Raw genomic sequence first — 124,028 nt, 5'->3', positions numbered from 1 at the left:
ACTGCTCTGTCCAAAGTGGACATTCGGATGGGAAGGAGCTGAGACTGCTCAGGACAGGGCTTGGCGTTGGTCAGCCTCAGTGTTTTTGGCGGGTGAGCCTGGCCCAGGGTCCAGCAACTCTTGTAACATTAGATATAAAAGAGGTGCTGCTCCTGCATTGGTCGGTCAGAGCTGCCCGCTAGGGACTGCAGAAGCCAGCGAGAGAATTCTGTTGTCTCTGATCTATGCAGATGTGAAAATGAAATGAACAAAAATACTCCTACTCCTGGGATCCCCAGCTCAGATGGGGCGGGAAAATAATAGCAACAGTGTTGAAAGTAATGTCAGCGAGGTGTAATGGGCACTTAGTACGTAGGTACAGGCTACAGGCGGTGTTCTAAGTTTTCCACATGGTTTATCCCTTTTCGTTTTCACGACATCACTTCGTGATCATGGTCTTATTTCCTGTGTGAGGAAACAGAGGCACAATAAGATCAAGTAACTTGTAGCTCAAGGTCATGGGGCTTATAAGTGTCAGAGTCAAGACTTGAACTCAGGCTTCGTTCTTCAGTCCTTGTGTTTTTAAGCAAACAGGAGTGGTGAGGTCTGTGTCTCACATAAACTGCTCAGGGCAGACACCGCTCATTATTACTGTGTTGGGAGGGAGGATGCATCTTCTAAATTTTTAAGAGAAGCTGGAAATTGAGGTTTATACGGTGTGTCCTGAGTTTTAAATATTGGCCCACTAAGTTTTTTAAAAAATGTAAAACTCAAGCAGACCAAGCAAAATGTGCACACTTAGACAGGGAGGAAGAAAAAAAATCATCCTATGAGATTTGTTGTAAAGGTCGATTCTTCCTGACTCGGCTGAGCTGGGTGCTCCCTCCGCCGACCCCCGCGCTCTCCGAGCTCAGCTATGACTCTCTGTGGCCCTTGACCTTGAATGTCCCATCCATCCCGGCATTGCAGCACCTGCCACAGGACAGCACCTGCCACAGGATGTTCATTGAATGCATGTGTAGATTGATGGATGGATGAGCAAAGAGAGGAAAGAAGAAAGGAAGGGAAGGAGGGACAGTTACACAGAGGTTCTAAGAACCTTGATTTGCATATAAATTAGACAGGCTTTAGAACATCTTGTGCTTCACCCGCTTCACTGGGAGAAAAGTTGTCATGAAGAGAGGCTCCCAGACAGGCCTGAGGCAGGCTGGGTGCTGCCTCTGATGGGCTGTAGGAAGGAGGCTCCCTTGGAGAACCTTCTGCTCCCCCGGTGTCGAACGGGGCTCCCCTGGAGGGCAAGAGCTGGACCCTCGAACTGAACTACCTGTTGGAGAGAAGCTCTGGCTGCGACAATATTTTGAGGCCAAAAAAATTAATGTATATGTTGAACTTTGGAATTCTGCATGCCTTGGAAATTTGTATTAACTCTTTGCTTAAGGACGTGCATGTCTAATAATGATACTGCCCTTTTATTGTTAAAAATTTATTTTGAGATAGAGTACTGGAAAGAGTGCAGGACCGGGAACCAGGTAACTGGGTCCCAGTCAGAACCCTACTGCAACCTTGCCATGTGACCCTGCGTGGGTCCCCATGATCACCTGCCGGGTCTCAGTCTTATGTGTTCTGGGAGCTCTTCCTTCAGGGACCCCACTGTGGAGGAGGCCAGGCTGAGGGCACATGCAGGGTTTCCATCCTGTGTCCCCGATGGGGCTCGAGCCAGCACCATCCAAACCCCAAACCCCAGATCAGAAGCCACTCTCCTGACCACCTGGCTGAGAAAGCAGAGAGGGGACAGGCCAGGGGCCTGGAGAGTTCTCCTCCAGTGGTTCCTGCGGACAGAAGCCAGAGACCAGGACCCAGGACGGAAGGGGCGAGGGGCCCAGGGGTAGTGGAGCGGCAAGGAGGGACAGGGCACAGCAGCAGGTAGCGCCAGGGGAGCTCTGAAGTCAGGAGGTCCTGGGGTTGGAATCCCAGCACTTCCTGGATGCATGGCCTTGTGCGAGACTCTATTTCCTTATCTGTAAAATGGGGCAAAATGGCCTCTTTTTTTAATAATTAAGGGATGGAACCAGTGCTGTGTGTGTTAGCCTATGAGAAAGTCACAGTCTCAGGCCTCCATGAGGGTTTTAGAGGCCCTTACGGACCTCAACGCTCTCGATACGTGAGGGAAGATGGGCCACTGAGCCAGTGACTCCCTCGAGGCGCCACGTTTGAATCGATGGCAGGCCACCCTCACGGATTCTGCTTCCTCGAAGCAGTGAGACGCATCCCTAAGCACTGCCGAGGGCCCTGTCAGGTGCCGCAAGGACAGAGGGAGGGACGGAAGTGCCATCGCTCGCTAAGTGTCTGCCATCTGAGCCACTGTCTGTCTTTCCTGGCTGGGCCGTGTCCTTCAAGGACAGGGACTCAGCCTCGTTTGCATGGTCTTGGGGCCCGGCACAGGCCAGCGCCGTGCTGGCACTCAGCACCCGTTTAATGAACACGGGAGTGACATGCGGCAGGAGGCTGAGCGCTGGACACAGGTGACAGACGTGACCTCTGGGGACTCCACCAAGGCAGCCTCTGGAGGCTTGGTCAAAGCAATGGGAGGGCTGTGTGCAGCTCATGGAGCTTCCTGTCCCCCCACCACGTGGCTGGGGCACACAGAGCCCGCCCTCCCACTCTCTCAAGCAGCCCCCGGCCGGTGAGCCCTGCACATCCCCAGAGGGTTTCAGGGAGAGGCTCAGCCAGCAGAGAAACTTCTCCAAAGTGGGCTGGACTCCCAACTCACCTGCCCCTGATGATGACCTCCTTGAACTCTGAGGCTTGGCTGTCCCACAGGACAGTCTACCCAGAAGGGGTGGCTCCCCCACTGTGTCCCAGCTTGACCCCTCTAGAAGAGGACCATCACTCCCTGTATTGGACTGAAACTTGACTGTGACCTCATTTGGACGTGGGGTCTTTGCAGATGTAAGCGAGTTAAGATGAGGTTATACTGGATGGAGGGGGCCCGGCACCCAGTATGACTGGGGTCCTCCTAAGCAGAGAGGAACTGGGCACAGGGATGCAAACGCACAGGGAAGACGGAGGCGGAGACTGGAGTGATGCTTCCACAAGCCAAGAAATGCCACGGTTGCAGGCGACAGCCAGAGGCTAGGAAGACGCAGGGAAGGATTCGCTCCTAGAACCTTCGGAGAGAGACTGAGTCTGCCGACACTGGATTTTGGCCTCCAGAACCACCCAGTTTATGGTAATTCGTTATGGCATCCCGAAAACTGATATATCTCCAGGCAAAGAGAACAGAGCGGAGTTCCTGTTCCACTGCGATGGGCCGTAGGACCCGGGGCAGGTCAATCCCTCCTTCTTAGAACCTCAGTCTCTTCTTCTGCTGAATGGGGACATGTAGCTCCCAAGCCTGGACATGAGGTGTCACTGCGAAGGGCCCAGCTTGGGGCCCGGAGCTCAAAAGCCTTGCTGTATTATCATCAAAGGAATTGACCGTAACTGTTTGTGTGTCCCATGTGCCAGGCACTGTAGGTTCCAGGACCCAGCAGAGGACAAGACAGACGAGCGTTTGTCTTCGCGGGGCTCTCAGTCTAGTGCAGGAAGCGGGAGATATGACGAGTAAACCGCTCACGACGCGGCATCGCCCGAAGGCCTCGTAAAAACGCAGCTGTCTCGGCGCTTCGGCCTCTTGGGTGGACAGTTGTGAGCACCCGCTACGTGCAGGGCCCAGAGAGGAAGCCGAGCACCCAGAAGGCGTCGCCGTGGCGTTTACCTGACACGGCTCATGGAGCATCGTGTTGGTTCGTAGAGGCTGCGTAACCAAGTGCCACAAACTGAGTGGCTTCAACAGCAGACATTTATTGTCTCACAGTCCTGGAGGCGAGAAGCCCAAGGTCAAGGTGTGGTGTGGACAGGGTTGGTCCTTTCCGAGGGCTGTCAGGAAGAATCTATTCCATGCCTCTTTCCTACTTTCGGGTGGTTTGCTGGCCACCTTTGGCCTTCCTGGGCTGGTAGAAACATCGCCCTGATCTCTGCCTTCATCTTCATGCCTGCCTTCGAATCTCCCCCTTTTATCAGGACCTCAGTCATATTGGATCAGGGGCCCACCCTGCTCCAGTACGACTTCATCCTAACTAATTACATCTGCAGCAACCCTATTTCCTAATATCACATTCGGAGGGACACGGGGTTAAAGCTTCCACACATGAATTTGGGGTGACACAGTTTGGTACATCACAAGCACCTTCTTTGGGCCGCCAGCAGGGTGGGCAGCAGCCATCCCTCTGGGAGTCACCAGGTCAGGCTTGTGCTGGCCTGGTGGCCTCCCTCTGAGGGTCGCCTCATTTTTGGAATGTCTTCCGAAGCGGGATGTTGCATGGCCGACTCTTTTCTTTCCACAACAACGACTTCCGTGCAATGTCTAGCTCTGCTGAGCAGAAGTCAGACATGTCTCCTTCATGTCCTTGTTCCCAGTGTTCGACACGAGCCTGACACATCGTAGGCACTTAATACAGGTTTGTGTAAATAAGAAACCAGGAGTCCCAAGTTCAGATTTCACCAGGGCCTCCGTTTCTGCAAATTGGGGCTAAAAATAGCATCGACGAAAGGGTCGTTGTGGGAAGAAAATGAAGTGACCTGTGATGCTCCGGGCACGGCGTCCAGCCCATAGTAAGTGGGTGTCACAGCGTCGGCCAGGACCCGGGGGACCATTATCATAAGGCTGCTGTGGAATGTGAGGGGAAGACACAGGGCCTGTGCCTGCTCTCACCTCCACCCACACCTTAAATGAGCGAAAGGCAGCTAGCATTTTGTTAAGGCCTCCCTCGTGCTGGGCACGGCGCCTGCAATTCACACCCATTTTTCCGTCTTCGACGACCCAGCTTTATCACCCCATTCCACAGATGATGAGGGGGCAGCTTGGGGAGGTAACGTGTCTTGCCAGGTCACCAACAGGTGGAGGCACTGGACTTCTGGCCACATCCGCTGACTCTGCAGCCCCTGGCTGGATCCTTGTCACCGGAGCACGGTGGGCATGCTAAGACCTGGTCTCCAAGTCCCGCTGGCCAGGCTTCCAGGGCGCTTCTCTGTTTCTAGAGACCGAAGGGCCCAGGGTTGGTGTGAAATGCAGATTCCCAGAGAATGCCGGGGCCTTCATCCCCCGTCTCTGTGTGAATGTGTCCCTTTGCTGCAGGGACAATGGTATCCAGGCCACACGGTTGCCCTGGTGACGGAAGGACGTCCTCTCTCAGTGGCCGGCTGTCCCTCACCCCGTCTCTCTGAGCTCTTGGAGAGGTGGCGCCCTTGCCCTCGCTCCCCATTTTGCTTCCCCCCATCCCAGCCCCTCCCCCCAGGCTGTGGCCGATAGATTGATGACTAGGCGGGTGACAAGTACAGAGGACATTGATTGTGCAAGATTTTCTGCTTTTCAGAGCGTCCAGCTACCAGCCTGCTTGGTCCAGGGGCCTGGGCCATTTACCTTTCGAAGGATGGGGAGGGGCACAGAGGCAGGGCTTGGAGTGTCTTTGTCCCAGGCCCTCGTGCTGTCCCTGCTCCCATCCCAAGCACCTCTCCCTTGGAAAGTTTGCAGTGCGGTGTGGGCCAGGGCCTGGGAAAAGGGGAGGTTGAAGGGAGGAAGACAATTTCCTGGCTCTGGGGCGATGGGGAGTGAGACAAGGTGGGAGTCCTCAGTCTCAGGTTGGGGTCAGGCCCCTGGGCAGGGGGCAGGGCTCAGGCCTGGGCTGGGCTGAGCAACAGGAAGAGAAGCGAGCAACGGACTCCCTAACCAGCTGCTCGGTGCGCCCAGGCCCAGCGTCTCCGGCCTGGAGACGGCATGCACTGGACGGAAAGGGTGCCCGGATGCCCCTGTGCAGGGACCGCTACTCCTGACAGACACGTGCAGACCCCATACACCCCCGACACTTGCACACGCGGGCCCCTTGCAGAGTACACACAGCGTCGTGCACATGCGAGTGTGTGTGTGACATGTGTGAGGCGCCGCGTGGTAGGTGTTCCACAGGCAGCCTTCCCTACCTTCGCCCACAACTCTTTGCACATGCTGACCTGGCGCTGACACACGGGGCACAGGCACACACCTCACAGTCCACACACGCTCACACTCACTCACACACACACACTCCGGGACCCACCTATCACAGCACACAGGGTCTCAGGTGTGAAACATCCCCCCCCCCCCGGGACAAACATCGGTCAGCCTGCACACACCCGGGAAACCCTGGTGCCCAGCACGTGCTTTGGAGCCCGCTGAGGTCGGACCCACCGTCTCTACCGCAGCCCTGCTCGCTAGCGCGGCAACTCTTGCAACTCTTGCAACTCGCATTTGCGAATTTCAACGTTCTTCTTGTTGCTGCACTTGTGGTTTCGATATGCTAATAGTCACATTAAAGAATGTGAAACCAAGCAAGAGAAATGAATGTTAGCGATATATTGTATTTAGCCCACTATAACTGATATGTTACCATTTCGACATGTACTCACTGAAAAAAATTCCTATTGAGGTAGTTTACATTCTTTGCACTATGTCTTCAAAACCCAGTGTGCATCTCAACCACGCGGTACATCTCAAGTCAGACAGGTCACGTCCCAGGTGCTCAGGAGCCAAATGGGGCCAGTAGCCATCAACATGGACAGCACAGCTCTATCGAATCAGGTGGAAATTCAAATAACTTCCAGCCTAACAGAAAATAGCATCGAACCCCACCGTGCACTCCACTCTCTTCATTTCTGTCCCCTGAATACAAGAGCCAGGCCTTCTTTTCTCTCTCAGGCTACTGGCACCTCTGGTCTTACCTGTCCAGGTAAGGAGACCTGTGTAAGCCCCCGTGAGCCCTGCACAGGCCTCTTGGCCCAGCGCCCAGTCCTCAGACCCCCACCTCGTGCTCTAGGGGACCAGTGGCTATAACCAGGCAGAAATGTCACCAGGCAACGGGCCTCGAGGGACAGCTCAGGTCTCTTGCACCTGCCTGCCAGCCTCTAGGGTGCCCATGGGGCAGGATGGGGCGGGGCGGGCATAGCCTGTTTCCTGTGTCTGGACTGTTTACCTGAGCAGTCACAGTGCTCTCCTGCACTCAGCAGTAGGCCCATGGAGCCCAGGGCCACAGGCCACAGAGGACAAGGGCCAGACAGCCTGGCTATGGCTCTGGGCCATTGATCCAGCCCCAGCTGTCCAGGCGGGGGTGGGGAGACCTTGGCCTGGACAAACAGAGGCTGTGAGGTCTGCGTGCAGGCCTGGCACCCACTCACCACTCCCGAAGGTAAGAAGGGGCCTCTAGGGCGGGGAACTGGGATCTGTGAATGACCCGATGACGGCGTCCACTCTGAGAGCTGGGCCTGGCTCCTTGGAACCTGAGCCGTCTGCCCTGCTCTGAGACCGGGTCTGCAGGGCCTCATCGGCCAGAGAGCGACCGGGTGAGCAGAACGCAAGGGGTCCGCAGAGCTGGGGCTGAGGCAAGACAGGGCAGAGTGAGAACAGGTGTACGGATAGGCAAAGGGGCGGTGGAGGGGCTGCAGGTTCCGGGTGCTGGGAGGCCCGACTTCCGGTGGGGCTGGCGGACTCTAGGGCAGGGACGAGGCAGAGGAGAGGCCTGACTTGCTGGCCGATCACTCCACCTTCACTCTGAAGGACTGGCCATGCTGCCTTCTCTGCACCCAGGTACCCCACTTGGGCCTTCTCTGTACATAGAGCCCCACACTGCACTAAACGGGGGACCCTTAGCTCCTAAGGTTGAATGCAGCTGGCAATGTGTGTGTGTGCATGTGTGCACGTGTGTGTACACGTGTGCACAAGTGTTTATAAAGTGGGAGTGTGCGTCTATGAATCTGTATCATGGATAGGTGTGCGCTTCCATCTGTGTGTGAGTTTGTGAGTGTGTTTGTGTGTCTGTGGGAGGGACGTCTGCCCACTCCCCCCTCACCTGGGAACACACAGTCACAGTAGCTCATAGCGAGAATTTACAAATGGCCTCACTTGAAGGTCCTAGATCAGAATCCTAGCTCTGCCCTGGTCTGCCCTGCCCTGGCTGAGTGACCTTGAGTGAGTCATTTCATCTCTCCAGACCTCAGTTCTCTAAACATTAGATAGAGACAGCAAAGCCGACATCCTCGGCTGCTGGAGGCTGAGAGGGAATGTGGTTTGCGGCCTTGCCCAGCACAGGGCCGGCGCACAGGAGGCGCAGCCTCACCCCCGCGAGCTCAGCCTCCGGTGGACAGACCGAGGACCCTCCAATGGTCGGAAGGGCAGGAGGGAGTGATGAACATGTTCCGGGGTGGGATCCAGGTGCTCAGATCAGAGGAGAAGCTTCAAGCCCCTGTGGCAATTGGGGCACACCTAGTACTTCCTTCCAGGGGCTCACTATCAGGAGGACAGAGAGGATGCCCCCAAAGTGAACTGCGCATTGACAGGAGCAGCTTAGGACACTTCAGGAGGGGTGGGCCGTTGCCTCTGTTAAGGAACTCTGGGTGCGTGGGAAAGCTAGGTGGTAAGCGAGAAATTTCATCGTTCAAGAACCAACCTGCATGATGCTCTTCACGCAGGGCAGGCTAAGAGACCTTTATCTGTAACAGTTTTCTACCATCTTCCTCATTAGAATTGCTAACTGAGAAGTTCAATGTCACTGGGACACGACAGGAAAGAGAGAGCATGGGGAGAAAGGAGGCGGGAGAAGTCAGCCAGGCCACGTGAGCTCACGGCACCTGGGAGGTGTGTAGAAGGCACTGGGATCTTAGCATTCATTCATTCAGGGTCGATTACGGAGTACCAAGTTCTGCTCTTGGAGCAGGGCACACGGCAGTGAACAGAAAATAGCTCTTGCTCCCAGGCAGTTTACAGCCAGAGAGGAGACAGATAAATGACACATAAGCATCTCATGCAATTTAGGTCTCAAGAAATGCTGTGGCAAAAAAAAAAAAAAAAAAAAAAAAAATGCAGCAGAAAGAGGGGGTAGTCAGGGAAGACATCACTGAAGAGGTGACATTCGAGCAAAGACTTGAAGGAGGTAAAGGAGGAGGCCATGAAGCAAACCGAAGGGAAAGCATCCCTGGTAGCGGACACGGCACGTGCAAAGGCCCTGAGGTGGTACGTACTTGTTGCGCTGATGGCCTGGCAAGGAGCTGAGCAGGGCTGCAGCGGAGGGAGGGAGAGGACAGACAGATGTGTAAGGACCAAATTATGTCGCCCCTCGTGGGCTGTGATAAGGACTTTGAGCCCTGTCTAGGTGGATGAGACCCACGTGAGGCTTGTGAGCCGTGCGTACGGTAAAAGCATCACTCCGGTGGTTGTGCAAGAAATCTTATACTGAGGCTGGGCGGGTGACCGGCTATTGCAGGAGCCAAAGTGACAGATGATGTTGACCTAGGTGATGGTAGAAGCCATAGAGGTACCAAAAAAGAGTTGCATTCGAGGGGCCACAGATTTTCTGATGGACTGGGCCCTCGAAACGCTGGGACGCCACTGTGTTATTGCAAAAGACAAGAGTGGTGTGGTCATCTTCGCGCCTGTCAACTGTCACGGTTGTCCACATCCTCCTAGACGGTCAGCCCCAAGGGGATGGGAATGGGGTCTCTTGTATTCACCAATGTTCCCCCTCCCCGTGCCCAGCACAGAGCCTGGGGCCAAGCAGGTGCTCGACACAAATCGGGCGGCTGGGTAACTGAACCTAGGGCTCCACGGCCAACACTGTCATCCAGTGCCAGGCCTCACAAGTCCTGTTTCTTGGAGGAGGCAAGATGCGGAAGAGAGCACTGTGCCGAGAGTCTGGAGACCTGGGCTTCTGTGCGATCATCCCTTCATCAAACATTCATTCACGTGACAGGCCCTGTGCTGGGTCCGTTAGGAAATGAGGGCTGATAAAGACACAGGCCTGTTTTCTTGTGAGGGAGAGAAATGAGGCCCAAACCAGGCAAGTTGTTGATCTGACCAAGGGATGCCCAGGAGAGGAGGCGGCTTACTACCCAGGGCCTGGGGACCCATTGCCAGCCAGGTGGCCTTGACGTTCCCTTTAAGGGTCCTTAAAGTCCTTCAGGCAGAGGGTGTGGCTGCACAAAGGTGGGGTCTCACGGGCCTGCAGGGTGATGTGCGTGATGGGAGTTAGGGGTGCAGAAGGGGTGGGCGGCAGCTTGGTCAGGAAGGGTCTCGGTGCCGTGGCGAGGGGTTCGGAGGTGACTGGGAGCCATGAGAAGGTTCTGAGTGGTGAATGGGGGAAGTGGGCAGCGGAAGCACTCTTGTGACCACGTGGAGGAAGTGCCGGAGCGGGAGATGGGAGCCCAGGTAGGAGGCTCCCCTTGGCGTCCAGGTGGGAGGCGACGGGGAGCCCAGGTGAACAGCACCGCTTCCGTTTGGGCTGTGTGTAATCTCGGGTTTGTACACAGTGGGTTTTCTGAAAGTGGGTTCCTCTGTGATGCTCAGATGGATATGAGGGGCATTTATGAGAACAGCAAAATCCACGGGTGCAGGCCTGGCCTGGGGGAAAGACGCACAATGGTCCCCGCATCCCTGGGGAGAAGAAGAGAGAGGCCTACTGAGTGTCCTACCCTGGACTGCTCCCCTTGGCACCTCCCGTAATGGACCTGTGACCTTCTCTGAGCCTTAGTTTCCCCCTTAGTACCCCGATGATGTGTGAGGCAGTGGAGCCTAGGAGTCAGAGCGTTACTCTGAAGACAAACCTCTGGGGTTTGCAGCCTGGATCTGCAGTTAATCGACTGTGTGATCCTGGCTAAGCTGCTCAACCTCTCTGTGCCTCAACATCCTCATCTGTAAAATGGGGATAATAAGAGGTGGCTTATTACCTCCACAGGCTCTGTGTAAAGTTTACACGAGAAAGTGCACTCAAAGCACTGGATGCAGTTGAAATCAATGTCAACCGCCATCATTTCCAGCGCCCCGAGTCCCCATTGCTCTATGAAGCATCCCAAAATAAATCCTTGGGATCCAGATTCAAGAATATTTGGGCAGTGAGCGGGAATGTCCCATCCATTGCGAGGATATCTACTATCCTTGGCCCGGCCCCATAAAAGCCAGAGGGGCTGCCCACACATCTGGATGTCTCCTGGTTAGGGGCAGAAGAGAGTTCCATGCTCAGCTGAGAATCACCAGCAGTTTCTCCCTTCCTTGCATTGGATGAGGCCACTCAAGACGGTCGCTGTGGCTGGATGCCAGAGACCCTTGTCTGGGAACAATGCCAAGAGGAGTGGCAGGGGGTAGGGAAGCAGGAGATGAACCAGGGGACCCTTGTATGTAGCTGGGACGACTTTGAGCATCGCTGAGAAGCCCTATTTTGAGAAAAACCCACCCTGTGGAAATCCAAGCCACAGAGCAAAAGAACCTCTCCCCACCTCACCCATCTGGGGATGCATTTCAAAGCCATAGTGGCATTTATGCACTTGATAAAAGGAGACTAGCTTCTCTTCTCCGTGGTCTGGAATCTTTGTTCTTCTGGTGGGTGGGTGGATGGAGGGCCTTCTCCGTCCTGTGGGAAAACCTGCCTGAGAAGCCATGTAATCATCAGAAGTTCGCTTGCGGGGGTCCGATGGTAGAGCTGCAGACCCAGGGCGCTGAGAAGAGTGACAGTTATTACAAAATCATGAGTAACAGCTCATTTACAAGAAGCAGCCTGGAGTAGTGGAAGGAGCAGGGAGTCAGACACCCGGATGCAAGCCCCGCATACCTGGGCAAGTGGCTTAGCCTCTCGGGGCTTCAGTTTTGCATCTGTAAAATGGGGCTGGTAGTGAGCACCAGATGGTCAAACCACATTGGGAAATGAGGCTACGAAAACCTTGGACTGAGTTGTTGTTGCTAAGACACTCTGGGCCTCGGTTTTCTCATCTGTCTAATGGATGCAGAACCATGGAAGGTGGTTGGAAGGTACTAAACAGATTATACATGTAGAGTGTCCACGAAGAGTGGGTCCGATGAAGAAGAGCGCACAGGGACAATGGTCCCTACAGCCTTGGGTGACCAGAGGATAAAATGAGGCGATACCTGTGAAATGTCTTACGTGGGCACTAAATGAATATGTGTTTCTGTCTCCTTCCTCTGCCCCGAGGAGGTTTTTGGGCAGGCGGGGAGAGGAGAAGGATGGCATTCCTTGGAGGGCAGTTCCCTGGTCCGGCACAGCGCCGGCTTGGGGCTGGCAGAGGAAGGGCTAAGCGAGCTGCCTGCATCAGTATCGCAGGAAGCTCTGCTACTGGGTACCGGGAGGAACGAAAAGCATCCCCCAAATTAAGGGAAGCCGAGGGCGAGAGGAGCTGGTTTATGGAAATTTGCACCCCGTGTGCTCCAGTTTCATCTGTGGGTACAGCCTCTGGGGGGTGGGGTTCAGGCACTGAAACCTCCTCTGTCCTCTGATCACTGACAGGCTGGTGCAGGTGCGAAAGTAAGGGTCCCAGAGCCAGCCCAGTCCAGCTCTGCTGCTGGCCCTCCGCAGGCTGGCTCAGCGCCCACCTTCAAGCAGTCCTTCCTCCCTGGTGCCGTGCCCTGTACTCCAAAGGGGCAGACTGTCTTCCCCCTGTGCGTCGTCGGCGTCCAGCAAAGGCTCCCTTGCAAATGCCAGGCCATTTCCAACTCTGGTCTTTATTTCTGCCAGGATGCCCGTGGCCGAGGCCCCTCAGGCGGCTGGGGGGCAGGGTGATGGAGGCGATGGCGAGGAGGCAGAGCCGGAGGGGATGTTCAAGGCCCCCGAGAACTCCAGGAGAAAAATCCAGGACTGCCTACGCCTGGCACCCCTGTGGCTGGCCCTGGTTGTGCTGGCTTCAGGGGGCTTCCTGCTCTGGTATTTCCTAGGTAAATGCATGGGCCCACCTGGGAGAGGCACCTAGGAAGGACTTGGGGTGGTCGTAGGGAGTATAGCAAGACAGGCCAGAATTCCAGGCTCAGCAATGCCTAGCAACTCACCATGCAACCGAGGGCAAGCACTTCCTCTCTCTGAATCTCCCTTCCTATCCTGTGAGATGGGAGTGTAGCTGAACCTATGTTCCAGGTCCTGGGGCTCAGGTCGAGTGCAAGTTCCTTGCTTGGGCCAAGTGCTTCCAGCTTCCAATAGCTGGAAAAGGAGTGTTCTCCCAGCACGCAGTGAACCAAAAAGCCAAAGGAGTATAAACATTGCTTCCTTTTGCCTGCAGCCCTCGAGGGTTGCCCCTGGGGTTGGACCCAGCTGACTCTGCAGGAGCAGGCCCAGTGGCGCTGGTGGCTCCTGGCACCAATTAGTGCTTCTGCTCACTTGAGTCCCATCTGAGAGCTTGTGTAGGGTGGAGACCACAGCTCTGTCACCTCTGGGTCTTCGCGGCCCAGCATGAACGGGGATGAAGGGGAGGCAGGACACAGAACTCAGGCATCTGGGGTGGGGAGGGTGTCCATGCACGCAGTTTGGGCACACGTGGAAGTCAACACACAGTGCAAAGGGCCCTGGAGCGTCCAGAACAGGTGGCTCGGGGCCTCTCCCAGGTCCTGAATCTCGGCCTCCCTCTCTGGAATCACAGCTCTTACCCAATCCGCTGGAGCCCCAGAAGCAACCGGCCCATGTTCTTGGTCCCTTTGTTCATCTTTTCAGTCATTTAGTCATGGATCCAATAAACACTCGTGAGCACCTACTATGGCCTTCTCTAAAATAGGTGGAGCTTATACCTCATTCCTTCAGCTCTCGGTGATAGAATGTAATGAATCAAGCGAAATAGATGGTACCTGTGAAAAAGCTCCGTGTACACTGGAGAAGTCTCAGTCAATCACTCATTCACTCGATCAATCATTCATTTATTCATTACAGAGCTCCTCTTACATGCCAGCTCTGTGCCGGGTCCTGAGGATAGTCCTGCCCCACGTAAAGCATGGCATGTGTCGAGACAGAGGAAGCTGAGGGGCTAGGGAGCCACAGCAGGAACAAATGATCAGCGACTTCTCACGAAACACTCTTTTCAAAAGTTGATAGCATTCTTACTGGCTAAATCTTATGGCGGAATTTCAGGCCCATCGAAAGGAACGGGGACCCGCTTTGGAGCAGTCATGGGGCGATCAGCCTAGCCCCAGCTCCAGAGTTGCTCAAGGTGGGGGTAATCTGGAACCAGGGCCCTGGGAGATGTTTTCAGGAAGTCCATGTCTGATGCAGATCTGCCTGCCATGACTCAGAGTGGCTGGTAATTCTGCTCAGAACCGAGCAGCGCCAGCAGGGAGTGGAGGCTGTGTGCACTTCACCACCGGCAGGAAGCCAGTTTCCCAAATAGCACGGGGCTGCTGAGGCCTCCTTAGGCTGTAGGATAATTAGTCTTCAGGGTACACCTCAGAGCATATCAGACTAGAGGACCAGGAACTCACCTGCCAATTGTCTTTCTTTGCAGATGAGTCTAATTTCTCCTGGTTACACTCCAGGAGTAAATAGCCCCCTAGGGTGTGCTCCATGGGGCTGAGGACCCAGGGGGTGAGTGCACCCAAGCTTCAGTTAGGGGAAACCAACTCTGCCCACCCCTCCCCGCCCAAAGGGATTAGGGTAGAAGAGACACTTCAGGAGATGCTTGAACCATTTCTCCTGCCCTGGCAGGCTGTGCTCCAGGTGCTAAGCACTGGGCAAAGAGGTCTGGAAGGGGAGATGAGCAAGGGGCCTGTGACATCAGAGCAGGATAAACCCAAAGCGAGTGTTATAGCCTGATGCTCAGCGGTGGAGAGGGCAGGGACCAGCTTCCCCAGGCAGATGGGCCTGGGCCAAGGGGGCGCATTCTTCTCGCAGGGGGGCCCAACTGTTTCTCTGGTCCTTTCCCTCTCCTGCTCTCCTGGGCAACAGTTTCATGCTTTCTTCTTGAACCTGCCGCACCCCCGCCCACTTTGCCACATGTTTCAATGAGAAAATGGAGCCACTCAGACACGAAGCCCCGTAGATGCCAGCTCCACACCCTCCCGGCCGCACCCGCGTGCTCTGCCCTCCCGCACATCCTCAAGGCGAACCATTGCTGCCCCACCGAAAGCCGGCTCTCCTGGGCCCCACATGGTGGCTGGGCCCCAACACTGCTCCCCCTCTCTTCCAGCCCCGTCATCCATCAGGAGAGTTCTCATTGCTCCTCTATCCAGTCGCTCTGGTGCCCCTCATTTCTCTGCTCCCCTTTGCAGCAAACTCTTCGGAAGGCCGTCTCTACACGTTGCTGCCTCCACTTGTGCGCTCCCCGTCTCTCTGGTACCCTGTCTAGTCTGGATCTCACCCCTCCCCCAGCTCCAAGAGGGCTTGTCAAAGTCGCCAACCCTCATGCTAAATCCAGTGGCCGGTCCTCTGTCCTCAGGGCATGCGACCCATTGGCAGCACTTAGCCAGGCATTGCACCCCCTCCTCCTTGAGACCTTTTCCTCACCTGACTTCCAGGCGCCCACACTTTCTTTCCCCCAGCTCAGGTGGCTTCTCTTCCGCGTCTTTTGCTGGCGTAAGGGCTCTCCTCCTCTCTCCTTCCTTCTGCTTCTTTCAGCGTCTCAGCTGGTGCCCGCGGCCTTGGCTTTAAATGCCCCTTATACTCTCACGACTCCCACTGTTTGCGTTTCCAGTCTGGGCCTCTCTCTTGAGCTCCACTCAGTCATGGGGCTTGCCACCGCCGCCCCCGCCCCGACCCCAGGCTGCCCAAGGGCCACCTCAGACCCCACGGGTTCGACATGCAACTCCCCATCACTCCCTCCGGACCTGAGCCCCCACAGCCTAGGGTGGCCGTTTCGTCTTTCTCGTGGCTCCCCCTTACTCCTCTCTTTTACACCTCAACCGCAACTTACCAGCAGAGCTGGTCATCTCTAGCTCCAAAATATAGCCTGACAGTCCTACCTCTTCTCAGCCTCTCCACCAGGCAGCCTGGCGCGGGCTCCGGCACCTCTCACCTGGACCCCTCCCTGCAGGAGCCTCCTCCAGGTCGCCTTGCTTCTGCCCTTGCCTCCTGAGAGCCTGTCCTCAACACAGCAGCAAATCAAATCATCTCACTTCTCTACTTAAAACTGCCCACAGCTCTCATCTCCCTCGGAGTAGAACCGAAGTCCTCCCAGGGCTCGCGAGGCCCTCCGGGATGTCCTCGCCCATCTCACCTCCTCTTGCTTCCCCCTCACTCACTCATCGCTGTTCCTCAAACACGCCAGACAAGCTCCTGCCTCAGGGCCTTTCCACTTGTCGGTCTCACTGCCCAGAGCCCTTTTTTTACAGATTAAGGTCCACCTGGCTGATGCCATCGCCTTCTCCTCTGGCCTCCATGTGGCAGCCCCGAGTTTCCACAGCACTCACCCCTCTACCATGTCATATAGAATACGTGTTATTTATTGTCTGTCTTCCTTTCTAGACTACAAGCGTTTAAGGTCAAAGTTTTTTTTTGTGTGTGTATTATTGTTTTTACTCTTTGTTTTCCAGTGTTATACTGGTATATACACAAGTGCTCTAGGCCAGTCCTTACACATAGTAAGTTCTCAATAAATATGTATTGAATGAATAAATAAAAGAATGAATAGGGGTATAAACCTAGGGCTTTGGCTCTAATCTCTTCACATCAGCCAAAATGGTCTTTGCAAAATGGAAATCTGATGATGTCACCCTTGGTTTTAAACCTTTCATGGTTTCTCTTGCTCGTTGGGTAAAGACCAAAATCCTGCCCTGCTGACGCCCCGGCCCCCCGCCGCCCCTCTTCCTATCCGATTGCTCCTGCCAAACGGACTTTCAGCCTGGCGCTGACCATGATCTTTCTGCCTTCGCACATGCCATTCCTTCTGCCCTCGAGGTATTTTCCTCCTTCCCCTTTCCCACTTTATTCTCCAGTTCTCTTATCTCAGCGGGAGGGGCGCCCTGGCCTAGGCCCCATTCCTTGGCCATGTCCCCTCCATGACACTTGGTGCCTGTCCTTGAAGGCCTCCTCGTGGGTGGATCCTACATGTCGCGTGATTCCTGGACTTACCCACTGCCGTCAGCTCCTCATGGAGAGGCACATCTATCTTGGTTTGCTAGGGAACTCAACACAGTAGGTGCGACATGGACAACCTGATGAGTAGAAGGATGCACAGGGGCACTAACCCATGAACTTGACCTTCTGGGCTGTGTGGGTTTCCTGGCCTTCATGTCATCCATGTCCTGGACTGATTACTATGTCAGCTTCTGACTGGGGGTCTCTGGAGCACTATCCATCTGTGGACCTCTCTTCTCCCTTGTACCTTGGTGCCAGTTTGTCACCAAAAAAAATTGGATGATGATGATGACAATGACAAAAATGGTGCCTTGGAGGCCTTGGAGGTCCAAAATGCTGGAGGCTGAGCTGAGGGTTTGGGTGGAGGAGAAGGCCAGGGGAAGGCAGGAGCCTTCCTCGTCTGCTCCCTTGGTTAATCTGCTCGTTTCTTCCTGGGCAGGGTACAAGGCGGAGGTGACCGTCAGCCAAGTGTACTCGGGCAGCCTCCGTGTGCTCAATCGCCACTTCTCCCAGGACCTTGCCCACCGGGAGTCCAGTGCCTTCCGCAGTGAAACTGCCAAAGCCCAGAATATGGTAGGGAAGGACTTCCGGGTGAGAGGGAAGGTGCGTGGCGGTGGGAAGGGGTCGGGGGCGATCATGTCAAGCCTGTTGGTCGATCCATCCAGAGAACTCGCTGGGAGCAGAGGCCTGTTTTGGAACAATGGAAGGGGACATGGTACAGGGTAGTGATTGTGCCACTTAGGAGGAGCGTGACCTTGGGGAAGTTAGGGCGTGCAAGGATGCTGTCGGAGCCCACCGCATCCCCTCCCTCCTCTCCAGGGCCCTGAGAATGGCCTCCCAATGTCCATCTCTACTCCCAGGCTGCAGGACTGCGCATGCCAGGCGGGGCAGGCCGGAAGTGCCGAGTGTTGCCCCCAGAACCCACCCTCAGCCAAGAGAAACTGAATGGGTGGAGAAATGCCCTAGCACCTGGTGGAGGGCAGTTCTGAGGATGACCCTACCATCTCCCAGGACTCCCCGCGGGACCACGCCTCAGTGGCCCACAGCTGTACCCGGCCCCTTCACAGCCCTGTCGGCTCTCCCCCGCCCCCTCCGGCCTCTCTTCCCCCCACCCCCACTGGTGTTCCCCGGAATCACTTCCACATTAAGCCACCTGCCTCACTTCCCTGACTCAGGACCTGCTTCTGGGGGACCCGCCCAAGGCTGTCTTTCCTCCTCTGTAAGGGGCGGGGAAGTAAACTAGTAAACCAAGGTAACAACAGTGCCTGCTCACAGGGCTGTTGTGGGGTTGAAACGAGAGAATGTGGGCATCGCCTTCATGCTGCCCCGAGGGCCCCATGAACACACAGCCCTGCTGTCCCATCCTGCCATCTGCTCTGTGCTTGAACAGGGCCAGACCCCAGCCAGCTGAGCTCCCACAGCTGCTGGCTGGAGGCGTGGAGGGCACTCAGGGGCTGAGTGGGCCTTTCGATGACGGGGACAGAGGCCATGGCTGGTCTGATGGAGGCTAGAGCTGGCCGTGGTGGTGGGGAGACAGTGCCTGGGGGTAGGGGGAGGGGGAAAGTGGAGCAGGCCTGAGGTTTGTGTCCTGGTGTGGCCACTGCCTGTTGTGTGACCATCGTCGGCAAGACTCGCTGCCTTGTAGGCACCTCTGTCAAGCAGGGCTGCCTGGTGGGCATAGGGCGACTCGAGGTGGGAGGGGTTTCCACAGACGGTCACCAGGGGCCTGTCATTTCCCCTCCTTTTAGCTCAAGGCGCTCATCGTCAGCACCCGCCTGGGCACTTACTTTAACTCCAGCTCCGTCTACTCCTTCGGGTGAGTCGCCTGGGCCTGTGACCCACTCCCCAGAACCTCTGACTCAGAAAAGGGGAGGGGACACTCTCGGCGGCTTCTGATGTTCGATTTTGGTTTTTAAAAACGGGGAAACTGAGGCATGGAGAGGCAACTCGCTTCCTGCGTGTGACCTCCCTTCGCTGTGCTTGGCTTCCTCCTGTGGAGTGGGTGCAGAGGTGTGGTAGGGATTCCCCACACGATAGCTGTGACGTGCTTGTCAAGGGCCTGGCACCATGCAGGCGTCAGTGGGGGGTGGCCCAGCTGTCCCACTCACGTCTGGTTCTGCCACTTTGGACGTGGTCTGTGGTATGCAACCTTGTGCCTCAGTTTCCTCACCTGTAAAATAAGGACACTCACGTCAGGAGTGGTTAGGAGGCTTCCCGTGGAGGTGGAGGGCAGTGCCCGGGATGCAGTAAGCTCTCAACATGCATAAGCCACAGTTGGCGTCCTCCCCACAGGAGCAGGGGCCTGGGCCAGGGAGACTGCAGGCCCCGGCCCCAGCCCCTCTCGCTTCTGCCTGCCTTAGGGAGGGACCTCTCACCTGCTTCTTCTGGTTCATCCTCCAAATCCCCGAGCACCGCCAGCCGATGCTCAGCCCTGAGGTGGTGCAGGCACTGCTGGTGGAGGAGCTGCTGTCCACGGCCAACGGCTCAGCCCTTGCTCCCTACAGGGCCGAGTATGAGCCGGACCCCGAGGGACTGGTGATCTTGGGTCAGTACTGCGGAGGGGGAACGTGGGACCGTCTGGTGAGGCCTGGGAGGGCTGCCCACCAGGGCTGGCATGCTCTCAGAATGGACCCCCAGGGAGCCAGGAGCCAGGACCAGGGTCGGGGGCAGGGGGAAGGTCAGCATTTTGGGGGTAAATCTCAGACAGGCTGGCTCTGATGGTCTCTTCTGGTTTTATTTCCATTTTATTTATTTATTTATTTTTCGTAGTTATTTATTTGTTTGTTCGTTTCCTTTTAACAGAAGCCAGCGTGAAAGACATAGTTGCACTGAATTCCACGCTGGGTACGCTACTTTTGTTTTTTCCTCTCCACTTTTGAGTTGGTGGTTTTCTTGGCTCGGTGGAGTGTTAGGGGGGGTCACATGGCTACCATGGTGGGTGCAGGGAGCACTGGCCTGGAGTCACCCAGGGCATGTCACGGTGAACGCCGCGATGGGTCCCAAGCAAGGCTTGGAACCTGTGCGGGGAGGAGAGCAGGTGTTGTGAACGCATGTGTGTGTGTGTGTGTGTGTGTGTGTGTGTGTGTGTGTCTGTTCACCAGTGTGTGCGTGTCGCCAGTGTGAGCGTGTGCCTCTCCTTTTCTGTTCCGGAATTCAGCGTGCACTGGTGGTTGAAAAGAACCTTGCCAATTCGAGGTATATCAGTCACTTTGGCTTGAAAACTTGGTCTTTTGGAGCTATTTCTGTCACATTCAAGGATGCTCCCTCCACATTTTCCTTCCCTTTCTCGGCCAGCCGGGCTACTCTGCCCTCTGCCCCCGCCCACCCCTGTGCCATATTGCTAGTCACCTTACTTTTTTCCAAGAGGCTCTGCTGAGCCCTGGGAAGCAAAGCACCAGCAGGGCCACCACACTGCACGCCAGGGGCACTCGCCACGCAGTCGGCTGTGTAACCGGCAACCCTCGGACTTGCACAGTGCGCAACCTGTACTACTGTACCTCATGTTCCTGGGCACAAGCCCCCAAATTCTCAGGTTCTTCCTATGCTACCTAGAGTTTCTACCCAGAGCGGAGGCTGGGGCACGGACCTCAGCCCCTCTCAGTGTGGGAGGCAGAGTTTAACTCCTGGTTTTACCTTCGCTGACCTTTCTCTCATCCCATTTGGCTGGTCAAATGCTTTCTTCCTTGGTGGATGATGGCGATGGGATCAAAGTACATTTTTCAAAGAGTTAAGATCATGATTCTCATACACAGATATAGCGAGCATGTCGGCGATTTGTTTAACTCTTTAATGAGGGATCCAGTTGGTTAGTAAGCTGGTCCAAAGGAGAACACAAGACGCTGATCTATCTGTCTGTCTATCTATCTATCTATCTATCTATCTATCTATCTATCTATCATCGTACACTGCATCGGCACGCACGTTGCCTTGACCTTCGGTCTGAGATAGGCCTTTCTGTTGCCCTTGTCTGTGCCAGGTGTCTATCTGTCCTCAAGTTTCTGGCAGTTGCTTTGTAATTACCTTTACTTGGTTCCATGAATGTCTGGAGCCCCTGCCTCTGGGAGCCCAGCGTCTAATGGAGGGGATAACAATTCAAATCCGTTCTTTAGACAGGCTTTTTGAGCACTTCCTCCATGCTGGGCCCCACGCTTGCTCTGGGGACACCAGATGACCACATCTTCACCCCTGTCCTCAGAGGAGCTCTGAGCCTCATGAGGGAGACAGACTCATAAACAGAAACTCACAACCCCAAGTGCCAGTGCTAGAACTGAGGCCCCAGAGGCGGTGAAGAGAGAGAAGGGCGCTCTGCCCTGGGGACAGGCTGCAATCCAAAGCAGAGGAAGAAACGTGCCTCTAGAAGGAGGGAGGAGTTGCTGCTGACTGGGGGTCCTAGCAGCCTTCCTGGAGGAGGGGGCTGCAGATTCAGACATGGGCGGGGCAGAGGTAGGAATCTGTCAGGTTGAGAAGGGGAAAGGGCATTCCAGGCACAGGGCGTGGCATGAGCAAAGGCCGGTGAGCAGATCGCATAGGCAGGTGCATTTGCTTTCTCCCAGTGACCAGAGGTGCCAGGTTCCCCGAAGGTGTTTCTGATTATCAACAGGGACCAGCACATATCTATCTATTTAATTAGCGCCCCCCCACCCCAAAAGTAATTGTTAAAGTAGCAAAAGCAAAGCATCAGTTTGCAGCAAGATTTAAAGTATGCACAGACCTAAGAACGACCAGGCGCCTTTCCCCAGAGGCTGGCCACAGCAGATATCACAGGCCCTGTCCCTTCCCTTTGTACATGCCAGAGGTCTCTCTCTGGGGGAGGTCAGCTCCCTACTGGGGTCGGGATGGCCAGGGGTCAGGGAAGGAGTTGAGCGACAGGCAGCAGCAGCATCAGAGCCAAGCATGATCACTGGCCATTCCCTTCCTGGTCCTCAGAAGTACCCGGAGAATGAGGTGGGACAGGCGTTATTGTTATTGCGTCCACTGACGGAACTCAGAGTGGCTAAGTGGCTGGCCCAGAGTCACACGGCTGCTGACAAGTAGCGCCGGGGCGATGAAGCAGAGAGTGGGGTCCCCGCACGCCGGGCTGCCTCGCAAATCTGGGCCTCACACTCACATGCCCTCTGCTTCCTGGCAGAGAACCCATGCTCCCTACTTCACTGGCTTGTGGCGGGGTTTAAAGGAGATATTTATGCTCCACGGGAGAGATTTGTTTGTTTACCGCTGATCTCTCTGGTGCCTAAATCAAGCACAGTGGCTATGTTGAATGAATGAATGAGTGAGTGAATGAATGACGGGGGTGGTACTGTTGTGCAACTTCTAGCCCTGCACATGAAGCTCATGGATTGCATGTCAGAGAAAAGGCGCAGCCACCGGGGGTGTGGGTGTGGTGTGGAAGGGTGTGTCTGCGTGATGGAGGAGGTGTGAAGTGAGGGCAGCCCAAGCGATCGGCAGCATCTTAGCCTCAAGTGGGGGCAGCTGCAGGGTGACAAGTCACAGAACTTTCACTCGAGCTTCACCTTCTCCCTTTACCCCACCTGAGGAAGAACAGCCACAGCATCTCCTGCGTGCAAGGCGCTGTGCGGAGAGCTCGAACACACACACCGTCCCTCAGCTCTGTGACAACCCCACGAGGGTGCTGTCACGGTCTCCATTCTACAGAGGAGAAAACCAAGTCTCAGAAAAGATTAGGTGGCGGTCGGGTGAACCCAGGCCCGTCTGCCCCAGGTCTGTGAAACGGGGTGTACCGCCTTTACTTAGCTCAGTTCCAGCACGTCTCAAGCACTTGCTAAGTGCCATTGACTTCATTCTCCTTGTTCCATTATCATTAGCTAGAGATCACTTCCTCTACCTAGGGCTGCCCGCAGGCCCACCGGAACACACTGCCTTCTGTCCACGTGAAATGAACCCCTCACCCTGTTCCCCCCTCACGCCCACCCCCCGTATGGCACAGCTGCCTTTCTGGGCTCCAGCCTCCCAAAGTCGCTCCCAGCAGCCAGAGGAGTTGGTGACCCAAGGTGGCCCCAGCCCCAGCCCTGCTTAACTTTACATGGTTCCCGTGGCTGCAGGAGAAAGCAGCTCCTCTCCCGGGCGAGATCCGGGCCCTGCCTCGCTGCTCCAGGATGCCCTCCTGCCTCCAAGTCCCCGGCAGGCCTTGGCCTTCAGCGATTTGCGCACATTGTGACCTTTTCCCACAAAGCCTTGCTTGCCCCACCGCCCAGGCCTGCAGCCCTCACCTCCCGAGCTATTACCGCGGGGCTTCGCATCTGCTCGGGCTGTTCTCAGCTCTCCCAGGCAGTGACTGGGCTTGTCTCTGGCACTCACCTGGCAAGGAGAACTCAGTGAGTGCCGAGTGAACTAATGAATGACGCGGTGAACGAATGCGTGCGTGAGGAGACTGAGGTGGAAAGCACAGGAAAACGGAAAGACTGGACGTAGCTCGTCCGGGCTGCCTGACTCCCGCCCAGCGGCCCTCCCCGCCCCACTCCGCCCGGCGAGGACCTGACAGGGCGGGCTCTCCCTCTTCTCTCCTCCCGGCTGATAGAGGTCAGGGGGCCTGTCCCTTTCCCCCCTCCAGGCTGCTACCGCTACAGCTACGTGGGCCAGGGCCAGCTCCTCCAGCTGAAAGGGCCTGACTACCTGGCCTCCAGCTGCCTGTGGCACCTGCAGGGCCCCAAGGATCTCATGCTCAAACTCCGGCTCGAGTGGACGCTGGCCGACTGCCGGGACCGGCTGGCCATGTACGACGCGGCTGGGCCCCTGGAGAGGAGGCTCATCACCTCGTGAGTCCCTGGCAAGGCTGGGGGTGGAGGGGAGGGTTTGGGGAAGGGAGCAGTGCTGTGGGGTCAAAGGTCACACTCAGCATTCTGAGCTCAGGGGCTGTGTGACCTCTGGCCCTGTATCTGGGAGACAGAGAGGCTAGCCCAGAGGGAGAGGGGGAGGGGAAGCTGGAAATGGCTGTGGACTGTGGGCAGTCCCCCAGCCTCAGTTTCCCCATTCGTAACAAAACGGTTGTACTAGATGACTGCTAAGTTCAGCTTTGGGAGGTGACATGCTTCAGCATCTGGCAGCCCTGACTTCCAAACCCCATTCTGCTGCTTCCTAGCTGCGTGCCCTGAGGCAAGGTACTCCGCCTCTCTGAGCGTCAGTTTCCTCACCTGTAAAATGGGTACATAATCATGCTTACCTTGCAGGGTTATCGTGAGGATTCCAACCCTCTGTGCCAAGATCCTCACACAGTGATGCTATCCATTATTACTGTCATTATATGTGGCCCACCTGGGGCTGGGTCACAGAGGGTGTTGGGTGCCAGGACCGATTTCCACTTTAGGGCTTGGGAAGTGGGAGCCTCACTGAATGTTCTCGAGCAGAGCGGTAGGGGCTTCGGGACACAGAGTATGATGTGGGCTGCAGAGGTGACCAGGTCAGGGCAGGTGGGGGATGGGAGACCATAAAAGGGCTGGACGTGGTCTTGGCCTCCAGGTGCCTTGTCACCTCCGCACAGGGTGGGGAATGGGTGTCGGGGGCCTGCCAGGCTCTGCAGGAGGCAGGGGAGACCCCGGGAACACCAGGCTGCTGTCTTCTGTGCTGCGCTTGGGCAGGACTGGCTACCGGGCGGGGTGTGGGGGTAGGCCCGTCCCCGTGTTCAGATCAAGGGCAGTCCTGGAGGGAGAGCCGAGTGAAGCTTCTCCCCAGCCCCCTCCCCCAGGGCCTGTCTGGAACTCCAGGCCCTGAGGTGCACACTCATTCGCACCCGCCCCTGCCGCCCTGTCATGTGGTGACCTCGATCTGGGTGTGCGTGGGCCGAGTTCCTGGAGGGCCCTGGAAAGCTCAGAGAAGCCAGACACTATCTGATTACCAGGCCCGGGAAGGGTGGGGACACTTACGGGGTTCCCCTGGGGCTTCTCTGAGTTCCCCTGCCCCACCCCACCCCCAGCCTGCTGTGGGTGGGGCCTGGTTGCTGGGTTCAGCTCTGTCCCTACTCACTGTGACACGGGGCAGGAGGCTCACTCCGCCTCGGACCCAAGGTGGTCTAAAACGACAGACAGGATTGGGCCGGGGGTCTTCAGATTTGCACCCTGGAGCTTGAGAGGGAACTTTAGGGGCGATGGGAAGAGGGAGCAGACCCTTCGCCCATCTCTAGCCTCGTGGCTTGTTTCCATGTGTTCCACTGGACTAGAGACCTTTTACTTACAACAAGGCTCTGCTGCAAAGAAAAGAAAAGAAAAGAAAAGAAAAGAAAAAAGAAAAGAAAAGCCCTCAACAGTAAAAGTTGCATTAAATATGACCTCCAGGGCCCTCTTAACATTACTGTCTCCGCCTGCAGAGGTTATGAGCAGATGAGGCAGAGGAAGGCGTGGTGTGCGGGAGGATGGGGGGCACTCAGCAGTGAGAACAAACCAGTGCAGTAAAAGCCAGCGGGACAAGGAGCTGGGGAAGCAGCCGGAGGGACGCCAGAGACCGGGGGAAACGCCTCCTCCCAGGACGCCTCGGCCCCAGGACCCGCCCTGGCATTGCTCACGCCCCTCTGGTTTTTGAGAGGCTGTGTGTTGGACCCTGTGCATGCACTTGCCGAGATGCCTGCCGTGTCCCCATCCGTGGCTGAGGCATCGTAGGCAGGCAGTGCCTTGCTGCTGTATGGTTGCACGCTCGCTCTGGAAGGCAGGGTTATTAGCTTCCTGAGACTCGGTCTGCCCATTAGCAAGGAATCAGAGGATTCTGTCAGAGACAAGGGGTAACTTGATGGAGGTTGGCGAGAGGCGAGGGAAACCAGGAGCACCCCTACCGGAGATGGGCACACCAGGAGGCGCCTATTGGGAGGGGCGGCGTCCAGTGTACCTCTGTCTCTGCAGTGGGGCCTTGGCACGGTCCCCAGCCTCAGTTTCTCCACCTAGAAATTAAGCAGTAGCCTTTGACAATCTTCTAAGAGCTTTTGCAGGGCTGAAGTTCCAGACCTCGAAGAGTCTAGAAATCTAAAACACCGTTATTTATTCTGTGCACCCCAGGCATCGAGCTCTGGGTGGAATCCTGGGGTGTCCCAGGGGTCACCAGACCACACTCCCACCTTCTGTTTGTCCCAGCTCAGAAAAAGTCCAGGAGTCAGGGAGTGGCTGGCCAGAGGGTATGGTCCCCACAGGTGCCAGCCTGGTCTTCCTGTGGGCACAGACTGGGCGCTCAGGCACAGGTCATGGGAATTCTGAGGGAGCAGAGGAGGTTCTGTGGGGCTCAAGTCAGCTGGCATTGTCGAATTGTGAGCTCTGGAAGTCTGGGCAACCCCCTGGCCTCTCTCACCTGAAATGCCGGTTTGCTTCCGACAGGGCTGCCAGTCAGTCTCCTGGGCCAGAGAGGGTCAGGAACTTGTCTGTGAACACACAGCAGGTGGACCGCGTACGTGGGTGTACAGATCCCCGGCCCACCCTCCTCCGCACCCCCGCCAGAGGCCCTTCCTGGGTGCCAGCCTGCCCTTGCCACCTTTCTCTGTCCCCCCAGGGTCTACGGCTGCAGCCGCCAGGAGCCTGTGGTGGAGGTCCTGGCGTCAGGCGCCGTCATGGCCGTGGTCTGGAAGAAGGGCCTGCACAGCTACTACGACCCCTTCACGCTCTCCGCGCAGGCGGTGGCCTTTCAGGGTGAGGGGGCCGGGGGTCCCCGGGGTAGGGGAGGAATGCCGTGACAGAAACCGAGGGTGCTTCCCTGGGCATGCCTTCACCTTCTCGGCTCTAGTTGGGGTGGGACGAGGGGAGAGGGAAGGTTCTAGAAGCGCCTCGGCTCTCCACACACCCCCCGCCCCGCGACACCCACGCTGTTCCTCCGTTCTCAGCTCATGCTCCCCATCTCCTGCGCCCTCCTCCCTCCCCAGCTCTCTTCTCCTTGGCTCATCTCTCCCGGTTCTCACTCTTCTCAGTCCCGTCTCTCCCGCCTTCTCTCTCTCCCGCCTTCTTCCCATTTTCCTTCCTGCGTTTGTCTGTCGTCTGTCCTCCCTCCTCTCTCTCCTTCTCTCCTCATCCTGGCCCCTCCCCGCCTCTCTTCCCTCTGCACCCCCCGAGGGTGAGGTCTATGGTCAGCAGGCCTGAGAACTTGAGATTCACCCCCACACCACCCCAGACAATCGTCTTACACTGAAGGTGGACCCACAGATCTCCATGGAGGTGCGCAGGGGCTCAGGGAGGCTGACTACGCAGCATCTCATGGGAAAGGCTCTCCGCAGGCCGCCCACTGACCCTTCCCCAACCCGAGAGCACACACAGCTGCTGCTTCCCGCCCCCCCACCCCGCCCCGCTCCCCCGGCTCTGTCTCTTTCCACTCAGTTTCCTCTCCTCACCTGGTGTCCACCCCTGAGATCTTCCGGCAGTGGCCCAGGTACACGGGAGACCCTGCCGGAGAGCTGGCTGTTCTTGGTGGGGTCCTGGGGCTGAGGAGGGGCCAGCGCTGGCTCGGTTCTCATGGGAGCCTCTGACGCAGCTCGAGGCAGAAGGGAAGGAGGGCTTTCGGGATACTCCGTGGAGGGGCAGCAGGACAGCTAGGGACACTCCAGCTCCTGATCATTCGCCCTCTCGCTGTATGACTTCGGCTAAGTCACTCGTCTTCCCTGAACCTCATCTTTGAAAAGGGGACCGATTCTCCCTCCCCCAAGCCCTAGGACTGAGGCTCTCCCAGCACTGAGCAAACTCAATGAAGAGCCCAGTGCTGCACAGCGAAGGTCGATAACTAATAACACTTATCAAGCACGTACTATATATCAGGCTTTTTGAGAGTTTTGTGTCTGTTTGATTTACTCAACTACCCTATGAGGTGTGTACTATTACTGTCCCCATTTTACAGATGAGATCACTGATGCCCGAGGTCACACAGTCACACTCAACCACTAGACTTCACAGTTTCGTAGAGGCAGGGTGGGCGGGGTTACGGCTGCCCCCACTTGCTGAGAGAGGCAGCAAGGGTGGGGGGGGGAGAGGGGAACGGGGCCAGGGGACCCTGTGTAACCCCTGTTCTCCGGGCCCAGCCTGCGAGGTGAACCTGACCTTGGAGGGCCAGCTGGAGCCGCAGGGCGTCCTCAGCACACCGTACTTCCCCAGCTACTACTCCCCCAGCACCCACTGCTCCTGGCATCTCACGGTGAGCTCCTCACCCCGCCCGCCCCCTGCGCTCTTCCCAGAGCACCCTGTGGACCTCTGGGAACCCCGGCTAGGAGTGGGGGCACCGTCCTGCCTCTTCTGAAGCACCCGTAGGCTGAGCCCGGGTCCAGATCCCTGCGGGAGAGGGGAGGGCGGGTGTGGCCAAGGTCTGGCTCTGTCGACTGCATCAATGCCTGTTTGTTGAGTGACTGACAAAGTTCAGTGCCAGCCGGAGCTCTGTGTTGGCAGGCCGGCCTCCTTCTCCCTTCGTCGTCCTGGGAGGTAGGGTCACCAGACCAGCCGGAGACCGCAGGCCACCTGGTGACCGGCTCCTCTGTCACAGGTGCCCTCCCTAGACTATGGCCTGGCCCTCTGGTTTGACGCCTATGCACTGCGGAGGCAGAAATACGACCTGCCGTGCACCCAGGGCCAGTGGATGATCCAGAACCGGAGGTACCCCCCGCCCCGGACCTCTTTCCTCTCCCCACAGCACTGCCCCCTGGGGAATCCAAGTCCCGAACCTCAGAGGAGCCCCACAGAGGGAGGGCAGAGGCGGAGCCGCTCAGGCCTGTGGCCTCCCCCCTGGCCCGGTCCTATCTCACCCCCGCCCTGGCCCCGGTCTCCCCTCCTGCCACCCAAGGGTCTCAGACACACACGTGTCCTCAGACAGCTTGGACGTTGATCCTAGTTAGAGTGAAATGGTTTCATTTCCTTAGGTGCTGTCACCCCACTGTCTAGTGCCCTAATCGTTAAATGAGGTGACGTGGGAGCCCCAGGACCCAGCAGTGCTAGAGCGCCCTTCCCTAAACCGCCCAAGTGCAGTCGGAGGCCCCTCTTCTCTATCCTGCTCCTGGTTAAAACCACGTGGCTTCCTGGCTGGCGGGCTGCACGGCCAGGGCCAAAGCCGCTTTTGCTGACCCGACTGCTTTTTCTGCCCTTGCCCCTACTGGTGACAAAGTTTCTGAGGAAGGAATGAGTCCCTTGGGGAGGTGGGCAGGACCCAGCGGGCCCAGGCCATGCGAGGGGCCACCCTCAGGTCAGCCGTGGCTGCAGTTTGGTCAGTAGGATGGGGACTGGTCAACGCCTACTGGGGCAGGGGCATCCTGGGGCCACGGGTGGTCCTGACAGCGCCAAGGTGTGGGGAGGGCAGGGGGGCAGGGCAAAGAGACGGTGCAGACATGCTTCCCCTTGTCTGGGAGCGGAGGTGACTAGCAGACATTCAAGCGAGGGGATATGTTCAATGGGAAGGACTCCATGTCTATATACCGTGTGGGAACTCTCTCCCTGGTAGAGAGAGTCTGATGGCTAAGGTTCAGGCGCAGGTGCTAATGGGCAGCATGGAGGGTGAGAAAGAGGGGGCCCTCCCAGGCTCTGCTGGGGAGTGGGGCCGAGGCTTGGGGAGAGAAGAGGGATCTTGGAGTAGCTTTGCAGAGCCAGGGAGACCCCTCCCTGCCCAGGCTCCAAGGACGTTGAAGAGAAGATTCTACATCTAATAGCAGGTTGGAACTTTGTTCTCTTTTCCAACGCCAGGATTCTGGGGAGTCTAAGTGGTTGAGGCCCGACTTCTTGGCTTCACAGATTTTGAGTGTTCAAGATTCTAATAAACTATAATCAGAAGGTTCTAGAACTCTGGAATGCTCAGATTCTGGGATCGATGTCCACATTCACCAAAACTGGTTCTCTGCTTAGAGGCTGATCTTATTCAAAAGCATCAATCAGCCAGACGAAGGTGACAGAGATTAACGATGTTCGTTGACTTGTCGTTATCCTTTCCAGGGCTTTTGCAATTTATCAGGAACTGTGATTAAAAAGAAAAAAAAAAAAGTAAAAGAAATGCCAACAGCGTGAGTTCGGGCCCATGCTGTTCGGGCCTGGCATTCACAGGTCTTCGAATGATGACGGCTTGTTTTCCCGCTACCCTCTGAGCCCCAGAGCTGAATTTGGTATCTGGGAGAGGGGCCGGGAGGGACCGAGAAGGGCCCTGGGTCTGAGGCTCCTGCACGTGCCCCCACCCAGCCCCGCCCACACCCCACGGCGAGTCCCCGCAGCCAGGAGCCAGGCTCTGGCACCAGGAGCTCAGCTGCAACTAGCTCGGCGCTCAACGCAGGCGTTCGGTTTATTGGCCCAATGGCCTGCGACATCCACAGTATCATCATTCCACTTCTGAGAGGAGGGACTCAAGGCTCAGTCGGGTTAGGTGGTGCAGGACGGGTCCACAGTCAAGGTCTCTCCCATGCCGGCCACCATGAACAGCAGACGCATGACAGCCACACCATGCTTCCTACCCTCCCTCCCCAATGCAGCCAGGAGGGGTCGGACCTGGGTGCTGGGGACTTCATGGACCACCCTTGTATTTTAAAGGTGGACCATGGATGGAGAGAGACAGTCTTAATCAAAAGGAATGATGCCATGACAGTGGGATTTCAGACGCTGTGACAGGTTCTAACGGGGTCGGAGTGGGGGCTCCGTCTCTCAGTGTCTCAAAGCACCATTGAGCTATAGAAAGTGTGAGCTGGACTGGCCCTCGAGCCCAACCCTCACCTGTAGTACAGGTGTGGAAATTGAGGCCTACAGAAGACTAAGGACTTGGCCTTTTGTCCTTGTCATTTTACCTTGAAGTGGCGGGGGGAGGGATTTCAGGCTGTGGCCAGATGGTGGATAGGGTGGGGAGGGTGAGGCCTGACAGGGGCCTGTTACCCCTACCCCTTTCCCCTCTCTTCCCACACACCGCCCCCCACCCCCGCCTCGTGAAAGCTTGCTCAGGAGACCCTGGCCACCTGCTTTCTTGCATGTAACTCTGGGGACACCCCGGGTCTTCCTCATCTGTGAAACAAGGAGGTTAGGCCAGCCCAGGGCCCCAACTTTTTATTACCCATCAGATAAATGTCACCCGCAATATGTTATGTTTATTATCTTCTAGTGAAATTTCCTTGTAGAAAGAGCTTAGGTGTGGAAACCAGACAGAGCAGGTCTCAAATCCTGGCTCCTCTCCTTGCCACTCGGCAAGGACTCACCTCTCCCAGCCTCAGGTAACTCACCTGGAAAATGGGCATGAAACAGACCCCGCCCAGGGAAGACTCCATGAGGTAGTGGATGGCTCGACGCCGGCTTCCGCAGGCCTGGGAAAAGGGCAACTCCAGAAGGCACCACCCAGGAATGAATACCTGGCCCTCGACTGTCCCAGGCAGGCACCAAGCTAAGGGATCTGCGATGCCATTTCCTTTATCCCCAACAAGCTGGTGAGGAACCGGGTCTCCCCTGCTGCCTTCAGGACCGCCCCCCTTCCCCCAGGAACATGAGACACAGAGAGACAGAGACATTTGCATAAAACCACCCAGCTTGTAACTGGAGAAGCCAGAGCTGAGTAAGGCAGTCTGACCCAGAGTGCGTGTGGGTGTGCGCACGTGTGCCCGTGTGCGTGCATCCACGCACATATGTGCGCGCACGCAAGTGCTCGCACTCTGCGGATTCTTCCCGCAGGGCCTCTGAGCAGCCGTACTGGCTGTTCTGTCTCTTGGCCAAGGCATTCCTGACCCATCTGTTGGCGTCCCGGTGACAGGGCCGACAGTTTGTGTGGCTCCCGCCAGTTCCGAGAGCAGCCTGGAAAGTCCCATTTCTAGCTTCTCAAGCCAGACTCCCTAGGTGGAGACGCATGTCACCTGCCCCCAGGCTTCTGTCCAAGTCTGAGCGAGGAAGGGAATGCAGAGGCGTACCTCCAAACCATGAGCGCTGGACAGACTGTTTCCTCTACTTATGATCTTTTTTGATAGTGATCATCCTATGTAGATGCTGAGAAATTCTTTGAATGAGCATTTGTTGGAAAAACTGCCTGCGTGGGTGGCAAAGATATGAGAGTCTGGGGAAGGGTGTAGATTTCCAGGCACAGTGTCTGTGGGGAGGGGGAGGCACAGTCCTCGGACCCAGAGTGACCGTTGATGAGGAGCAATAGAGAGTGGGTCGGGCAGAGGGTGTCTTGCCCCTCAGGTGCCAGCGTAGTACGGAAAGGCCGGCCTGGGCTCCCTGCACTGGCTGGGTATCCTTGGGCACGTCGCCTCACCCCTGTGAGCTTTCTCCCTCCCTCACCTCCTTGCTTTCTACCCAGCTTCTCCCGGTGCCCAGCTGACTCTGGGGCTGAAGGCTTATGCCCTTTGAGTGGCCTGGAAGCAGGGAAGGGACTTGGCTTTGTGAGATTCTAGCCACTGGCTGCTTGGTTTCACAGAACCCACTCTGGCTGGGCGTCACCGCAGCAAGGCTTCCCTCTTTCCGGGAACCTGCCTCTCATCAGCTTCCTCTCCTGTGACATCATTTCTCTTGCGATGTGCCCAACCATTTCCATCTGATGGGTGACAGGCAGAACCACTGGCTCCTTAGACCTGCAGGAGCCCCTGCTGGCCTGGCCTGGCCCTGCTGGGCAGCCCGTTTCCTCCCCTGAACTGCTGGGCAGTCAGGACTGCCTGCGACCACGGAGGTTTCCTGGCCACTGCTGAGCGTCGGACCTCATGCTGGGTGCTGGCAGTGAGGAAGGCAGAGCTCCGGCTGCCGCCCTGGAGGAATTCACAGCCTGACGTCAGCAGCTTACTTTCAAATAAGTCATTTTCTCGTTCATTCCTTAAAACATCCTACAGGGGAAATAATATCACTCACATTTTACAGATGCGAAAACTGAAGCTTGCTAACTTTGAGTCATATGCCCAGGGTCACACAGCTGCTTTATGTGGCAAAGCCCAGGCCTCAGACTCAGCTTCGCAGCCCCAGATCCAGGGCTCTGAGAGGCCACATCAGACGCTTCTGTCCTCCTTTCTTTAGTGCTCGCCTTCCGTGACCCTCCTTCCTATTTAACCTGTCCTTAGGGAAGGGAATGCATCCATCCATCCATCCATCCTCCATCCATCCATCCATCCTCCATCCATCCATCCTCCATCCATCCATCCATCCATCCATCCATCCATCCTCCATCCATCCTCCATCCATCCATCCATCCTCCATCCATCCATCCTCCATCCATCCACCCATCATCCATCTATCCATCCACCCATCCATTCATCCTCTGTCCGTCCATCCATCTATCCTCCATCCATCCTCCATCCATCCTCCATCCATCCTCCATCCATCCATCCACCTACCCACCCTTCCATTTATCCACCCACCCAGCCACCCAGCTAGTCTTTCTTGGATTCTTCCCTGTTTGCAGTTGCCGATATGCAAGAAGTTTGACAGGGTCCCTGCTTGCCATCTGAGGCAAGTAGGAAAAGTCCCTAAATCCAGAGAGGTGAGAAAGCAAGGTGGCCACAGTGCAAAAACTATGCCTTCGGCACGTCGTAGCTGAGACGAGGTGGGCGCCACAGCTTTCAGGCTTCTGGTGCTTCTTGGAGAGGGCTTGCAGGGGAGGAGGTGGCGTTCGGTGGCTAGGGAGGAGCCGGAGGGCTAGGGGATGCATACTCTGCCCCTGGAGGCTCTGCAGCAGGAAGCAGACCACAGATGTACAAAGGGGCCTGGCCGGTGTGTGGCTCCACTAGGCAGGCTGCTTGGGAGAGAATGGGAGAGGCGCGGGACCTGGTCAGCCGGGCCGCAGGAGCCCTGCCTAATTCAGTGGCCTCGAACACCAGCCAATGTTTCTGGGCTTTATTTTTCAGGACAAACAAACATCTAAATAATTATGTTAAATTGGCTGGCAAGTAAATTTGAAAAAAAAAATTGTAACACCACATAGACTAAACATCATCTTTAAGTTGAATGACTCAGGCTGAATCACTAGACTATAGGTTCTGCCTTGGATTCTTGTCTGGCCCATGCTAACCAAGAGACTTGCCCGGGAAATCTGCTGTCCTAACATCACCCAGGCCGGGCAGGTTCCTGGAGTCCAGGCTGAGCCATGGGCTGGTGCTGGAATTCTCTCTCGGATGCCAGTAAACACCCTTCTTCCCACAGGCACCAGTACCGTACGGCCCCTGGCCGAGGCTTGGGGTGACCACGAAGCCCTCAAATTCTCGAAACGTTCCACTCCCCTCCAACCTGGCTCTGGTTTCTTCCTGTCTCTCTGCAACGTCGAGGGACTGTGTGGGGACAGTGCCCTATGTCCCTGAACCTTAAGATGTTCAGGGACGCACTTGACTCTTCGTCCCTGCTCCCCCCGCCCCTCGCCCCGGCCCAGTGTTTCCAGCCCCTAGCTCCTTGTATGCTCCCCAGGGCAGGTCTCTTGGAATAATAATCCATGATAACATTTGTTCATTCACTTTAAAAACGAGCAAAAATGACAAAAACCCCTCGTTTCCTTAATTTTAAAAAGACAAGGGCCAGGCTTGTGCGAGGGTGCCCCCTGGTGGCGCCTCATCCCCTGGACTGCGGGAGTCTTGGTACCGGGCAGGGGGTTCTCAAAATTTTCCACCTCGGGACCCCTTGATACTTTTTAAAATTATTGAGCATCCCAAAGAGTTTTAATACAGGTTGTATAATCTACATGTACAGTATTAGAAATTAAAACTGAGAAAGTTTAAAAGTATTTTTCAAGTCATTTAAAATAATAATAAACCCATTACATTTTAACATAAATAATGTATTTTATTTAAAAGTTATATTTTCCAAAATCAAAATGATTTGGTGAGAAAAATATTATTGTTTTACATTTTTGCAACTTTCTTTAATAACTAGATTAATAGACCACAACTGGATTTCCACATTTGCTTCTGCATTCAGTAGGTTACTAAACCACGCATTCACATAGTTTCCAGAAAATTCCACTGTATCTTTGTGAGAGAGTGAGAGTTAAAAATGCAAATGATATCTGAGCATTGTTATGAGAATAATTTTTACTCTAGTCTTCCTGGGGTCCCCGGACTGCACTTTGAGAACTGTTTGTTGATACGGGGCAGGAACATGGTCACCGCGGCCAGGCAGTATAGGAAGGGCAGGTCTGTGGGGGCACATGAGGAATCTGAGGGCTCAGCCCCTGAAGCTCATATTGCTGTGAGAATCAGGGTGCCCATGTCCCCCTGAGCAGACGGAGTGGGTCCCCCTGGGTCCCAAGGAGGCTGGATTCTGGCCCTGAGTGGAGTTGCTTCAAGAACCTCAAAATCCTTGTATGATGAGGCCTTGCCAAGCTGCTGCCGATGAAAGAGGGGCCGGGTGAGACGGTCCAGCTGTGCCCAGCCCCTCCGCTCCACACCCTGAGATGTCCACATAGCCCCAAAGCTCATCCTCAGCTGTTCATTGATTAACCCACTGCTTAACTAATTAAACTAAGTGCTTAGCATGTTCTAGAATCTCCAAGGAAGGAAGCACCTGGCCTCTGGAAATTGGTGACGTGCTCTGTGGCATGTTCCCAGCATGCTTTGGGGGCATTCCCACCTGCTCTCTTGACTCCCTCTGCCCTTCTCTGCTGGGGCAGTTTCACCTCTCTCTGGAGCTCTTTCTACCTGATTCTGTAAAGGGATTCCTATTCACTCTGTGAGGGTATTCCCTTCCCTATGGGGACGTTGCCATGAGCTGATGGGGCTGAGCCATCTGTTCCGTGAGCGGGACCCACTGGGGATGCAGGAAGCTCCACACTGCAATCTGGGGAGGGTCACGCCACTCTGCGGGCATAGTCGGGTCCGCTCCCCGCTTGCTCTGTGAGGCAAGGTTTGTCCAGACTCCAGGTGGGATGAGCCCCTTGGAAATGGGAGGTTCCGACCTGCTTTCTGGGGAGCCCTCCATCTCTCTGAGAAGGTTCTCCCACGTGCTCTGGGAGGGAGGGGATCCAGCAGGGATTTGGGGATGGTCCCGCCGGCCGTGGCCATGCACAGAGAAGGAGCCGCCCAGTAGCAGCAGTGCGCTGCTGGTCCCAGAGCAGGACCGGTGCCTCCCTTACGCCGGGGACGGAGTGTCCCAGGGAGACCACCAGGGCTGTGGTGGCATCTCGGCATCTCGCAGGGAGGGGCAGTGCCGAGTGAGAGCGTCGCGGCCTTCGCACCCCACACCGAGCACCAGGGGCATGTCCTCTCCTGTCTGCGGAGAGCAGACCGGTCAAGACTTCTGCCTCTGCCGACACTCTGAAGTCTCTTTATCAGATCCCAAGTCAACGGAGATCGAATTTCCCTTATTTTGTAGAGGAGGAGAATGAGGCTCAGAGAAGGACCCGGCCATGCTAGGTGACGGGGCCTAGAATCCAGACTGAATTTTATCCTGCAGGCTGTGGGGAACCATCGAAGGTTTTTCAGCTGGCGAGTGACATAGCCAGGCTGCTTTCTAGAAGATGACTCTGGGGGTGAGCGGTCACCCGAGGGAGAAATCGAAGCAGAGGAGATGGGGGTGGCGGTGCGGCTCCCCCTTCCTCTGTGGCTGCCCTGTCCTTGCTCTGTCCACACCGGGGCCCAGGCTGTCCCTTCCCTTGGACAGGCTCCTGTGGCCCTGAGTCTGTCTCTGGTCATGCCTAGGCTGTGCGGCCTACGCACCCTGCAGCCCTATGCCGAGAGGATCCCCGTCATGGCCACCGCCAGCATCACCATCAACTTCACCTCGCAGATCTCCCTGACCGGGCCCGGCGTGCAGGTGCACTACAGCGTGTACAACCAGTCGGATCGTGAGTGTGGGCTGCGGCCGCGGGCGGGGCGGGCGCCCCCACTGCCCCACTGCCTCCCCAGGCCTCTGCCATCCCTGGGAGCACCAAGAGGCTGGACAAAGGGAGTGTGTGCACACGCATATGTGCATGCATGTGCGAACATGTGTGCATGCGTTTACAAGTGCATGCAGCTTTGCGTGTGTCCGCACGTGTGAGGCAGTCACATGCATTTGCTAGGTACACACATCCGTGCCTACCTGTGTGTGTGCTGTGTGCGTGTGCCTGGACATGGATGTCCACCATGGACACAAGCATGTGCACATGTGGATACATACATGTGTAGCACACAGATGCCACATCTACCTGTGTTTTCATGATGACATGTCCTAATGGTTCCGTCCGCCTCACCACCCCCAGCTTGTCCTGGAGAGTTCCTCTGCTCTGTGAACGGACTCTGTGTGCCCACCTGTGACGGGGTCAAGGACTGCCCCAACGGCCTGGATGAGAGAAACTGTGGTGAGCAGCGCACCTGCCCCACCTACCCTACCTCTCTCCCCACCTTGTCTGTGCTGAGCTGAGCAGAGCCCGCCCACCCTACTGAGTACACACCCGCCCGCACATGCGGTTCCTCGGAAGTGGGAATCTCTTTCTGTGCTGAGATGGTAAGATGGAAGCCCCACCGCCACCCCATGGGGAGTGGCAGGGACAAGCTAAGACCTGGTCTCCTGATCCCCTAGCTCAGGGCTTCTCCCCACCAGATCATAACTCCCACTCTGTCCAAACCGGCCATGCAAGAAGGAACAGGGCAGATGGCAGCAGAGCCAGGAAGGAAAAGGCTGGTAAGCAGGGGCAGGCAAGCCCTGGGTGGCCAGGGGAGAATCCTCTCGCCCACCCTTGAATGGGTCCTCAGCCTTCCACTTGAGGGGTTCAGACTAGAGTTGCCGACTCTTACTGGAGTTGTGTTCACCACTGCCCAGCCCCACAGAAGGAGCTCAGGGTCCTGGTGGTCCCCAAGCCAGGGCTTTCTTGAAATAATACCTCTTCTCTGAAGGCTGGCTTCTGGCCCCCAGAGTCGCCATCGGGGCGGCCTGTTCTGGTCTGATCTCCCCAGACCTCTCCCTCCCCCATCCCATCAAAGTTTTGAATATGTGGGGAGAGAAGCAGGAGGGAAGGGAGACGAGCCTTCCTCTGCGATAATCGTGCCTGATGTTTGGAACCAGAACACCTGGCTTCGCGTTATAGCTGAGCCCACTGACCTTGGATAAGTCACTTCATTTCTGTTTCCACCAACAAAACAGGGTATCTTGCCAGGCTGCTGTGAAACTCAGGTATAGAGTAGCCGAGAAAGAGATTTGTGACTGCAACATGCAATACATATTCTACAGACATCTCAAAGTCCAAGCCCTGGTTTTCCGGCTCCCTCCCACCTGCCCCCTCTCTGTGTCCCCACACAGTCTGCAGAGCCACCTTCCAGTGCCAAGAGGACAGCACCTGCGTCTCACTGTCCAGGGTCTGTGATGGACAGCCTGACTGTCTCAATGGGAGTGACGAGGAGCAGTGCCAGGAAGGTAGGGCGGGGTATGACCGGGAATCTCAGAGAAACCAAAGAATAGGTCTCCGCCAGGCAGCCCGGCCCTTCTGCATGCTTCTTCGGCAAAGGTTTCTGCCCTCTTGTCCAAATATTGACCAACCTATCCGTATGTACACCTACATGTCCATCCGTGCATCCATCCATCCATCCATCCATCCATCCATCCATCCATCTTCTGATCTCTCCAACCAGAACTTGAGTGTTACATCCACTCGGTCATTCATCCATTGGCCTGTCCAACCACCTGTCTCCCTATCCACTGAACCGTCTAATTTACCTACTTATTGGTTTACCCAACTACCTATCCGTGTGCCCATTGTTCCATCCTCCATCCATGCATCCATGAAGACATGTATGCAAGCATCCATCCACTGACCCCTTGAACTACCTGTTCGTCCACTGGTCTTCACGACTGCTTAGTTATCCATCATTCTAGCTGTTTATCAGTCTCCCTACTGGGCCATCAATCAACCCATTTGTCGGTCTGCCCAATCTCCTACCAGTGTCCATCCATCCGTCCATCCATCCATGCATACAACTGACCGACCAGCCAACACTTGCAGTCTAGGCAAGGGATAGGCAAGGCAGAGGAAGGAGCTGGGAATAGAAGATGCCAGAGATGTGGTCCTTGCCCTCTGGAGATTATCTTTTAGGAAGAAAACATGATGGGTGACTCTCTCTGCCCAAAGCCTTCTGAACATTATGTCCAGTGGCATTGAAAGACTGGAGGGTGAGGAGATTAGGCAGGAAAAGCTCCGTAGAGGAGGCGGGCTTTGCACTAGGCCTTGAAGAGAGGTAACATTTAAATAGGTGGGAGGAAAGGAGACCTGGAGAAGACCAAGTGGTGGAGCGGGAAGCTCTTCAGGGTAAAGACGGTGTGGAGCAGGTGGGCAGCCAGGTGGGGTCAGGACCTGGAGGAGGACTGCCGGGCTAAGTGAGGAGCCTTAGTCTGATGGGAGAGGCAGAGCCCTCCTCTTACAAGACTAATCGCGAAGTAGCACAGTTCTGCCTTCAGGTACCACATCTGGGAGCGGGGAGGCATGACCCTACGGTCAGGAGCGGGGAAGCTGTGACCCTACAGTCAGAAGATCCAGTCTGAGAGGGGAGACACAGCCTTGCTCTCAGCAGCACAGCCTGAGGGGGGCTGGCCGGTGGGGAAGGGGCACAGCCAACTTGAGGAGACGCTGAAGGGGCCTCAAGAGACCCTTCGCTATGATCAGGAGACCCTTTACCAGTCACCTCCTGGCCTCTTCCAGCCTCCATCTTCCATGGGCCTTGTTTAAAGGCTCCCGCAGGCTCAGGGACCCACCCCCGTGCCCTGCCCTCACCCCCTCTATCCCAGGGGTGCCCTGTGGGACGTTCACCTTCCAGTGTGCGGACCGCAGCTGCGTGAGGAAGCCTAACCCGCAGTGTGACGGGCGGCCCGACTGCCCAGATGGCTCGGACGAGCAGCACTGCGGTGAGCCCACCCTGCCCCGCTGCCAGGGGCCCCGACGCGCCTGGGAGGGAGGGAGGTGGTGCCCACGCCACGAAGCCGGAGGGAAAGCTCACCGTCCGTCCATCTGTCTCTCTACCCTCCCTTTGCCCCCTTGTCTGGACCCCGCCTGCCTTTCTCCCTCCTCCTGCCCTTCACTCCTTCCTTCTACTTCCTCCCTTTGCTCTCCCGCCATCCCCCGCCGTCTCACTGCCCTCCGCCTGCCCCTCCACCTCCGTCCACCCCTGCCCTCTTCCCCACCCCCAGACTGCGGCCTCCAAGGCCCCTCTGGCCGCATCGTGGGCGGGGCCGTGTCTTCGGAGGGCGAGTGGCCATGGCAGGCCAGCCTCCAGGTCCGGGGCCGACACATCTGTGGGGGCGCCCTCATCGCTGACCGCTGGGTGATCACGGCAGCCCACTGCTTCCAGGAGGACAGGTGAGAGGGAGGGCGTGGGGACCAGGACCGCCAGAGATGGCAGAGGAGGCCGTGGCGGGGACGGGTGTCGTCTCTGAGCTCTAAGCAGAAAGAGGGCGGGATGGTGAGGAGCCGCCCAAACTGGCTGTTCCCACACTTGCGGTGGGTCCTGGCTCCACCACGAACGTGCTCCGCGGCCCCGGACAGGTCGCTCAACCTCTCCGTGCTCTGCCTTCGGTGTCTTGTCTCAAGTTGGGTCAGTGATTCATTCATTCGCTCACTCATTCATCCATTCAGCAATATTCGTTGACTGTACCAGGGGCTGTGCTGGACACTGGGGGTACAGCAGGGGACAGAACCGCCTGGCTTGGTCACAGGCCTTCGTCTTCCTCCTCCAGGCGTGCCTCCAAGAGGGGACTTCTCACCCAGCCTCGCAGACATCCTCCCCACCTGCGCGGTAGTGGGCCCCCTCCCCACTCCAGCCCCCTACTCTGGGCCCCCGGACCCCGCCCCCAGCGCCACCAGCCTGGACTCCTTTACCCACACCGCCTCCAATGTCCTGGGCCTACGGTCCGCGGCCAAAGGCTTGGAGCCACGAGGGCATCCCCTCGTTCTTAGAGTCAGAACCAGACATCGAGTCCTCTCCCTTCTCCAGACGAATCCTCAGACACTGCCTGTCCACACTGCAGCCCGGCAGCCCGGAGCCCACCTGCCTTTTGCCCAGGTGCCCAGGGGCTCTTTCTGAGTGTGGTCTGGCCACCTCACTCGCTGTCACTCCATCTCAGCCTGTAAGGGAAAGAAAGCCCTGACGTGGCGTTCAGGGGGCCAATCCTCCACACTCCACTCTCCCCCTGCCCCTCCCCCTGGGGGGGGGGGACTACCAGGTCTCAGTGGGTTCACAGCAGCCCCATCTGTAAAGTGTGCAGATAGAAGGAGAGAAGTACTTGTCAGGTGCCTGGCACCGTGCCTCACGTGCACAGTCTTACCGCCTCCTCCCGTGAACGGTGGAGCAGCAGATGCTCTTCCCATCTCATAGATAAGGAGACTGAGGTGTAGAGAGGCGCGCACCCGTCTAGGAAAGGATGAAGCTGGGGCTGGACCCCAGGCAGGTGGGCTCTAGGGCAGACGTTGGACACTGTACCACCCACTGGCTACCAGCCTTGCAGAGGAGGGAGGTGATGGCCGCGGGGCACGGCGTCGCAGGTGGGGCGGCTGGATATCCCAAGGTCGGGCAGGTGCGAGGCGGCCTCCGAGCAGCACAACCCTCCCCGCCCCCAGCATGGCCTCCGCGGCGCTGTGGACGGTCTTCCTCGGGAAGGTGTGGCAGAGCTCGCGCTGGCCGGGCGAGGTGTCCTTCAAGGTGAGCCGCCTGTTCCTGCACCCGTACCACGAGGAGGACAGCCACGACTACGACGTAGCCTTGCTGCAGCTGGACCACCCCGTGGTGCGCTCGGCCGCCGTGCACCCCGTCTGCCTGCCCACGCGCTCTCACTTCTTCGAGCCGGGCCTGCACTGCTGGATCACAGGCTGGGGCGCCCTGCGCGAGGGCGGTGAGCAGGCTGCATGGCGGAAGATGGGTGCGGCGGGCCTCCCCTAATATCTAGCCTGGGGGGGAGGGGCAAGGGGCTCCTGCACTCCACTCTTGAGGCCTGCTGGCCGGGAGATTAGGTTGGGTTGGATTTCACAGAAGTAAACAATCTTTTACTCCCCATGAGCTCCTGCCCTCCTGGACCTTCCCTCCCTCCCCCAAGGGCATTAAGGAGGACCTAAGTCATAGAAGGTTATCTTGAGGGATATGCATGGGGCGAAGGGGCAGGCCAGGGACCCCGCCACCCACAGGTAAGCTCCTTGGACAGTGGGGGTTAGGAGGGTATGTGTGTGTCGGAGGGTGGGGAGAGAGGCTCTTAATTAAGGTTGGATTTTAAGGAGACGTGATTTCATTTAATCCACCCACAAACCCTAGGGGGGTGGGTATTATGGCCCCACTTTGTGGACGAGGAAACCGAGGCTCAGGGACATTTAGCAGTCGCTTAAAGTTATATAGCCAGAGAGGGTTGGGGCAGAAATAAAACCCAGACCACCTGACCCCAGAGCCCTTGCTGTTTCTGCTACTGTGTCTCAGGACCTAGGACGTCCTCCCCTTCCTTCCTAAAATGACAGGCGCTGGCCACCTCTAAACGCCACCCCTAAATGCCACCCCCCCCCCAGTTCCGTGGGTACAGGAATACAGCCATGCCTGCACCCTACATGGCGGTGGCTTCAAAAATGTGTGATTTATAATCTGGAGGCAGGCAGGACTGCAGAGATCCTTTATAGATGGGGAAACCGAGGCTCAGAGGGAAGCGACTTGTCCACGAGGATGGCGGAGAATAGTGATAAAGCGAGGGTGGTTCGCTCGCTCGTTCGGTGAATTCGACAACCCGTTTTGAGCATCTGCTAGATAGATGGAAGCCACCGAGCTGGGTTAAGGGGATCTAAAGATGAAAAGAGAACATTCCTGGGGGAGACAGGCTGTGTAAGAGCTGAGCTGGACGGGCAGGTACAGGCAGCCCGGAGGAGGTGCCCGGGCAGGTGGGTCAAGCAGGCTTCCAGGGCGGGGCAGGCTAAGCCGAGGCTCAAAGGATGAGCTGGCAGAGTCCTGGTGAAAAAGGAAAGGCATTCCCAGCAAGGGACAGGTGGCCACCCAGCCCCAGCAGGAAGCCTGGGGCAGATAGAGCTGGCTGATGATTGGCGGGGAGGAGGGGCAGGTCCTCTTGGGCCACCGAAGGCTCTCAAGCCAGGGTTCTCCTCTGACCTGCGCTTTGGAACCACCTGTGGGCTTTGAGAAAAACACGGATGCCCTGGCCCCACCCCAGGCGAGCAAAGCATCTCTGGGTGGGCCCAGGCGCAGTGCATGCTGGGACTCCTTGCGGGTTCTACAGCAGCCCTCCTGGGGAATCCCTGGCTGGGCTGGGCCGTGGGGGGATGCTCTCTAGTTTTAGGGGGACAGTGGAGGTGGCCGACTGTGCTCTGGAAAAACCCTCCGGGGCTGTCACAGAGCAGAGGGGAGGGGCCAGGAGGCCCCAAGCAAGAGGAGGGAGAGACACTCGTCCAGACAGGCCTTGGGTAGGGCTCTGTCCTAGGAACTACTCAGAGGAGGAGCCAGGACAGTGGGCAGGGCAGGAGAGATGAAGGGGGTTCTTCCTAGATGCAAGAGGAAAAATAGAAGGAAGAGTAGGGGCTTTGATGGGCACCTCAGATCTTTTCACCTCTGCCCTCTGCCCTCGGCCCCACTGGGCAGGCCCCACCAGCAATGGCCTGCAGAAGGTGGACGTGCAACTGATCCCCCAGGACCTGTGCAGTGAGGCCTATCGCTACCAAGTGACACCCCGCATGCTGTGCGCCGGCTACCGCAAGGGCAAGAAGGATGCCTGCCAGGTGACTCCTGCAGGGCCGGGCGAGATGGGGGAGAGGGTGACGCTCGCGTCACCTGGGGCCTGGCCTTCTGCTCACTCAGCCTGCTGAAAGCTCGCGGGCTCCCAGCCCGGTGGGGATGGCGTCCCCCGTTTACAGATGATGAAACTGAGGCCAGGGAAGGCCGAGGGACTTGCCCCAGGTTGCAGGCCGCCTGTGGTGGGCAGCTCTGAGGCTCAAACCCAGTTCTGCGCCTTGTCCACCATGAGGCACTTTGCCCGAGGTGACATAGTAGAGAGGACTAGAAGGAACCCACGGAAGGAGTCAGAGGTGGGAGGGGGGCAGGGGGACATACGTCCCCAGTTCCATGATAGCCAGGACCTGCCGGAGGCCAGGCCAAGTTACAGGGGAAGCGGAGGCTTCAAAAGGGAATGTGACTTTTTTTGCTGTCATTCAGGAAACTCCTGGCAGCCGGGAGCCTCGCTTGGGATGGATGTACCCTTATCCCAATGTGACGCTGTTCCCCCCTCCCCATTTCAGGGTGACTCGGGTGGTCCACTGGTGTGCAGGGAGCCCAGTGGCCGCTGGTTCCTGGCAGGACTGGTCAGCTGGGGCCTGGGCTGTGGCCGGCCCAACTTCTTCGGCGTCTACACCCGCATCACAGGTGTGATTGGCTGGATCCAGCAGGTGCTGACCTGAGGAGTTGCCCCATGCAGAGCCGGGGCCCACCTCCTGGACTCAGGCGTGCCCAGGGCACCCATCAGGACGGGGAGCGAGTATCCTGGGGCAGCAGGGCCCTGCGGAAGCAGGAGGTGGCTTCCCGTCTCTACTTTGTGACTTTGCCCCAGAGAGGGCACAAGGAGGGGAAAGGGCCCTCAGCTGGGGGTCGAGATTTCCCTGCAGGGCCTGGGGTGGTCCCCAGCCCCAGCTGGTGGGTTCACATCCAGCCTGTCCCCTCCTGATTCTCTCTCCTCCTTCCCCTTCCTCCACTGCTGACTTTGGTGGGGGAGGGTGGGAATGGTTCGGCAGCGAGAACACGGCTTCCAGGCCCCAGTGGGAGTGTCTGAGCCCCCTCCCCACTCCCAGTGCAGAGGCTGCTTGGGCAGCACCCTCTCCAGGGGGCAGATTCCAGCCCGTGACGCCTCCAGCCTAACTAGAAGGGGCTGGGGGCTCAGAGCCCTGGAGACAGCCAAGGGGGCCAGCTGCCACCATGAGCCAAAGGGCGGGGGTGCTCTGGGTCCAGGGTCCTCACGCCCCCGTCCCCCGACCCCCGGCCTCCATTGCCCACTCTCGCCTGGAGGTGAGCTCAGCTCCCCTGTGGAATAAAGCCATCTGGTCTGTGACCCAGCTCTGGGGATTGAATGGGGCCTCGGGCACCAATATCAGCCAGTTTGCAAGCGCCCTGAACCCAGGTAGGGGCAGTGGAGGCAGGAGGAGCCTCCAGGGCAGCTGTGCAGGTCCCAGGGGCTACCCCAGGAAGGCCATGGTTTGGTGACCCTCAGGTCAGAGTGAGGGATGAGGCGAGCGACGGGGTCGTTCGGGAACCTTGGAAGGGAGCGGGCTCAGCGAGGGGCAGCCATCCTCGCGGTCACAGGTCACACCGATCACATCACACCGGGGGGGGGGGGGGGGGGGGCTGGGCGTGGTGCCTGCTGGGGAAGCCCTGCCTCCTGGTTCCCACTTCCCCGCCACGTGACACTCCCTCTGCATTCTCTGAGTCATTTACTCGGGGCGCATCTCACAGTTTCCTACTACGGGGTCACAGACGTGCACGGAACGTGGCTCCTGACTTCGGGAGCGGCGGGGTCAGCGATCCAGTGTGAAGGGGCTTTGGGGTCCAAGGCGGCCGAGGCGGGGAAGGGCATTCCAGGGGGGAGAACAGCATGTGCAAAGGTACAGAGTCCGGAAAGAACACGGCGTGTCGGGGAACGGTACGCTGTGTTCGTTTAAACAGAGCTTGAGTAGGGGAGGGCGAACGGGGAATTGAAGGAGGGGAAAAAAGCTGAGGTTGGACCACAAGGAGCCTGGAGTCGAGCGAAGGGGTGTCCCTGGGGTGTCCCGGGGAGCCACGGAAGGCTGAAGAGCGGGGGAGTGACTGACACACAGGTGGGTTCCCGTTTTAGAACCGCCAGGGCGGAGGGGGCGGGAGGCAGGGAGGCCGGTGAGGCCGCCGCAGAACTGAGAGGGGCAAGTCAACCAGGGGTCTGGCCCGAGCAGCTGGCCAGTGGAGGGCCTCCTGCCTGACCCGGGGCGCCTGCGAAGGGCAAGGCTGTGGGACGGTGTCGTGAACTTGGGGTGCCTCTAGGAGGGTGGTGTCCAAGAAGCAGGTGGAGCTTGAGAGAGGTTTGGAGGGATGTTAGAGCCACCACCCATGGAAGGTGACGGGGGAGCCTAGGGGTGGGGCAGGGGGACAGAGACACGGTGGCCAGGGGCCGAGCAGCAGGCTGGAGGGGAACTGAGAGGGGGCAACCAAGGCCGTGGCCTGAGCGAGGGTGGTCAGCGACGCCCACGGGGCCGGGTCCTGGGTCACTGGTGCCTCTTGGGCACAGCGGTAGAGGGGAGGAAAGGCGGAGTCAAGTGTGGACACGCCTTTCTTGAAGGCCAGCTGGGAGAGGAGGAAGGGGTAGCCTCAGAGACCTAGACTCGAAGGGGCTTCAGAGCCAGGGAGCTGCTACATGTCCACGGTGGATGAGGGCGCCTTGGGCAGAGGGGAGAGCGGCCGGGGAGAGCGGCCAGGGTGCACGGTCAGCTCCGGGGTCCTGTCTGGGGGAAGAGACGGGACAGCAGGTGGAACAGACGCTGTGGGCGACCCCTTTGGGGTGGGGGAGCTGTGTCGGAGCGTTCCTACCCCAGCAGGCCCTCGGGGTTCTCAGAGGGGGATGCGGAACACTGCGCTGGGTGCTTTGCTAAAATGCAAATCGCGGGTGGCGGTGGGTAATCTTTAACAAGCCTCCTGGTGACTCTTTTGCAAGAGTTGGACACAAAGCATGAGGTCAGCTTTATCAAGCAGAGTGACCCGAGGGGAGGTGGTGCGGCCCCCTGATCACTGAGTGGATGGAGGAGCCTCAGCTGGCCCTGGGGATGCCTAGGGGATCCCTGCTTTGCAGGGTTGGCCCCTCAGCAGTGCTAAGAAAGGGATACACTCAGCAGGATGAGGGAGGAGAGGGGACTTGCCAGGTGGGGTGGGGACCTGGCTGGGTAGGTTCAGGGGACTTGGAGAGGTCAAGTGGGCATTTCGGTGTTTATATTTCCTCCGGAGTGTGGAGGTGACCAACAGGTGTCTTTAACGGGAAGCAGAGGGGGCGTCCTGGGTGTCGGGATGGAGCAGAGGTGGCCTGGGGCAGCACAGAGTGAAGCCAGCAAGCAGAGTACCGTCTGACAGCGGAGAAGGGTGAGGCTGGGACGTGGGAGGACGAGGAGCCAGGCTTGAGAGGACCAGGCCTCGGAGCCCAACCCCCTACCGCCTCAGCACCCCCAGCTGGCCCAGGGCTGCCTGGAGGCAGGATGGGACCCGCGTGACTCAGGCCTGATCCTTGGAAGTCATCTGGTCCGACCCTTCACTTTATAGATGAGGAACCTGAGGCAGGCACTTGCCAAAATCCCCCTGGCCAAGCCGGAGAGGAGCCCTCGGTGACTGGCCACTGGCGGAGGATAAAGCCATGACCTCCCTCCCCTTACACACGCAGGAGGGACAACGGGGCAGGGTCGCTGGGCTTTAGGAAAGAGCCCCATTACCTCTGGGCCATCCACCAGTGGTTCCAACCCTTATGGCCCCAGGCACCGTGCGAGAGTCTAACGCCTGATGCTCTGAGGCGGAGCTGAGGCGGGGATGCTGGCGCTGGGGAGCGGCTGCAGATACGGGGGAAGCTTCGCTCGCTCGCCTGCAGCCCGGCTCCTAACAGGCCGCAGACAGCACCAGTCTGCATGCAGCCTGGGGGCTGGGGACCCCTGGTGCACCTTGAGTTTAGCCCTTGTCCCCAAAAGTGCTCCAAAGAGGAGGAGGCGGCCAGGCCGGTTGTTTCTTCAGATTTTATTACACGGTGGGGTCAGATGCAGCTGAGAAGTACCCAGCCGGCGAGTCAAGTCGTAAACGCAGGGGGGCCCTGGGCAGAGGAGGGAGTGCCCCCCGTTCCCTCGTCGCCAGTTCCTGAATGGCCCCTCGGCTCCTGCTGAGCCGCTCCTGGCCAGGGCACTCCGTCCACAGCAGTACAGACGGGGTGGGAGCAGTCAGGCGAAGGCCCGGTCGCCCGCATCTCCGTCCGACAGGACCAGCCGCACCCCTTCGCCCCCCACCAATACCTGAATCTTATCTGGGGCTAAGCAGGTCCTTCCCCCTTGAAAGAAGGGTGAGGGGGGCCGCCCAAGCCTGGCACTTACACACCCCCTGAGGGAAGGCTTTCTAGGGTTCCGCCCCTCTTAGATGCAACCTCACAACAACCCTGTGAGGTAGGTGAAGGGGAGGAGTGAACCCATCTGACGGACAGGGAGACTGAGGCTCAAGGAGGTGACGTGACGGGGCCGGGGGAGGCCGTGTCTGCCATGCAGCTAGGGGGCTCGGGGGAGGGGACATAGGGACCTGGGAGACACAGCCGGACAGCGCCGCACTTCGACCACAGGCAGGCGGAGGCGGCTCCGCCCAGGGGTCCCAGGGCCCACCCCGGAGGCAGCGGGAGGCCACAGCCCCGCAGGTGTAGACAGAGGTGGCAGCGGGGAGAGTGCTTCCTCCACCTCGGGCCGGGGGCCCACCCCATGGTACAAAAATAAAGGACTTCAGATCGGAACCCCAAGTCCCTGGAGGTGATCTGGGGCCTCACATCCGGGTGCCTCTGGCTTGTAACAGCTAGAAAATAAGAGGAGAAGGGAGGAAGGGGTGGGGAGCGGTCAGAACACCGGGAGGGGGGTGGGGGGGGCGGCAGGGAGGGGGTGATGTGGGGCCAAGAGAGGGCAGAGAGGAGATCGAAATGGAGGGAGGGAGGGGTGGGGAGACAGGGAGAGAGAAAGAGGTAGGTGAGTCACAGGGTCCCTTGTGGGAGGAGGGAGGGGGCTGAGGCCCAGAGAAGGTAGATTCAGAGCCCAGGAGGAGGGGGAGCAGGAAGGGGCCCCAGCTCGCCTGTTGAGGAGCCCCATGCCCCATCCTGGGTTGGGCGGTGGCTACTAGGAGGCCAGGTTCTGCCAAGACTCTGGCCAGGGAATCGAGGCCGAGAGAGGCAGGTCGCAGAGAGCAGCTACCTGTTCCCATTTGAGAGACAACTAACATTTCAGTAGGGACAGTTAACTTGCCCAGGGTCACATAACAAGATTGAGTGGGGCCTTGGGGGCACCTGGCCAGGACTTTTTCTGCCCCACCCCGATCGTTAGCCAGCTGTAGCGGACCCCTCTCCTCGTAGGCCGGGGGGAATCCGCGGCCTGTCCTTCCCACCCCGCTGGGATGCAGGAGCTCCTGCGTGCGGGGGGGAGGCCAAGGCACCCGGCCCACTCCCCTGCTGTCCCCCTTCCCAGCCAGGCTCTGGCGCCGACGGGCAGGTGGGAGAGTTTCTGCCCCCTTTCTTCTCTCAGAGCCTCATACCCAAGAGGCCCAGATAGGCTGAGAAATGGAGGAGGAGAGGAAAATCAGCCGAAAGTCTGGCTCAAGTCCAAGGAACAAGAGATGAGCACCCTCCTGGCTTCCGCCCCTCCCTCCAGCTCCGCCAAGCTACAAACCAGGGATGGCAGCTCTGGGGGCGGGCGAGGGGCCGGGAAGAGGCCCTCACTGCGAGCGCAGCCTCAGGTCTGAGGGGGTGCGGGCAGGAACCTGCAAGGAGGAAACGTGAGGAGGAGGCGAGGAGGTGAGGCGCCGCCGGGGTGGGGTGGCCCGGCCTCAGAGGTGCCCGGCGGGGTTGGCGGGCCCAGAGGAGGTGCAGCTGCACCCCTCTTCCCCAGGCCAGGAGGCAGGAGCTGCCAGAAGGGGTGCAGGAGGTGGCGGGCAGGATGCTCTGAGATGCAAGGCCGGGGCGCCTCCGTAGAGGGCGCGGGAGGCGGGGACCAGGGCGGCCCCGGGATGGAGGTGTGAGCAGGCAGAGAGGAAACCCGGGCAGGGGCAGAGAGGGAAGAGGCAGGGTGCAGATGAAATCCAGGAGGAAGAGGAGGTGGATGAAGATGAGGCAGGACCTCCAGCGGGAAGCGGAGGAGGAAGAGGCGGTGGTGGGAGGGAGAAAAGGTTAGCGGGATCCTGAGATGACTGGGCTGCAAAGAGAAAGTGAGAGAAGGGATGGTTATGCAGGTGAGGCGCCAGGCAGGCGGCTGAGCTAACCCTGGTGGCCCCCCCCAGCGGCCCCCGGCCCCCCGGGCCCTGCGGCTGGCTCCGGCGGGGAGCGGGCGGGAGGCTCGGCTTGTGTTAGCGATCATTCTCCTCGGGGGGTGGCTGCACCTTTCTCCTGTGTATCTGCCTCCACCTGCACCTGTTGCACCTCCACCTCCTCCTCCTCCTGCTGCTGCGCCTCCTCCAGCTGCTCCTCCGCGCTCTGTGGACCCGCCGGCAGACCCAGGGAAGAAAGAGTGGAGAGCTAACGAGGGGGCCTGTGGGCGGCTTTTCCCGTGGGCCCCGGCTCGGGGTGGGCGGGGGGGCTAGATGAACGGGGACCTCCAGGAGCGGGGGAGAGCTACAGCCAAAGAAGCTGGGCGTCGTGTCCAGTCCCCTGGGAAGCCTGGGAAGGGGCTGGAGGAACCAGCAGGAAGGGCCTTGCGGGGTGCTCACTGGTCGGTCTGGCTGCTGGGTGACGGGGGAAAGGGGATCAGGGTGGGCGTGTGGCTGGGGTCCTCTGAGAGGCTCCTGGGAAGGCCTCATTTCAGGAGGGCTGACCAGAGTCGAAATAAGGCCGGGAAGGCTCGGGACAGACCCCGCCCAGGTCTGGGATGCCAGCAACAGGCTCTGGCACCCAGGTCCCGAGGCTTTTGTCCAGAGGGGCAGAAGCGGCAGGCTCACTCTCCACCCTTGCAAGGCAGTGCCGGCCACTGGCCCTGATGGGGGTGTGTGGGCAGAGGAAGTCAAAGGACAGGGAGGCAGACGGACAGGAAGCCGGCGCTCCCACGTCTCCAATGCACACGGACAGGCCCCAGCGGGATGGTCCCCCTTCCCGGCCTGGCTTGCTGTCTGTCCCACTGGCCCTACCGAATGCCCTTAAGGCTTCTGAACAGCCGAGCGTCCAGGTGCCAGGACCTCCTCTCAGGCCCCCGCCCCACAGCCAGCTGATGCTGCCTCAAAGGCCAGCGTGGAAACACGGAGCCGGACCCCACAGGGCTCCTGACCCCTCTCCTGCAGAGCGCCAGAAGAGGAGGCCTGGGAAAGGGGCACAGATCTGGCTTCCCTGCCCTGGCCCACGCCTGCTGGGGCCATTTATCCGCCCCTGGGGATAAACAGGCCCTTCGGACCCCAGGAATTCCAAGGCCGACAGCACCACAGAGGACGTGATCCACCCCGCTTACTTCTCATAGAGAACAACAAAATTCCCCAGGGGACGGGATTTGCCCAGGGCCACACCGAGTGTGGCCCAGACCCCTAATCCAGTGCCCTCCCCTTGTGCATGCTGCTCCATGGCTACCATGTGACCACCACTCAAATGGCATCTACGTCACTCTCGCCATGCCCTCGGGATGGTCCCATCTCACTGCCCCCACCCCGCAGCCTGGACCTGGGTAACTGGCGTGAGCAGACAGGACCATGGGTGGCGTGGGATGGATGGCATCGGCTGTGACCGGGAGTTATGCGTGCGCAGCAGGAGGGAGAAAGGCGAAGCCGGGAGGGCTAGGCGGGGGGGAGGGCGGGGAAGCGGGGAGAGGCTGAGGTTGGGGGCTCACCTTGGCCTTGCGGCTGGACTCGGAGCTCAGCCCACGCGGGGAGCTGTGGAGCTCCTTGGACACCACGCACAGGAACTCTGCCTGGTCCTCGCTGCCGTAGTTGTAGGAGGAGCCGATGTTCACCAGCTGGAGGGGTGGCACACGGGCAGAAAGGACAGGGCCGGGTGTGGGCGGCGGGCCGTGGGGAGGGCGGAGGCGGACGCCGGCTCTTGTCAGGATATCCGCCGGCGTCCCGACCTGGCCGTTCTGCTCAGGCTCATGCCTGGGTTTCCAGGGGGCCTCTCTGGGTCGAAAGTCAGGCTTCTCCCCGTCCTGCCCCGCACCCCTGGTATGATTCCCCAGAGCAGCCCCCCCACCTGGCCTGGCCGGGCCTGGTCCCCGCAGGAGGGCGGCAGTATCTCCGCTGCTCCCCTTCCCACCCCCACCCGCAAGCCCGGCTCCGGAGGCCGCCTCCTAAAAGCAGGAGGCCCGGAATGGGCAGTCTGCCGCCGTCTGCCCCAAATGTGGCTGCAGCAGCCCTGGCTGAACCAGGCTGACACGACGGAGCCCCCCAAAACATTCGGTTCACTCCTAGAAGCAGACGTAGGCAGGTCACCCAGTCCTCAGGCAAATGACCAGTGGCACCCGACCTGCTGGCTCACCCTCTGAGAGCCCATGAATTGCTCTCACGGGCAATCCTACTTTTGTCCTGAAGTCCCTAGAATAACCACACCCACAGGGCCCCTCTGGCTGATCTGAAAGGTCTCACTCAGCCCTCAGGGCCCCTCACCCAGCAGGTGGAAAAAACACCAGCCACTATGGCAAACGAGGCCTGGCGAGGCGGTGGCCTGCCGGAAGTCCCACAACCAGGAAGAATGCAACGGGAGTTAGAACCCGGGACTCCGGGGCCTCTCTGGGGTCCTACAGACTTAAACACTGCTAATTATTCACATGATGCCAGCTGGTTCCAATGTCGAGTCCTGCCCCGGGCTGGGAACTTTTATCAGTGGTCCTTCTGTCTTCGCGACAGAGCTGCATCACAGACTAGAAAGCAGTCTCAAGGAGGAGTCACACGGCATGTCCCTGGTGAGGCCTGGACGTGAGTCAGGTCCCCGGCTCCTGGTCGGGGCTCCTTCCTCCACCTGCCCGGCCATCCCAGGGAGACCGGTGTCCTCCCTTCTTCGACCTCCACGTGCGAGGGAGCACAGATGGGAGTGGAGAGAGGGCCAGCCAGAGCTGCCTCCTTCCCCAGGCGCAAATCTGACCTGGGGTTAACTCGCTGGCCCCTTTCCCCCGGAAACCTGTCAGGTGGGACGCCAGCTGTACTACTGGGGCCATAACCGCCTGCGACAAACATTCCTCCTGCGGGGTGAACCGCATCTGGACTTGGAGGAACCAGAGGTCACTCTAAATTCCTCGGGGGAAGTCACTGCTTTGGGCGTCCCCTAATGTGGCTGTACCTGGGCATGTCCCTTGTGGGGACCCTGGAAGCTGGGCCTAGGGAATTGCTGCAGGAGGTACTGACCCAAGGCGGACTCCACTCACTCACCTATGTGGATCTCGACTACCCGCGCCAGACGCTCGTTCATACTACAGTGTAGACCACTACCGGCAGGCTGCGAGGGCTCCCACCGAGGGGGACGCCCAGAGCTGCCCTGCGGCAAACGGGGCTTCCGGCCTCGCTCCGGCTCGGTCAGCCTGCTGCCAGGGTGGCCTTTCCCAATCGCGTTTGGTTTGATTTAAGACGACCCCCTGCGCGGAGGCGGCCGTGGGCAGCAGGACAGTCAAGGCTGGGGCTGTGGGAGGGGAGGGGCCTGCTCTGCCCAGAGGCTGGGAGGTCCCCGCCTACCTGCTCAAAGCGCCAGCCGTCAGACATGGTGGAGACCATCTGCGTGAGCTCTTCCTCCTGGCACTGCAGCACGCGGTACACGTGCTTGGGCGGGACCTGCAGGCAGAGGGGCACCGCGGAGGGCGCCGGTGGGAGCGGTGGGCGCCCAGGAGGAAGCTGAGCGCCTGCCTCCCGCCGGCTTCTCCTCTCCCCCTGTGCCATATACCCCGGGAAGGGGAGACGGAGGGGGCGCAGGCAGGGAGGGAAGGCGAGAGCCATGTTTTGGGTGCCAACCACGGGCCGGGCACTCGACCTTCGTGATCTCGCTTACTCCTTCCAAACATTCTGTGAGTTATGGGATTTTCGTGGAGGCTCAGAGGGGGTCAGTTACCTGCCCAAGGTCACCCGGCTAAAGAGTAGCAGAACCAGAATTGGAACACAGATGAGACAAGGAGGGAAGGGAAGGGTTTGGGGGACATTCCGGGTCACTAATGGAGGCAGGCCCTCCAGGAGACATGGAGTGTCCCCGCTTCAACCTGGGGCACTACCCGTCCCTTACCACCCCCCGCCCCCCGTCTCCCCCAGGGAGGGCTGGGAATCTCTCCAGCTCCTCCTACAGACTGGTCACTGGGGCCCAGGGTCCAAGCTTGTGCTGCACCTACCAGGGGACGACATAACCCCACGAAATGGACAGTTTGCCAATCCTGCATGGCCCCCCCGCACCTCCACACCGACCCCATTTTGCCTGTGGGGAAGGGAAGGGAGGGCACTTCTCGGCACCTCTGCATTCCACAAGGGGAACTCAAGACCCAGAGAGGGGCGTGCTTGGCCCGCGGTCACACAGCGAACAGATGCAGGGCGGGGACAGAACCAGCGTCCATCTGCCAGTCTGGGGCTTTGCCGGGCAGTCAGGGTGCTGGAGAACCACCCGCCCCTTACAGGGTAACTCAGCCTCCCCAGGCTGAAAACGCCGATCCGCCTCTCCCAACCTTTCTCCCGCCGCCCCCTCTCTCCGCCCACCTCCCTCTCTCCGCCACGCCCTGCTCCAGCCATGGGTGCTGCCCTGCTGCTCCCCTGTTCCCAGACCTGGGTGACAGTGTAGTCCTTCTCCTCCATCCGGTCTTTGATGATGCGGATCAGCGGGCCGATGTTGTAGAACTCCGCTTCCTCCAGGACCCCTGGCACAGACAGCGGCCCGCGTCACTCCCACTGCCCCCGCTGCCCTGTTCTCCCCTGCCTCCTCCTCCGCCTCCGAACCCACCCCCTGCTCCCGTCACACGAGGGTGACCAGCATCTCTGAGTTCAGGGCTCAAGCAAGAGCGAACATTTCCTTCCTTGGATCCCACACTCTTTGTGGAAGGAGCGAGAGGCCGCCACTCGGTGGCCTGACATCTCTGCTGTGCTGAGCATGGTGACCGAGGGGCACTCGTCAGTCCCCTAATCTGGGGGCTGCTCTAGGGCTGGTTCATTGGGACTGGACCCTGGAACGCCGCAGGAGAAGGGCCCTAGCTGACCCCTATGACGGGCTCCCATTTGTGAAGCACACGCCAAGTGCCAGGTGAGGTGCTAGGCATTTTCCATTCTTTATGGCAGTTAATTCTCAGAACTAGAAATAGGTACTTCCGTCACCCCCAGTACACAAATGGGAAAAGTGAGGGCCAGAAAAAAAAAGCAGTTTATCCGAGGCCCCAGAGCCAGTAAGTGGCAGAGCTGGGACTCAAACTCAAGCTCCTGACTTCAGAGCCCGCTGTAAATGCATAATCTTTGTGCATGTGCATATCCCCGACTCCCACACTCCTGTGCTTATCACAAGCCCTGGGGACATAGGAGAAGCAGGCATTATTGTCCCCATACCCTTAAGGAAACTGAGTCTTAGAGACCAAAGGTGAAGAGGAACAGCCCCAGGTCTTTGTACTCCCTAAGCCCCTTCACAGCGGGGACCCTCTGGTCATTTCCATGACAGGCCTCTGGGCTCCCTGGGGACAGGGCCCATGTCTGATTACGCTATTGTCCTCAGTGCCCACACAGCACCTAACACAGGGTAGGCAGTCAGTGAGGCTTGCTGCCTGAGTGCTCCTCACGGAGCCCTGCAGGTGACAGACAGCTAACAGGGCATCACTGGTCCTCAGTGCTGGGTACCACACTAAGCGATGCACTTGTATTAGCTCCTTTTATCCTTATAGCAGCACAGCAAGGTGGTGCTACTGTCACCCCATTTCACGGATGCTGGCATGCAGGCAGAGAAGGATAAGTGACTTTCTCAGTGTCACACAGCTACTAAGACTCCTCCCAGAGCCCCCGGCCTCCTGGATGGGGGCCCTAGCTCTGTCTGAGTTGCAGAACATAGAGAAACCCAGCACCTATAAACAGGTGTTGGCGATGACGCAGATAGAATGTTTACCTCCTCTTCCAGAGGGACCTACTCCTGGGCTCGGGCCACGCCCACGGTACCTGTGCCCCTGGAGGGGCTGTCAGGGAAACTATGGGCCCTGCTGAGCCGGTGCCTATGGTGGGCTCTGATTTTGAGGTCCTGGCCCACTAGGGACCCACTAGGGGGATGGACCATGGGCCACAGTGAGGAGGGATGGGCTACGCTAGACACCCAGAGCATAAGTGCCGGGACGCATACATTTATTGTCACAAGATACGCTCTCCTTGGTGTAGATCACCACTCCGACTTTACTTACACGTGGAGGCTCAGAAAGAAGTGATATAGCCAAGCTGGCCTGGCCGGGCTCGCTGACCCACAGCCCCGCCCTGTGCCCCAGTGAAGAGCTGATTCGGCACTGACCGTAGGCTCTGCCCCTGGCTGGGGCCATCCCTCCAGGCACAGTTTCCCCACCATCTGCTGGGCCCTAAAGTGGGCATCTATAGGGCCTTAGCCACTCAGGCCTGGGATGGTCAAAGCTCCCTGGAGAGCAGGCCCCCTCCTTCCCTGTCTCCACCCACAACCAGCACTGTGCTGCAGAGGCTGCCAGATTTGGGGAAGAGGCACCTGTTCCACCCACCTGCTGACTGCAAGCCCTCACCAGGCATCTGAGATGCTGGATACACCTGCCCAGCTCCACCCTGTTCACACCTGGTTTCCCAGGAGGCCAGGAGAAAGGACACCCCGGCCCGCATGGCCACCGCCAGCCTCTCTAGCTCCCTCTAACCTCTGCCTGTGTATTTCCGTTACCTCCCTAACAGTACCCAGTGAAAGCTCAGACTGGTCAGCTTGGCAGAGCCCCTAGGCTCAGCCTGGGCAGAGGCTTTGAGATTCAGCTCTGTCATGGATAAGAGGAGGCAGGGAACACAGAGAAAAACAGATGTCCCTCCTGGCTGGGAGAAATGGCTTTAGACCCCCCACAGAAGGCCTGGCAGGCTGCAGAGGGCAGGGCTAGCTTCCTGGACCAACTCACCCTCCTCAGCCATGTCCTTGTCCAGCACCAGTTTGCCATGACGGAGGAAGTTCAGGATGGGCCCGAAGTAGGTGGGGTCGCGGTCAATGAGGTAGGCCCCGGTCTCATCCTATGCGGGGGAGGGGCACAGACTGTGAGAAGAACGAGGCCTCCCCCTGCCCGCCCCTTCACTCAGGCCAGGTAGAACACTGGAGGGAGAGACAGAGTGAGCGTAGAGTTTGTTTTTCCCTGGAATAAAGTGGCATCATGGAGCGAAAAGGATTTGGGGTCAGATACACCTCGGTTCAAATCCCGCCTCTGCTTTCTCCTGACTGTGACCTTAAGCCAGAGATTTGTCCTCTTTGAGCCTTACTCCTCTCCCCCATAACTAGGGGTCACTGTGAGCATCCAGTGGGGTCTCAGTAGCACCTGACCCAAAGGAGGACTGTCCCTCTCAGAGCTTGTGCCCCCGAAGCCAGCCCTAGCGTCTGCACCAGATCCCCAGCCATTCTAGGGAGGTTTGCAGGTTTGCAAAGGAGCTGCTCTCCTCCGACACCCTCAGACCGCAGGGAGGCTGGGCGGGCAGCAGCACAGCTCCACAGAGAGAACAGGGAGAATCGAGAGGGGAGGGGACTTGCCCAAGGTCACAGCATCAGATGGTAAGGCAGTTGGGGAGAGGGGGTCTTGGAAGTCATCTCCAGACCAGCCTCCTCTGGTTACAGACAGGAGGCTGAGCCTGCAGCAGGGGAGGGTCCCATCTAAGGTCACCCAACAGTTTACAGCAGAGCCGGGATGGTCCCCAGAACTGGTACCTGCCAGGCCAGCACCCCTTCCAGAGGAAGCCCAGCTCTGGAGCCACCCTGGGCCTTCTCCACCAGCTCCCTGCACACTGAGGCCACCTACACCCCAAAGGGCAGGGAGAAGCTGCCTCAGCCACTCCTTTCTCAGTGCAGGGGTCCCGTTTGGGAAGGATGAAGGCCGAGGTGTCTGTCTGTCCCCACAGCCCCAAAGGACGGGGGAGAGTAGGATCTGATTCACCAGCCTCCTGGGGTGGGAGCCCAGGGAGAACTCAGAAGCTCCAAATGGCCGCGGCCTGGCGTTGTCCCGTTGCCAGGGCGATGGGCACATTCCTCACTCTCGGATCCACTTCCTCCTCCCCCCTCCTCTAGCCAGTTCTTCCCGCCTCCAGCTCTTTAGAAATAAAACCAGCCGGGTTCCCAGCCTGGCGGGCCGGCCAGACCGTACAGCCCGACTCCAGTGAATGGAGGACCCCCAGCCCCACGCCGCCCACCCCGCGGGCCTCACCCGGTCCGACTGCAGCTCTTCGCCCTGGCACAGGCGGCTGAGGAAGGACTTCTGCTCCCGGCACAGCGTCTGCCGGGTGGTCAGGAACACCGTGCCCCCCACGTTGAGCCGCACCCACTTGCTCCAGCCGCCCGCAGCGCGGCCGCCCGCCCCGGCCGGCGGCACAGCCTCCCGGGCCTCCATCCTCATCGCTGGCCCTGGCGTCTGCATCCTCCCGGTTCCCAGCGGCTGGAGGCGGGCAGGTACTGCGCGCGGGGCATGTTGGGAGCTGTAGTCCATGTCGCCGGCGGGGGGGCGGGCCAGGGGGGAGGGTCCGCAAGTGCCAGCCATCTGCCTTCCCCAGCCCAGCCCTATTTTGCCCTGGGAGACCCACGAACCCGGGTCTCTTGAAGAAGCCGTTGGTCAAATGACTGTATTTGGGGAAGGTCAAGTTCGGGGTCACTGGGAAAATAGTGAGTGGTACCCCAAACCAACAACCCTCCCACTTGTTCTCCACAGTATTGATCCAGGCCGGGTTATCAAACGGCTGACAAATATGGAAAGAAATGTTTCTCTCCCAGAATTCCATATTTACCTGTACCTGTTTTCTAATATTCTTTCATTCTGCCCTTTGTGTGGGTGAGGGATGAAGGGAGGGGTGCTGGGTTCTTTCCCCACATCAGTTCTTTGGGGACAACTAGTTGGGCTTAAAGTTGACCGAGGGGGCACGGTGTTCCAGACGCTTCGTGTGTCCGTGTTATTCACTGACGCTCTCAGCAGCCTGGTGAGGCTGCCGTTACTTTACCCATTGTACAGATAACGACTCAAGTGAGTGATCTTCCTGACTCACTGCTGGAGAGTGGCAGGCTGGGCCGCGCCCAGGTGGATTCCAGATGCATTTCCACCACCAAGGCCCATTTCCTGCTCCCCTGCCGCAGCTTGTCAGTGCTCCTTGGGAAAGATATCCAGGGAGGAAGTGTGGGGAGGGCACGAGATCAAAGTCAGGAGAGCTGGATCTCCATCCTGACCTTTGCAGGATGAGCCGTGGGAAGAGGTCTCGGTTTTCCCATCCCAGCTTCAGGAGGGGGAGGAGGGCTTGATCGTGTGGGTTTCCTTCTGAGCCAGAAAACTTGGAGTTGGGACTGATATTGTGGACACTACAGGACGGGGGAAGAGGGACAGATCCTCATGTCACCTGAGACCAAGGAGGGACAAAGGCTGAAGACTATAAGCTGTCCTCCTTAACTTCCTCTCCTTCTCCATGTTTCAGTCCTGGTCCTGGATTAAGGGGGAGGGGTCCGAGGCTCCCCTCATTGATCCCAGTGTCACACACGCTGATCAGCCTGACCTTGTGCTGGGGGAAGGTTCTCCGTTACCACCCAAGGCTCTGTTTTTGCCATAAAACCTTTCCTCTTGGCCGGGACTAGGTCCCAGCTGTTAGAATCTTATTCCCAGGAACTCGCCAGTACTTGAGCAACTCCCTCTCTGAGTCTCAGTTTTCTCTTTTGAAACATGAGAATTATAGTAGTCCTAGAACATTGTTGTGAAGATCAAATTATATAATGTCTATAAAACACCTGGCATAGTCCCTGGCTTTTAGTACATTGAATGAATGAGTGAATGAATGAAGTGGGGGGGGGAGGGTATGAACTGGTCTTGAAAGATCAGCAGCATTCCTGGCTCTCAGGGGGCCCTCAACCATTGTTAGCTAAAACAAAACCAGAGCAGGAAATACTTTTTTTTTTTTTTTAAATCCACTTAAGGGTTGTAGGCAGGTTGTGATTTGCAGAGATAAAGATGTCAGGGGTGGTTCTTGGCCTAATGGGGCTTCGGTTTGGAGAGGTGGGTGCAAGAGGCTTTGACAAAACACAGAATGGAATCCAGGACAGACCTGGCTGTAAGCATGGGTTGGCACTCGTCATAGTTTTTGCTGTCTTTTCCACTTAGAGGATAAAACCAAACATTCCTTAGATGCTTTCTGGATGATGGTTTCCCTGGAGGAGGGCCAGACTTCAAACGCCTGCCTGTTACATTGCCTCCTGCTGTCTGCTTCTGAGAAGAGCAACTTCAGGTGCTTCTGAACATGGCTCTGAATTCAACTTGAAAGTGAGCCAGGACAGAGGTGTTTAAGCGGCACAGGTTCCCAGACAAGGATGTCAGCCCAGGCTTTGTGGCTTGCTAGCTGGATGACCTTGGGAAACTTACCCTCTCTGAACTTCAGTTGCCCCATTTCTAAATTGAGAATGATAATAGCACCTAGATTCATGCAGTTGTGAGGATTCAACAAACTAACACGTGAAGTCACGTGAAGAGCACGTAGCCCAGTGCCTGAGCAAAGCCTCAGTGAAGACCGGCTTTCCTGAAACCAGTCCTGGACCCAACATCGGTGCCCGAGCCAAAGGCCACCCCTTAAGATCCATTCCCATTAGACAAGGATGAACCACCTGACCAGCACCTCCCTGCTGGGGTTAGAGGGGAGAGAGAGGCAGAGAGGAAGGCCAAATGACCCAGCCTCCAGAGCAAAGGGCCTGCCATTTCCTCATGCTAAAACCCCAGGGCCAAAGTGAAGTGAGAGTCTTTCCACTGCCAGACAGGGCTAAAGGAACATGAACTACATCCCAGAGTTCACACCCGAGCACATCGCCTGTTTCAGACCCTCTTGTCTTCTTAGCAGCTGCCCCTACATCGAGCAGCTCATTTCACATCTGCTGTCAGTTCCGTGACTAAGCTGTCACTCATTCCTGCTGAGTGATTGGGATTCAGTCCTCCTTCTCCCCCAAGTTCAGAGTTCCAGAACATTCTAAACAGCGTTGACTTTTTTTTGGTTGTCGTTCTCTACATGAAATCCAATCCTATCGCTGCCTTGGCCATCGATTCTGCCTTTTTTGGAGAGGGGTTTGTTAGTTCTGAATTGGCACCTTTTCAGGTCACCTCAGTAGAGAAACAAACATACCGAGTCAAAGAGAGTGTGTCCTGACCAGCCAAAAATATTCCAGAGGCCGTGGTGCAGGGTTTGAATCTCTGCTGCATGGCTTTCTGGCTGTGAGTCATCTAGCTAGTCACATAACCTCTGTAGCTGGGGTGGCGGTGACGCTAGCCCACCTCAGCCTTGGCCCAAGGAGGCCTCAGGCTCAGCAGGCTCCCAGCGGGTCCTGACCCACAGGAGTGTGGCCAGCGATTGGGCTCCGCCAGCAGGGGGCGCACCAGCCTGGTCCGGCCCTCGGGGAGCCTCCTGCGCAGCACCGCCACCCACGCGGTCCACCTGGTCCTGTTGGTTCTTCTTTCAGGAGCTCAGCTCCCGGGTACTGACAATCAGCTCTCACTAGCCCCCTCCAGGGGCCCCACTCTTCCCCTGCAAACATCCCTCTGGCTCCCGTGGATATCATTTCACATCCTAAATCCAGATTCCAGTGATCAAGCTTCAACCAAGAATCTTCCTACCCCGCTGGGCACCTTGGCCCCCTGGTCATGCTGCCAGAGGGACATTTATGAGCACGTCTATGGGCCCGACTCTGTGCCAAGCACTCTCATGGATTATCTCTTTTAATCCTAACCCAACAGGGAGATGCGACTGTAACCCCCATTTTACAGAGGAGGGACTTTCCTGGCCCCCAGACTCTCCTTCTGCTCCTTCGTGCTCCACCACCTCAGTTCCTCCATGGCCAGCGTGGAATGAGGGTGGGAAAACACAGGTTTTCCTTGCCTGGCACCCATGTCCTCTGGGGTCCCTTTGCACTGGCTAGAGCAACGATTCAAGCTGGCTTGTTTTCTACCCTGGGTGATTGTTTTGAGGGTCCTTTGAATCCCCGCTTCTCAGAGTGGTTCACATCCAAGTTTCCTTCCTGACCAGGGCCCTCTCTGGCTGGCTGCCTGGGACGCCCCCTCAAGGACCACCTCCCTGGGTCCCACTGCCCACCCTCCTCCCACGCCCACCCCGCAGGCTTCGTGCGTAAGGTCCCTTCTGGACAGCTCCAAGCCATCCCTCTTCACCCAGGTCCCCTGGCAGCCACAGCATGCACCCCACGGACAGGTTCGCCCTGCACAGCTGCACCTTCTGACGCCAACACCGAGCAGCCCGCCAGGCCAGCATCCCACGTGCAAGCTTTCTCAGCCTCTGAGGCCCCCAGAATCCAGGACACATAGGCTCAGCTCTGCAAACAGCCTCCTTGAAGCCCCTCTCACTCAGCCTGAGGAAGGCGGAGGCATGCCATGCCAACCCCCCATTAGGCAGGAGAAGTAAAGTGCCACAGCACCCCAATGCCGCCCCTAGAGAAAGGGTCCTCTGCCTTCCCACTGCTCTCACTGTCATCTCTCATGTCTCTGTCCGTAGGCAGGAGGTGCGGCTTCCCAAGGTTTCTAAAACTAGTTCTTAACCACATTGGTTGAAAGAACTACTTTAGATGGTCTAGCACCTTGTTTTAGAATGTGGGTGCAGTTAGCAGCCCTGGCTGAAACTGAATCATAAAAAGCTGTGCTTAAAAATAGCATTTTACTTTGAAGTAATTTCAGATTCAGAGAAAAGTTGCAAAAATATCCTGTTTTCCATCAAACTAATTTATCTCATCATTCATTTTGGTATTCGTTGATGATTCTTGCTATAAAAAGTGTGACTATGATGATTGCCAGATTTTGATTTTTGTAATTCTATCATTCCTTCTACATTTATTGTGGCATTCTATTGTAAGGGAGATAGTTCCCTTCATTCATTCATTCATTCATTCATATCAGAATGGACTAATGGATTCTTATTTTACTCTATGGGTTATAATCCATTACTATTATGTATTTTGAGGGCTCAAATTGTCTAAGCTTTTGTCAATGGGAGCTCCTCCAAGGTGGCTGCTATATCTTTTTTTAAAAGATGCTCAACATTGCTAGCTATTAGGGAAATGCAAATCAAAACCACAATGAGATACCATCTCACACCTGTTAGAATGGCTATAATCAAGAGGACAAGTAATAACAAATGTTGAAGAGGATGTGTAGAAATAGGAACCCTCCTCAGACACCTGCAAATTGGTACGGCCACTATGGAAAGCAGTATGGAGGTGCCTCAAAAAACTAAGAATTGACCTACCATATGATCCAGCAATCCCTCTACTGGGTATTTACCCCAAAGACTTGAAAACTCATATTTGAAAAGATGTTTGCACATCGATGTCCATAGCGGCATTAGTCACAGTGTCCAGGACATGGAAGCAACTGAAGTGTCCTACGATAGATGATTGGCTAAAGAAGCTGTGGTACATACATACAATGGAATATTACTCGGCCATAAGAAGAGATGAAATACTGCCATTTGTGACAACTAGGATGGACCTTGAGATAATCATACTAAGCAAAAAAAGCCATACAGAAAGGTTGAAAGTCACATGATATCACATATGTGGGATATAAACCTAAAAGCAACACACGAACAGGACAGACAGAGACTCATGGGCATGGACAAGGGACTAGTGGTTACCAGAAGGGAGGGGAAAGGGGGGAAATAAAATAAATAAAATGGTAAAAAAAATTATGTATATATAGTATGAAAAAAAATAAACTGGCATTTAAAAAAACAAAAATAAATAAATAAGAGGTTCTTAAAGAAAACACTTCAGCTTATTAAAAAATTGTGGTAAAATACACCTGACATAAAATTTACTATTGAAGTGGCCCAGAATATGCCACTGTGGCATAAAACAAAACATTTGGCGCCGAAGGTGTTGGAGAATAGTTTTTTTTCCGTGAACTCCTTTATTAGCTTACAGGCCCAGACTCCCAAATGAATTCAAAAGAACTTAATTGTCTTAAGTCCCCTTTCTGGGAGCCACCAGGAAAGACTGCAGAGTGGAAGTTCAAACCACACCTAAGTAGACATTGTCACAAAGCTAGCAGATCTCCCATCTATTCTCCTAAGGACCCATTTATTTGTCCTAAAAATAATGCGTTTGCCCATCAGTAACCTTTCCCCCTTCTCCATTAGGAAGTCATTTGTTTTCCTCTACGTGCCCTTCTCCTCCTCTCCTTCCCTTACTTAGATGGCACATAAGCCCCAAATTCTCTCTTTCGGTCACATTTCTTTGTGAACTCCCATTTGTATGTATGAGTAAAATCTGGCTTTTCTCTTGCTAATTTGTCTTTTGTCCGTTGAATTCACAGGCCTCCAGCACACACCTAAGAGAGGAGAAGACACATTTTCCCTCGACACTGTCTTAACCATAATAAGTGTATATTTCGGTGGCATTAAGGACAGTCATACTGGTGTGATACCATTACCGCCATCCCTTTTCATTTTGAAAAACTGAAATCTGCATCTGTTAAACGATAACTTCTGAGTCCTCCCTCCCCCCACCACTCCAGCTCCTGTATTTCTTTGGCACATCCCTATCACTCTTGGAGCACTTCCCTGGTTTCCGGGACAGCAAAATGACCAGGCTCACGTTGTACTTTCCCTCCCCAGCTGCTCCCATCCCTTTTTGTGGATAACGGTACGTAGAACCGAGATCTGGACACTGGGGGGGGGTTCATTGCACAAGGGTGTCATTGCTTCTAGGCCCCTCAGAGGGCCTAGAACTGGGAGACGAGCATGCCTCACACACACACACACACACACACACACACACACGCTATATCCCTATATCCTGAGCTCACACTGGTACCTCCAATTCCAACTCACACCACAGATTTCTTTCTAGCCTTCTTTCTTTCCATCTTTGTTTTTCTTCTCTCCAATAGGGAGAATGTTGGTTCCCACGTCCTCAATATATTTACTTATTTTGCTCAGCTCTAGTTTCATAATCGGCAACCCATAATGCCGTGAAAAACGAACCAATAACCAGAGTTTAATATTTATTTCCAGGGCTTTTGTTGTTTTGTTGTTTTGTTCAGCTGGGTTATGTTACCCATTCGAGGGAGTTAAGTTTGCCTGTTTCTTTCTGTGTTAACATTTCATTCCCCCCGCCATCCTCGTTAATTTAATTCATTTGTTAAGCATGTGAAGCATAGCATAGTTCTAAAAGTCAAAACGATGCGAGAAGTCACATGAAGAAAAGTAGGACAGAGTCTCCGCATCTGCCCCACCCTGTCCCCACCCGCCCCCACAGACAAGCAATCTCATTCGTTTTTGTTTTATTCTTCCTGTGTTTCTTTTTGCAGGAATGAACAGATACGTATGTGTTTTCTTATTTCTCTTTCTTTATCATACAAAAGGTAGCATACTGTGGAAACGCTTTTGCCTTTTGCATTTTTCACTTAACAACGCAGCCTAGAAATCCATCCACACGTTACATAGCCCTTCCTCATTCTTTTCACCATGTGCAGAGCTCTCAGTTGTGTGACTGTTCTTCCATATATTTACACTTCGCTTGTTTCTAACATCTTACACTTACAACTAATGCTGTGACAAGTAACTCAATTATCCATATGTGTTTTTATATTGTTGGAAGTGTATCTTCAGGGTAAATTCCTAGAATTGAGATTGCGGGGTCACGAGGTAAGTGTATATGTAGTTTCATTAGCTGCCTATGTGATTTGCAAGCTTTTCACGGCTCAGAAGTGGGGACAGGCTGCGAGAGGCCAGAGTGAGGGGTGGAGCTAGCAGCAGGGGAAGAAGGCGAGAGGAAAGAGCGGACACGACCCAGCGCTATCAGGCTAATAACTCTCCCCACTGCACCAGTTCCAGGAGCCTCCCCAGTACCCAGCCCACCTGGGGTCTCCTGGAGGCCCCTCCCATCTCATTCTGGACCACAGGACACTGCAACTCATCTCATGCTTTCAGTTAATCATTGTGCCTGGTTTTTAGCACCCAATTAATTGCCTTCTTCCTTGCATTTTTCTCTGCCGATGCTACCACATACTTTAAAGAAAGGGAATACATCTTTCATACAAGAGTCCTGGAGAAATGTATCAGAGTATACATCTAGTCCGCAAGCCAGTTAGCCTCTGGTTCCTTCACTCCTCACCTGTGAATAAGGGTGTGAGCATGTGTACATGTGAATGTATTTGTAGGGGGCTTATGAAACCTCCCCCACCCAGAGAGAACCCCTACCCCTTTTCTATGACCCCTTCCCCAAGTCTGTCTTGCAGGAGATGAACGCCCTACAGTCATTCCATCCAGGATTTCCATCCCAGCCCTAACCTTCTTGTGACTTCGAGTGGATCACCTGACCTAAGTCCCTACCTTTTTTACCTGTAAAATGGGGGCTAATAACACCTATTTCTCAGGGTTGTTGGATTAAATGAATATAAAACACTTAGCATTCCTCTCGGGATGCAAAAGGTGCTCAATAAATAGGAGGAATGATCAGAGTCTCTCTCAGCCCTACCAGGATATACGGCAAACATCCATTCAGCATTGTCCGTTTGCATGCTAAGGCCAGGAAGAGAACCACGAATAGGATGTCACCCTCAAGGGCGTACGGGTCAGCGCAGGAAGGTGGGAGTGAGAAGTGGGGCAGAATATTAGTCATAGTAATAGCACAGGTATGCAGTGCTTACTGTGCCGGGCTCTGTTCTCACTGCTCCGTGTGAATCCATGGGGTGGGCACCAGATTATCGCCACGTCACAGATGAGGAAAACAAGGCACCTGCCCACTGCCAGGGAGCGGGAGATCCAGATGCCTCCAGGGGCTGTGCTTTGAACGCCGTCCCCTGCTGCATCTCTGCATGGAGCAAGGGGACACGGCCCAGGAATTCACAGAGGGGCTGTCAGCCCAGGGTGGAGGTGCCCCTCAGACCCAGGACTGCCCGCTCTCCGTCTCCCGTTCTGTGTGCCGTCTCTCGGATACTCGTCACCACGCCTGTCATAATCTGTCTGTCCCTATTAGGCTGACTCCCCTCTGAGGGTCTGTCTTCATCCTCTATGGTCCTGGTACAAGGCCTGTCCCTGAGGGTGTGCTGGATTAACAGCTGGGACAGGCTGTGCCTGCGCGTGTGTCTTGGGCGTGGTAGGTGGGGGACCTGGGCCAAGGCAGTGGGAATAGAGGTGGAAATCCACAGGCCTTGGTGCTGACTGGCTGTGGGCAAGGGAGGTGGAGTCTAGGAGAACTCGCTGCCAGGTCTGGGCACCGGTGACTCCTGGGTGGTGGCTGTGCACACTGAGACCAGCAACGTGGACTGAGGAGCAGGCAGTGGACACAAGGATCTTAGTCCAATGAGCTGCTACAGGCCCAGATTCGAGAGTCCCCAGCTCAACACAGTGGTTCAAGCCCCTGGAAGAGGTGGCATCGTCCATGGAGAGAGGGCCCACCTAGAAGCTGGTGACTCCTGAGGAGTCAGCAAGGTCGACTGGGTACTGCGTGGCAAGGACTTGCGCACCGGAAAAGCACATCGGCTGGGCCCCGCGCACAGCCCTGGAGGCATCACCGAGTGACGCATTGGTGGAACAAAGCCATCGAGGATTCAGGTACCCTCAATATACCATGTTCCACCCCCTAATAGGTTAATCTGGTAAAAATTTGGGTGCTTAAAATTATAAAGCTTCAATTGACCTGAAAACTTCATCTCCTCCCACGTGACTCATCCGCTGCGAGGTAACGGGTGACAAAGCTCTGGGTGACTTTGGTAGGAGTGACGGCTCATGTTGCTGAGCTTCATCTGACATGACATCGCACCCGCCCTGTGTGCTGGCAGGGCTGAGCTTGCTCCCGATTTCTCAGGGGAGATGGCTGAGGCCCCGCCTGGAAGGGTCTGGAAGGCAGACCTTCTGGGGCCTGGTGCAGAGCTGACTCCATGGTGTGTGGGGTAGGGGCCTCTTTGGGCTATGATCCCTCGAGGGAACATCCAGGGAATGGCCACGTTCCAGTGCAGCTGGTTAGAAAAGGCTGGGAAACTTCCAGCTGTCCCTGACACAAAGTGGGTGCTCGGCACATATGTGCCCCGTGGACAAAAATTTCATCAGCCTCACGTGGTGTTGCAAGTTCCTGCCTGGAACCCCTGCGGTGGGTGTGACCAACACTGGCCACACTGGCAGAGGCTGGGACCGTGCGCTGAGTGGTTAATTATTCTGAGAACTCAGGCTTGCTAGAAGCAGGGAGGAGCTCATGGCGGCCCTGGGTTATTCCAGCCAGCTCCTGCAGAGTTAAACCCAAGTTCTGAGCATCCTAGTAAGGCAGACTCAACTTCCTTTTTCCCACATCTGGGCAGGTCTCCTCTGAACCTGTGCAGACCCATCGAGAACCTTCCCAGGAAGAAAAAGCCTCAGCTGGGATCGGCCTGGGTTCCTCGCTGAGGGGGGTGGACTGGGGTGGGGAAAGGGACCCCAACCAAACTCCCTTGCTTAAAACCCATGGCTCAAGGTGTCTCGTGGTGGGGCTGGCGGGAGACACATGGCCATCTTCCATGAGCTTGCCACACATGTGTTTTCAAACCCTGCATTTTCAAACATTCCATCCTCCACTGGATCCCGAAATCTGGAAAAAACCACTGCGGGTTAGACCCATGTGCAAGGCTCCTACCCTGAGAATTCCAACTCCTCCTCTCTTGAGCTAGCTGTGTGCCTTTCAGCAAATCACTCAACCTCACTTGTAAAATAGATTTTTCACATTACTCCCTTCTCTCTGGAACTAGGACACAATGGGCCTGTTTTTTCTCCCTGGTTGGGAAGGTTTTCCCAGGCAAACACATAATTTTCATACTCATTGCTCTCTCACCCAATGCTGGAAGTACAGGAGCCACTCGACATGCTAAATTAGTAAAAGTCCTTTAAAAAATAACAATAACACATGCTGTTTACTTGGTGGTGGGCACCAAGCTAAACAGTGTCTATGGATTCTTGTTTAATCCCCGTATTGCTCAAGGGAGGTACTATCACTCTCATTTTAAAGATGAAGAACCCGAGACTCAGAGAGGCTCAGCAGTGTGTCCAAGGCCGGGCAGCCTTGCACGGGGTAGCTGAGACAGAGGCAAAATCAGAAACTCACATGTGTTTGTAGACAAACCCCTCTCCCTAAAGAGCCGAGGGCATTCCGGGGAGAGAAAATGAGGCTTGTCTGACAGCAGCATGAAAGGAAGCTTTCTCCGCTGTTGAACTTAGTCTCTGGAGGAAGAGAGCCCTCTAAGGTTAGGATCTCTGTCTACACTGCTCCCGAGGGCTGTGGTCAGCTGTGTTATTTGCTCCTACAGCAGTGGCTCTCAACTAGGGGGGTGATTATTTGCCCCCCAGGGGACATTTGGTCATGCCTAGAGATCTTTTTGGTTGTTACAACTGAGTGGGTCCACTGGCAGCTAGTGGGTAGAGGCCAGGGATGCTGCAAAACATCCCACAGTGCACAGGACAGTCCCCCAACCAAGGATTGTTTGGCCCAAATGTTGTAGGGTTGGAGTTGAGAAACCCTGAGCCAGAAAGACAGGGCTCTGCAATGGGATCTTGATTGGTCCTTGTCTGAAATCCCTTCTTCTGAAGTCCATATTATTCCTGTTTACAGATGAGGAAGCTGAGGCTCAGAGAGGTTGGGACTTCAGAGCTCTTATCAGGAAACCGGGATGCTGTCTTGTTGGCTGTCCCCGCCACTGCGGACCTGGGAGACGACCCAGCATCACTGGAGGAAATGTGATGGGGGTTGTAAGTAGAAAGAAGACTAAATTCAGAGTGAGGAAATCTGGGTCTGGCCCCAGCTCTGTCGTAAATCCACTGTGTGACCTTGGGAAAGTTATTGACCCTCTGTTTTTTTCTTCTAGGGTTCCCCCCAATACTGGCTGGACTGGCCCTTTGCTGAGAAATGCCCTGGAGGCTTGAAGATGAGGAGGGCTGACCCAGGTTCTGACATGGGGCATTTAGGGCCTTCTCAGGCACCTCCATCTATGTCTACACAGAAGACAAAGCCAGAGGGAGGAGAACAGAGACCCTCCCCTTGGAAAGCCTGGGGGAAGAGGTTTTCCTTGAGCAAAAAGGATGGAATTCTTGGGCCTGCTCACCCCTTGGGAGGTCTGGAAGCTAGTCTCCAAGTGTGGACTCCCAGAGACTAAAATTAGATTCTCCTCCAATTCAGCTAAACTCAGCCCTCCTGCAGTACACCCCGATGGGCTGGGACAGGCCTCCCCAGCGTGCTACAGCTTCCTGTAAAGTTTTGGACCCATCTCTGTCTGGGAATGAGATGTCCTGCTTACCCGCTGGGGCCTTTGGGTGAGACTCCAGACATATCACGGCAAGATTCACCTTAATTGGCCCAGAAGCCAGAAAGGAGACCCCAGCATTGTGGGGTGGAGGATGGTTTGCTGGGGGCATTGCAGTTAGAGGAATGAAAGGGCTCGGGGTCCCGGCACTGCTCAGAGGCAAGGACAGGATCCCTAAGACCCTCGGGCTTCACAGAACACCCTTTTATGGGTGTGCTGGAACCCCTGGCTCTTTAGGAAACTGAGGCAGCCCTGTAAGTAGAAGCATTTAGCACTTGGCTATTTTATTTTCTCACCAGTAAAACAGAAGGGAGGTGGGGCGCATCTCCGCACCCCTTCCCCAGTGCCCGCTGCCACCTTCTCTCCTTCCTCCCCTGGGAGCCCATGAGTCAACGGAACTTCTGGCCTCTGGGATGTCACCCCATGTGCCACCTAAGTTGGAGGAAGAAATGCTCTCCTAGTCAAGGCAGCCTCAGAACAACCAGGCTGGGCGCAGCTGGTAGCCGGTGTCACCTGAACTTCCAGTCGTGTCCTACTCAGCCTCAGCGGGTCTTGCCCCGGCCCTCGGAGATGATTTCCTCAGGCTGGGCACGCATGTACCACTCCACCCAGGAACCATCGTAGATGGCCACGTCGGGCTTGCCACAGAGGTAGGCCCCCAGTGCCACATGGCAGGCTGTGACGCCGGAGCCACAGGTGGCCACCAGTGGCTGGGACAGGTCCACCTTCTTGTCCTGGAACAGGCGGCGGATCTCCTCGGGGCTCTTCTCCAGGCCCTCCTCTGTCAGGAAGTCCGTGAAGGGGATATTCACAGTGCTGGGGATGTGGCCAGGTTCGATGCCTGCAGCAGGGGAGCAGGAGGAAGGAGCAAATACAAGGCAGGTAAGAGTGGCCCCGTGGCACCGACAGCCTCCCACGCAGCTACGGCGCTAAACCCTCCACGTGCACCATCTCGCATGGCCCTCACCTGCAGAAACCCAGGTGCAATTTACAGGTGTTCCCATTTTACAGACGGAGATGCTGAGGTTCGATACTGCCCAAGATCATGCATCTAGCAAACTGCTGGCTGGGATTTGAACCCAAGACTCAGAGTCCACCAGAGCCACACTCTGCCTCAGGTTTCCTGAGGACCAACTACACGCCCCGGGGCAACAAAGATAAAGAAGACTTCTGCTTCGCTAGAACAGGCAGTACTGACAGTCAAGGAGTTTTGATCTGGCAGAGTGACAGGCAATAACGGAATAATTACAAGTATGATGAATGTTATCAAGAGGCTCTACTGCAGGGGGGCGGGCACACCGTAAAAGATAACAGCTGACCTTACTGAGCACTCGCTTTGTGCCCAGCACTGTTCTGAGCCCCTCGGCTGCATTTTCTCCTTTAATCTCCCCCAAAACTCTACGGGAAAGAAATCACTACCCTTCCTTTTGTACAATTGAGGAGACTGAGGTACACAGACTAACTTGTCCAAGTTAGTAGGGGCAGAGAGGCCCCAGGGCCTGCGTGCTCACCATCAGGCAGCACTGCCTGGGAGGGGGTGGGGCATGGATGCTGTCACGCCGGAGCCACGTGCGGCCACCGGGGAAGCTTCCCTGAGAAGGCCCTGAAGGGTGGGTAGAATGCAGCCAGGCAGAGGCGCCTGGGCCGTGGGCGCTGCGAGCATCCCAGGCAGACGGGCTCCTAGGAGGCAGGGAATAGCATGGTGCTTAGAGGGGTTAAAGGTCATCGTGGCATAAGCCCAGGCGGCGGGGAGGCTGAGGCCCAAGGGGAAACCCAAGGGGATGGGAACACTTTAGCAGGCCTGGATTAAGACTCAGAGCTCTGACATGACCGTGAGGGGAAATGAGACTTCCAGTTTCCAAAGATCGCTTTGATTGTAGCATGGAGAACCTGGGAGAGGCTAGAGATCCACTCAGGAAGAGGGTCATTTCTTCGTCCACATCTCCCCAAACCTCCCCAGGGCTCCCAACATGTGTTTCGTTTTCACCACCCCCTACGAGGCAAGTGTTACTAATAGTCCCATTTTCACACTCAGGACTGAGAAGTGTAACAAAATAAACTCTCACAGGCGATGACTCAAATCTCAGCCATTCCGACTTTAGGGTGGCTTCTGCCTCAGTTTCCTCCTGCGGTGGAGTGACTCTATACAGGATTTCATGTATAGACAGACAGCACTCAGAGTCCATAATGAGGCTGGAATGTGTCACGGATTCCCATTTAACAGATGCAGAAACTGGGCTCAGCCAGAGACGTTACATAGAGACCATCCCAGAGCAAGGAAGCAGGGCGAGCTCTCAACACAGGTTGGTTACTGTCAGAGCAGGGCTGTCCCCATGCCTGAACGCCACCAAGCAAAGCAGGCTTCCTCTCCCTGCTGGACCAAAGTGGCAAATTATAGGCGCGCTTGGGTTGTGGAATGGGAATGATGAGAACGGCGATATCCTATCATGGTATTGGTTTGGATCCAGCCTTTACAAGGTGTCGTCCACCTTGACAACAAGCTTGCTAGGTGTGTCTCCATATTTTCCATTTCACGATGAGCAAGCAGACTAGGGTAAGTAAAGCACCTCCGTGAAGAGCCATAACCAGAGACGCACACGTTAATTACATCACTTCCTACTTCTTGAGTGCTTTGCACACTTGCTTCCATTTGACATTTGACCCTCATCAGACCCTTTCAGTTCTGTGTTCTGCTCCCACTTTTCACATGCAGAAGCTATGGTTCAGAGATCAGATGACCTGCCAGACGTCACTCAGCCAGTGCAACCTGGGGATGTGAACCAAGGTCTGGCTCCGGCTCACTGTCCCATGTTGCTCCACACCCTTGTCCCCACCCCTCCACGCCCCGGGGGCTGAGCTGAAGGATCCAACAAGTTTGAGGCGGCATCCTTATTTGGCTGAACTGTATGAAACTGCCACATACGTAGGTTCAAAAATGGCTGGACATCAGCAGTTTCCCATGGTTTGGCATAAGGTAACATTACTCTGCAGGGTTCCATGTGGCAGGGACCATGCACATTTACAAAACCTGTCTGAGGCATCAGTTCTGTGCGAGCTACCGGGTTAGCTTCACGATGCACAGGGCGCAAGGGTGTCCTTGCCCTAAGGCCATCCAAAACAGTGCTAGGACAGGGCAGGCCCAAGCTGCTCTGCCCGCACAGAGAAGCTCCAACCCCAATGTGGGTGCCATTCAGGGAGAACTTCCCAGGGGAAGTGGCAAGTTCCATACACCCTCCCTGAAGCAGGTATGAGAGAAATGACTGAGGAATTCTTGGCTGCTCATTGACGTGACATGTACCGGCTCTGAGTTCAACTCTTGGCTGGGCTGTCTCTTGAGACCCAGGGCAAAGTCACCATTCTAAGGCTCCATTTCCTCTTCTCTGAGGTGACAGTAGTCACCCCGAGGGATCATTCAAAAGCTCATACCAGGTGGCCACTGACTCACCTAGTTTGTGGGGACTGCTCCCCACCTCATAAGGGGCTTCCCCGCAGGCTCCTGGCCTGTGGAATCCAGCCCCAGGCAGAAGGCCTTGTCTCAACCCAGGCCAGCAAACACCCTCTATTCAGTTTCTGCCCCAAAGTGGGGCAGCGACCTCTATTACTGCCCCCTCTCTCCTGCCCCTGCCGGCCTTGGCCCCATGAGGGCCCTCCCTTCACTCCCCGCCTCAGAGTCCTCCCGCCTTCCTCTCAGGGACTCACTCCATCACCCTCAGGGATGATCCGGACCTGATCGGGCCCCGCCCCTTTGAGGCTTCTTCCAAACTGGGCCCGTCCCCCACCCCTCCTATCTGCAGTGACCCCTACGCCCATAGGATTTTGGGTTCTCATACCTACATAGGGCACCCTGTGTTCCCAATGAATTTGGAGGTGGTCACTGCCCCAAGCACCGGCGAGGGGCGCAAGGGGGGCGTGGCATGGGGTGAGGCGGCAAGATTATTGCTCCCGCATCAGGAATAAAGCCAGTGGGGCTCAGAGACTGAGGCTACTAGAAACCAAATCTGGTCCTTTAAAACCATACAGCGTCCTTTAAAGGCAAGGGCAAGGCCAGGGCTGTGCCCAGGGTGCTCCTGACTCCGCGGCCCAGGGCACCTCCCAGCCCCTGCGCCCAGCGCGGTTACCTTCTCGGGGCTCAGGCTCGGTGCCCCGGAACCGGCCGGCGGCGCGGGCGTCTACCACCTGGAAGCGCCGGGACTCGAGGTTCTCCTTGATGTCCTCGTACGTCTTGACGAAGGCGGGGTCCAGCGTGGCGCGGAACTCGGTAGGCACCGGGCGGCTCCTGCCGGAGCTCAGCGGGAGGCCCTGGCGTAGCCAGTTGCGGAGGCCGCCATCAAGCAGCGACACTGTACGGTGGCCAAAGGCGCGGAACATCCACCAGACACGCGGCGCCGCGTAGAGGCCCTGGTCACTGGCGTCGTAGATCACAACGTGGGTGGCGGCGCCCACGCCCAGGCGGCCAACGTACTCGGAGAAGTGCGACGCGCTGGGTAGCATGTGGTCGTAGGGCGAGGTGCGGTCGCTGCACTGGTCGATGTCAAAGAAGGCGGCGCCGGGGATGTGGCGCTCTTCGAACTCGCGGCGCGCGTCGCGGCCCAACTTGGGCAGGTACCAAGAGGCGTCCAGCAGCTGCAGGGGCTGCGCGGCGCGCGGGGCCCGCAGCGCCTCCACCACCCACTGCGCCGACACCAGCGCTCGGAAGAGCTGCTGCCGGGCCATTGGCGGCGGCCGCTGCTGCGGCGACGCTGGGGCTGCAGGCCTGGGCGACAAGGAGGATGTCAGGAAGGAGTCGAGGAAGAGGCCCGCCCTGGGGGATTGGGAAACGCCCAAGCCGCGGAGGCTGGGGCTGGGATAGAGGCAGGGGCAGGGCGGGCGCGGGAAGTGGAGCAGGAGGAGGGCAGAGTCCCGGGAACTCAGAAAACTAGCGCTGGCGACCCCGGTGCTCACTTCGGTCACTGGGATCTCCCCTCCTTCCCCCGCCGGGATATATATGCCCAGCAGAGAGTGACCAAATGACCATGAACCCCGGAGAGGGCCAGGCAGGCCCCTCACCGCAGCTTGCTTGTGGCAGCGGGAGGTGGGGGGGAGGGCGGAGCCGGGGGAAGGCCCTGCTAGCACTTTTAGGCAAGTAGGGGCAAAAGCCTTAGCCCGTCCCTGAAATACACCCAGCTTCCCTTGCAAGCCGAGGAAGGTTCCGGGAGGAACTCATTCACTAGGAAGAGTAGCTGGAATTTACTGGGTTCTTGCTGTGTACCATTTAATCCTCACAACATCGTCAAACAGACACTGAATAGGCTCTAGATTATTTGTTGAGTGAGTGCCCTGAAGAGGTTTGGTACTCTGTCTCACTGACGCTCTGAGCCACCGAGGCTCACAGAAGTGCACTAACTCCACCGAAGTCAACAGTGCAGGGGGGGTGGGACACCAGAATCCAGACTTCTCGCTGACACTTGTGCTGTGCAGGCCCTGGGATCCAGCAAGGTCAGATTTTGCCCCTTGAACCTGAGCTTTCCCTCTGGACGTTCTTGAGGCAACAGCAACAGTGACTTAGTGCTTCGCTCCTTCCCTCGGCTCCCCTGCGGGCTGAGAGTGCTCCCGTCAACCAGCCCACCATGACATGGCAGCCCACAACCTTCCCGGCCTGGGATGCTCCATGTGCCGAGGCCCTGTGCAGGCAGCCCCAAGTCTGGCAGGATGGAGAAAGGCGCCCCTTCTGCCAGGCAGATGCAAAGCCCACCCCAGGGCACATAGCTGGGTGAGTAGTAGAGTGTGAGCTGCAGATCACCTCTTCGGCTGTGCACCCCACTCTCTGTGCAGGGCACGGCCATCCACACCAAGGCAGTCCTGACACCAAGGGGAAGGCATGGGCAGAGAACAAGAGTTGGAAGGAGGGACCTGCGAACCAGGCCACAAGCTAAGCACCGCAGCCTTCAGTAGTGGGTCACAGAGGTGGTCGGAGGCAGCCTCAGGATTTGAAGCTAGATTTCAGCTTCTGAGGCTGGATTTCTTCCCCAGCCCCAGGTCAGTGATGACCAGGGCCTGAAGAGTCGAGGGCGCACTTCCTTGTTCAGCCCCTCTCACATTCTCATGGCTGGCCAGCTGACTTTGCCCACATGGTCAGGCCCTGTGCTGGACACTGAGAAACTCTTGACTTTCCCAAGCCCTAGAGGCAAAGACAGGCCATAGGCCTACCTAAAGAACAACGGAATTGAGGAAAATCTGGAGTTCAGTGTGTGCACAGAGGGGCCGCTGGCTCAGCCTGGGGTGGAAAGTCATCCTGGAGGAGGAGGAAATCTGAACCGATTTGACCTTTTCAGGGGACCAGGAAACTGAAGCCTGACTTTCAGAATGAAGAGGCTGCCAAGAGGGCTTTGGCTAAGGGACGATGTCACTATCTGTGGGTTACACCACAGCTAGATGATGTTGAGGGATGCTGCTGACCCCTTCCTGAAAAACTCATTTGTGAACCACAACAGCTCCTGCTCTCTGCCATCATGGGACTCCTTGACTGATTCTTACCCGAGGAATATGAGGGTGAAAGTGACGCGTGTCTCTTGTGGTCCGGGGCTTGTAAGAAAGCCTTTCTCCCTCCCTTCCCTTCCCTTTTGTCCCCTCCCTTCCTCTCCCCCACCAAGGATCCACTCATAGTGAAAAGAACTCTAGTTTGGGAGTTAGACACCCGCCTTCTCCTTCAAGCCAGTGTAAATCCCAGTCTGAGGCTTAACAAGTGATGTGAGGGTGGACATGTTAGGCCCCCTGACCCATTTCCATTTCTTATAATGTGCCTTCCAATCCTCACCTTTTCAGTGAAGGTTAAATGATGAATGTAGAGGGCTATCACGATACACTGTATACGACTGGTTTTAATAATCATTAAAACCGGTTTAATAATAATCCCATTATTTCTTCAAAGTTACTCTCATAGATGGTCTTTGAACCAACATCAGCAAATGTAGATTCTTAGAATTTCAGGACTGGGTGGGGCGTCAGAGGTCTTAGGTCATCCTGCTCTGCCCTCCCTGCTAGATTGGCAGTTCTCGCAAAGGACTGAGAGGCAGAGGAGGGTCTGGGAGAGCAGGCTCTGGGAGTCACTGAAACTGCTGGAATCAGACCCTGTGTGCTTGGCAGGCCTGGACCAGCGCATCCTTGAGAGTGCTCTGGGAGTGAAGGACTTCTGGACATACAGGACAGCCCCAGGCCCATCTGAGGGATGTGTACACACGACAATAAGGAAAGTGTGACCCCCCCCCCCCCGCCACTGTCTGGGGTGGGCCCTGGAAGAGCTGGGCTCCAGTCAGACTGGATATTCCTCAAGGACTTCGTCCAGCCCTGTCCTTCCTGGCACCCCCTCTGCCTGCCACTGCAAAGCACAGAGCTCAGAGGAATCGCTGGGTAAATGTTTATTTAAGCATGAATTCTCACAAGTTCCTGAGAGAATAAAATGAATTTTTGAAAGGGGGATGAGAGAAGCAGTCCAGGCATATGTAACATATGCAAAAGTTGAGTAGAAAGAACAGTGCTATCCCACCGGCCTGCAGGAACCAGTTGTTAGTCTCAGGAATTATGCCAACAGGTTGTTAAACACAGCCATTGTTAAAAATTAAGTTATATAAACGCGATTAAATTAAAAAACAAAGGCAATTATTTTTAAAACTATGAGGCCTCCAGAGGGGATCGACAAGGTAAACAAATGCAGCCAGGCCATGTGGGCTTCAGATCCATCACAGGCCTCAATCATACTGGGCCTCATTCTGGTCTTTAAATAAGTTTCTGGCCTGCTCTGGCAGGTTTGTTGTGGGAACGAAGTAACACCCGCAGGAGCAAAGTGCCTCACCAACCAGGTGGTGACAAATGTTAGTTTCGTTTCACTCCAAGTTTTTTGCCAGTTTCTCCTTCTGACACCTCTGGGTCAGTTGGCTCCAGGACCCTGGCTTCTCCATCGGGCTTTTATTAGTCCTCCTCCCTCCCTCCTACCGTTTCCGCTGGCACCAGGGGACCTCTCGTCCCCTACCCACAGCTCCCCACCCGTCACTCACCCAGACCCCACCCTGCAGGGCGCCCCAAGCTGTTGCCGACAGTCATCATTAGGGCAAATCCTCCCTCTGAGACTGCGGCCCCCTCCTCCGCTCAGGCCCGAGGTGCCCTGCGCCGCTCACCCCAACTACCGACCACCCTCTAAAGAAATCAGGCGCGACGCCGTAGCGGTAACCCTGGTCTCGGGCTCCCGGCTTCCGGCTTCGGCCATGGCCCCCTGCCTGAAGACTCACCCTCCCTGCGCCCGCAACTGTCCCCTCCTCCTTCCACCAACCTGCCTGCCAGCCAAAGGGAGGAGACTCCGGCACAACCCCTCGCCGCGTCCACTCGGAGCCGCGGCTGCCGGCGCCTTCCACCGGCCTGGCCGGGGGGGGGGGGCGCCCGCGCCGCGAGCCCCGCCCCGCGCCGTCCCGGTGCCATCCGGCGTTTCCAGCGAGTCCCCCCGAGGGGCTCAGGGGAGCCGTGCACCGGTGGCGGCTAGCGGCGGGCGCGGCGGGGCGGCGGGCGGCGCGGGCCGAGGAGGGCTGCGCGCGGTCCCCCTGTGGGCGGCGGCGCGATGGTACCGGCCGGCCGGGGAGTTGCGGGCTTGGTGTTTGAACCTCCAGCTTGTTCAGAGGGCGAGGGTGGGGGCGGGCATCACCAGGGCGGCGGCGAAGGCGAGTAAGTGCGGCGCGGAGGGGGCAGCGGCCAGTTCCCCGGCGGCTCAGGACTGGGCCGCCAGGCGGACCACCTGCCGACCCAGGGGAGGGTCCCTGTGGCGAGGGCAGGCGGGATACCCCGGGAGCCCCTGACCCATCTGGCCAGAGGGCACCGAGCCGGGACTGGACTTGGGAATCCTGAGGGCGGGGGAGCCCCAGCTGCCGAGAAACTGCAGGAGGGTTTGGAAGACCCAAGGTGCGAGCAGGGGCGTGCGCGGGGTTCCAGCGAACCCTCCCCCACGCGCCCATTCCCCTGCCTCCCAGGAAAGGGTGCTCGAAACCCAAGATGCCCTCTTCCCCATCCTGGGCATCTTTACGCTGCTCTTTTCTGACAGGACCCCGAGGGCAAGTTTGGTAGCTTCTAGGGCCAGCTCACCCTGGACTCCTCAGAAGCTCTTGTCCCGCTCCCTTCCGTCTGGGGACCCAGGAAGGGGCGGGGAGGCTTTCCTTAGGGAAGCTGCAGACTTACTCCCTTGCAAGCCCCAGCTCTGCTCGGTTGGTATAAACACGCCCTCCTCGGGGGTGAGGAGGATCGATGGGAAGAAGTCCCTCCTCCCGGGCCCCAGGCGCTGCACACAAGGTCCTCATGGCTGTCTATTTTCTGGTTCCCACTCGCGCCAGGTGACGCGCAGAGCTGAAACCATGGTTCATCAGGTGCTCTATCGGGCGCTGGTCTCCACCAAGTGGCTGGCGGAGTCTGTCCGGGCTGGCAAGCTGGGGCCTGGCCTGCGGGTACTGGACGCTTCCTGGTACTCACCGGGCACTCGGGACGCTCGCAAGGAGTATCTAGAGCGCCACGTGCCGGGCGCCTCCTTCTTTGATATAGAGGAGTGCAAGGACAAGTCGTCACCCTACGAGATGATGCTGCCCAGCGAGGCGGACTTCTCTGACTATGTGGGCCGCCTGGGCATCAGCAACGACACGCACGTGGTGGTGTATGATGGCGACAACCTGGGCAGCTTCTATGCGCCGCGGGTCTGGTGGATGTTCCGAGTGTTTGGCCACCGCACTGTGTCGGTGCTCAATGGCGGCTTCCGGAATTGGCTGAAGGAGGGCCACCCCGTGACATCTGAGCCCTCATGCCCAGAGCCCGCAGTCTTCAAAGCCACACTTGACTGCTTTCTGCTCAAGACCTATGAACAGGTGCTGGAAAACCTAGAATCTAAGAGGTTCCAGCTGGTGGATTCACGGTCCCAGGGGCGGTACCTGGGCACTGAGCCAGAGCCAGATGCCGTAGGTAGGTGTCCCAGTGGGTGGTAGGTCCCTGAGCAGTAACGCTCAATGGAAGGATGGGGAGTAAGGATGTCTAGGACCCTCTTCAGGTTTTGCCCTCAGTTCCCCCCATATGTAGGCCTCAGTCTTACCATCTGTAAAATGAGAGGATAGAGCCAAACCCAAGGGCTCTGATGTGTGAGGATCCCCATATGTGTTCTCATAGCCACGTGTAACAAACAGCCTAGGGTCTGGCATCAGCAGAGGAGGCTGGTGATATATCTGCCCACATCCACGTGCAGGCACTAGCTTCCACACGTGCCCAATGGCGTGTCTGTGAGCTGACATGTGCATCACTATACAGATGCCTCTGAAGGGGGAAGGGCACTGTCAACGACTGTAAGGGTTTCTGGGAAACAGAGTCCCGGAGAAGCCGGGTCTCTCATGGCCCAGGCTGGCCCCTCCTGGGCCAGTGGCTTTGTCCTCAGTCAGGGTGCCTCTGCAGAACCTAATTCCTGTGAAACATTTTGCCTAACTTGTTGAAACATATCTCTTCGTCTGTGCCTCCGAAAGAGAGAACTCTGAAAGCTGTTTCCAAAACTCTTAGAGCTGGAGGGGCCGAAAGGTCACCTCGTGGGACAGAAGGGAGACTGAGGTGCACAGAGGAAGAGACGGGTCAAGGCCAAATGGCTGGGTAGTGGCTGAGGCAGAGCACAGGGCTCTGTCCTCCCCATCATGGTTTTTTCCAGGCCCAGTGTTTTCCTCGCTGGGCTTGTTCTTCAGAGTTGAAGGTTCCAGTTCATTTGGCACCTCCCAGAGACTCTTGGCCTTGATTCAAGATGCCTTCTTTTCTTGGGATTTAAGCTGCCACTGGGGGAGGAACAGGGAGTTGTTTCCCCTAGCTTCCCTCCAGCTTGTCCTCCAACAACCTGAGAATAAGCGAAGGGAGAGTTTACAGATGCCAGACCCAGCCTGCTCACCCCCATTTTAGAGATAAGGGCACTGAGGCTCAGAGAGGGGAAAAGTCCTGCTGTGGGTGATACCTCCCAAAGGCCCTGAATTCTCAAGCCCCTCCCCTTCCTGTGGCCCTACTCCCACCTCCTCCAGTTCCCATCTGGAGCCCCAAGAAGTGTGGGTTCTAGTCGAAGTCAGCCCCTTGGTGGTGGGACCTTGATCTAATTGTTCAGCTTCTCTGGATTCACTTCCTGTAAAACGAGAAGAGTAGTGTCAGCCCTACCCACCTGGGGTGTATTCATTTAAATGCGGCAGTGGCTGGAAGAATAGAGAAGGGCGAGGAACCAGGAATGGGGAACAAAGGCGGGGGCCGCCTAGAAAGGTGTGGAGGAAGCAGCACTTCCCCCCATTTTCTGGGAGGCTTTGCTGGCTTCCTGTACAAGACAATTTGAGGACGCAAAGGCACATGAGGCTGTGCTGAGTTCATGGTCGCCAGCTTGGGGTGGGATCAGGAAGGCAGCCCATGGGCTCACTAGTCCAGATGTGACACCCAGGGGAATTTGGGGGGCAGGACCTGGGCATCCCTTGAAGGTGGGACCCCCAGGAGCAGCTGGAAGGAGGGCCTTAGAAGCCTGACAGCCACTTCCTGCAGACCTTAGGCAAGCACCTTCCGCTCCGGCCTCAAGTGTTCTGCTCCCAGTGGCTTCGGTCCTGTTTGTAAAGGGGCGCAAGGTGAGAGGCAGATACCTGCGTTTATATCCTGGTACGGCACTTAGGTGTGGCCTTGGGCAAGTCCCTTCACCTCTGAACCCTTCTTAATGAAAGGAACACTGCTTATTTTGTAAGAGCTTGGGGGAAGGGAGTCGACAGAGGTGGGGACCGATCCAGCTCAGAGACTGTAAACCTCATTCTCTTTTCCTTCTCCCAAGTCCAGTGGAGGGAGGTAAGTAAGGAAGAAGAGGGAGGACATCGACCTTTAATGGGACTTTATTTGTAGAACACTTTATATACTCCCCCTTGACACCAACAGGTGGGAGTTAGAATTGGTCCCACTTTGGAGGTGGGGAAAGAGATCAGAGACTTATCTAACGAGGCAGGATGGCCAAGACCTGACCTCGGTCAGCAGGTATCAAAGTGTGGCTGTTTTCCAAGGGTCACTACACGTAAGCAGACATGGGGACTGGGCGGAGAGATCCCAGCTCTGCAATGTTGCTTCATGGGGTCGTGTGGCCCCTCTGCCTGTGTCTCCCTTGTAGGGCTGGGGCCTGGGCTAGCAGCGGGGCAGGAGGGTGCTGAGCTGTCTCCCAGTGGCCAGGGTTAGCGGTGACCCACCGGGGCTGCCTGTACTGGATCCCTTAGTGTCTTTAGGAAGAAAGCAAGAAAGAGCCGGACAGCTTTTCCTGCCCTTGAAAATCCACACCTGTCAGTAGCCTCACCAACTTCACCGGCCCCTCGGCCAAAGCTGGAACACAGTCCCAGCCCTCTGAGCAGTCGAGGAATATGACAGATGGTCTCACTGTTCTCCTGCCTCAGCGCCCTTTTCCAGGAAGGCTCAGGGTGGTCAGAGAACACAGGCTTCGGGGTCGACAGACCCAACTGCACTTCTCACACCTGTGCTGTGTGTCCTGGGACAAGTTACCTTACCTCTCTGGGCCTGAACTCCCCATTAGTGCCGGGAGAATGATCTCCCCATCTTTGCGAGGATTAAGGAAGATAACGTTCTTGGGATAACGCATTGCTTGGGGGCCTTATACCAGAGGTGACGGGCATGGTGGCATGCCTGCTGGGGGAGGGGAAGCCGAGTCCCCTGGAGCTGAACTGGGGTGGGGGGAGCAGCAGGAGCTTCGGAGCCCACTGTGCCTTTCCTCCAGTTGGCTGTTCTCCAGGGTTCTCCAGCCAGGTTCCTCCCTGCCCTCCTTCCACACAGGCAGTCAGTTCCTGCTCATTTAAATTCCTCAGACTGGCCCAATCCCTCCCCTGGCGGAGATGAAAAGGAGGACCCCACCTCCCAAGGCTCACCCAGTGTGGAGGCCAGATCTGCCTCAGAAACCCCTGACTTCTTCACTGGGAAGAGGTGCCTTTTATGTAATCAGAAGCAAACAGTGGAGCTGTTTCCTAGAGAATGGGGGGAAAGAAAAACGGCATTCAGAACACAAGAGCTTGTGTTTTTAAACGCACCAAGTGCAGCCCACTGTTCGGATGCTGAACATTTTGAAGTTGGGTTTCTTGGCAAAGAACGCCCTCGAAGCCAGCAGAGGAGCTGTGCCTCATTGGTAGCTCAGCACACATCTGATCTCAGATTTAAAGTTTCCAGACAAAAGGCGAAATCACAGGAAGAAATTGCTATAATATTGTAGGTTGAGTGCACACCTGTGTGCCCAGGGTCATTAGGGGCTTTTACCGACAGTAGCTAACTTACCCCACAAGCCTGTGAGGTAGGTGGGATTATCTCCCCAATCCACAGTCGGGGAAACTGAGGCTTGGAGATGCAGGGCCTGCCTGGCTACACACTGCCCCAGTGTGTGCCCTGGTCACTGCCCCCCACCCTCGTCCTGCCCTGCCCCACTGCCTGGGTATAATGGGAGAGAGGGGATTTTGGAGGAAGGGGAGCCCAAAGGGATACCCAAGCCTGCCTTGGGCCCCACTGCCAGTGCCCAGTCTGCCAGGGTGTGGGGTGCTTGAGGAAGAGAGGGGCAGCCTGGGCGTGCTGGGGCCTAGCCCAAGGCCTTGGCCCTGCGGGCGGCACCAGCTCTGGCTGTGGTCCAGACTACTGTGGCCAATTTTCTGGCTTTTCTGAAGCCATATTTGGCAGAGGGGACTCACTGGATGCAGAGACAGTTCTAGAAGGGATCCCAAAGCCAGCCTAGACCCCCATTCTGCTTCCGTCCAAGCGTCAGGGTTGCTAGGAGAGGCCCGAAGAGCCGGACTACACTGCCCGCAGTCTCACCGGCCCCCGGGGTGGGCGGGCCAGCCTCAGTAGTTGGTGCTTTGCTCCCTACGACAGCCCCGACTCACATGACTACTCCCGTTCCCACTTATTAATGCGGAAACAGGCTCAGAGAGGTGATGTGACTTAAGGTCACCATGTTGGTAAGTGGCAGAGCTGGTCTTTGAGCGTATGTCCAACACCAGATCACGTGCTCTTTCCACAGAGTGTGCCTAGCAGGAAAACCTGGCGACTCCGAGTAACCCCGGGTCTGCCTTTACCTCTCTGTGTGGCCTTAGGTAGGGAGGGGCATTTCATTTTGCAAACCTCAGTGTGTGCATCCGTAAAATGGGGTGACACATAAATGAATTATGTGGTTACCTGTGTAACATCTCTCTTCCTTGCTAGACCATACTCCCCAGAGAACCGGGGCTGTGTCTGTTCTTAGCCGCTGGCACAGCACGTAGCATTCCCATGAATCGTCTCATTTGCTCTTCTGAAAAACCCCGTGAGAAGGGTCTGCACAACTCAGCCCATTTTTCGGGTGAGAAAAACTGAAGCTCAAAGAATTGAAGCGATTTGCCCAGCGTGAAGGTTAGTAAGTGGTAGCGCTGAGACCCGTATCCCCATCCTCTCAAGCAGGTACGGTTTGGGACATTCCTACTTCAAGGCAGGTTTGAGGGAGGGGGGCACTTCGTCTTCAGTCATGAGCATGGACTGTAGGAAGGGCCAAGAATAAGTCAAGATCCGAGACGGGCAAAGACGTTATTTTTGTCCGAGAAGCTCTCTACCCTCATAGCCACGGCTGGTTGTGGCCTCCAGCACTCGCTCCCTCCCGCCCCTGTGCCTTTCTAACCCTGTCCTTCTCTTTGACCTCTGCCCCCCTGCCCAGGACTGGACTCCGGGCACATCCGGGGTTCGATCAACATGCCATTCATGGACTTCCTGACGGAGGACGGCTTCGAGAAGAGCCCAGAGATGCTCCGCGCTATGTTCGAGGCCAAGAAGGTGGACATTTCAAAGCCCCTCATTGCCACGTGCCGGAAGGGTGTCACCGCCTGCCACATTGCCCTGGCCGCGTACCTCTGCGGCAAGCCTGACGTGGCCATCTACGATGGTTCCTGGTCCGAGTGGTTCCGCCGGGGCCCCCCAGAGACACGTGTGTCCCAGCAGAAGGATGGGAAGTCCTGAGCAATGGGCTTCTCCTCCGCCTGCCTGTAACTTCCACTGGCTTAGAGGCTGGCGTGACCTGTAGCTGGTTCGTACCTCTTCGGCAGAGGAGATCAACAAGGTCTAGAATTGCTGTGTAAAGCCCTCCTTTCCCCCAACAACACTGGAATAAACGTGGCCTTTCCTGAGTCTGTGTCTGCCTGCCTCTACCCGGCTCCCGTCCTTGCCCCAGACTTCCGTCTCCTTCACATTCCTTAGAAGCCACCAATTGGGGAAGCCAGCTGGGAAGTCACACTGAGGACACCCCTTTATTATTTAGTTTTGACAAAGGCAACCACCTGTCGTCCCATGTCAGGTGGAGCATGCTGGGACCGACCTGGAAGGGGGGTACCAGTGAGCCAGAGTGAAGTGAAACCATAGCTAGCCAGGCACCAACCCCTCCTGCTGTAGGCATAGTCCTCTGGGTGTAGGGCAAGAGGCGTGGGTGCAGCTGGCCTTCCAAATGAGTGTTCAAGAGATGTCACGAACACGGGCCCTGAGGCCTCAGAAGAGGTGACGCTCAGAAGCAGGCCAAAGGAAGGTGGTGCCGCCTGGGGTGGCCTTGGCTAAGAATAAGACCCTCCCCCAGGGGAGTGCTGGGGCAGAAGGTCTTAGAGCTTTGCCAGGGTGAACCAGGAAGCTATGGTAGAAGAAAGTCACCCCATAGGGCTGGACTTCCAGTTTTCTGGAAACAGGTTCTCTAAACCCTCTGAGGACTAGGATGATTCCTGACCCCACCTACTAGGAGTTCTCTCCTCCCCATTGTGCGAATTTGAAAACAGTTAAACTGTGGGTAAAACGTTATCAAACAGCATCTCGTGCCACAGAGAAATCATTCATGAAAGGCAGAGTCCGTTTATGTAGCAAACTTCGTTATTGTCTTATATTAAGAAGTTGCCACTGGCACCCCAGTCTTCAGCAGCCATCAGCATGGAGGCCAGACCCTCCACCAGCAAAAAGATGATGGCTTGCTGAAGGCTCAGATGATGGTCAGCATTTTTTTAGCAATAAGTGTTTTTTAATTAAGGTGTGTACATTGGTATTCTTAGACGTAAAGCTATCGCACACTAAACGGACTGCAGGGTAGGGTAAACATAACTTTCACATGCACTAGGAAACCAAGACATTCATGTGACGCACTTTATTGCGCTCTTTGCTTTCTTGTGGCGGTCTGCAACCGAGCCCACAGTATCCTCGAGGCTTGCCGGCGCTGTTCTGTGCCAACGGGCCATCAACCCAGAGACAAGAGCAGAAGCAGGAGACAGTGAGGAGGCGAGTGTGTTAACCCAGGCCAGAGGTGGTGGTGGCTTGGGCTGGGGTCCGGGGGGAGACATGGAGGTGGATAAAGGGGTCAGAGTCATGTCCTTTAAAAGATGTGCTGATGGATCCCTTACAGGGTCGGCTTCGAGCTGTAGGTGAGGTCTCTGTGCAGGCAATGTTCTAGGCACTTCACAAAAATGACTTCATTCAGTCCTCACTCTGACCCTTGGAGACAGGTTCTATCTGTTTCACGTATGAGGAAAGTTCAGCTAAAGGACTTGACCAAAGTTGTTCTTCTACCATGGCAGGCCGAGACTTGGGGGACCCCAAGTTTAACCACAATGCGCTCTGGGGAGGCCCTGAAAGGCTGGCCATGCAGGAGGCATTTCCTGTACCCCCACCCCTGCTGAGCCACAGCCAAACAAGACTGAGCTGCCGCTGGCACTAACTGCAGAAGTCACTTTATTTAATCTTCTGTAGCCCTTGTGTTTCAAGTGGAGCAGCGTAGACCCTCACTGTCTCACCCCTGCTCTAATTTTTCTCCTTGGTCTCTGATTCCTTTACAGCCAGCTCAGACAACTCCAGGTGAATCTTTCCTTCTTCCCTTCCCCACCCCCCTTGACCTGCCTTTGCGCTCACAAACATATCCATGCCTTTGATATTTGAGTCCCTTCTAAACTGTCGAACTCCTGATCAAATGGCCCCTCCGTGAGCCCTGCGCCTTTTTCCTAGACAGAACTAGTTACTCTATGTGATACTTAGTAATCCCAAGAATGCCCTTCCCATTGGATGGCATCTGAGCCTTCTGCGCCTGGCACACAACCTGGCACAAGGTGAGTGCTCAGGGGGCAGTACTGGCTTTCCATGGCCTTTCACCCCTTTGAGGTAACAGAGCCCTGTGTATAGTGATCACCATGGCAACTCCAATGAGCAGCAGGGGAGGGCTGCTCCCTAGCAACCATCCATTGGCCTTCACAGCAGTTGTGCCGTGGGGATCTTACTCCTGGACTTCGCACACACCAGAGCGGTTCGCGTGTCTTCTGACGTCATGAAAGAGAGTGGAGAGGTCAGGCAGAGACTTGTGAGATGGGCCAGGGGTCTCTCGTGACACAGGTTTCATCTTCCTTCTCCCCACTCAGAGTTGCTTATGAGCGAAGAGTGCCCAGGCTACGACTGGACCTTCGTTTCCGCCATTCTTCACCAACGTCTCTTGGGACCTTCTCTCCAGGTCAGAAACTGGCAGTGAGTCCACATTTCTGTCCACGCCCATCCAGGCTGCTCTGGACTAGGGGTGCCGTTGGGGGAGATGGGAGGCTGCTGTGGTACTCCTGGTGGGGGGCTCATAATGGGGAGCGAGGACAGGAGCAGAAAACTCACTCAAAAGAGATAGAAGATGTGGTGTTTGGCTTCGGCACCCCCTGGGTGAAGTCCTATTTTCTTCCTGAGCTTCAGTTTCTCTATCTATGAAGAGGGTGAGTTAAGGGTTTCTCCGAACACCTCGCCGACTCCTTGTGAAGACAGACAAACCTACTAGACTGTATAACAAATCACCCTTACACTTAGTGGCTTAAAACAACAGCATTTATTATCTCATAGTTTCTGTGGGTCAAGAATACATATACAGCTTGAATGGGTCCTCTGTCTCGGGGTCTCTCCCAGACTGTGACCGAGGTATTGGTCGGGGCTTCAGCCTCGTTTTAAGGTTCAATTAGAGGAGGCCCTCTTTCAAACCACTCACGTGGATTGTTGAACTGAGGACCTCAGTTTCTCACAAGCTGCTGGTTGCCCTCAGTTTCTTGTCCTGTGGGCCTCTCCAGAGAGAAGCTCATGATGTGAAAGCTACTCCATCAGAGTGACCGAGCCAGAGAGATTGTGAACAGAGTCATAGTCTCTTATGACCTCATCTTGGAAGTGGCATCTCATTGCTTTTGCCATATTCTACTAGCTAGAAGCAAGTCAACAAATCCAGCCCACACTTGTGGTGGGGACCAGTGGAATTACCCAAATGCGTGAATACCAAGGAACAGGGGTCACTGGAGCCATGTCAACTGTCCACCTCTAGCCCCAAATGATATATATCCCTTCCAAATGTAGACACATTCATCCCCTCTCAAGATCTCCAAAAATCTCATCCCATTACAACATCAACTGAAAAGCTAGAATCTGGCCCTATAAATCAATCATGGAGGTGTGTCGCTTCTTGAGTTCAGTCCTCCTGTAGAGGTGTATCTGTGAAAATAATCTGCCCTGAACGGACCTGACGTAAAAGAAGAACCGCAGACATTCCTATTCAAAAATGAGGAAAGCAGAGGCACAAAGGAGTCACTGGCCCATAGCAATTCTGAAATCCAGCCACACAAATGTTGGACTTTCCTTATTAGATTTCAAGCCATTGAAATAACTCTCCATAGCTCTCGGCTCTGCCCTATGAATCCCTGCTTCCACTCTCTAAGTTATCCACCCCACACACTTTTTAAAAAATGTGGTGCATGTTTGCAGTTGAGTAATTTTCTCAGGCTACTATCTGCCAGTAGAATCTGGGAGTCCACTGGTTTCTTTTCGTTTTGAGCTGTTTGTATCCCTTTCACTCCAAGCTGGTAGTACTTTTGCACATATAGTTTCCTCAAAAACTGTGACACTCTGTAGATAAGTCTTCTGCTGAGAGATAGCACTCTTAAGCTTCCTCTAGGCCCTATTCTTCCATTAAGAGAATCTGTGAGGCATATTTTTACCTCTTGTAAGAGCCCATCGTATGACTGGAGAATATTCTGATCCTTTCATCTCTCTAAGGTTTTAATAAAAGGTTGCATAATCACAATCCTTGGCTGCATTTTCCTGACAATGCCCTGAAGCCGTTTCTTAATTTTAGCATCTTTTGGCATCCGGAGTGGATGAGAATTTCCAATGTTATTAAGTCCTGCTGCCTGTTTCTTTGCCCGTCCTTCAATTTCTCTCTCTCCTCTCACATTTCACTACAAGCAGCAGGAAGAAACCAGGAGGCACCTTCAACACTTCGCTTGGGAATCTCCTTTGTAGGTCACCTGGCCAGTCACACATTTTGCTTTCCACAAAACTGCCGATGGCTGTGTCGCTAATTTCCGTCACTATAGAACAAGGCCACCTTTTCTTCTAATAACATGTCCCTCACTTTCTTTTGTGCCTTCAGGGGCAGCATCCTCCAAATCCAGATTTCTACTAATAGTCTGTTCAAGGCAATTTAGGCTTATTCCATTGTGTTCCTCAAAATCTTTCTAGGCTCCACCCACTGGATCTGAAGCCACTCCCACATATTTAGGCATTTGTTACAGTGGCCTCCCCCCCCATCCTTGGTACCCGAATACATATTAGTTAGTTATTGCTGCATAACAAATTACCGCCAAGTTTAGCAGTTTCAAACTGTATGCCTAGAAAAAGGACACATTCCTTATGTTACAGTTTCTAAAGGTCAGGATCCTGGGCGTGGCTTGGCTGGGTCCTCTGGCTCAGCATCTCCCGCAGGCTGTAATTAATGTGTCAGCTGGGCTGTGTTCTCATATGCAGGCTCGACTGGGGAAGAATCCACTCCCAAGCTCATTCAGGTGGCAGGATTTATTCAGTTCTTTGACGCCTGTTGGATTAAGTGTCTTTGTTCCTTATGAGCTCTTAGCCAAGAGGCCTTGTCAGTTCTTTACCACCTGAGCCTCTCCATAGGGCAGCTTGAAACATGGCAGCTGCTTCCATCAGAACCAGCAAGCCAAGGAGAACCAGAGAAATAGTGTGAACAGGACAGAAGTTACTAATCTAATCCTGAAAGTGACATCCTCTCACTTTGGTCACACCGTTTTGATCAGAAGCAGGTGTCACTAGGTCCGGTCCACACTCAGGGGAGGGTTTTGCATGGTGTATGAATACCAAGGGGTTAGGGATCGCAGGCAGTTGTATCAGAAGCTACCTAATCACAAAACTTTTACTAAGTGTCAAAATTAATAGGGTGTTTTGCTTGGCAATTTTTCAAGAGGATAAAATTAACCCAGTTCTTAAACTGCTCGTAATTTACCTGCAGGACAACTTGCTGTATGGCCTGAGACAAGTCGCTCTCCCTCTCTGGGCCTCAGTTTCTTTATTTATAAAATGAAGGGGTTGAATTAGTGAATCTTGAAGATCCCTTCCAGCTCTGACCTGCTGCTTCTATGCTTCCCTTATCACAAAGATACTTACCACTAGGTCTAGGGACTAAACATCTGTTACACAATAAATTGTCTTATTTATTGTACTCCAAAATTCACAAAAACCTAAAAAAATATGATAAATTAAGAGAATCCGAATAAGAAAAAGATCACCTAGGAAGAGAGAACACAAAGCTGGCCAAGTTGGTTCCCTCTCCTTGAGCTTGATGACCAGCTGGTAAAATTGACAAAATCCTATTTGCAGGGAGGCAAATAGTCGCCAGGATGGGAGGCTTGGGGTGATGCATCCCACAGCCGGGGGGTGTTGGTTGATGCGGAGGGGGAGGGGGAGGAAGAGGAGCCCAACCCCTCGGGCTGGTTGAGCAAGGCCTTGGAGGCACTCGTGGTGGAGGGGTGTGGCGGGGGCAGGGGAATCACCAGGGATTTCTGGAATGGATTGGGCCTGCCGGGGTCCAGGAGGCAGACCCAGTGCCACAGGTGGTGGGTGCATGGGACGGGGGGCTCACCGAGTGCCAGAGAGCACTAGAGGCAGAATGCGGGACCTCTGGTCAGGGGCTGGGCAGATGGCCACAGGCCTCCCTGCTCCGCTCTCCGCTTGTCCCCATTCAGGCAGCCTCTGTGTCATCTGAGACCACAGGGTGTGTTTCTCTGTTTGCAGGACTAAGCTTGGAGCAAGAGTCCATGCAGCTGGGCCACCGAGCAGGTAGGACGGGCCGAACCGGGGCATGCTGACCAGGGGCACTCAGTGCACGCCCAGGGCTCCTGGGGGGACTACTGGGGGCAGCAGGAACAACCCCTCCCCCTCTCGCCGCGTCTTGCTCAGGCTTCCATACCCTCTGTGTGCCCCTGACCTCCTCGGGGTGTTCTGTTTGAAGAGAGAAGGGCAAGGGGAGGGAAAGCAGTATTGCCGAGTGCCCCCCCCCCACACCGCCCCACGCACACACCACCTCCAGGCCTGGGGACTATGACCCTGCCACGGTGCCCCCTTCAGCTCACAGGGGAGGTAGCAGCCCCCTGTACTCGCTGTGTCCATGTAAGAAACGTCCAAACCTGGAGAAAATGTTTATAAGAGTTTATTTGAGCCAAACTCACAACATCTGCTGGCGAGCAAGATCCCAAATGCTCAGGAGACTCGGTTTGCAGCGTCTTTCAAGCATTTGCGATTAAGAAGAGCATGTGCGGAAGATGAACGCGGAGGCGGGAGAAAACGAGGCGGGGGCTGGATGACAGGGCGATTACGGCGAGTTGCTGGCTCGAGCCGGCTACATCTTAGAAGGAGAAGTCTGACAAGCTGGTCACGTATTAGAAGGGGGTCGAGAAGAGGTAGTTCAAAGGCCTGTTAACCTAGATGCACAGACACAGCGGACAGGGCTGGCTTGAGGCAAAGATAAGCCTTCGCTGAGGAAGTTGTATGCCCGAGACGTGACACCCACCGTGACCTGCCCAGTTAGGAATTTAGGATCTGATCACCCTATGAGGTTACTTTCCATTGAACCCCTCTTTTCATTTACAACCAGAGGGCAGGCTGTGAGAGAACACAGAGGATTGGGGGTGGGGGAGCCTGGTCTCTGGGTGGGAGGTACATATAGGTCATGAGTAAGCCAAGCCAGGGGGTGCTGTAGCCCAAGGAGGGGAGGAGGAAGTGTTTCCGACTTGAGGAGCAGTGTGGGCAAAGGTCTGCAGGGGAGAGGGGGCTGGTGCCATTTTTAAAATTGTTGTTATTTTGAGGACTGGCGCTTCGAAGGAAATTCAGTACGGCTTGAAGGCTGGAGAAGGGGTTGGGAGAGAGGCCAGACCAGGTCTTGGGTGGATCTCTGAGGGTGGAGGCTAGGCCCTGAGGACAAGGGCAAAGGTTTCAGAGCAGTTGTGACAGGATCAGGTCAGCTCTGAGAAAGGTGTCCATGGGTGAGTGGACCGTGGTGGGGCGGACACATGGGACGTGGGAAAGCTGTCCAGGGAGACCGGGGCAGGACTCCCGCTGGAAGCCTTCCCCGATGACCCGAATGACCAGGGGCCGCATCAAATGCCCAGGTTCTCATCCCTTCCCACGGGGATCCTGCTACAGCGGCTCTGGGAGGGGCCTGGAAATCCGTATTTTTAATGCGCTCCCCCAGGAATGCTGGTAAATGGCCAAACCTGAGAAACTCTGCTGACTCGTCATCCGAGCCTCCCAATAGCAAGTGACAGAGGGTTTCCTCTGCCCACCTTACAGCCGAAGGAACGGAGCGACAGAAAAGTGGCCGCAGACGTTCATTCATTCACTCAACAAACATGTGACTCCAAGAGGACAGGGTCGCCCCATTTAGCTCACTCACTGTTTGTCTCCAGTGTGTGGGACAGCATCTGCCACACACTTGAACTGCTGAATATACTGGCTTTCTGAGCCAGGACACAGGTCATGGTCCTGGCTATTAAAAGGCCCATAACCCCGAGGGGTTGGCAGGGCAAGCAGTAACCCCACAGGGCCGGCGGCGCGAGCGGGCAGTTCCGCAGAATGTGCTGAGAAAGGGGTAGGCAGGAGCACAGCCTGGAAGAAACGGGGAGCACTGCCCTGGAGCCCGGAGCCCTGAATGCTGGAGGACCTCAGGAGGAGTCCACCCCAGTGCAAGGCCTTGGTCTCCTCATGAGCGGGAGGAGGGGTCATGGTTGATCGGGGGGGTGCTGAGTGCCCTTCAAGCTCCCTATTGCCGCTCTTTTGAGAAAGGGTCACCATCCCCATCCTGGAAGCCTTAGTTGTCCCCGGGGGTGTCCCTTTGCCTAGCTGCCTGCTCATTGGGGCAGAAGCCAGGACAAAGGGAGGGAAGGCTCTCTGGTCTCACCTTAGACTCGATGAGGGGCAGCGTCACTCTGGGTCCGACACTCCTGTAGCCACCTGCTCCTTCCTGTTCACGTAAGCAAGGTCCCAACCTGTAGAAAAACTTTATAAGAGTTTATCTGAGCCAAACCGATGACATATGCCAAGGAGCAAGATCTCAAATGCTCTGGAGAATGACAGTTTTGAGGCTGCTTTTATGCATTTGAAATTAAGGAGAGGACATAAGGAAGATGACGTGGAGGAGGGAGAAAGCCAGGCAGGATTGGAGTACAGCATAGTTAACAAGGTTACGTGCTCTCCTGAGGGTTAATACCCACTTTGCGGGGTATTACTTCTGGCATTTCAAAGGTGTGCTAACTCAATGCAGGAGAACAATGGACAAGGCTGGCATGAAAGTTTTCACTAAAAAGTTATAGGCCTGGGGCATGACTCTTCACCATGACCTGCCCAGCTAGGAATTTATGATCAGATCACTCCGTGAAGTTCCTTTTCACAGAATCTCTTTTCTCTTGGTCCACGTTCCGTCACCCACGAATGGACTTCACCTACATCTCAGATGCACAGGGCTCTGATGGGTGCCGTGGGGCCCAGGATGGACTCACCTGTGGACCCCACCTCGATGACTCGGCCGCTTCACCCCATCTAGGATGGGACACGAGATGTTTTGTGGCTCACAGTGATGAAGAAAAGGAAAACCCAGGGTTGCAAGAGACGCGTGGGGCGTGTTGGGGGCCAGCGCTGGGAGGTGGGACATCCCGGGGCATGGTGAGGAGGGAGCAGCGGTCTCTCTGGCTGGATTCGGGGATGGTGGAAGATGAGGAGGAGACGTCACAGGCGGAGGGGCGCCGGGGGCCCTCTGGGCCCGGCGGTCCGGCAGGAATGCGGGTGGGAGGAAGGGTGGGGAGAGGCGCGGTGTGAGAGCAGGGATAGCACTGCCTGATTAACTCGGGGAACAGAGGAGGGAAGTGAGGAGCAGCTCTGAATGGAGAGCAAAGACGGGGACCCAGATCCAGCTCTGCTCCTTTCCGGCCATGTGACTTGGCCAAGTCAAGTAAGGCCTTGTGCCAGCTTCCATGGCGACTGGCTTTTTTCACTAGATTGTGGGGAGGCCGGGGTGGAGGGTGGCTCAATGGGTTTGGGGGGGCGGGGTGATGAGGAGAGAATGAACCAAATGCAGCCAGAGACACTAAAGCACAGAGAGATCTAACCCCTTGCTCGAGATCAGACAGCCAGGCCCCAAGGCTGGACAGGCATGGCCTGTCAAAAACCGCGCAGGGTGACCTTGTTCCATGCGAGGCTCGGCAGCCGAACTACTTTCCTTCTTTGTCTCTCTCTCCATTTCTCGCCCATGCTTCTGGCTGCCGTGACTTCTCTCTGTTCCCATCTCTTGTTTGTGCTCGGAGTCTGTGTCTGTCCCTCCCCACTGCTGGCTCCCTTCCTGTCCATAACCCCGAGGGGTTGGCAGGACGAGCAGTAACCCCACATTTATCCATCTGTCTCCTTTTTTCTCTCTCTCTGTCTTCCCCCTGTTCAGGTACGACCAATTTGCCCAGGGTCCATGTGAACAGCAAGGAAGACCAGCAGTACACGGACCCCAGGAGAACGGCTCACAGCCCCTCGGATACCTCCGAGTTCAAGTGCCGGGCCCCAGTCTCCCCGCAGCCATTTCTGCAGCGGGGAGACAGCCCCCTGGGGCAGGCCCACGTGGAGGGAGGCCGGTGTCCGCCACCCACAGCTGTCAGCAGGGACTCCCCCGGGATGGACCCACAGCCTGGGTCCCTGAAGAGGGAGGGCTACAGATCCTCCTCGGGGGAGAGCAGGGCCACCTCCCAAGAGGGCGCTCAGCCATGCCAGGGGCTGAAAGAAAACCCCCACCTGGGGGCCCAGGGCCAGAGAAGCAGCGTCATTCCTGACAACATTCGCCACAAGTTCGGGAGCGACGTGGTGGACCAGCTGGTGTCTGAGGAGCAGGTGTGGGCACAGGGCACAGGAGGCTGAGGGCGGCAGGAGGGTTCTGCGCGGAGACCTGTAATTGAGGACCTCAAAGGGACCTGCTCTTGAGAACAGAGTCCCTGTAACAGCATCGTCGAGAAGCAGCGTTCACCGGGCATTGCTATGTGCAGGCACACTGCCTACACTCTTCGCAAACGACAGCTCGTTTCATCTTCCCAGCAAGGAAGGTGCTCTTACCTTCAACTTAGAGATAAGGAGCTCGAGGAAGGGGTTAAGGGAGTTAACCGAGTTTACCCAGTTGTGTAGGATAAGGACCCACACTGGGCCAGCAGCTGCTGGAGCCCTGGCCCGCCATGACTTTGCAGTTCTAAGTCTAGCGTTTGAATTAGATGCTTTTAACTCACACAGATCTGAAGAAGACAGCATTGAATAGAGGGACAGCCTTGACTGGGAATCAGAACACTTACTTGAGTCTGAATCCTGGCTCTGCCCTGAGTGCTGGGTGACTCTGAATAAGTTACTTTTCCTCTCTGGACTTTAGTCTCTACATCTGTGAAATGAGGCAGCTGGACTGGATCAGGGTGGCAAAGGTCAAATACAAAGGGCTCTTCCCACTCTGGCATACTGGGACATGTTTTCAGAGCCATTCGCTCAACCCTCATAGCAACGGCATTGTCCTGTAGGCTGAGCGGGAGTTACTGCTTCCTTTTTAACAGATGGTAAAACTGACCATCTGTGCAGTGACCCTTGCTCAGGGTCACACTGAGCAAGCGGGTGGTCCAGGATCACAAGGCCGTGAGCCAGGTCACCTTCCACTTTGTCACCTGAAGGCGTGGTGAGCCCACCAACCGGCCAGTCTGGGAGGTCACAATCCTCAGTGTTTTCGCTGCACATGGGGCATCTTGTCCCCTTGGCCTTGGGGAGGTATTGTTTGTCTCCTCCAGGAGGCCCAGAGAGGAACAAAACCAGGCTCCTTGGCTCCTAGGCCTGGGCTCAACCACTCTGGGCCTCGGTTTCCCCACTGGTACAAGGTTGGCCTCCATGCAGTCGAAGGAGCCACCTAGAACGGATGCCTCGATTCTGGGAGGCGAGGCGGGCTCGGTGGCTTACCCGGCTGTGTGAGGAGGCAAGTCCCCGCCCTGAGACGGGCTTCCTCGTTTATAAAATGGCGGGACTAATATCACCTTATAGAGCCCTCTCCTGATGAGGTATACAGCAGGTGCTCAATGCAGGAGGCAGTTTATGACGACTGTCATCTCTGATGCCCCCGGCCCATGTGGCGGGAGGTGGGGTGGCCGGGGAGGGTGGAGGGAGCCTTCAGCTGTTCTAGCTCCCCAGGCCTGGGGATGGGTTGAAGGCGCAGGCTAAGAGTGGGCTACGGGGTGGCGAGGGCAGAGTCAGAGTTAAAGGGGGCGATACGGGGCCGGGCGCTGCTTCCCCACCCTTTGTCTCTTCACCGTCTCTTTCCCCTCAGGCTCGAAGGGCCATTAACGAAGCCTTCGAGGGCCAGAAGAGGGCAAGCTCGTGGCCCAGCAGGACCCAGAGTTCTGTGGAAATCGCCTCCGTCTTCTCCGACTACTATGACCTGGGCTACAACATGCGGTCAAACTTGTTTCAAGGTCAGGGCAAAGGGCAAGGGTGGGGCCGGTGAACGCCCGTGGGGTGTCTTGCCCCTTCCTGAACCTCTATGGGTAAGACCCTAGGCTATGTCCCCAGAGACTCCTTTCAGCCAGACCACCGAGGGCCTCTGCTTCGCCAGGCCCTGTGCCGAGCGCTGGGAATGTCCCATCCCCTGGCGCGTCTGTCCTCACCGCGCAGACGATCCATCTCGGTCGGCCGTCAGACCTCTGGTGTCCTGATTTGCCAAGCGGAGACCCAGGCACCCCTGGCCTGGGCACCTTCGGTCTCAGCGACATCAGGTTTCTGATTCAAAGCTCTGCCCAGCCGCCCACTGAGTGTGGCCTCAGGCAGGACTGCTAACCTCTCTGAGCCTTAGCCACTTTCTGGTACAGGGGGGGCGATATGGTAACGTGGCCCTCACTAGGTGGACTCTCCGAAGTGCCGGGTGCAGGCACTCGACCTGTGGGGTGCAGGGAGGGCTCAGTAGGGGGCGGGCTGATATTTTTCCTTCCCGGAGCCCGGCGGAGGCACCACCTGGGCCGAAGGGTGGGCTGGAGAGTCCAACATCGACCGTGTCCTTCGGGTCAGACCTGTTCGTCACGCGGGCGAGGGTGGGGAGGGCCGTTAGCTCCATTTTCACATGTTGGAAACAGTTTGCCCAAAGACCCCTCAGCAGTAGGGAGGCAGATCTGAAGCTCAAATGCAGGGTTTTCTTCTGTCGCTAAACCCCTGGGTCACCTCCCTAGCTCTAGCTCTGTTCCCAAGCATTTAATAAAGGGTTCAGACGGGGGTCCGGGGTTAGCACGCAGGGGCTTCTCTCTGCCCCCGTGCCCCAGGTCAGCTTCATTGCAAACTGTCAAGTTTTTCGGGTCCTCTTCCTTCATCTTGCCTCGCTCCGGTCTGTCTCCACTGCCCCCGGGGCCTGACAAACTGCCTCACCTGGCTCACGTCCCTGTCACCCGAGGAACCAGACAGCCACTGGAACTTTCTGGGTTTTCCTTTGAGCTTGGAGAAAGGGTGACGCTGGGGGCTGGCGGGCAGGGAGAGACTATAGCTCAGATTGTCCTCTGCTCTGGGCCTCAGGATTTGGCCTTAAACTTGTCTATTTAACAAGTATCAATCAACAGTTCTTACGTAAAACCTTATATGGTAATGTCTACATAAACGTAAAAGAATAATTTTGTTTTTAAAAAAGAATAATATATTTTTTAAAACCCACCATTTAGCCTGAGAAACACAACCGTGTGTCACATCAGCTCATAAGAGACGATTATTAAATTTCCCTGGACTGATGGGTAGGTATCACAATGCTGTCTTACAATTGGCCAGGGTGGTATTTACACCCCAGAAACTTTCAAGCACTATGAATTAGGATGTCACCTTTAGCACACCACTGTCTGTGTGGCTCACCTGTGCCCTCTCTCCATTTTCACGCACCCAGGTGAGCCTCTGCACACGCTGTTCCAAGTGGGTGAGGCTCCTGTAGCCGGACAGGTGTGAGGGAGGAGGAGAAACCAGAGTGGAAATGGGCGAGGTGGGGTCTTCTCTCTGTGAGATGGGAAGCCCAGGGAGGGTCTTTCAGCAGGAGGACGGCCTGGTCTCACTTAGGTTAAAGCATTGCTTCCGGTTGGCTGTGCTGAGACCAGATGGGGTGGAGCTGGGATAGCAACGGAGAGCAGAGAGGAGGTGACCACAAAAATCCCCGTGAGACCGATGGTGAGAGCTTGGCGTGGGGAGCAGGCCCCAGCCTTGCAGAGGTCTAGAGGACGCCATTGTGTGAGGCTCAGGGAGGTTAGAGCGGAGTAGGGTTCTGGGTATTTGTCTAAGTCGGAGCTGAATGAATGCATGGGGGGCGGTGTGAGAGAGGAATTAAGGTTGATGTCTTTGACCTGACCGACTTGGAAGAGAATTGCTGTTCACTGAGGGAAAGAATGTTCCAGAAGGAGTTGGTTGAGGAAACCCTAAACTGTGCTGAGTCATAAAGATGATCTTTTCTTTAGTCTTCTAAAATATTTAGTTTTGTGTTTCACATTTAAGCCTTTAATCTGCCTGGAGTTGATTTCTTTTTTGAGCATGAAATGGGCATTTTTAATTCCTCTTTGTGGATGACCAGTTGCTCAGTCCTTTTTACTGAATGGTCCCGCCTTTCTCCCCGGTGACCTGCAGTGGTACCGCGGGTCTCCGTCAAATCTCCTATGAGCACAATTCAGTTTCCAGGCTCTCTCCTCTGCCCGTCGTTCTAATATTACACCTTGATTACCCAGGTATTGTAAGTAACCTGATATCTGCTCAGGTAGTCTCCCCCTCCCCTCCCCCAATCCCACCGCCACCCTCTAAAGTCCTGGCTACTCTAGGTCCTTCACTCTTCCACACAAATTTTAGAATCAGCTGGTCAGTTTCCGTGAAAAAACCATGTTGGGATTTTGATTGGAAGTACGTTGACTCTACTGCTGAATTCAGGGTCAGAGGTTGGTTTTATGATAATGAGTTTTCTGACTCATAAATATGGTGTTCAGCTCCATTAATTTGTCTTCCTTCAATATCTCTCAATAATATTTTATAATTTTCTTCTATAAAGATTATGCAGGTTTGGGGTTAGATTCTTGTTGCTTATTGCAAATGGCATCTTTTTTAAAATTACATTTTCCAATTTTGCTGCTTGTATACACAGAGGCATTTTAATTTTTGTGCATTAATCTTATATCTAGAAGCCTTACTCGAGCTCACCAATTAATTGCAATAATTTGTAGTCTTTGGAGCTTTTTAAAAATAATGATAATAGCTACATATATGCATGTAACATGTGCCAGACACTGCTCTACTTTACATACGTTTTAATTTTCACAAGAACTTTATTCAGTAAGTGCTATAATTCCACCCCCCCTCCCTTTCTGGGTAGGAAAAAATGAGGTATGGAAAGCTTAAATAACTTGCTTACGATCCCATCTGATCTTAGAAGCTAAGCAGGGTCAAGCCTGGTTAGAACTTGGATGGGAGACCACCTAAGAAGACCAGGCGCTATAGGTGTAAAATAAAATAAAATAAAATAAAATAAAATAAATAAATAAAATAAAATAAAATGGGATTGCAAGCTGACAAGGTCCTAAAAAATAAAAAAATAAGAGGTTATAAACTGACAAGGTCCTTGCAATCTGTGAGGTCAACCAAGAGTTGCCTAAACAAACAAACAAACAAACAAATAGCTTGCTTAAGGAATGGTCAGCATTGGAATTTGAACTCTGGCAGTCGCAGTCTGGGGCCAGAGTTCATATTATTAACCACTTGGCTCTTTCTGCCTTTGCACCATCATGGCTGACTTGTCCAAGACAATTATTTATATAAACAGGGAGAGCAGGTATCCTTATCTCCTGGATTCTCACATTTACCTTTAAATATAACATTTTAAGAATAACTTTGAGGATCCTCTTTTATCAGGTTAAGGAGGGGGGTCCCCTTTATTCCTCGTGTGCATATTAATTTAGAAAAATTGCGAATGGGTTTTGAGTTGTCGTAACCATTTATACAGCAGTTATTTAGATGATGATATGATTTTTTTTTCCTTTTGCTCTGTCGATGTGGTAAATTATGCTGATTTCCTAATATTAAACCGAACGTGTATTCCTGCATTTAAACCAGTCTAGATGCATTCTTTTTCAATTGTGAAAACTACCACCCGTGTAGAAGAGAGTACAAAGCTCGTGTGTGCGGTTTAAAGAACAGTGACAAGTCACTGTGAGTCCCCTCCCAGGTTGAGGGAGGGCTTTACAGGAACCTGGGAAGCCTCTGTCGCAACAGCTGCATCAACCCGACTTTTGTCAACAATCCCTTTGCTTTTCTTTATATTGTTAGCCACTCTGTATGAACTCCTAAGCGACATTAAGTAGACCAGTCAGGGTAGACTCTTGGAGCAGGTGACATGTGAGTAAAGACCTGCAGGAAGGGAGCAGGTCAGGCAGTGAGTGGATTGCTGGGAAAAGAGCAGTTGGGCAGAGGGACCATGTCAAGGACGTCGGCTTGTCCCGGCCTTTTTACTGGGAGAGTCATTGCACGATTCTGTGCAGAGGAGTGACTCACGTTTCAAAAGACCCGTCTGGCTGTTGAGTTGAGACTGGGGTGCAGAGAGGAGACCATGAGGGGCATCAGATCAGGGGTGGGATTTACAATGGCTCCAAGGCCCTTCCTCTCATCACACTTGGTTCACAGAAACTGTCAGCCTCCCTCGTACCTGAGGAAGGATGGCTAGCCCGCGTGCTCTCTCTGCCCTGCCATGTCAGGCCAATGCCTTTTGTTCCAAACTTCGGTGCCTCCCAACTTCTCAGGCTATGATATATATCAAGCTCCTCAAATGGCCCCTATTAAAGTCCCTTTCATTAGATTTAATGTGAGAGACGGGTACCACCTTCACTTTGGGGAGGGGCGACTCAGCCCATTTAAAAAAAAAATTCTCTTAAAACACCCTAGGCCAGTTTCCCTTCATCTGATCATTTTATAGCCTCCATGCAGGTAGGTTTTTTTCACAGATTTTTAGACACCTACTTTAAATTTCCATCTGGAGGAGTCTGTTTCATACTTCACTTGGATATCTGATCTCTATCATGTTTAGGGCTCCCGTCCAAATTCCCAATTTAACATTCTGTTATGGAAGCATGTAAAGTCATACATGACAAACACACTAAAATTTGCTTTAAAAAAAGTGGATTTCTAGCTCGATGGCACCCTTGTTAGAGAACATGGCCTGTAATGGTTTTACTTCTTTGAAATTGTTGAGATTTGCTTTATAGGCCAGGAGACAGTCCTTTTTTGTAGGTGATCAATGTGTTTGAAAATAATCTTTTGAGTTCAGGATTCTGTGTTTGTCTAATAGAGCTGGCTTGCTAATTATTTCTATACAAATCTTCTAATTCCTTGTTAATATTCTTCACTTGATCTATTAATTACTAAATGATGTACCTTTCGATCTTTCCCACTGAGAGCCAATTTATCAATTTTTTTCCTTGTGGCTCTGTTAATTTTGCTTTAACTGTTTCAAGATTATTCCAGTGAAGCAGGTTTAGAGTTATTATGTCGCCTGAATGAATTGCAGTCGTTTTTACTTCTCATAGCGCCTTTGCTTTACAGTCAGCTGTGTCTGATAATTTAATGCAATGAGACCACATAGCTTTTGGTTAGTATTTGTTCAATATATCTTTTTCTATATTTCCATGTTTATCCTCTCTCTGTGTCCTTTTGTTTTAAGTATGCTTTGAATAATAGATATCTGGAAATTTTTTTGTAGTCTGATCATCTTTCTTTTAATCAATGGGCTTAGTCCGTGTATATTTATTCTAATTACTGATATATTTCGATTCGTTTCTATGACCTTATTTTGTGTTTTTTTATCTGTGCTGCCTTTTCTATTTTGCTTTTTTCTCCTTCCTTATTTTGAGTTCGAGTGAGCTTCCCCCCTCCACAGTGTAATTTTTGTCCTTACTTTTCTTATTCTTTTTATGATTACCTCTGACGTTTTTACATGTGTAGTTAACAATCTCTAAAATTACCAAGGTATTTAGTTTTACTGATTAATATAGGAACATTAGAAACCTTCAACTTTATTCTCCCCGCCCCCGTCTCAGCTTCCATGACATTATTTTACAGAATTTTAATTTTGCATAAATGAATAGTCTAAACCGTAGATTCTGGAGCCATAGGGTCTGGGGTGAGTCCTACATCTTTTACTTACCAGGTACGTGACTTTAGACAGTGACTTAATGTATCTGTGTTTCATTGACTTCAGCAGTAACATGGAGATAATAATCATACCTATTTCTTAATGTCGTTGAGAAGATTCAATGAGTGCGTTCCATTAAGCTCTAAGAACCGTGTGCTTAGCACATGGTAAATCTTAAAAAAATGGTGAGCTATCATTGTCATCATAACCTCACCCCGTAAAGTAGACACCGATCCTGTTTTTATAACTGATGTGTGTTTGGGTTTACGTAAGGTTTCCATTTTCTTTGCCTACTACTCCTTGTATCTCAGATCTTTCTTCTGGGGTCATGTTTTTCCTTTCCGAAGTATGTTGTTTAGAAGATTTTTTGGGGTTAGACTCTGTTTTTGGTAAATTTTAGGCTCAGAAAAGACTTTATTTTATTCTCATTCTTGAAAAACAGTTACTGTAAATAGTTTTAGATCGTCAGTCCTTCCTGTCAGTACTTCAGTGTAATATCATTCATTCATTTCCATCCAACTTCGATGGTTAATCGAACTCATTGTTATTCTCTGTAAGTAATTTGCCTTTTCTCTATGGCTACTTCTAAGATTACTTTGTCTCTGGTGTTCTAAATTTTACTTGGATACACTTAGGTAAGAAATTCTTTTGACTTATGCTATTAAGGAGCTATGATTCTTGAATCTAATGATTCATATCCTTAGATTTTCATCAATTCTGGGAAAATTCTGGCCATTATCTTTTCAAATATTACCCCTCTCCATTTTCTCCAGTCTCTCCTTCAGAACTCCAATTAGACATAGGTTACACCTTCCACTGAGCCTTCATTTAATAGCTTTTTCGTATTTTCCACATCATTTTACTCCTCCGTGCTCAATTCTAGTTAATTTCTTTAGATATATCTTCAGTTTACCATTTTTCTTAGCTGTATCTAATCTACTATTTTAGCTATCCATTGAATTTGTTTTTCAACATTATGATGTCAATTTTCAAACTTAGAGAAAAGTAGAAAGAATAGTTTAATGAATAGGTGTTTCACTCATCACCCAACTTCGACAGTTATTATTAATACATGGCCAACCTTGTTTACCTTTTCTACCACTCACCCATCCACCCACCCCAGATTATTTCAAAGCAAATCCCAGAGCTCTCACGCATTGAATTTTAAGTTATTACATGTTTTATTTCTGAAATTTCATTTGCATCTTTTACTAATCTGTTCTTTCTGGGCACTTTCTTATTTCTTGCTTAATCTTTTATTCTCTTTCATGACTCCAGACATTAAATATACTTATTTCTTCCCCCTCTTTAATTCTCCTCCCTGCCCCCCACTTCCACACCTGACCTATGGATGTTGCCGATTCCCCTTAATAACTGGATCTCTGAAGGGGGGGCATCTCCTCCCACATGCTTGTGGCATGCACCCAGATCCTGACGCCCTGGGGCCAGGAGCCCCCGGTGCACTCAGGGGGCCTGGTGCACTCAGGATATGGCCCGTGGCTCCACCTGGTGCACTCAGGATATGGCCCGTGGCACGAACCCAAGACCTTCTGCATGTAAAGCAGACGTGATAACTGCTACACTGTGGAGCCGCCCCTAAATGTACTTATTTTATATTCTGTAATGGATTTTTAAAATTCTTGCTAACTTTTGGGATTTGGTTCTCTGTTTGATGTTTCTGCTGATTCTTCATCATGGTAACTTATTTCCTTGTGTTTGGTTTAACTTTACACGTAGACATAAATTTCCTGAAAATACAGATATTAATTGTCACAAGCCATATGCGTCAAGAAATTTCCAATAGTGTAACCTTCCCCATGCAAGATCATTCCATTAATTTATCTTGTTGAATAGATGAAGAGACCAAAGCTCTGAGAGGTTAAAAACTTGTCTGAGACCACACCGCCCATAAATGATGGAGCTGGGGTTTGAGCCCAGGTCTTTCTTCCTCTGCTTACTCTCCCCATCCCCTACCCTCCCATAATCCACCATCCACAGAGAAAACTGACATCCAGGTCTGAACGCTAGAGCTCCTGATCTCTGTTGACTTGGGGTTTCTGGGGATTTCTTCATGGGGTTCCACAGGGGCCCCCCAGGAGACGAAGAGCCTCATGAAGGCCTCCTACACTCCAGAGGTGATTGAGAAATCCGTGAGGGATGTAGAGCACTGGCATGGCAGGAAGACGGATGATCTGGGTAAGCGGGGAGCTGGGGAGTAAGGGAGGAGTGCACCCCCATAATAGGGCAGGGTGTGTTGGTCCCAAGTTCAGAGAGAAATCAGAGCAGCACAGAGAGTCCTGGGGTGGGCCTGAAGAGGGATGGGTCACCTCTGGGGCCTGGGTACTCTAGAGGTCCTCTGGGTGACCTGTGCTGGCTCCTGCCTTGCTCTCTGCAGGACGGTGGCACCAGAAAAACGCTATGAACATGAGCTTGCAGAAAGCATTGGACAAGAAATATGGAGAAAAGAGAAAAAGCAAGAGCTCTAAGTAATAGACACAACTCAGAAGAGGTGCCCTCGACTCAGAGAAAGTGCTAACAATAAAGAAAGGCACAAATCTAAACCCTTCTTCCCTCTGCCTGGTGCCTTCCTTCATGTTGGGGTGCGGGCCAATGTTCAATGCTGGAAAGACCAACTGAGAGAAGATAGGCCCCAACTCTCCCTCAGGCCAGGCCCCTACACACACACACACACACACACACACACACACACACACACACGCACACATACCCCTTCCTCCATAATTCCAGGAAAGGGCTTAAGACCTGAGTGGGACTCTGTCTCAAGCCCAATATGTCTGGCTTCTCCCTCATGCTCTATGTGGTGGGGTCCTATAGCAAACACTGCTGGATCTTACCTTCTATGCCCTCCCTAGCAGAACCCCAACTACTTCCAGGGTTCGTTCCTTCTTTAGGAGCTCACAGACTTTAGAGGAATTGGCCACACCCTCCTTCAATCCAGGAGCAGTTTTGTTTGGTCTCATAGCAACTGATCCCTCCTTCCACACGTACAAAGTGATCTGTTCTGAAATGGGCATGCAACTCAATCTGGCCAATGAGATGCAAGGAAAGGTTGAGAGACAGAGAGAGAGAGAGAGAGAGAGAGAGAGAGAGAGTAGCCTTCTGGGAGATTCTTTACTCAGAGAGCTGGGAAGTGTCCCTCTCTCCTGTCGTGCTGAGTGAGGACCCACACACAGCCTGGATGACCTCACAGAGCTGCTTCATCCACTGGCCAGAAGCCACCCACCTCTGCACTTACTATAATGTAAGCCTGGGCACAATCACAGTGTACCACGGTGATCGCGCTGTGGCAAAATCAAAAGCAAATCACTGCCAGAAGAAGGGGAACCTGCCCCTCCTGGATGCAGTGTGTGTGGGGGGGGGAGAATTTGGCTTTGTTTAATATTTACTGAGTACCTACCCATGTGCAAGGTGCTGCATTCAGCTCAACTTCCTTATTGGTACCTGATTTCTGTAAGGGGCTGCTCTTGTGCTGGAAAAATCAGACTTCATTGAGCAGCTACGATCTGCTCATCGCATGAGGCAACTGAAAAAACGAGCCACCCGGAGTATTGTAGCTGAAGCAGACCACATACCGTTTGGACATAAGCATCCCAGATGCATGTGATAACGTGCCAAATGCTTTATGCACGCAACCTTATCTCATCCTCACATCAGTCCTTGAAGCCATTATCATCTCTTTTATGAAGATGAGGAAACTGACCCTTAAAGGGGCCTTGTAAATTGTCTAAGATCATACCCATAAGAAGCTGGGGTTGACAATCCAGGAATTTCTGACCCAATCCATTTTGTACTCTATCAGGCAATCATATCTTCCTGTCAGTAAATACATATGAGTGCCACAAACACTTGGCCCTGTAAGGCACTATAGGGGACAGTGAAATAAATCCAGTATAGGCTTCATCCTCAAGAACTTTACAATCTGCAGAAGACTGATGTGGAAGAAACTGAGGCTCTTCCATCCATCTGACGAACATGCAGCGTGCACCTACCCTCTCTGCCCGGCCCTCATCGATGAACTGGAAGTTCAGAGATGGATAAGATATGGCATCTTTCCTTTATGTGTCCAGAGTCTGGCGGGGAGCTACATCAGTAAAGAGACAGCTCAGAAATTTTATACCTGCAGCGAGAAGTTCATATGGGACCAGTGGAAGCACAGAAGAGAACCTGGGATGGGAGAGGGGCTGGTGGTCACAGAATGCCTCATAAAGGAAGTAGCTCTTGGGATGAGTCTTGGGACATGAGTAAGTCTGTTCAGGGCAGCTGGAAGGGGCGCGGCCTTCTAGACGGGGGGCACAGTGTGAACAAAAACCCAGTATGAGACATTTGGGGAGCTGGGGGTGGCTTGATAAGCTTGGTGAGTAGGGGTGCAAGGTGGGCACAGAGGACAGGTGGAACAGGTAGAAAGAGAATCTGTGGTTGGATGGGGCCGTGGGTGCCTTGAGAGGGCTTTGGATGTGAGACCCAGCCCCTTCCCCAGGAACTTACAGTCTGGCTGGGACATAAAGGGTTAATAATCACTGAAGGAGCCACACAGAAGAGCGGAAAAGATGCTCAATATCTCCAGCAGTCAGATGCAAATTAAAACAATAAATTCATCGGGTTGGCAAACATTAAAATGCGAGTGGAGGTGAGAAGGAGGAAAATGGGAACTCTCATGCACTCAGTGAATTATGAGCGTAGCGCAGAAAGGCAAGGAAGAAAACAAAAATTGAAATTATATTTTATAACTTAGAAACTCCATTTCTACGTAGCCTAGAGGGTCTCTTCAACATGCGCACCAGGAGAGCCACACAAAGAGATTCCCTGCAGCATGGTTTGTAATTGCAAAAACATACGTGTCCGTGAGCGGGAGAATGGACAGATGAGGTAACGTGCAGCCGTGGGAAGGAACGGACCGTGTCCGCACACACCACTGCGGAAGGTTCTCACAATATTTCACTGCGGGTGGAAATGGCAGTCTGCAGCATGAGCCCCACGGTATGAAACGTACCATTGTGTGACCTTCAAAAGGCACGCACACAACCACTCCATCACTCGAGGACACAGTTGTGCGAGTGTGGAAGGTGGATTGGAAGGATGCTGCAGAAATTCAACTCCACATAATTATACTGAGTTTAGCCCTTTACGGATGCTGCTTTGCTTTCTACACCTGCGAGAGAAAGCCACCAGAATGCCCTCCGAGAGAATGCCGATGCTAGAAAGAATGGCTGAGAACGGAACTCTGGGGAGCTGAGCAATTTCAATTTGGACATAAGTGAACAAATGATACACGCTTCATGACTTTGCTTCAGTTAAAGATTTGATTTCAGCATCTTACGAGGAGCTCTTTTAAATTAAACATTGCATCTTTTGGTGAGAGAAAAGCTGTAATCTTGGCAAAATAAAACATGCATAGAGTTTTAAAACTTCAGTCAGGCCTTCACGCCACTGATGAAGCTTCCAACAGTGTTTCTTGTTCTCTATGCTCGTGAGGTCCCTAGATGGTGGAATTCATAGTGATTCTTAGGTTTCAATGAGGTACAGGGACTAGATCTTAAGGAGTAGTAAGTCACATAGTAGAAAAGTTACCCTTTGATTCATGCAGGGTTCATAGTGATTCAGAACCACCTTCATAATTTCCGCTATATCCAAGTACCACCTGAGGGGGATCCTGTAGAAGCAAACCTGGGATGCTTTAACCTTGACTCCACATAGTCGAATTCCTACTCCAGCTCGTCCTGTGGTAGCAGAGCCTCTAAACTGCAGGCTGAGTACTAAGGTCTCATAAATCCAGGATATAAGTGCGAAGGAGGGAAACTAAAGACCGTTTAAATACATCTTTCTAACCATGTCCCCACTCATAGCTCCATTTTATAGATGAAGAAACTGAGACCCAGTTGAGGTCATTTATGTCTAATTGGGAAGTAAGCAGTCCATGCTGGCCAGCTTTGCAAACTGTCGGTGCTGGGTGGCAGGCAGGGCCTTTTTCTATTCTCCTTTCAGAAATCATGTTCTCTATGGTTAACAGGAGCAAGCAGGAGCTGCAGCAAATGCAGAGGAAAATCCAAATGCAAGTTTGTGGTCAAGGGGCAACGAGAGGACTTTGCAGCCCTGGGTGACCCTGCAGCTGGCCTCGAGTCCTTAGGAAGACCACCTTGCTTCTCAGAGCCTGGTTCTCATTTACAGGAGTCATAACATCCCCTTTAGAGGTGGTTGTAATGATTGCCCAAGAAAACGCATGTCCAGGACCTGACGCACGGCATAACCCTCTTACTAGTGTGCAATAAATGCTTTTCCTTCCTTCTGGACCAGGTTTCCCAACTACGTATTTCAAGGAACGCTGCTGGGACAGGTTAACAGGTGCTATCAAGGTAAGAACGTCCAGACCTGTAAAGAATTTTTGTAGGATTTTATTTGAGTCAAAGTGACAATTGCCAAGAAGTAAGATCTCAAATATTCCAGAAAATGATGAGTTTTTTTTTTTTTTTGCAGTTTCTTTTATACACTTGTATTTAATGAAAGAATCTAAGGGGGGTTACCTGAAGGCAGAAGACAGCAAGGCAGAGGATAGTTAGCAAGGTTACACGCTCCCCTGAGGGTGGTTTCTCCTTCGAGGGGTCTGGGCAAGAGAATTCCCTCTGGCATTTCACGAGAGTGTTTGCCCGGGTTCACAAGGACAAATTTGTAAAAACTTCTTTAGTAAAAGGCTTATCTTTGCCTTAAGCTTGGGGTGTGACTACTTAGCCTGACCTGCCCAGATCACCCTGTGCAGTTACTTCCTCTCACTGGACTTATCAGCTGGATTACAGAATCGCTTCTTCATCCCCGGTGCTACGTGAAAAACTGCCCCAACGTCAGATGCGTTTGGGTTATGTTGGTTTAAATAACGCTGAACAGAATTGTTTCGTGTGAGACTTCTTAGAACCTGGACTATGCTGAGAGTCACTGTGTCGCTCCTAATTATTGCATGTAGTGTTCACCGTTCCCCACGGCGCCTGGCTTAGGCAGAGCCAGCCATTAATAGCTGTGACAACAATAATGATTTTATTAAAACTGCAGGTTCAGGAGCCTGGGAAGTCAGCCTGGGAAGAATAGACCTGTTTTGTTTTGTTTTGTTTTGTTTTGTTTTGTTTGTGGGGGAGGGGGGCAGGGTGATGAATAGATTGACATGGAAACCAGGATGCTTGTTATCAGGGCTCATGTAGTAGCACTATGTGTGCCAAAGGGCCTGGCCACCTCTCCCCTGCCAGACCCATGGGGAATAGGTAAGTAATCAAATATTGGCTTGAGCTGTTCTCAAACAAAAGGGATGAGTTTCAGGCTGGCACAAGTCAGGCTGAGGGAGGGCTAGCCCAGCCCCCCACTCACTGCCCTGCGCCACTAGCTTCTCTGGCTTACAAGTGAAAGAGTGACCTGCCCCAGGCAACGGCCAGTGGTAATGTTTTCCCAGTGGGCCAGTATTCACTGAGCACCTACTATGTGCTGGGTGTTCGGCACTGTGAGGGAGACAGGGGTGTAGTCCTTCTGCTCAGAGAGATCCTGGGTGAGGGTGTGACAATGGGGGACGTAGACAAGCGTAATACGAGGGAGAGAGTGAGGGGGGTCAGGAGAGGAGGGAAGAGAGGGTGCACTGGGGGTGGAGTGGGGTGCTGGGGCCTCCAGGGCGGGAATTTAGGAGCTGCGAAGCACTGCTCCAGGCCACAGGGAATTGGGGGTGAAAACTGCTGGAGCCCTGGAGAAGGCCAGGGTCCTGGTGGCATAGAACATTCCAGACCCAAGAGAAGGACTTTGTAACTGCTGGCCTTTTAGAGGTCAGATGTGAAGCGTGCCGCAGCTGCAACTTGCTCCCCAGTCGGCTCCCCAGCTGACTCCCCGGCACTTCCCCTCGGGCTGTCTCTAAGTTCTCAGGCCCTCGTAATTACAGATTCTTCCTTCTATTTTTCTTAGTCTGTGACTCCCAAGGGATTTTCCCTCGGTCTTGTTTTGTTTTCCGTCAGGTCTATTTACCCCTTTGCCCAGGGTAACTCCCCACTCCCCAGCCTTGTGCAAATGTTTACCACAGAAAAGTTGAGTCATTGTGGAGAGACTGTTTCCTCAGCCTTAAGAGTCTCGAAACCCAGGGCGACCCCGTGAAGAATAACAGTTAGCACTAAGACGGAGTTCGAGATGCATTAACTCAGTCACAACACCCCTGCGAAGCAGGTGCCTTGACTGTCCCCATTTTACAGATCCAGGAATTGAGGCACAGAGAGGTCCAGTGATTGCCCAAGGTCGCACGGTGAGTCAGGTCAGCGCCAGGATTGGGATTTAAATCTTGTGGTCTAACTCTGAAGTTCATGCCCTTAACCAGTAGGTCATTGCTTGGAGATGTATAAACTATAGTCTTCTCAGGAATTAGTGTGGGCAGGAGTAGGGCATTCTAGAACATTTATATACAAAGTCCAGAAGAGGAAGTTCACACAGAGGTTGTTATGTTTGCTGCTATTTCTTAAATTCTTCCTGGCAGTGAAATGCTAGTGATCTTTTAAAGCTGGGGATGGAGGAGGACGAGCTGCAGAGCCTCTGATCTGAGTAAGAGCCAGGCGACATCCACTAGGAAGAGGAGCCCGGGGCTGTGTGCAGGCCGCCACGTGTGCAGGGCCTCGGGGACTGTGGACCTGACGCCACCAGCTCACGTGCTCCCTCCCCGAGGGCAAAGGCTGGATGGTCTTTGCAGATCCTTTGTACCCCTTTATTTGCAAACGGGGAAACTGAGGCATGCTATGGCAAGTGAAGTGGTACCCTCTCGGCGACCTCATTACCTTTGCTAACTCAGCTCGCAGTGGGCAAAGCTGGGATTCTGGTGTCAGGATTCTTCCTGGTCGGATGCCAGTTCAGCTGCCAAACAGCTTTGAGGTCCCTGGCGAGTGGCCGAAACCTGCTCTGTGCCTCAGACTCCTGTAATGGGACAGTCAGAGAATCGAGCTCATAGGGTGGCTGTGAGGTCAACCGTGAGGGTCCCCAAGTATAGTGCACTGCAGGAGTGCCTGGCTTAGAGTCGCGCCTGATAAATGCTGTGCAGGCTAATTTGCCATGCACTCGTGGTCCCCAGAAATCATTAAAAGAGAAAGGACCAAAGAATAGAAATAAGGAGGAAACTCTGTCGGGAAACTGAAAAGCTGAGAGAGGAGATGGAGGGCAACCCTAGGGTCAGAAATCAGATCCCAACACGTGCGCGCGCGCGCACACACACACGCGTGCACACACACACGTGTCCAATTACCTCCTACCCTTCAGAGCGATGCCCACAGCTCACAGAGCTCCCGATCAAGGTCCGCCTGGGATTCTGAGGGGCTGGCACAGCATCGCCCATTGGTCAGTGTGGCTGGGATGTGGCCAGCGGCGTCTGTGGGCCGGCGGTTCCGGCAGCTGGGATTCTGCCCTCGCACGGCCTGGGAGACAGAGGCCTGTCCTTCCTGAACATTGCATTTCCAAGGAATGGCTTTCATTCAGGGCCTTGAGAAGGACACTCCTGGGTGTGGGAGCCACACGCACTTCTCAAAGGGACAGAGGGAGGATTCACAGCGGCGAGCCAGGTCTAGCGGGCGCTCCGAGAAAGGGAGGATAGGGACGTGTTGGCTGGGACAAACGGTACATCCCCCTGGCACACACGGACCGTTGTCCTCTGTCTCACTAGGTCTTGCTCTTTTCTCAGGTCTTGTCTCACACTGAAAGTTCCCACAAAGCTCCCCGCTCAGCCTCGAAACCAGTCCCTGAAGATGAAAACCCAACCCTGCAGCTAGAGGGGCCGTCCCTACGGAGGGGCGAGGTAATGCCTCCTGCCGGCCTCTAGGTGGCAGCACCAAGCCGAGCCAAGCCTCAGCAGAGGCCAGGAGGGGGTGCGGGCGAGGAAATGGGGAAATGGGTGTCGCAGAGCTGCTCCCGGAATCTACCCTTTTCCAAAAAGCGCGAACATTTCCCAAAACGACAGCATCTCTGAAGCATTACCTAGTCCGTTCTTCTGTGCCTATATTTCCAACCAATTCATTCTTTTCCAGCCATTTTTAATATTTTTCTTTTTTTTGTTTCTTAAATTTTCCCCATTACAAACGCGACGCAGAGCCTACTACTTAAGCACCTACACATATTTCTGTACAGATATAAACACATATATAAGTGTTCTATTTCCTCCCTAAATAGACTCGTCCTACACACCTTCTTCAACTTACTTTTTCACTCAGTAGGAGCCAGTCGCGTTTGCGAGTCGGTGTGCATAGATCTGCCTCAGCTTTTAAACATCCGGAACCTAATATTCTGGAGCCAGTTAATTGGACAGTCTGCACTCGGCGTGAACGTGAGACCGTTTTATGTTCCCCCACCGTGGCCCCCGCCCACGTGGCTGTGGGGACTCTCCCCTTAATGACATCCGGGGTGAGTTCCCCAGCTTTCTGACCGCTGCCAGTATGTTCAAAGTCCACCCCGTTTGATTTCATTCTTCCTCCTGCTAAGGTTTGACCCTTGGCTGAGGGAACTGGAGGGGGAGAGAGCCATGGTCATTTTGTCCTCCTCACCCCTTTCCGATGACGTGCAGGGGCGGGAGGGCCCCGGAAGGTGTACTTCTTCTCCGGTGTCTCTGTGAGCAGCCTTTGTGGTCATTGCTGCTTCTCTGGCTGGCTCTGACCAGCCGTCGGGGCCCTCCCTGGGAGAAGGGGTGCATGCTCCGTGGGGGCATTCTGCTGCACAGCGTCCTGACGGAGGAGATGCCAGGGGCTCAGCTGTCCCATCCTGCCCTGCCCTCCTCCTTGGAACACCCCAGTCTCTGCCTGCTGGGGTGCCCTCGCCCAGCGGCCTGCTCTGCGTGGATATTCAAGCCTTGTTACCTTCCCCGGGGTCCGCTCAAACTTTGGGAAATTCCCTTATGCTTGTGCCATCAGGTGGGGGGAATAAAGGCAGCCCCCCCTCCCCCACACTCCTCCACTACCCCAACCATCAACTCTCTCCAGCTTTCTTTCCTCTCTGATCAGAGGTTCAGAAAGCAAAGCAGCAAGCAAGTCCCTTACAGGCACGGTCACCTAACTGGGGAATAAAATGTCAGTCTCCCTTTCTGCAGGCACCACCCTCCAACTCCACTAGAGGTTCTCATCCTCACTTGGTCTGGGTGGTGGGAGCACCTGCCGCCTTCCCCGTGGGGAGGCAGGAGAAGGTCGCAGCTTTTCCCGCTGGGCCAAGCAACCCACCTTTCTAACAGTCTTTCCTCCTCTCCACCCAGGCGTCTGGGGTGGAAGAAGGGGGAGGGCCAGAGCATGTTATAGAAGATTTGGGGTTGCAGAGCCCAGAGAGGGCACCTGACCCCATTGCTTGCGATTCTTTTTAGATATGATGTCCTTGATGCCTCTTTGTCTAAATTTGAAAGAAAGAAATTGGATCCTTTCTTATACCACATACGGCCCATTCACTTGAAATGGATTAAAGACTTAAGTGTAAGAGCTGAAATTGTACAACTCTTAGAAGAAAACACAGAGGGAAAAAGCTCCTTAACATTTGTCTTGGCAATGATTTCTTGGATACGACATCAAAAGCACAAGAAACAAAAGTGGAAATGAACAAGCAGGTTTACGTCAGACTAAAGAACTTCTGCACAGTGAAGGAAATCATCAACAAAATGAAAAAGGCAACCTACAGATGGAAGAAAATATTTGTGAGCCGTATTATCTGATACAGGTTAATATGCAAAATATACAAGGAACTCTTACGACTCAATAGCAAAGAAAACAAATAAACAGCCTGATTAGAAAGTGGACAAAGGATGTGAATAGACATTTTCCCAAGAAAACATACAGAAAGCCAACAAGTACCTGAAAAGAAACTTCACATCTTAATCATCAGGGAACTGCAAATCTAAACCACAGTGAGATGTCACCTCACCCCGGTTAGAATGGCTGCCATTGAAGGGATAAGAGCTCACAAGCACTGGCATTACGTACAAGTTATGTATATAATGGAATGTTATTCAGCCATAAAAAAAAAAAAAGAAGGAAATCCTGCCATCTGTCACAGCATGGATGAACCTGGAGGACATTATGCTGAGTGAAATAAGTCAGACACAGGAAGACGAATATTGTTTAATCGCATTTACATGTAGAATTTGAACAATTCAGACTCATAGAAACAGAGAGCAGAGTGGTGGTCGCTACGACCCCGGGGGGTGGGGGAAATGGGGAGATGCTGGTCACGGGTACAGAGTTTTGGTTATAAGATGAATATAAGAGTTCTGGGAATCGAATGACTAATACTCTATCGTTTACTTGAAAACATGGAAGAGAATCGGTCTCAAGAGCTCTCTCCACACGCGGTAAAAGGTGCCTGCGTAAAGCGATGGAATTGTTCATCGATGGTTGTGATCATTTCACGGTGTGTACGCATCGATCAAATGATTACATTGTGTACCTTTAAAAGAATCACATCATACAACCTAAATATGTGCAGCTTTTATTTGTCATGCCTCAATATGGCTCGGGGGGGGGGGGTGGAATTAAAAAATCATTCGTTGTGCTGAGACAGGGCGAGGCCTATTGAGGATGGAGAAGCCCGGTTTCCGTCAGTCATCTGGGGACATGGTGCCGCACTGCGGTGCAGATGTGCAGCTGCGTGAGACAAAAATATTACCTAATGAGCATGCCGGGTGCCTGCGCGGAGCGAATCGCTGTTAGAGCGAGTTCATAAGAGGACGTCATTTGCGACGATGCGCAAGCGCTTGGTGGCTGATAAAACTAGCTGGATCTCTCAGGTGCGACCTCTCCGCCCCCGCACGCTCTGTGGAAACACTAAGGGAAGGTGCGGTTTACTGTCGGAAGAAACGAGAAACAAAATGCTTGACCGAGAGGCCTTAACTCCTTATTCTCTTTGGTCTATTTGTATCCTTTTTTTTTTTTTTTTTTAATCAAATAGACCTTTGGAAATGTGCTAATTCCTGCTACAGTGGTGAGGGGAATGCCAGCCTCCTTGAGAGGCTCTGTAGTGGTCTTTCCTTGTAGCCCAGGGACCATCGGCAATGGAAGATGCCACCTTTGAAATGGGCTCCCAGAATTCAGTGGGGGCATGATGGGATCCAGGTGTGGCAGAGGCCAACGGAAAGAACGTCTAAGGTGGGTGTGGCTAGCGTGACAGGAAGCAGAGATGAAGTCTAGTATGACCCGAGAGGTCGTTAGCGGAAATTGATTGGTCTGACCTAGTAAAGCTTTAATCTGTACAAGTGAACAAATTCTTAATGAACAGAGATGTGACCTGAGTCACGTCGCCGGGGTGTTATGCCTCCTCGTCACTTCTTCGAACCGAGCCAGCTCACAGACCAGAGCATCTTGACTGAAAGGGAGAGTAAGTTCATGCAAGGAAGGGCCCTGTTACAGCTCCAAAAATGTATGTGGTAAATGTTTCTTTTCACTTTTCCCAAAGGGGCTGTGCCTGGGAGAAAGGCAAGTCCCCTGACTTTTTGAAGATGACTGACTGCTCCCGGAGCAAGGCTGGACCTGGGACTGGGCTTTCTTAACAGCCCACTAGCAAAAAGTTTGTTCCATTCTACCTCTGGTTCTCTTGGGCCACCTAAAATCAGTCACAGTGGACCCCACCCCTCCTCCCTCTTTTCAAATCTGTCAGTGTTTTCTGTTAGGGCTTTTGGGTTTCATTTCTTTAATTATTATTCAACAAGTAGCATTTAAACATCCCGGACACGTCCGACACACTTGCTACTTCTGGGACCGCAACAGTAATAACAGACCCAGATGGTTCCCCTTCTCTCCTGAACCGTATGGCACTCCAGCCCTGTTTAGAAGGACAGTTCCTTGTGAAGAACATAACAGCAGTTGCTTACATTTTTTCCTAGTACTTTCATGGTGCTATATTGTTTTGTTTTTAGATTTTCAGCCAGTTTGGAAATTATTTTTGTGACTAGTGATAGGTAGGAAAATCCCTAATTCCCAAATAAGAGCTATTTCTTGCAACATTTTTATTTGTATGTGCATATTTCATCATTTCACCATGTTGTGAAGTGATGTCTTTGTCTTACAGTAAATTCCCACATATCTGGTTTTATTTCGGACTCTTGGGGGTAGGCAGCCTGCTAGAATGGTTCCCAGTGATTCCTGCCTCCTGGTACCCATGCCCTGCCCGAGACTGTGGGCTGGACTTAATGACTTGCTAACCGAAAGAATATTGCACAAGTAATAGGATGTCACTTCGAGGTTAGACTACAAAAGGGTGTGACTTTTTCCTACTGACACTCCATTCCCTCTCCCTTGCTAACTGTGGTGAAGCCAGCTGCCATGTTGCGAACTGCCTGATGGAATGGTTTCTGTGCTACGAAATTGAGGGCGATAGGCTCTGGCCAGTAGTCAGGAAGGAACTGCAGCTCTTAGCCCAACGGTCCACGAGGAACTGAATCCCACCAACAATTGCTGAGAGAACTTGATAGCAAATCCTGGCTCAATTGAACCTTGAGATGACTGTGGCCCCAGGTGGGACTTTGACTGGTCTTACCTGAAACCTTGATCTAGAGGATCCAGCTGAGCCACATCTGGTCTAACCCAGAGACAGGAGATGATACACAGGGTTGTTTTAAGACAGGTGCAGCTTTGTATGGTTTCTAGTCCTCTGCTTGATGGCGGGCTTCCTCAGCCTCTGGGCTGCCTTGCGGTCTGGCTTTATACCAGTTCTCCTATGGACATGACAACACCTGGCCCAAGGGACCCCCTGCAACAGCCAGATGGAGAAGTTACCAGGGTCCATCCAATCACAAGTTTCTTTGATCTCACTTGGGATAACGCTGCAGCCAATTTAATTTTAAAGAGAACTATATGTACATATAAATAGCAAGCAAGCAGAATTCCAACCACAGAAGATTTTTTTTCTAAAATGTAATTTTGGAAAGGCAACGTTAAACAAAGAACTTGCAGACATGTGTAATTCCTTCTTATTTGAGAGAAGCAAACTCTCCTTGGAAGGGACGTGAAGCCCTCAGCATGGCTGCTTAAGAAAAACAGACAGCAGTTAGGAAGAAAGGAAGGAAGAAAGGAAGGAAGGAGGAAGGAAGAAAGGAGGGAAGGATAATACTCTTCTTCCCACCAAAAGCAATCTTAGGTTCCATGCAGAGAATTTTCCCAAAGGAACCAAAAAAGACCGACCAAGGTGGAATGTTTATACTGATGAAGTTATAACTCAGACTCTTTCTGCTTCTAGATTAGAGAATATTTTGCACTGAGGGTATTATCGATCTTAACGATTACATCAACAATTTTATCCTTAGTGTTGTAGGAGCCTGAATGCTGCCCCCTGCCTACATCAAAATTTACAAAGAGAAAACAAAAATATGATGTCCTGATAAGGAAAGTAGATACTGTTGTAGACCTAGAGAACGTTAATAGATTATAAGAAATATTATGTGCAAGTTTATGCCGATAGTTTGGAAAATCTAGATAAATGCACGATTATTGTGTAAAATATGATGTAACAAAGCCACTGAAAAAGAAGTAGAAATGCTAATGTAGAAGAAAAAAAGATGAGACTCTTTCCGATGTTGGTTTTAATCTGATGCTCAATTTAATAATACGCTGCATAAGAAGCATATAAAATTAATCATGTGCCGCAGAAGACAGGCCGGCTCCCGGGAGTGGCTTCTACTTTGGACAGAGACCCTCGAGTGATGAATGCTAACTGTCATGTAGAAAAGAATATTTCTCAGAAACCAACAAGTCTCCTTGTAAATGGAAAAATACTGAAAAACAGAATAATCGTAGAAAACAATGGGAAACAGTATTTAATAATTACTACTTACGAATGCATCAGGCCCAGACAGTTTAATAGCCAAGTTAATAAATTTTGAAGTTCATTTACGTTTTTAAGGTTTTTTTTTTTTTAAGGTAAATTACTTTTAAGCAACAGATAAGTCCCATGTTATCTAAATGCTCCCAGAGGAAATGTAAAGATGGAAGAAAAGCTTCTCAATTAGTTCAGTGCAGTTTCCACATTCCTCCAATGTGGGAGAAAGACCATAAGTCCCGCTTTATAAAAAAAAAACAAAGATGAGGAGGATAAAGGTCCTTTTCAGAATGGAAGTCTGCTAGCAGCGAATCTGAAATGGGCTGGCTGGCTGGCTGGCCCATTCCTTAGTTTAAAACTAAGGAAAAAGCCTCAAACACAAATGCATTTTCACTTGACCTGAACTTGAATTGCTGTCTCTCAGAAAAGCTGAGAAACATGTTCCTTTACTCTTTATTACTCTTATTTAGACTCTTAGAATAATTTGGCTGTTGCAAATGCTTGTGAAATGTTGCTCAGGCTAAATTATAAAATTCGTGAAAATTGATGATGGTTCAAAAATTATGCCAGTATACATAAATGATTCAACAGTAAACTTAGCAAAATTCTTAAAGAAGTGTGGCATTCAGGGAGTACGAAGCCTCAATGGGTGATTGCGGCATTGTGAGAGGCGTCTCTCTCTTCTTTTACTGCAAGGGAATTTTTAAATACATTATATGTGGCAGCTTTTTTATCCTGAAAACGAAATGTAAGGCAATGCTTTTTTGTTACTATATTTTTAACATTTTTGTCCATGTTCCTCAAATCTGATAAAGCTAGCATAAAAAGTGATCTATACATTAATCTTACTTATAGACGCAGACACAGAATTGTCAGTAATATACTGGCAAATCAAATCCTGTTTTAAAAGAATATCTGTCTCAGCAGAATTTATTCCAACCATGCAGTGACAATGCCGACTTAGGACATCAATCAGCACAATAAATTAAAGGAGACCATACAAGTAAATCCCATGACATTAGAAGTCTCCCTATAACCCAGGGCAGTTGTCTCTCTGGTATGTTTGGGGTTCCAAGAGAATGTCCCACCACCGTGGCTTCCATGTCACCAAGCTGGGCATTGCCAAAGCAAAAATTATACCAGGAAAACTTAAACGGAGAAGAAGGCTTTATTCAAAGCTATTGTAATAGGGAGAGAGAGACTAGAACCAAGTCTGAACTCAACTCTGCTGAAACCAAAGCACGGAAGGGTTTGTAAGTGCTGGTGTGAGAAGGAGATCATGGGCCATTGCGTTTGCTAATTAGCTTTACCCAAAGGAGGGAGCTTTATAATTTGGAGCAAGGTGCCCATTGAAGTTAGGCGTCCTCCCTCTCACAGAGACTGGGTGATAGAGACACTATCTTCCTTTTTCTTATCTAAAGCAAATGGTCTAAGGAAAGGGAAGGCAGAGACTAGAATCAAGAAGAAGCCAGCCTAAGGTTTGGTCAGGCCGAGGGGAATGTTAAGGTTTTCTCGGTCATGGCCCCCAGTCACCTACCTGGTGTCCAGCTGGAGGGACCTTCTGGTGTGGTCTTAATCTGAGGTTCATTTTATTAAAACACTTCATGCAACTACCTGGAGGGTGGAGCAGAGGCACCTGCTTGGACACACAGCTCCTGGGAAGTGAAGGCTCCCTGTCACATGTAGAATATTTTTAGTAGGGTCTCCTTCACAAACAGGACAAAGAGTAGTCTTCAGAAATCGATAGTAGCCTCTCGTTGAATGGTGAAGCATGAGTCATCCCCACACAACCCCACTGAGGACGGACATGCGCAGTACCATGTTTCGTTCATCATTGTTTTGAACTTTCTAGCTAATGCGACTGGATGGGAGCCAGAGGTGAAATGAGTATTAAAAATGAGAGGCAAACTGCTATCATGTGGAGAAGCTATGACTGCGTTTCTAGAAAATCTGTAAGATTTAAAAAAGAAGTATTCAACAAATGAGACTCAAGAAGAGGCTGGGTATAATCTCATACAAGTCTCAATGGTTTTCCTTTAAACTAATGATAACCAATTGGAATAAAATGGGTTGGGGAGATACGAGCTGCAAAATAAAAAAAGAAGAAAGAGAGACAGGAAGGAAGAGAGGAGGAAGGAAGGAAGGAAGGAAGGAAGGAAGGAAGGAAGGAGGAAGGGAGGAGGGAGAGAGGGAGGGAGGGAGGGAGGAAGGAAGGAAGGAAGGAAGGAAGGAGAAAGGAGGAGAAGTGAGGATTGGAGGGAGGAGGAGGAAGGAGGCAGTAAGGAGGCAGTATGAGAGGTAACCCTCGAGGGACGGAGGGGTCTGCCTTCAAGAAGGATCTCCCGCTTCAAGGGGAGGGTGGGACCAAGGAAGGAGGAAGAAGGCAGGAAGGAAAAGGAGGATGAAGGAAGGAGGAGAGGGAAGGAGGAAGAAGGAAGGCAGCAGAACCTGAAAATCTTAATAAACCGGAGATAAATAAACCTCAGCAAAGAACCAAGGAAGAAAACTTTTCGAATTTACTGGTGAAAATTCCCAAATAAAGAGAGATCCATAGATGCTGGATGTCAAAGCTTTCAAGCCTTTCCAAATTAAGAATTAAATTGATGCAATTTCAATAAAAATTCCAAGAGAATTTTTTATGACTTAATAATTGATTCTAAATCTGGAAGAATAGTAGCATGATAATCTCCAAGAATACCCAATGTTGAAAAAAAGAGTAATGAGTGAGGATACCAACTGTCAAAGCACACCATCGACTTACAGCCATTGAAAAGTAGGGTGTAGCCATGGGAACAGAGCGATATTTCTGTGGGACACAATTGTTTTAAAAAGCCCCTCTGCAGTTGGAAGTCTGCTTGCTTGCTGTTTATATGTGTATATGCTTCTCTTTAAAAATAGAAATGATTTGCATCATTATTCCAAGTGAGAGAAAAGAAACTTGTGATTGGATGTCACATGGGCCCTGGTAACTCCACCTGGCTGCGGCCGGGGGTCTCTAGGGCGGGGCGGGGGGCAAAGCCCACTAGTGTTGCCATGTCCGCAGGAGAACTGGTATAAAGCCAGACCGTAAGACGGCCCAGAGGGTGCGGAAGCCCATCGTTAAGCATAGGACCGGCAACAGTGGGTTGTGCCTGGCAACGTAACAAATACGAAATGAAAAGGATGTTCCTTGGCTCTTCTCAGTCTCTTGGAGTTGGGCAATGGCTGCCATTTCACAGGGTTCAAAACAAACCAGAGTGCAGAGAGGGCAGGCGTCCCCAGCCGTGGCCGGCCCCTGGCTCACAGGATGGCAGAGGCCGTCCACCGTGGCCTCCAGCCCACGCCGCAAAGGACTTCCTGGCCGCACGTGTGCTCTGCCTGCCTCTTGTCACAGAGTAACCAGCTCTTGTCCTGGTCAGAGCCTGATGCTACCCCATCCGTACTCGACCGCCCAGCCCCTCACTGCTCTAGGCTGGGCGACATCCTGCCGCATCCGAGCGGCTGCCCAGCACGACTTTCCGTGTTCAGCTCGCCTATCGGATCACTCATGACAGACGAGTTTCTGTGAGTTTCATAAATGGAGCTGGGGTCCGGTCAGCTCTGGGACGCTGGAAACACACGTTCTGGGCCTGGGAAGCTAGAAGCCCAGTGTGGATCACGCCCGTGAAGGCATCCAGATAGATGCCACCCTGTACGACCGCATGGTAATCATACCAACAGTTTTCCCTTGTCACTGTGAATAGATGGGTCTGTATCTCTCGGTCAAACTCATCAGCCAGCAGACAGAATGTTGTGGCCAAGGCAGGTCCCCAAAGTCACTGTGGAGACCAGGATAAAGTTTTCACCGTCCATTGGTGGAATGAGAAACCCACAGAAAATGAGGGACATGTAAGCAGGCTACCTGCCCGCTTTCAAAAGGGACCACCCCGTCACCTGAGATTAGAATTCTTTCTTCCTCCTTTGGTATTGAAATGTCCTTTTTTCAAATATAAAATAATGTTAATAGTAAATGATAGCTTCTTTTAAATTGTTCTCGATTTAAAATGAAAAGTTACTACTCTCCTTTTCCTTTTCTTTTTTAAATTTTGCTCATCAACATCAATGAGAACTCAAAGTCTGGAAACCGCACATGCAGAGGTTGGAGGCTGAGAGGAAATGAGCAGTAATAGGGGGAAAGGCACCCCCACTCGTTAACGTGGAGGGCTCAGAGAGGAGGTCTCCAGCAGGAAGGGGTCCCCCCTCCAGGACACGGGAAGCTCTGTGTTCTCTCAATCTGTGATTCCTAGACCTCCGAGGTCCACCTCTTGGTCTCAGTCGCCCTCTCCGTGTTTGCGGGGAACGTCCAATGATCATGTGACGCCTAACATGCGCCGAAATGAATGATCTCGCGTCCCTCCTCCCCTGCTTTCCCTCTTCCCCCACCCCCATCTCCCTAATCACAAGTCTCTTTCTTAGTTGTTCAGTTCAGAACAACCGATCAGAACCTCGGGATCAGCCTTGCCCTGACTTTCTCTCAAATGCCACATCCAGTCCTCCAGCAAATTCTGCCCCCTCTGTCTTTGATACGCACTTGGGATTGGACCTTTCGTCGACTGCCTTGCCTCGGCGCAAGCTAAGGACCCCGCACCCTCGCCACTGTCTCCTCTCGGGGCTCCCCTCTGCCATCCTCACTCCCCGCCGTTTCTTCCCAACCCAGGAGCTTGTGTGATTCTGTTCACACACCATCAAATTATCCCCTCCTCTACCCGAAACCCTCCGAGAGCTCCCATCCTGGGGAGACTAACAGCCGAAGTCCCTGTCTCAGCCCACAAGGCCCAGGCAGGGCCTCTTCGACCTACTTTCCTCTCCCACCCCCGCCTCCTGTGGCCTCTTCCGAGTGGCGGGCCAGTCCGGGCACATCCCTGCCTCGGGGACTCTGCGGGCATTGATTCCTCTGCTTCCCTTTGTTCCCTGAGGCTACAGCTGCCCCCTCACCTCCCTCAGGCCGTCGCTCATTGTCACCGCCTCTGCGATGCCGTCTCTGAAAGTCTTATTTAAAATATTTCTGCAAAGTTGTCTGCGTGGCTAAGTAGATCAATGTTTATATATATATATTCCCTAGGAATAAGAGAAGAAAGCCTAACCTCTATTTATATACTTTATACATATTACATTATATGTTATATACCTATAAATATACGTATCCACCTACATAATCTCACTTGTTAATTATTGTTTGGTATAAGTTGCTTCTAGAGGCAGTAAAGAGGGTAATTTCTCCAGTTCTATAGCTAGAGTGTGGGGGTTCAAACCCCAGCTCAACCACTTACTACCTTAAGGCAAATTCCCACCCGCTCTGCGCCTCTGTTTTCAAATCTGCGAAATGGGTAATGACTGCGCCCATCTCGACTGGCGGGGAGGATTGAGAGAGTAAAGTGTCTGGCATAAAATCAACTGCTATGTAAGTGTCCGTACGTATAATTTCTCTCATTCATTCACACGTATTAACCGAATGCCTACTGTGTGCCTCGTACTGGGGCTAGCTCCTTGAATCTTTATAAATTTGTTTTATTTATGTGATTTGCCAAATATGAAACAGGTGTGTTAAAATTTGCCAACGGGGATTTTAGTTTTATCGAGTTCTCTTATATTTATAAGGACATGCCTGACAGATTGTCCTATGCTGTTCAGTTTTAAAAGGTTTGTGATCATTGTATCTGCAACGATTGTTATTTTCTTATTGTTGTAAATATCCTTCTTTGTCCTGTTTGATACACTTCGCCCTAAATGTTTACTATGATATCGACACTGCCACCTGCATTGTGTTATCATTATTAGCATTTGCCTAATTTGTCTTTTCCATCTCATTACTTTTAGCTTACAAATCCTCCGTTTGGAGCCTGTGTCTTGAAAACAGGCTAGAGCTGCATTAAAAACAGTTTGATCAGATC

General features: G+C 54.2%; 5 protein-coding genes and 3 long non-coding RNA genes across 20 annotated transcripts; 5 read left to right on the top strand and 3 right to left on the bottom strand.

Annotated features, from left to right (window-relative positions):
* The first annotated feature begins 7,028 nt into the window (after positions 1 to 7,028).
* On the top strand, positions 7,029 to 44,948 carry TMPRSS6 (transmembrane serine protease 6). 4 transcript variants are annotated; one of them, XM_016161818.2, is made up of 18 exons: positions 7,029 to 7,235; positions 12,561 to 12,757; positions 17,311 to 17,444; positions 18,620 to 18,687; positions 19,232 to 19,416; positions 19,674 to 19,715; positions 23,440 to 23,644; positions 26,352 to 26,488; positions 27,862 to 27,974; positions 28,317 to 28,426; positions 36,385 to 36,530; positions 36,927 to 37,025; positions 37,964 to 38,077; positions 39,443 to 39,559; positions 39,842 to 40,010; positions 41,268 to 41,539; positions 43,270 to 43,406; positions 43,923 to 44,944. In XM_016161818.2, the coding sequence occupies exons 2-18, from the start codon at positions 12,562 to 12,564 to the stop codon at positions 44,079 to 44,081; spliced, it is 2,403 nt and encodes an 800-aa protein (XP_016017304.2). In that variant the 5' UTR covers positions 7,029 to 7,235; position 12,561; the 3' UTR covers positions 44,082 to 44,944. The 4 variants fall into 4 exon arrangements, with proteins under 4 accessions (XP_016017304.2, XP_036093380.1, XP_036093381.1 ...); XM_036237487.1 differs by having other exon boundaries at positions 7,055 to 7,235; positions 41,268 to 41,566; positions 43,923 to 44,947; XM_036237488.1 differs by lacking the exon at positions 7,029 to 7,235 and adding an exon at positions 7,245 to 7,389 and having other exon boundaries at positions 41,268 to 41,566; positions 43,923 to 44,948.
* Positions 44,949 to 47,393: 2,445 nt separating this feature from the next.
* KCTD17 (potassium channel tetramerization domain containing 17) lies at positions 47,394 to 57,937 on the bottom strand. 8 transcript variants are annotated; one of them, XM_016161824.2, is made up of 9 exons: positions 57,708 to 57,937; positions 56,424 to 56,532; positions 54,109 to 54,200; positions 53,044 to 53,139; positions 51,216 to 51,341; positions 49,789 to 49,882; positions 49,530 to 49,604; positions 49,083 to 49,173; positions 48,019 to 48,222 (listed from the first exon to the last, which is right to left on the bottom strand). In XM_016161824.2, exons 1-9 carry the CDS (start codon positions 57,915 to 57,917, stop codon positions 48,153 to 48,155), a joined length of 963 nt encoding a protein of 320 aa, XP_016017310.1. In that variant the 5' UTR covers positions 57,918 to 57,937; the 3' UTR covers positions 48,019 to 48,152. The 8 variants fall into 8 exon arrangements, with proteins under 8 accessions (XP_036093344.1, XP_016017310.1, XP_016017313.1 ...); XM_016161827.2 differs by lacking the exon at positions 49,530 to 49,604; XM_036237451.1 differs by lacking the exons at positions 49,083 to 49,173; positions 49,530 to 49,604 and having other exon boundaries at positions 47,394 to 48,222.
* Positions 57,864 to 71,857, top strand: LOC107519276. Of its 3 annotated transcripts, none has more exons than XR_004955847.1 (5): positions 57,864 to 57,949; positions 63,831 to 67,074; positions 69,095 to 69,231; positions 69,348 to 70,664; positions 70,794 to 71,857. It is a non-coding gene; the product is annotated as an uncharacterized LOC107519276 (long non-coding RNA). The 3 variants fall into 3 exon arrangements; XR_004955848.1 differs by lacking the exon at positions 57,864 to 57,949 and having other exon boundaries at positions 63,257 to 67,074; positions 69,348 to 70,432; positions 70,526 to 70,664; XR_001599076.2 differs by lacking the exon at positions 57,864 to 57,949 and having other exon boundaries at positions 63,257 to 67,074.
* Positions 70,042 to 78,063, bottom strand: MPST (mercaptopyruvate sulfurtransferase). The gene is made up of 3 exons (XM_016161779.2): positions 78,044 to 78,063; positions 73,901 to 74,535; positions 70,042 to 70,623 (listed from the first exon to the last, which is right to left on the bottom strand). Exons 2-3 carry the CDS (start codon positions 74,493 to 74,495, stop codon positions 70,325 to 70,327), a joined length of 894 nt encoding a protein of 297 aa, XP_016017265.2. The 5' UTR covers positions 74,496 to 74,535; positions 78,044 to 78,063; the 3' UTR covers positions 70,042 to 70,324.
* A 369-nt stretch (positions 78,064 to 78,432) lies between these two features.
* On the top strand, positions 78,433 to 84,958 carry TST (thiosulfate sulfurtransferase). The gene is made up of 3 exons (XM_016161778.2): positions 78,433 to 78,470; positions 79,130 to 79,745; positions 84,493 to 84,958. The coding sequence occupies exons 2-3, from the start codon at positions 79,151 to 79,153 to the stop codon at positions 84,789 to 84,791; spliced, it is 894 nt and encodes a 297-aa protein (XP_016017264.2). The 5' UTR covers positions 78,433 to 78,470; positions 79,130 to 79,150; the 3' UTR covers positions 84,792 to 84,958.
* A 5,901-nt stretch (positions 84,959 to 90,859) lies between these two features.
* Positions 90,860 to 104,989, top strand: TEX33 (testis expressed 33). The gene is made up of 5 exons (XM_016161832.2): positions 90,860 to 90,938; positions 94,585 to 95,021; positions 96,478 to 96,622; positions 104,416 to 104,526; positions 104,726 to 104,989. Exons 1-5 carry the CDS (start codon positions 90,917 to 90,919, stop codon positions 104,818 to 104,820), a joined length of 810 nt encoding a protein of 269 aa, XP_016017318.2. The 5' UTR covers positions 90,860 to 90,916; the 3' UTR covers positions 104,821 to 104,989.
* LOC107519310 lies at positions 91,339 to 95,204 on the bottom strand. The gene is made up of 3 exons (XR_001599082.2): positions 94,926 to 95,204; positions 93,055 to 93,142; positions 91,339 to 91,579 (listed from the first exon to the last, which is right to left on the bottom strand). It is a non-coding gene; the product is annotated as an uncharacterized LOC107519310 (long non-coding RNA).
* A 5,112-nt stretch (positions 104,990 to 110,101) lies between the features above and the next one.
* LOC118613860 lies at positions 110,102 to 114,485 on the top strand. The gene is made up of 3 exons (XR_004955974.1): positions 110,102 to 110,608; positions 112,025 to 112,138; positions 113,684 to 114,485. It is a non-coding gene; the product is annotated as an uncharacterized LOC118613860 (long non-coding RNA).
* The last annotated feature ends 9,543 nt before the right edge of the window (positions 114,486 to 124,028 follow it).

The sequence above is a fragment of the Rousettus aegyptiacus genome, unplaced genomic scaffold, assembly GCF_014176215.1.
Source record: "Rousettus aegyptiacus isolate mRouAeg1 unplaced genomic scaffold, mRouAeg1.p scaffold_m13_p_2, whole genome shotgun sequence".
In the NCBI taxonomy this organism is placed as follows: Eukaryota; Metazoa; Chordata; class Mammalia; order Chiroptera; family Pteropodidae; genus Rousettus; species Rousettus aegyptiacus.
This window is presented reverse-complemented; position numbering and strand designations above follow the sequence as displayed.

Coding starts and splice junctions, on each gene's coding strand:
- KCTD17 (XM_016161822.2), bottom strand. CDS start 57,917: ATGCAGACGCCAGGGCCAGCGATGAGGATGGAGGCCCGGGAGGCTGTG. Junction 54,201..56,423: donor CAAGGACATGGCTGAGGAGG/GTGAGTTGGTCC, acceptor TGTCTGTGCCAG/GGGTCCTGGAGGAAGCGGAG. Junction 53,140..54,108: donor AGGACTACACTGTCACCCAG/GTCTGGGAACAG, acceptor CTCTGCCTGCAG/GTCCCGCCCAAGCACGTGTA.
- TST (XM_016161778.2), top strand. CDS start 79,151: ATGGTTCATCAGGTGCTCTATCGGGCGCTGGTCTCCACCAAGTGGCTG. Junction 79,746..84,492: donor GCCAGAGCCAGATGCCGTAG/GTAGGTGTCCCA, acceptor CCCCCTGCCCAG/GACTGGACTCCGGGCACATC.
- TEX33 (XM_016161832.2), top strand. CDS start 90,917: ATGCAGCTGGGCCACCGAGCAG. Junction 90,939..94,584: donor GCAGCTGGGCCACCGAGCAG/GTAGGACGGGCC, acceptor CCCCCTGTTCAG/GTACGACCAATTTGCCCAGG. Junction 96,623..104,415: donor GCGGTCAAACTTGTTTCAAG/GTCAGGGCAAAG, acceptor GGGGTTCCACAG/GGGCCCCCCAGGAGACGAAG.
- TMPRSS6 (XM_036237488.1), top strand. CDS start 12,562: ATGCCCGTGGCCGAGGCCCCTCAGGCGGCTGGGGGGCAGGGTGATGGA. Junction 17,445..18,619: donor CTGCCAAAGCCCAGAATATG/GTAGGGAAGGAC, acceptor CCCTCCTTTTAG/CTCAAGGCGCTCATCGTCAG. Junction 43,407..43,922: donor GCAAGAAGGATGCCTGCCAG/GTGACTCCTGCA, acceptor TCCCCATTTCAG/GGTGACTCGGGTGGTCCACT.
- MPST (XM_016161779.2), bottom strand. CDS start 74,495: ATGGCCCGGCAGCAGCTCTTCCGAGCGCTGGTGTCGGCGCAGTGGGTG. Junction 70,624..73,900: donor CGAGCCTGAGCCCCGAGAAG/GTAACCGCGCTG, acceptor CCCCTGCTGCAG/GCATCGAACCTGGCCACATC.